The sequence below is a fragment of the Anolis carolinensis genome, chromosome 3, assembly GCF_035594765.1.
Source record: "Anolis carolinensis isolate JA03-04 chromosome 3, rAnoCar3.1.pri, whole genome shotgun sequence".
Classification (NCBI taxonomy): Eukaryota; Metazoa; Chordata; class Lepidosauria; order Squamata; family Dactyloidae; genus Anolis; species Anolis carolinensis.
In genome coordinates this window covers 285,129,372-285,241,871 of record NC_085843.1, presented here as the reverse complement: position 1 = coordinate 285,241,871, position 112,500 = coordinate 285,129,372, and the positions used below count along the sequence as shown (strand labels likewise).

General features: G+C 42.6%; 1 protein-coding gene across 1 annotated transcript; it reads right to left on the bottom strand.

Annotated features, from left to right (window-relative positions):
- Positions 1-2,644: 2,644 nt before the first annotated feature.
- Positions 2,645-67,976, bottom strand: tprg1 (tumor protein p63 regulated 1). Its single transcript, XM_008118993.3, has 6 exons — positions 67,749-67,976; positions 51,689-51,873; positions 47,762-47,853; positions 43,708-43,884; positions 15,404-15,557; positions 2,645-3,870 (listed from the first exon to the last, which is right to left on the bottom strand). The coding sequence occupies exons 2-6, from the start codon at positions 51,860-51,862 to the stop codon at positions 3,676-3,678; spliced, it is 792 nt and encodes a 263-aa protein (XP_008117200.2). The 5' UTR covers positions 51,863-51,873; positions 67,749-67,976; the 3' UTR covers positions 2,645-3,675.
- Positions 67,977-112,500: the final 44,524 nt, after the last annotated feature.

Here is a 112,500-nt window from a genome sequence, read left to right as displayed (position 1 = left end):
AAATATGGTTTTTTTGTTTGTTTAGTTAACAGGTTAGATGTAAGTAATTTGTAATATTGTCACAATTGCATATACACAACAATATTTATATTATTATTTGTCTCGGAGCCTCCAGTGGCTCAGTGTGTTAAAGCGCTGAGCTGCTGAACTTGCAGACCGAAAGGTCCCAGGTTCAAATCCGGGGAGTGGAGTGAGCGCCCGCTGTTAGCTTCAGCTTCTGCCAACCTAGCAGTTCGAAAACATGCAAATGTGAGTAGATCAATAGGTACTGCTCCGGCGGGAAGGTAATGGCATTCCATGCAGTCATGCCAATGGCCACATGACCTTGGAGGTGTCTACGGACAACGCCGGCTCTTCGGCTTAGAAATGGAGATGAGCACCAACCCCCAGAGTCGGACACGACTGGACTTAATGTCAGGGGAAAACCTTTACCTTTACCTATAACACATTCTGTTGCTTATATTTTATCTTTTACAGTTTTATACATCTATTACTATAATTATACCTATTCATTTTCCTCCTCTCGCTTCCTCCCACTGGGAATAGATATGACTCTACACATTAGGCTTGTGCAATCCGGCTAAACTATGATCCGTTTCGGTGTCCCAGATTTCGGTGGGGGTCCCGATCCATTTTTCAGGAGCCTCCTGAATCCGGGGGGACAGAAGTCCATTATCAATTCAGGAAGCCAAAAGATTTGTTTTCTATCCAGACCATTATGGAGGGGACTTCCCAGGCTTCCCCTTCCTGTCATTTTAGGCATTGTTTATCCCCAGTGGTGAAGTGGGTAAAAGTACTGAGCTGCTGAACATGCTGACCAAAAGGTCGGCAGTTCGAATCTGGGGAGCGGGGTGAGCTCCCACTGTTAGCCCCAACTTCTGCCAAGCTAGCAGTTCAAAAGTATGCAAATGTGAGTAGATCAATAGGTGCCACTCCAGCAGGAAGGTAGGTACTCCATGCAGTCATGCTGGCCACATGATCTTGGAAGTGTCTATGGACAACACTAGCTCTTTGGCTTAGAAATGGAGGTGAGCACCAACAGTCAGAGTTGGACATGACTAGTCTTAATGTCAAGGGGAAACCTTTACCTACCTTGTCCTTATATCCTTCATTAAGACCTGGATTAAAAGCATCAGAGTTAAGATACCACTCTTTCTGTGATCCCTGCCCTTCTGTCTGTATATGAGACCAGGCTTAATGCTTAGTTAAAGCAGTTTCTACTCCAGAGGAGACAGGTGCTGCAAATGCACGAGGCACTCTCTCCCTGCAGCACAAAGTTTTCCAAGGCATTCCTTACGTCCTAGGGAAGGAAGAGCAATTGACCTGGAGCTTTCCTACCCTGGGCTTCCTTAAAAAGGCCCTCTCTTTTCTCTTAATTTGGATTGGTACCTTTCCCGCCCTTTCGCTTATTCTTCTAGCCGCTGCCTCCCTCCCGCACTCCACTTGTAACCGAAGTCAACCAGTTTTCGACAACCACTGTTCCGCTGTGGCTGAAAAATATGGAGGCTGAGCCTTTGCCGTTACGGCTATCCGAACAAACCGAATCCGTGCACAAGCCTACTACACATTGGTTTATATTATTTGTCTGATCATGAAGATTTTTTGGTTCAGTTCCTTATATTTTGCTTTCTCTTTCGCTCTGGCTATAAGCTCTTTCCGCTTCAACTTCCAATTCTCCTTTGGATGGCCATTCATATATTTTGTTCTCCGTCCAGATATGTAGCCTTGGGGCATATACTCTGATCAATATTCAGGCCATTTTTAAACTCCCCGTCTCCCTTCATCTTTCCATCCTAAGGCAACTGTTGCTTGGGTATCTGCTATCATATATTTTGCCATTTCAGTCTGGTCTTTATTCCTCCCATTACCTTCAACTGGTTGGGTAAATAATTGTTTTTTTTAATTCCATTTTTCTCCCTAATTATTCTTCCATCTCATCCTTAATTTTTTTAGTAGAAATGTTGTAGCTTTTCATAATCCCACCACATATGGATCTGGGGAAACATGGTGACCTGGCAGCCGGACCACTGAAAATGGACCTTTAAATGGACCTTTTCTTTAAACTCTGCTCCCAGTCTCCATTGTACATTTAAGTCAGTATAATACACTTGAAAGCATATAGTGAAAGAATAAAAGGAGACTAGAGGTACACCTAAACTATGGAATGGTTGCAGTTTGACACCACGTTAAGTGCCTTGGTTTATTGATATAGAAACAAGGGACTTGTAGTTCTACAAGGTCTTGTGCCTTCTCTAGCAGTCAAAGTTGTGTAAAATTGAATTTATGTTACAGGAGGGATGTACCATATTGGAGCATTATATCCATATTGGGGGTTTTGTTGAACTGGGCAGTTTTGGGACAGGAAATTGCTGCTGTTTTGTCAGATTTTGGGCAGTTTGTGAGCAGAAAAAATGCCCAAAAAACAAAGTCCAAATTTAAATAATTTGGGAAGAATTTTTGGACTTCTGGGGAAACTCATGAGCCTTTCAAGTTTGGACTAAAGCTCCATTGACATCAGTCGTTGGCCAACAACTGGAAGCCTAGTCTAAAAACAACCAGATTATTAGGAGAGGAGATGTTTTGGGTGGAAACTGCAGGAAAATATCCATCTTTGATCAGAAAAGAGACTCTTGAGAATGACAACTGCAAAGGGGGAAATAAATTTATTCACTTTTGCAAACTGCAATCGGCAAAGGTAAGACAATAGAAAGCAATGGTGTGCTTCTTCTAGCTTCTTCTCTCAACTATGTGTGCATTCACACTGTATTATTAATTCAGTTTGGCAGCACATTAATTTCTATGGCTCAATGCCAAGGAAGAAGGCAAACAGTCTTGCAAAACTACAACTCCCAGTTAATTAAATTGATGTCAGTAAGTCTGCAGTTCGTTTAGATTCAGCACTATTAACGTTCAGACTAAGACCCAGCATGGATTTGCCATCCATCCTGTCACTTCTGTTGGTGGCTTCTATGGATGCATCTACACTATAGAACTAATGCAGTTTTTGTTAATGTGGGATTTGTGTATTGATAGTGTTTAAATGAAATTTGTGTCTTGCCTGTACTGCATACTGATTGCATCATCCAGAGTGTAACATAGTCTGGAAAGAGTTAATTGCTAAGAAGCTGTGATGTCCTTGATGTGTGACTGGAACTGGGGAGTGTCCAGACACAAGTGTTTGTGCATTACTGATTGCATCAGTTCTGTTCTGAGTTGAGTTGAGTGCTGTCTGCCTAGGTGTTAAGTCCTGTGTCCATTGTCAGCAAGCTCGTTTGTCTTGTACAGTAAAACTTTGTATATAGTTTTACCAACTCTCTGGATGTCTCTTTGTTCTGCTTTCCACTAATTCCATCCAACTACTGCTGCGCTGCAAATACTCTGACAAATTTAACACCACTTTAACTGCCATAGCTCAATGTTATGCAAGCCTGGGAATTATAGTTTGGTGAAGTATATGCACCCTTTGGTAGAGAAGACTGAAAACCTGCAGTTCCCATGATTCCATGTAACAGAGCCACAGCAGTTCAAGTGAAGTGAAACTGTATTAATCCTATGTGTAGATGCACCTCAAGACCAGGTATTCAAAAGACCTCTGAACCCCATCTTTGCAAGAGACAGATGAAAAAGCAAATATTGTTCAACACCAAGAAGAAAAAATCCCGAATTTGTCACGCTTCAGAAACCGAAGCTGCCTCGAGCGAGGGAATAACCCAGTTTGTTCCGGTTCCCAAGGAACGACATCAGCCCCGTGAGGGTGTCAATGAAGATGGGTTCATCCACTACTTCAACGCCCGTGGTTCGGCCGGGCACCGGATCCCTCCGCTGGGCATTTTGGACCGCTGGGACCAGCTGAGAAGTGAACGCGGAGAGCTGCAGGAAGAGAGCGTGACATTGAATAGACAGGATTATGGCTCAGAGTGACATCAGGGATCAGATGCAAACAGATGTCGGAAAATGAAGCCCACCAAAGAATCTCAGGAGAAAACCAAACTTTGCTTTACATTGGACAACACACATTTTGGTGTCTCAAATGTTAAACCCGTTTCATGGTAGATTTGATCTATTGATTGCCAAAATGTCACCCATTTTCCCTTATTGGCTCTAGCTTTTGAGATACATGTTCCACCTACCGCTCTTCACTCTGCTCGCCCATATAAAACCAGAACATTTTCTTAGACTTCAATGCTCACACTACAGCCAAGCCACTTGAAATGAAAGAGCATATCCTCTACTACTTGTGTGCATTTGTCCCTCTTATTATTGCCAAGAATGTTTTTTACAACAAGAGCAAATTAAGACCAGGAAAATGATTCTATTTCATTCATTTGTGCTTTGAAATGCGGGTTACTTATAAGCGGTCTGATCTGTGGACCACTAAAAATTCCTGCCTTTAGTTTTTCCTTGTTAAATCTATGTAACTTATATGCTATGTTTCATCAGGTCTGGCTTTATGTGTAGTGGTGGCAGCATGATTTCATCTGATGCTACCTGTTGGGGCTCAGCAGCAAGATGATGGGGATTTCTTAGAGGATGGGGGGCTGATGGGTTTCCCACTGAGGAGTCTGTATGTGATCAGGGTGAATTGCAGGCCTTAGATCAGAATGAGATAGAGGATGCTTTGGATTCCAGTAGTCATTCCTTAGCAACAGGAGAAAAGTCTGTTTCTCTTGGAAAATAGGCCGTCAGCAGAAGGGGAGTTTTCCCGTGATATCAGATTAGGCCTCTGCACAGAGGGACTGAAGGAAAGATTAATTAGGCATTCAGAAAGACTCTATGAGAAGTCCTTGAAACCCAGGTGTCAGAGATGCGATCTCATGGGTTCTTGGTCAGGCCTGGGCTTAAATTAAGTGATGTTTACTTGGGTGTCTTCAGAGAAGACAACTTTGCCATATATTCAAGTTCCTGTTTCAGCTCTCTAGCTCATGATTCAAGTATCCTGTGTTTGCCTATGTTCTTGGAAGAGTTTTGCCTTGGAAAAAGTTCCTGTTTTCATGCTTATGGATTTATGCCTGTGATCTTGACTTCCTTGATTTCATATACCTAGCTATTTTGGACTCCTAATCTTTTGTATACGGACTACTGCTATTTATCGTTTCTTTTCTACTGCTTTTTGGAAAATGCCCCTTTTTGGGAAATGCTTTTGCTAATAAACTACTGTAGTTAGAATACTGGACTCTGGTGTGGGGCTGGGTGAAAAGGTGTCTCACAGCTAGAGTGCAACACTACTGAAGGTTCATTGATTGGTTATCCTATGTAAGGAATTAGGGCTAATGCAGTCTATCCAATGAAATTTTCTGAATCAGTGCCTCAAAGAGCCCCAGGAACAGGCCTAAAACATCTAGACGCCAAAAAAGACCATTGTTATTGGGCTGTGTTATGTGGATCACGAGAAAATGATGTGGAAGAGGATGAATTCATGGCTACATTTTTCATTTTACAAAAAAGCAGCTGAAACATCACACAACACTGATATGATAAACTATGCAGACAATACCATATTACTTGCAAATAAAAGCAAAGGTTTTGAATTATTATGGAAAGTAATTATGAAAGTGAAAGTTAAGGATGAAAATGCAAAAACAGGTATAAAATTGAATATTAACATGACCAACAGAATGACCACAGATAATTTGCAGAACTTTAAACTGGGCCATGAAGACCCTGAAATAGTTAAGGATTTCCTCCTGTGTCTTGGTTTAGTCTTTAATCAAAACAATAATAATAAACCAAAAAGGCAACTAAGTGCTTGTCTGGATAAAAACAAACAAACAAACAAATAAATAAAATTAGAAAACAAAACAAACTCATTCATGAAAAAAATGGAAAGTAGAAAAGAAATAACACACACAATGTTGAATGGGTATACATATATGCACACACCCATATATTCCTCAAACCAAATTAAGCTAAAATTAAAACATGAAAGTAAAACACTGAACACTAACCATATAATACACAAAGAGCCATGATAAAGAACCAACAAATTCTGAACCACTTTGTTACATATTTAGTATTAACTGTTTACTTCGACGCTGCTTTTGGTGTGGTATTTTCAACATCATTGTGATTGGTGTCCTAACAGCATAAGTAATGTAATGTGCATTTTAATATAAAAAACTACTTTTTCAACACTTTTACTACTTATTTATTATTAGGAAAGTGCTTTTAGTGCATTTAATTGGCATTGTAACAATATCATTAATTAAACTGGTTAAAATTAAAATGTGTATAAAAATGAATACTGTTGATGTATATTCCCCATAGAGATGTGCTTAGGACATTGTTGCTTGTCCAATGCACAATGTTTGCATTCATAGAAACGGAGTTGTGCATGGGGTAGCCTTATGTGATGTGCCCAGATGTGGATGATGCACAATAGGCAGAAATAGGCACCTTTTTCATGTGCAAACATTTGCAGGTTTTGAAGAAGAAGGTGGAATGGCCATCTTCTGGGAGGGCTTTGATTGTGCCTTCCTGCCTGGCAGAACTGAGGTTGGACTGGATGGCCTTTGGGGATCTCTTCCAACTCTAGGATCCTATCTTCTAATGGACATCTCCAGGAAAAGAAGGAAACAGAAGTGTTGAAGCTCCTGCTTGCTGATGGATGTCTGTCAGGGTGGATTAAAAATACTCTGGCAGGAATGATGAAACCCAGCCAGGGACCGGGAGCAATGTGTGCGTCACTCACGACAACATTCCCCACAACAGGAGAGGGAAACAGCAACCTGCCCAGGAGGTCCAGCAAATGCTTGGCTCCCCAGACGAGTGTTCTGGAGTAACTGGATCCACCTTGCCTTCGAGTCAAGGCTTCGTGTCAAGGTCTGTCTTTCTCTTACCCCTTGGCTGCACTCTTGCCCCTTTCCCAAAAAACACCAGCCCTCCAGAACATGACGGAGATCCATTTCTTAACACCTTCAAAAGATGTTAAGGATGATGAAAAACAAGCTGCCCAGCATGCCGGGAACACAAAGGGGTTGTGTTACGCCAAACCAGGCAAGCGGCACAAGAGCTGCCGCAGAGAGAAGCCAAAAGCTCTCCCAGGAGCAACAGAAAGAGACATAAATATGGGGGTGATAAAGTAGTGTTGGAAGAGCTCCCAAAGGTCATCCAGTCCAACCCTCTTCTGCCAGGAGACAACCATCTAATCCCTCCCAACAGATGGCCATTCAGGTTCTGCTTAAAAGCCTTCAGAGAATGGGGGACGATGCCTGGCTCAACAGCAGTTCATGTGAAAAAGATCTTGTTGGAAGAGCTCCCAAAGGTCATCCAGTCCAACCCCCTTCTGCCAGGAAGGAAGACAACCATCCAATCCCTCCCAACAGACGGCCATCCAGGTTCTGCTTAAAATCCTCCAGAGAATGGGGGACAATGCCTGGCTCAACAGCAGTTCATGTGAAAAAGATCTTGGAGTCCTCATGGACAACAAGTTGAACATGAGCCAGCAATGTGATGCTGCTGCTGCTCAGTCTTTTAGTCGTCTCCGACTCTTGGTGACCTCCTGGACCAGTCTAGACCAGAGCTCCCTGTCGGCCGTCACCGACCCCAGTTCCTTCAAGGTCGAGCCAGTCCCTTCAAGGATACCGTCCACCCATCTCGCCCTTGGTCGGCCTCTCTTCCTTTTTCCTTCCATTTTCCCCAGCATTGTTGTCTTCTTCAAGCTTTCCTGTCTCCTCATGATGTGGCCAAAGTCCTTCATCTTTGCCTCTCATCTCCTTCCCTCCAGTGAGCAGCCATTGGGCATTATTTCCTGGAGGATGGACGGGTTGGATCTTCTTGTCAAGGTCCAAGGCACTCTTACGATTTTCCTCCAGCAGCAGAATTCAAAAGCGTCTCTCTTCCTTTGCTCAGCCTTCCTTATGGTCCAGCTCTCTCATCCATAGGTTACTATGGGGAATACCATTGCTTTGACTATGCCAGTGAGATGTCTCTGCTTTTAAGCATTTTGTCCAGGTTGGCCATTGCTCTCCTCCCAAGAAGGAAACGTCTTCTGATTTCCTGGCCCCAGTCTGCATCTGCAGTCATCTTTGCACCTAGAAATATAAAGTCTGTCACTGCCTCCATGTTTTCTCCCTCTATTTGCCAGTTATCAATAGGTGTCGTTGCCATGATCTTGGTTTTCTTGATGTTTAACTGCAGCCCAGCTTTTGCCCTTTCTTCTTCCTTTCCCCTTGGTGATAAGGCTCCTCAACTCCTCCTCGATTTCAGCCTTAATCAGAGTGGTATCATCTGCATACCTAAGGTTGTTCATGTTTCTTCCAGCAATTTTAACTCCAGCCTTGGATTCATCAAGCCCCGCATGTATGTCGAATGATGTGTTCTGCGTACAAGTTGAATAAGGATGCGGCATCGAAAAAAGCCAATGGGATTTTGTTCTGCATCAATAGGAGTCTAGTGTCTAGATCCAGGGAAGTCGTGCTAACCCTCTCTTCTATTCGGCCTTGGTCAGACCACACCTGGAATCACACTGTGTCCAATTCTGGGCACCACAATTGAAGGGAGATGTTGACTCTAAGCTGGAAAGCGTCCAGAAGAGGGCGACTCAAAGGCTCAAAGGTCTGGAGAACCATTATCCCTATGAGGAGCGGCTTAAAGAGCTGGGCATGTTTAGTCTGCAGAAGAGAAGGCTGAGAGGAGACATGATATGTATAAATACGCGAAGGGCAGTCTTAGGGAGGAGGGAGTAAGCTTGTTTTCTGCTGCCCTGGAGACTAGGACGCAATGGAACCATGGCTCAAACTACCGGAAATATATTAGACAAGCTCCAACTCTTTTGGGCTTTAGAAGAACCCTAAAAACATGGTTATGTGCCCAGGCTTTCAATGAATAAACGATAAAAATGATACGGACTGACTCATGGATAAAGCACGAGGTTACCGGATGAACGGATCTGAGCATACGTATATGTATATACTGTAATTTTATATTGTACTAGCTGTGCCCGGCCACGCGTTGCTGTGGCTTAGTCTGGTGGTGTTGGTCAGTCTACATTAGGTTGTATTGATGCTGTGACCTCCACCCTTCTTTATACTCACATTAGTAGTAGTATTTGAAGTCTGTTACCTTCTTCAATTTTTGTGTTGATTGATAATTGCTTGAGATCCCTGTTGTCTTTGGTTTGTTGTTAATTGTAATGTCTGATTCTGCTGAGTGCGGTTTATATTTTTATTGTGGTACAATAGTCTTTTTTTTTGTTTTGCCTGTGTAGGTGTTTATTATTATTGTTGTTGTTGTAGTGGTCATGAAGGTTGGATAAGTTAGATGCTACTGTATTGTTTTTTGGAGGCCCAGTGTAGCACTGACTGGCCTCTCAGCCTCAGTGCCTGGCTGTTTCTTGCCTGTGATGGTGTTGATTCTTATTGTTGTTGTTGTCATTGTTATTATTGTAATTGTTTTTTTGGAGGCCAAGTGTGAATGTAGGGATTGGGGAGGTGGATGAGTTGTGTTGTTAAATTTTGTATTTGTTATAGTCACAATGTGTTGTTGTGAGTTTTGTGGGTCCGGATTGTGGTTTTGTGGTGTGGTTGTGTTGTTACAACTGAGAGGCAAGGCTTTTGTGTTGTGTTGTCAAGTTTTGTGTTTCTGGGGCGTTTAGTTGTGTTATAGTCACTATGCGTTGTTGTGAGTTTTGTGGGTCCGGATTGTGGTTTTGTGGTGTAGTTGTGTTGTTACAACCGGGAGGCAAGGCTTTTGTGTTGTGTTGTCAAGTTTTGTATTTCTGGGGCGTTTAGTTGTGTGCCAAGTTTCGTATTTCTGAGGCGTTTAGTTGTGTTGTTATAGTCACGATGCATTGTTGTGAGTTTTGTGGGTCCGGATTGTGGTTTTGTGGTGTGGTTGTGTTGTTACAACCGGGAGGCAAGGCTTTTGCATTGTGTTGTCAAATTTTGGATTTCTGGGGCGTTTAGTTGTGTTATAGTCACTATGCGTTGTTGTGAGTTTTGTGGGTCCAGATTGTGGTTTTGTGGTGTAGTTGTGTTGTTACAACCGGGAGAAAAGGGTTTTGTGTTGTGTTGTCAAGTTTTGTATTTCTGGGGCGTTTAGTTGTGTGCCAAGTTTCGTATTTCTGAGGCGTTTAGTTGTGTTGTTATAGTCACGATGCATTGTTGTGAGTTTTGTGGGTCCGGATTGTGGTTTTGTGGTGTGGTTGTGTTGTTACAACCGGGAGGCAAGTCTTTTGCATTGTGTTGTCAAGTTTTATATTTCTGGGGTGTTTAGTTGTGTGCCAAGTTTCGTATTTCTGGGGTGTTTAGTTGTGTTGTTATAGTCACGATGCGTTGTTGTGAGTTTTATGGGTCCGGATTGTGGTTTTGTGGTGTGGTTGTGTTGTTACAACCTGGAGGGAAGGCTTTTGCATTGTGTTGCCAAGTTTCGTATTTCTGGGGTGTTTAGTTGTGTTGTTATCGCATGATGCGTTGTTGTGAGTTTTGTGGGTCCTGTGTGGTTTTGTGGTGTGGTTGTGTTGCTACAACTGGGAGGCAAGGCTTTTGCATTGTGTTGCCAAGTTTTGTATTTCTGGGGCGTTTAGTTGTGTTGTTATCGCATGATGCGTTGTTGTGAGTTTTGTGGGTCCGGATTGTGGTTTTGTGGTGTGGTTGTGTTGTTGTAACCTGGAGGCAAGCCTTTTGCATTGTGTTGCCAAATTTCGTATTTCTGGGATGTTTAGTTTTGTTGTTATAGACACTGCGCAAACAACTTTATCATTTTATATATATAGATTTAATAGTTTTTAATTGATTTTACATATTGTGGATTGATTTTGTATAGGCATCTAATTGTGCCAGTGTTGTAAGCCGCCCTGAGTCCCTTCAGGTGAGAAGGACGGGATAGAAATATTGGAAATAAATAAATACAGGAAAGGAGATTCCATCTGAACATTAGGATGAACTTCCTCACTGTGAGAAGAGCTGTTCAGCAGTGGAACTCTCTGCTGCAGAGTGTGGTGGAGGCTCCTTCTTTGGCTTTTAAGCAGAGGCTGGATGGCCATCTGTCAGGAGTGCTTTGAATGTCATCTTCCTGCTTCTGACAGGGGTTTGGACTGGATGGCCCACGAGGTCTTTTCCAATTCTATTATTCTATATGGAAACTCTACTGGACTCCCAGGCAGCATACACTCCTGTCAAAACCTCTTATCACCATGAAGTTCTTCCTAATATTTAGATGGAATATTGTTTTTCCTGCAGTTTGACTCCATGGTTCCATTGTGTCCTAGTTTCTGGAGCAGCAGAAAACAAGCTTTGCCTTTTCCTCAATGTGACGCCTTTTCAAATATTTCAACCTGCCTCTCATTGACAGTGGTGTCAAACTGCATTATTATCTGCAGTGTAGATGCACCCCTTGTCCAATGCTCTCTCCACTATGCTGGCCTCAAGACTATGCTGCCTTGAGTCCCATGGGTGGATAGAGGTAGGCTATACAGCAGGGGTCTCCAAACTTTTTAAACAGGGGGCCAGTTCACGATCCTTTGGGCCGTTGGAGGGCCGGACTATAGTTGGCCACCGAGCAATAATAATAATAATTAATAACAACAATAACAACAACAACAACAATAATAAAGAGAGTTGGAAGAAATCCTTTGGGCCATTGAGTCCAATCCCCTTCTGCCTTTGTGCACCGAAAGCATAAACAAAGCACCCCTGACAGATGACCAACCAGCCTCAATGTTGTTAATAATAATAATAATAATAATAATAATAATAATAATAATAATAATATAGGGTTTTGGAACACAATACTCCTGACCTCACAATCATGTTAAAAAACCAAGTATGGATTGTTGATGTTGCAATCCCAGGGGACAGCAGGATTGAGGAGAAACAACTGGAAAAGCTGACATGATATGAGGATTTAAAGATCGAATTACAAAGACTCTGGCACAAGCCAGACAAGGTGGTCCCAGTGGTGATTGTCACACTGGGTGCAGTGCCTAAAGACCTTGGCCTGCACTTAAACACAATCGGCGCTGACAAAATTACTACCTGCCAGCTGCAGAAGGCCACCTTACGGGGATCTGCACGCATTATTCGCTGATACATCACACAGTCCTAGACACTTGGGAAGTGTCTGGCGTGTGATCCAGTACAACAGCCAGCAGAGTGTCTGTGTGGACTCATCTTGTTGTGTTTCAAATAATAATAATAATAATGGTTGTAAGAGAAGAAGAGACCCCTTGGGTCATTTAGTCCAACTCCCTTCTGCCCTTGTGCCATGGGGGCCGGATAAATGGCTTCGATGGGCTGCATCCGGACCCCGGGCCTTAGTTTGGGGACCCCTGCTATACAGCTTTGGATGAGGTGTTTCCTTTCTGCAGGCACTTCCATGCTTCAAAAAGTCATCTCCAGGCCCAAACGAGAGGCCTCAAAATCCACTTTTTTGGAAAGGGTTTGGATGATCTTGCTTGCCCCTGGAAGGAGCACAGAATGACCCTGGGTGATGGATGGCCATCTTTTGCCGAACTCCGCATCTCAAAAGGGATGCATGCGTTGAGTTCATCAGCTTGCCTGAGGTTGGCTGCACGGTGAAGGTGTGCCAAGATGGCAGGAGGGTCACGGATGCATCATCACACGGATGCAAATCTCTGGAGACAGGCGTGCCACGGTCCTGAACGCAACTGCGCTCGGGATTTTCCAGATTAATGTCGGCTGCCAAGTGCCAAGATACGGTGGAGACAGGCTCTTGGGAGAGTGGGAAGTGCTTTGCATTTCAGGTCACGGCACTTCTTCACACCCAGCCACTCCTTAGGGCTCTTCCCTCAATCCCTGCATCCCAGGGATGCACATGCGTCAAACACCACATGCGTCAAACACAAGGACTGGAGGCCAAATGCAGCCCGCCATATCGTTGCTGGATTTCAACTCCTGACTTACTCCTCATTAGACACCATGACTTGAGCTGATGGGAGTTGTGATGCCGTAACATCTGGAAGGCTGTGGTTTGTTCAGTTCAATCAGGAGAGTGGGATTTGAATTGAGAGACAAGGCTTATGCAGATACGATGCCTGGTTTTAATATGTCCTTTACCCTTTACCCAGCCTCAGGTGTTCCTGGACTACAATTCCCATTATCCCCAGTTCAGAAGATAAACAAAAGTATTCTCAGGGTTGTTGTATGTCTTTCGGGCTGTGTGGCCATGTTCCAGAAGTATTCTCTCCTGACATTTCGCCCAAATCTATGGCAGGCATCCTCACAACCTCACAACCTCTGAGGATGCCTGCCATAGATGTGGGTGAAACGTCAGGAGAGAATACTTCTGGAACATGGCCACACAGCCCGAAAGACATACAACAACCCTGTGATCCCGGCCATGAAAGCCTTCGACAACACAAAAGTATTCTTGTTTAATAACATTTGTGGACCCGCACAAGTATTTACAATTGGGGAAATGGTCAAACGATTTAAGGAAAAAGTATAATGGGGGTATAGGGAATATACAAAAATAGAAAAGATGATAATTCAAAGGGAGACTAAAGAAGAGAATGTAGCATTAAAAGGTACAGTAAGCAATATTTATAAACTATTACTAACGGACGAACAGGAACAAGTTCATTTGAAGGAAATATGGGAAGTAGATTTGGGGGGGAAATTGAATAATCAAGAATGGGGAAGGATATGGAGTATGAGATTATTAAAAAATATATGTGCATAAGAATTAAGGAAAATTATTACAAAATGGTATGGAGGTGGTACCTAACTCCCATCAGATTAAATCAGATAGATAAAAAAAATACACAAATCAGTGCTGGAGAGGCTGTCAGGAAATAGGGTCATATCTTCATATGTGGTGGTCATGTAAAATTATACAAAAATTTTGGGAAATGATATTTAAAGAAATAAAAGCAATAATAAAAATAGAGATAATGAATACACCTAAATCAGCATTATTACTTATGCATGATAATATCCTCTCACAAGAGGAGAAAGAATTGGTTTCTAATTTGATAACTGCAGCAAAATTGCTAATAGCAAAAAACTGGAAAGAAAAAAAGGAAATCCAATTAGAAGAATGGTACAGGGAAATTTGGAACATAGCAATTAATGATAAGCCAACTTGTAATATTAAAATTAAAAAGGGAATATCGAAACAAACAGATTTTTGGAAAACATGGAGAAAATTTATTGCGTATATTTTTAATGAGGGAAAGGGGTATAAGCCAGCAACAGAGACGATGAAATTTTGGATTTGTGAAACAATATGAGTTGGTTGGTCCTGGTGAAGGTGGCACAAAATAAGGGGAAGGGAAGAGAGGGAAAATGTATAACAATAATAACAATAACAATAATAAATAAAACATGTATAAGTAGATAAAAGGGTGTAGTAGAGAGATATGTAGTAAAGTTGTAATGGAAAAGTCTAAAACTGATAAGAAATATGCATAACGATGTTTTGATTCTGATTTTTCTTTATTGTTGGATTGCATACAATGTGATATGTCTGGGATACTGTAAAATGAGGAAAGAATGTATACTTATACATTTTGAATTATAAATTAATAATAATAATATTGAAAATAAAACATTTGTGGACCCAAACTATGTGCACCAAACACTATGTAAAAAAATTATAGTTGTCCCCTTGTCTCCACTGCTTCTCCATCCATGCATTCTATAGCCATTTGAAGGCAACACTCCTCATCTACACCGTAGAATTAGTGCAGTTTGGCACCACTTGAATGGCCATGGATCATTGCTATGCAATCCTTGGAGTTGTAGTTTTGCAAAATCATTAGGCATCTCTTCCAAAGAGTGCTGTAGGAGTTTGGAAAAGATGCACAGAAAACTCACAGCGGTTTCCTTGGTGTGGAAACCATATGGTTTGCTTCTTGCTTTGTGCTTGCAATATTCTACTATGGGCCTTTTCTGCAGAAAACATTTGGGGCTATCATCATCATCATCATCATCATCATCATCGACAATCTCTTGTGGCCAAGTATGATTATCTTCCAAATGTAGCGTCTTGGCAGTGGATCCGTAGGTGACTGTAGAGACCTATACTTGATCCACATGTTCTTTAGCAATGAGGACATCTGTTTCTAGATGGAAAGTGGTCCCAACAAGGGTCGGCTTGATGCACATCCTTCCTCTTGACACATTTCTTCCTTTCACCTTCCATTCATGTTTCTTCGAATTCCACAGAACTGTAACAAACTGACTCTTCACTCCCCTTGTGCCTGCTTCAAGTCTGCATCTGGGAAACTGCTCCAAAGGATTTATTGCTGTTTCTTTGTCTGAAGTAAGACTGCTATTTGATTTGGGAATTTATCGGAGACTAAGAACTGTGTTTGCCCTGAGACTTCCTTGCTTTCTTTTGCATTATTCCACTGAGTGTGAGGTACTTTATGTTTTGCTGAAGTAAAGCAATTTTTATTTACTTACCACAGCTGTTCTTGAAAGAGAAAACAGTACATTCTTACCTGGCAAATGGCGTTAAACCTCTGGCTGCTGTTCTTCACAGGATGCTCAATGAAGGTCGCAAAAGGGACGTCGGTGGACCAGGGGTTCCAACGAGAGAGGAATTTCGGCTCCCGCACTTTGTCCCAGAAGATGCGCAGACCTTCACCTTCCCTCCTAGAAAGGAGAAGAGTCCAACAGGTGAGGCTTTGCGGCAGTCAACCCGCTTGAGTGAAGGGAATGGGTGACTCTTGTTGGATTGGACACAGATGGAAAAAAAACAGAGACTAGAAATTAGAAGTATATTGACTTGGAACCCTTTGGGTGACTCATGCATATGCAGCTTTCCCTGCAGAAGCATTCAGACATTTGTTGTCCAATGTGGAACATCATTTGGTCTCATCTCTGGGAATTTGCAAGGTTCTCCAACACAGCTTGATGGTAATTTCCAGTGGGAGCCTACCATGCCATCCCCTGAATTATAGAAGAAGAGAGTCAGAAGAGACCACATGGGCCATCTAGTCCAACCCCCTGCCATGCAGGAACATGACTTAGAAAAGGGGTCTTTTGTAAGTCGGATGTTTGTAACTCGAGTACTGCTTGTATTGGGCATATATTGGTCAGACCTTCTCATCTAGAATAACCCTGTGTCCAGTTCTGGCCAAAATAATGTAAGAAGGCATGAACCAGTTGGAAGTTGTCAATAGAAAGGCGACCAAAATGATTAAATGCTTGGAAGCCATGAATCACTTTGGCCCTTTCTACACTGATGTATAATCCAGTTTCTGAATCCAGTTTATGTGCTTTGAACGGGATGACATGGCAATGTTGAGGGAGCAGGGTCAATTAAACTTGAAGAGGAGGTTTAAGCGATGACATGAGGACATCTACATGACATCTGAAGGGATGTCAATCAGGAGAGCTTGCTTTCTGCTGCTCCAGACACTATAAGGAGGACAACAGGTTCAAATGGCAAGAAAAGAGAGTCCACCTGAACATTAGGAAGAACTTTTTGACATTAAGAATGGTTTCACATTAGAAAGGACTCCCTAGGCTGGTGGTGGGCTCTCCGTCTTTGGAGATCTTTCATGGCTGATGAACAGATGGCCATTGGGGTCCCTTGCAGCTTTATGGTTCTGTGCATAGTTTTGAATTTGTTCACCACTGAATTACAGGAACACTCAACAAAGTCAGAGAGTATTGTGGATTTTAATTGTTCTGCTGAATTTTAAATGTGATTTTTAGTGCTGTTTGTGTTTAATTCTTTTTTTTCATATTTATATATTATCTATATATATAAAAATGTAATGTGAATTTTTCCCACTGAACCAAATCACACCAAATTTAGCCAGAGAAGACATCATCACCCAATCTATGTCTTTCAATAGAAAAACTAGAAAAATAAAGTCCAAATTACAGAGGATGAGGAAGAGCCGTTCTCCCCCTGGCTGCCAGTCAGAAGGGTAGGCCCCGTTCCCTTTGGGAACCACCCCCTTCATGTCATAGCACAAGGAAGAGAAGTAGTGTGTATTATCAAAGTCATTATTATTACTATTATTATTAATATTATTATTACTGTATTATTGTGAACCATGAAAATGAACACAATCTGCCTCTAAGTATTAAAAACACTAAAATCAGAACATTAAATAAAGAACAACACTCTGCAAACAGGGGAATTCCAGGCATGAAGCAATCAAGGCCTATTAACACCTCTCACCAAAAATTTTCCCCAGGGAGTAAGCAGCCAGGCTTTGAAGCTGAAAGGTCATTGCATGCTAATCATCCTGGCTAACTGCAGCATTCATACTTGCCTCCAACAGACAAAAAAAGGACCAACCAGAAAAACTGTATATTCACAAGCTTTAGGAAATAACATATACTAATTACCACCAATTCCTCGGTACTTTATTTCCCATAGCACCACACTTCACCACAGCAACACGTATGTGGGCACAGCTAGTAAATATATAATTGTTTTGGTCCAATCTCTGATTTAAAGCAATGCAACTTAGCATTAAATTAGTTAAATGTGTGTTTATGTCTGTGTGTCTCACACATACATACATACATACACATACGTACACACACACACACACGTTGGTGTGTTTATGTCTCAGCTGCATTTTATGTGTTGCTTTGGAGCACTTCAATCTTTGAAAAAGAGACAGATGAGATATTTTTTAAAATAAATATGATCAGGTTTCTAGTTTAACATATAATTACCGAAATCCCTCTTGAGACTTCTGTTACCGCTGCCAAAAACCTGGGCTTGGGTTTGTATTGTCTGTTGTGCAAACCAGGTAAATCCTTCCCCCTCCATGCATGATCCCATAAACACAGAGCTCTCTTCCCGGTTCCCAGGTTCTGAAACTGGAAGATACTTTTTTAAAGGGCTGCAGAAACAAAGAAATGTTCAGGCCTCGTGTTTCCATTCAGAAAGCACCTGGCTCACGGCAGCAATGGAAACAACACGCAGGAAAAGGATGCACCGCTTCCTCCAAGAGATCACTTTGCGAGCTCTAAGTGTTGAGTCCTTCAGGAGACAAGAGCAGAGCGTGGAGAAGGTACTTTCATGGGACTCCAGAGATCAGAAAAGTTATTTGTGTTGTACTTCTGTGCTCCGTATATCCATGTGGGACAGGAGAGTCTAGGAGTCTCAACAAAAGCACTGCTTTATGATTAAGGAATCGATGCTGTGAGTCAATCCTAACTGAGTTTGTGAGGATTTGGAAACAAGACCCTGGAAGACATAGGAAGACCCTAGGATGTGCATGCAACCCATCAGACACTCGTTCCCCAACTCTGCCTTTGAAGGCATCTATACCGGGGGTTCTCAAATCTTTGGAGCCATGGAACCCTTTCTGGACTATGCTTTTGGATCTTGGATTTGTGCTTTGAACCCTGGACTACGTTTGGACATCAGACCTCTGCTTTGAACCTTGGACTATGTTTGGACATCAGACCAAATGGAGATTGGAATTGGCTTGCTTGCTCCTGTTTACTGAACTAGCTTCGGTGTATATCCCAGACTGCCTCTGACTACTCTCAGGAGGTAAGCTGCCGACCACTGATACAGGAAGCCAACAGAAACTGAAAGTTACTTGGGAAGGCCAAGAGCTCGAACACTGTTTCCATCCTAAATATCTTGGTGACCTTAGATCGAAGACTAACATATAGGAAACACTGCATGAACACCAAGCACAAAGTAGCTGCACGCAACAACATCCTGCGGAAACTGACTGGCAGTGCATGGGGAGCAGACCCACAAGTCATAAGAACATCAGCCCTGGCCTTGTCTTTCTCAACTGCAGAGTCTGCCTGTCCTGTCTGGCACAAGTCTGTCTATGCGAAGCAAGTGGACATAGCACTGAACAAAACATGCAGAATCATCACAGGATACCTTAAACCTACACTTGTTGATAAACTCCACAAGTTAGCTGGCATTGCCCCTCCTGACCTGCGACGGGAAATCGCTGCTAACGGTGAGAGAAATAAGATCGAACATTGTGAAAGCCACCCACTGCATGGCTATCACCCTCCTCCCAGTAGACGCAAATCAAGGAAAAGCTTCATGAGAACCACCACTCCTCTTGATGTTCCCCCAAAAACAGCAAGAATATCCCTCTGGGCAGCTAAACCAGGCAATTCCAACTGGATGGCCCCCCACAATGGTCTTATTCCAGGGGCAAACCAAGAATGGGCAACTTGGAAGTCCCTGAACAGACTCAGAAGCGGAGTGGGCAGATCAAAAGACAACCTGGCAAGGTGGCCCTACTTGGAGGAATGGTCCACCTTATGCGACTGTGGAGCTGAACAAACAACCCTGCATCTGTATGCTTGCCCACAATGCCCTGTTTAATGTTAGGGACAATGTGATTGCTGTTGCCCGATTTTGGTCCAAAACTATTTAGCTGTTTGTGATTCCTTTATTTTATAACTTTTAAACTTATTTATTATGCAATGCTTTTGACACGAAATAAATAAACTGTTAGGTAAAGGTAAAGGTTTCCCCCTGATGTTAAGTCCAGTCGTGACCGACTCTGGGGGTTGGTGCTCATCTCCATTTCTAAGCCGAAGAGCCAGCGTTGTCCGTAGACACCTCCAAGGTTATGTGGCAATAGGCATGACTGCATGGAGCGTTGTTACCTTCCCTATTGATCTACTCACATTGGCATATTTTCGACCTGCTAGGTTGGCAGGGCCGGGCTGTGGCGCAGCTGACTAGTAACCAGCTGCAATAAATCACTACTGATCAAGAGGTCATGAATTCGAAGCCCGGGTCGGGTTAAGCCCCCGACCATTAAATAGCCCGGCTTGCTGTTGACCTATGCAGCCCCGAAAGACAGTTGCATCTGTCAACTAGGGAAATTTAGGTACGCTTTATGCGGGAGGCTAATTTAACTAATTTACAACATCATAAAACTGCCAGCAAAACACGAGGAAAGGAATGAGGAAGTACAGCCACTAGTGGACAATGAAGCAACAGCTCCCCCTGTGGCCAGAATCGTGAAGCTGGAAAAAAATGTTAAATGCCTCTGTGTCTGTCTATATATGTTGTTTGTCTGTTGGCATATATGTGTTCATTGTAATCCGCCCTGAGTCCCCTTCCGGGTGAGAAAGAAGGGCGGAATATAAATGCTGTAAATAAATAAATAAATAAATAAGCTGGGGCTAACAGTGGGCGCTCATTCCGCTCCCAGGATTTGAACCTGGGACCTTTTGGTCCGCAAGTTCAGCAGCTCAGTGCTTTAACACACTGTGCCACCCTGTAATAAACTGTCACAGGAGAGCAAAAGAGATTAAAAATGGGGCTCCCATGGATTCATATTGGCTGCCCGTGCCAAACTAGTGCGGTTGAATGCTGTTGGAAAACAAACGCCAAATTCTGCACGGAGTGTATAACAAGGTCTGCTTTTGTGAGAGACAAGTGCCTAGCCCTGGTGCGTGAGGGTTCACGGTGGGCAGGTGTGACTTCCACCTCCTTCATCTCCACCAGCCTCTCCCTTCCTTTCCTCCCTCCTTTCTTCTTCCTCCTCCTCCTCCCAAACCTCAGAAAGTGAATTAAAAAGGTAGCCCGGGGCGGCACGCCAGGATTTACGAGAAACACAGACACCGGGTCTTGCTCCAAAGGCTGGGTGTGGCTGTGCGCCCAGGAGAAAGGCAGAGCAAACACTCGGGCCTTCGAGAAGACAAAAGGACTGTCGGGGAGATGGAGACCCTTTCGCCCCTCTTTGGAGAAAACAGGGCCCAGCCCTGCCCAGCAACCGAGGGAACTCTCCTCTGCTGTTGTTTATACACCGAGACACAAAGTAAGTGAAGCATTGGCACCTCAGAGGGCAGGTGAAGTGCCCCCCCCCCCCCACACACACACATGCCACTTCCACCACAATGACAAGCCCATCCCCAGTATTGCTGGCAAAGTGTCAGGCCAAAATGGATTTTACTTCCTTCTTTTCTCTTTGCACAGTTGTATCCACTGTCCTCAAACCCGCAAAGGGACCACACGTGTCTTGGCGTGCCACCTGGATCACAACCAAACCTTTCGCAAAAGTTCAACCAAGGATTCGCTCTCGGGTCTGTGTTGGAAAAAAAAGGGGGCAATGAAGGAACAGCAGAGTTGGGGCCGTACCCAAGAGGCCATCTAGTCCAGCTCATTAAAGACGGGCATCCAGACTGGTTTTGGAAACCTCCAGTGAAGGCAAGGCCACCACATCCCAAGGGAGTCCATTCCACAAACAGTTCTCACCATCAAGATGTTCTTCCTAATATTAGATGAAAATCTCCTTTCTTGACTCTCGAGTCCTTTGACTGGGATCTTACACTGCCATGCACATAACTCCCTCTATCTACCACATAACATAGTTTGGAGATGGCTGATCATATCACCACCGAGTCTTCTCTTCTCAAGAATCGTCTTACCCAATCCCTTCAACTCTTCCTCTTTTACCATCTTACTTGCCTTTCTCAGCTTGTCAATATCCTCCTTGAACCATGATTAGAAGAAATGGCCACAGTGTTCCAAGTAAGTTTTCACCCAAACAGACCTATAATTTGGCTTTATTGACACTACAGTTCTCTCAGTGCAGCCTAGAATTGCATTGCCTTTCCTTTGCATCACCACGTTACAATGTTGTCTACTTAGACCCCCAAATACATTTCAGATTGAGTCCTGTCAAACCAAATGTCACTCGTTTTACATTTCTGTTTAATTTATCATAGATTCATACAGAGCTGGAAAGGCCCTCTTGGTCATCGAATCCTCTGCTCAATGCAAGATCTCCAGCCAAAGCATCTCCAGCAGCTTTCTGGAGGCCTCCACTGAAGGAGACCCCAACTCCTTTCCTTGATATTGCAGTCAAGAAGGTCTTTATAACATTCAAATGAAGTCTACTCTCATACAATCTCAACCCCTTAGACCTGGTTCTTTGTGGAACCCCTTGATAAAATGCGAAGAGAGCCATCATGTTCACCAGCTGAACATACTAGGCTCCTTCAATTTTTCCATGTATGTTTGGTTCTCCATCCCTCTCTTAATCCTTGTTGCCCTTCTCTGAACCTTCTCCAATCTGTCCATATCCTTCTTTAATTGACGCATCCAGAAGAAACTCATAGACCTTTGTATAGGGAGCTCCATTGGCTGCCATTCACCTTCCAATCCCAATTCAAGGTGCAAGTAATCACCTATAAAACCCTGCACGGTTCAGGACCCGTCTACCTTTGTGACCGCCTTTCCCCCTATGAGCCCCCACAATCTCTTTGAACTTCTGGGGAGGCTCTCCTCTCGTTCCCTCCAACATCACAGGTTCGGCTGCTGGAGACAAGGGCGAGAGCCTTTTCTGTGGTGGCCCCTCGGCTCTGGAACTCCCTCCCCAGGGAGATTAGGCTGGCCCCAACCGTCTGCTTTTATCAAGTAACTTAAGACATGGTTCTTTCAACACGCTTTCAATTAACACCACAGGGTGTGACAAGAATCCTTTGTCAGTTGGAAGCCAGCGTTAATGTTTCAGTTAATCACCCTAATTAGCATTGGAAACGTTTGTCTCTTGCCTGGGGGGCATCCTTTGTTCAGAGTCATTAGCCATCCTTGGGGCTCCTCTGCCCTCAGAGTGTTGCTTCCCATCTACTGTTCTGATTTTTGAGTTTTTTAATACTGGTAGCCAGATTTTGTTCATTTTCATGGTTTCCTCCTTTCTGTTGAGACAAAGGACTCTTGTCACACCCTGGACTCTCCACAGATATATATTTACCTTCCTTGCCTAGTTTATCCATACCTCACAACCTCTAAGGATGCCTGCCATAGATGTGGGCGAAACGTCAGGAGAGAATACTTCTGGAACATGGTCACACAGCCCGAAAGACATACAACAACCCTGTGATCCCAGCCATGAAAGCCTTCAACAACACATGCTGCTATTCTGCACTTTATCTCTGGTCCCACCCCACCCTACCCCTAACGTCATCTTAGGAAACCTTGGAACACTTGGCCAGGCACTTTATGAAATAACCTAGTTATTACACACTTTGCTTTGACCCCCCCCCCTTTTATTCCTTTTTGTCCCTTTGGTGGTGAAACTGAGATTGTTTTAAAACTTTTTATCTTGTCTCATGTATCTATGTATAACTGTGCTTGAATTCGTTTTTGATTTTACTGCTTGTTATTTTATTGTTTTGTTTTATATTTTAACTTGTCTACACTTTGTCTTTTCTGGGCCATCTCCCTTCGGGGAGATGGTGGAGGGATACAAAAATAAAGTATTATTATTATTATTACTACTACTACTACTACTACTACTACTACTACTACTATCTGATAAGGATGAAGAAGGCCAACACATAAATTGAGAACATGAGCTCCCCCATTAGTTTCACCTAAAACTCTTTTTCTGGCCCAGTTGCATGAGACATCCTTGAAGACCATCTCAATTCCCTTCTCATTTCCCCCTTTTTTCTTTGACCATTTGCTAAACATAACCTAATTCATCTGTCCATCAAATGGAAAGAGGGCCTTGGCTATTAAAATGTCTGCATTTAGATTGCCTTTAAGTCCATATAGTTTTTAAAGACTATAGGTTAGACAACGGTTAGAATGTTTCCATCATGATATAATGCATGTATTGTGACAGTGAGCCATTGGTATCGAGGATACAAAAATCCGTGGATGCTCAGGTCCCATTATATACAATGGTGGAATAAAATGGCAGTGACCATGCAAAAGCATAGTGAGATAAAGTCCTTAATATCTTATGTATAAGTTCCCTACAGAACCAGTTGGGCATTTTTTCCGGTGTGAAACAGGCTGCAACAGTGGATTTGGACATATGGGCCCCATTGCTCATGATGATGTGTGTTTGCAGCTGATGCAAATACATATGGTGCTTCTGGAACTGCCAGTGATACTCTTTCCATTGTATATTGTTGGGCAATGTTACCATTGTTTCACATTTCCATTCCCAAAGTCATGCAGCCAATCAATGTGCAACAATATCGTTGGAGGTCTCCTTACAGACCAGATGTAAGAGTTCAGCTCATTTGAATGGAAGGGGAAAAGCTACCTTGGGTGTGGAATCGTTCACCAAAATATTGTATTTTACTAGATATCCTAATACTTCAGGAATCACAAGAAGCGGATGCGCTTGAGAAGTAGATTTGTGAGTCATGGCGAAATAAATGTCCATGACTACAGTCCACATGGTTTTCCTTCAGCCTCTTTCTTCTCACAAACGGTAGGTAATTCTTTACATCGGCCTCACCCTTTTGTTCTCATACACTTTTCCTACCAATTTGGAGGCCAAACGGTCCTCCGGGAGAGAGGCTGCGGGGTTGACGCCTCACAAGCGACGCAGCAGCTGGGAAACGTGGTAATTACGGTGCTTAGTGGTCGGGTTTACAAGCGGCATAAATACTATCACAGAATCAAAGGCAGATGGAACTTTACTAGCAGCGTAGTGAAAAGTTATTCATGCTTTTTGAAGACTGTATTATTTTTCCCATTTCCAGAGAGAAAAGTGAGAGAGGAAGGAAGGAAGGAAGGAAGGAAGGAAGGAAGGAAGGAAGGAAGGAAGGAAGGAAGGAAGGAAGGAAGGAAGGAAGGAAAGTCTTGAGGACTCACAATGTTGCACCCCAGGCCTGGAAACCCCTATGATCACGGCACTATGCCAGAGACAAGAATATCAGCAAACTTTATTGCAAAATTTGCTGTCAAAGGCTTTCATGGCCGGAATCACAGGGTTGTTGTATGTTTTCCGGGTTGTATGGCCATGTTCCAGAAGCATTCTCTCCTGACGTTTCGCCCACATCTGTGGCAGGCATCCTCACAACCTCTGAGGATGCCTGCCATAAATGTGGGCGAAACGTCCGGAGAGAATACTTCTGGAACATGGCCATACAACCCGGAAAACACACAACAACCCTTTATTGTAAAATATATCAAAAGTATTGGAAAAACCCAGGAATAGAGAAAGAAGAAGTATATCCAAGCAGCAATCTAACAGGAGTCTAAATGTCTCAGATTCCAAAGTAATACAATCCAGAAACAGGCAAAAATCACTAGAGCAGCTTAAGTCGACAAGCTCAAGTTATCTTTAGAAAAACTTGATCAAGAATATAACCACAGGAACACAGAAACTACCAATATACTTGAATCCCAAAGCCAAATATTTAGCTTGATACATGGACCACGAACTCAGGCCTAGCTTCTTACTCCGAACACTATGTTGCCTGAACTAACTTGAAAGTAAACAGCTCGCCAATTAAAAACTGCCCATAAAAGCATTTAGTCTCCCCTGAAATCTGCCCAGCTTTCTCATGCAAACGGTATGTCCTGAGATGTCTATTGTCTGCTCTGATCTGTAAACAAAGACATGTATTGATTTCCATATCTCCAGGTGCTTCAGTACTACTTAATTCTCTGCTCAACCCTTCCTTATCTAATGTCTTTGGCTGCTTGGCAGGCCCACAACAACGTCAATGAATGATTGTTGCATAGGTGACTCTTCAATGGGGGAAAGGAATGCACAGAGATAACGTACCTCTGATGGAGATGTAGAAATGGCCAATATGACTCTCATCCTAATAGTTCTGGTTGTGGAAAACACAACCTTTGGGCCACAAGTAGTTTTGCAATCCCTAGGCCTCACACAAGAACTTCCAATTGGACTAAACAAAACTGGCTCAAAATTAAACTAACAAAATGAATTTCAACAGGGAGAAATGTGCAACACTATGCTTAGGCAGAAAAAAATGAAATGCACAGATGTAGGATGGGGGGACACCTGGTATGAAAACAGCTCATGAGAAAGGGCTCTAGGAGAGGAACACTGAACATGAGCCAACAGTGTGATGTGGCAGATAAAAAACACAATGCAATTCTAGGTTGCATCCATCCAAGGAAGTCCTTGTCCCCTTCTATGCTGCTTTGGTCAGACCTCCTTTCCTGGAATAGCCCTGTGTCCGGTTCTGTGGACCAAATTTCAAGAAGGACATGGACAAGATGGAAGGTATCTAGATAAGGGTGACCAAAATGGTCAAAGGTCTGGAAGCCATGCATCCCTCCGAAGAGCAGTATAGGGAACTGGGGATGTTTAGCTTGGTGAAGAAAAGAGTCATGTTGAAATACTTGAAAGGATGTCACACTGGGGAGAAGGCGTGCTTTTCTTCTGGTGCTCCAGATACACAACGGAGCAATGGATTCAAATGCCAGAAAAAGAGATTCTCTTGAAATTTGAGGAAGAACTTCTTAAGAGCAAGAGCTGTTTGACAGTGGAATGTGCTGCTGCCTGAAAGTCCAGTGGAGGTTCCTCAACACAGAACGAATGGCTGTCTGTCAGGAGGGCTTTGTTGATGTCTTCCTATATGGCAGAAGAGGGTTGGACTGAGTGACCTTTGGGGAATCTTTTCACCATAGGATTATAGGATTCTATGTAAGGGGTCTTTGGACAGTGGAGTGGACAATTTCAGAGAGTGGAGGAATCTTCTTCTCTGCAGGTCTTTCAACCAGGGCTGAATGTCTTGGAATGTGTCTTCCCACCTGTCCTGTTTTATCTTTCAATAACAACCTTAAAACACAGTGGTAAGTAAATGAAAATTGCTTTACTTCAGCAAAACATAAAGTACAGCACACTCAGTGGAATCATGCAAAATGAAGCAAGGAAGTCTTAGGGCAAGCACAGTTCTTAGTATCTGATAAATTCCCAAATCAAACAGCAGTCTTATTTCAGACAAAGAAACAGCAATAAATCCTTAGGAGCAGTTTCCCAGGTGCAGACTGGAAGCAGGCACAAGGAGAGCAAAGAGTCAGTTTGTTACCAGCAAGAGCTGTCTGCACCTGCTTCTGCTTTATAGCCCTGAGTCCCCTCATAGCTGCCAGGGCAGTTCCCAATTACTCAGCTGCATTTCTGGCAGATATTCTAGCTGAACGATGTCTTTGCTGTGTTTCTTTTCGCCTTTCCTGAAATGTGGGTATTTGCAAAATCTCCTCCTCAGATTCCAGCTGGCCCTCTGATTCATGAACATGTTCCTGCTCCCTTTCCTCTTCTGAAGAACCACCTGACAGAAGAGGGGTGGACTGGATGGCTTTCATGGGTCTCTTTGCCTGGTTTGTTTTGTAGTGGAAAGTGCTTCCAGTTATCATCCCAGGAGACATTTTGGATCGTAAAAGGGGAGAAAAGCAGGTGGATGAGGGAGAATTGAGAAAAGCACAATCTTTTTTTCCCTTTTTGATACGGGTACTAGGTATGTATAATAGTTTTGTGCAAGACCCTTCAAGTCGCATCTCCTGTCTCAAGCCATTTGTAATTCAATTTTTGTTGATTACGAATCACAGATTTTGCAAATGGTTTTATGAAACTCAGGCCTGGAGCCTGCCTTTTAGGCCATAATATAGAATTTGCTACTCTCCAGCCATATTGCTGCTACTTGTTTCCAGGTCCATTGGCTTTGGTGTATATAGAGGTCTCCCTTGCTCCTTATTGAGCGGGTGTAGGTCACAGATGTTCTTGGATCGCAGCTCCCATCAGCTACAGCTAGCACAGTCAATGGTAAGACAAAGTTTGGAAGGAATAAATTTCAACTGCCATGGTTATTGGTAATAGGTTCCTTTGGGTGCATGTGTGTTGGGTTAACAAGGGCCTAAGGCAATTATATTTTTAAAATAACATAAAAAGGAGGAAGAAAGTTGCTTTCCTGGTTCAATGAGTAGCATTTTTTAACTATAAGATATGTCTTTTTCATGAGAGGAGACATGATAGCCATGTATAAATATGTGAGGGGAAGTCATAGGGAGGAAGGAGCAGGCTTGTTTTCTGCTGCCCTGGAGACTAGGACACAATGGAACAATGGCTTCAAACTGCAGAAAAGAAAGGAGATTCCACTTGAACATCAGGAAGAACTTCCTCACTGTGAGAGAGAGCTGTTCAGCAGTGGAACTCTCTGATCCGGACTGTGGTGGAGGCTCTTTCTTTGGAGGCTTTTAAGCAGAGGCTGGATGGCCATCTGTCAGGGGTGCTTTGCATGTCATCTTCCTGCTTCTTGGCAGAATGGGGTTGGACTGGATGGCCCATGAGGTCTCTTCCAACTCTATGATTCTATGATTCTTCCAACTGTAGAATTCCAAACAAAATGGCAGCAGGAGGAGATGTTGCATCACTTCCAAAGTGCTCAGAAGGCAAGGGAGCAGCCTCGGATTTGGAGAGGTGTGTGCCTGTCTTTGGGGCTGGATGTGGTTGCCATCGCTTCTGCTCCTGCCAGCCCTGAGGCCAGGGCTGCCGACAATCCCTGGCTGTGATAATCCCATCAGAATCCGTGAGCCTTCCCTCTCTGTTCCCGTTGATTACTCACATGGCTTTTGGAGATAAACCACTTAGGGAAAGCATTCCAGGCCGGGGGTTTGTGCGCTTCCTGCCCCGTTTGTGCAAGATGCTTTGTGGCCACGGTGGTGGGAAGGCGATATTCAAGCACGGGACTTTAAGCAAACAAACACAGGGTTTAGGGAGTTAAGCTGATGCAGCAACAAAGAGACACGGCTTATTAGCTCCATTATGATCAGTGAAGGGAACCTGGGACAATCAGGCCACAAATAGGTCTGCTGCGTGTTTATGCCCAGACATGGAGCAAGCCTACACTGTGGAATGAATGTAGTTTAGCAGCACTTTGACACAGTGGAATCATGTGAGTTATAGTTTTATAAGGTCTTGAACCTTCTCTGCCAAAGGGTAGTGATGCCTTAACACTGAGCCACATTTAAAATTGCATCAAAGCACATTGATTCTACAGTGTAGATGCACCCTGGGAAGTTACGTTTAAGCAAGAAAAGGCAACGGGGAAAAACTCTTTTGGAGAAATCCTGCCAAAAAAATCCCATGATACACCTAGGATTGTTATAAACCAGAAATGACTTGAAGACAGTTGCCTGTTGCCATTCAGTGTCCCCAAAAGTAGTTGGTGTCTCTTATAGTAAAAAAAAGAAAAAGGTGCAAAATGTCATGCTTTGTCATACAAAACTAACTTTCAGGAACTCGGCGGCTTTAAGTGGATGGCCTGCGATACAAAACACCCCATAACTTGGTAACAAGATTATGACATAAGGGGAAATTCCAAATAAAATAACACACAAAACCCTAAATAAGCAATCTAGCTGAAAATCAAGTTGAAAAGTCTAATTTTAAACCATGAAAAACCATTGTTTTGCATTGTTTAAAATTATGACATTCTATATACATAGGGGCTCAAACAGCAAAACAAATGTGACAAGAGTGTTAACGCTTTTTTATGCCATACACACACACACACACACACACACACACACACACATATACATACATGGCTGGGGTTAAAAATGTACCGGTTCCAACTTACAATCAAATTCAACTTAAGGACAAACCTACAGAACTTATCTTGCTCATAACTTGGGAACATAATTTGTTATGCAATACAGCTTGATATACAGAGTGTTTGAAAAAGAACTCCCTAGTTTTAATGTATTTATACTTAAAACTAGGGAGTTCTTTTTCAAACACCCTGTGTATCTAGTCAGTCTCTTAGCACTGTGAAAACTTTTTGTTGAATTGAAAAGATACAGAAGAGGACAAAGGCAAAAGTACTTGATGTGCATTTGGACCAATGCACATCCATATACTATGCGTACCAGTTTGCACTTTGTACTCACAAGCTTTATGCACAGATACTTAATAATAATAATAATAATAATAATAATAATAATAATAATAATAATAATAATAATAAGTAAAGCAGAGTGAAGAACCTGCTTTGATTGAAGTCAAAAATCAGAAACTCCTCAAAGCACAGCAGACAAAAAACCAGTACAAGAAAGCCACACTACAAACTAGAGCTGACAGCTGGCACAACAAAACATTGCATGGAAAGTTCCTTGACAAAACTGAAGGAAAAGCTGACAAGGAGAAGACCTGGCTCTGGCTCATGAATGGGAACCTGAAGAAGGAGAAGAAGGAAGGAGAAGAAGGTCTGATCCTTGCATCCCAGGAGCAAGCCATCAGAATAAATGCAATTAAGGCCAAGATAAAAAAAAAACAGTGTTTGTGGTCCCAAACAAGAGTCAAGGAACATGAGAGGCACTGCAGACTAATTCAACCAGAGAAATCAGCCATAGCAGAGCACTTGATGAACCAGCCTGGACACAGGATATTATTTGAGAACACAAAAATGCTGGACCATTCCAACAACTGTCATGTCAGACTACACAGAGAAGCCATTGAAATCCACAAGCATGTGGACAACTTCAACAGAAAGGAAGAAACCATGAAAATGAACAAAATCTGGCTACCAGTATTAAAAAACTCTAAAATCAAAACAGTGGATGGGAACCAGCACTCTGAGGGCAGAGCACAGCTAATGACTAACAAAGGATGCCCCCAGGCAAGAGACAAAAACCTTTCCAATGCTAATTAGGGTGATTAACTGAAACATTAATGCTGGCTTCCCAGTGACAAAGGACTCTTGCCACACCCTGGACTCTACACAGATATATATTCTTTCCTTTCCTTACTTAGTTTATCCATACCTCACAACCTCTGAGGATGCCTGCCATAGATGTGGGCGAAACATCAGGAGAGAATACTTCTGGAACATGGCCACACAGCCCGGAAGACATACAACAACCCTGTGATCCCGGCCATGAAAGCCTTCGACAACACATTGATCATATCCTCAGCTGCTGTAAGAAAATCGCACAGACAGACTACAAACAGAGGCACAACTATGTGGCCCAAATGATTCATTGGAACTTATGCCTCAAGTACCACCTCCCAGCAGCAAAGAACTGGTGGGATCACAAACCTGCAAAAGTATTGGAGAATGAGCACGCAAAGATACTGTGGGACTTACGAATCCAGACTGACTAAAGGACCCTATTTGCACTTTTTTGGGCTGAGAGAGTGTGACTCTTCCAAGGCCCAGTTTTATTGTGTTTTAGCGTATTGTTTATTGCTTGTTGTTTATACTGTTTTAATTGTTTTTAATTTGCCTTTTGTTTTGTATTGTTATATTGTGTGTTGAGGCCTTGGCCTTTGTAAGCCGCATCGAGTCCTTCGGGAGATGCTAGCGGGGTACAAATAAAGTTTAATAATAATAATAATAAAAGGTCACCCAATAGGTATCCATGGCCCAAATCTCATTCTCCAAAGTGTCATTCAACACTCAAACAATGCTATACTTGTTTTGGTTTTTTGGCAATCTATGGAACTGTTCTCCAAACCAGCCATTTTTCCACATAGTCAGTAAATATTAGAGCGATTCGAAGTCTGGGCCCCTTGCAAAGCATACAGGGGGAAAGACCTGCGTTCAGTCAGTTGGATGGATTACTTGGCATTCCTGCCTCTCTCTTGGGCTGGGCTGGCAAGACGCGCCTATCCCCCGAAGGGACGAAAAGCACACCCTAAACAATCAACGTGACTCAGGTGCTGCCTGCCTGGAATCAGCAAAGAGGGTATTTAACTAGATCATCTTCTCAAAACTTGGCTTCCCCTCTCTTCTTTTGTCTTCCTTCCTTCTTTAGCTTTCAGTCAGAAAAGAACCAGGAAAAGAATGAAGAGAGATTTCGCTTCTGGGTGCATTTTGATTCTTTTGGAGGTTTGCGCCCCATTGAGAATCAAGACCCAACACGCTCAAGGTGACGCAGGCAGAACGACGTTCCAATGGAAGACCCGATCTTCTGATTTATTGTCGCCAAATCAGAAAAAAAAAAACCAAAAGCTATCAAGGTCAAAGTTGCAATGGGTCCTGCTCTTCAATGGACAGGTTTTTTTCCAGACAGAAATAATGTCCAAAGGCAACAAAACAGTGCAAAGATGTTCCAGCATGAATGGAAGTCAAGGCAGACATTGCAAGGGATTGGACTACATGACCCTTGGGTTCCCAACCAACTTTATGATGTGCAAGCAGGTCTTAAACTTCTACAAATGGTGCCCAGGGACTCTGAGTCAATCTCAACCTAGGGTGATTCTCTCCAAGGGTTTTCTTGGCCATATTTCTTCAAAGGAACTTTGTCACTGTCTTCTTCTGAGGCTGAGAGAGCGTGCCTTGGGTTTCCATATCTAAGCAGGGATTCAAATCCTGGCCTTCAGAGTCCAAGACTCAAAGCAATAGGCCACTCTGCCTTTCTTAGGGTTTCCTTGACCATATTTCTTCTACTTTTCCCAACTTGCCTAAGGTGACCCAATGGGTTTCCATGGCTGAAACAGGTTTCAAACCCAGACTCCAAGCCCCACTCTCAATCCCTTAAGGCTTTCTTGGCCATATTTCTTCAGAAGAGGTTTACAACTGCCTTTCCCTATCGTTGTTGTTGTTTATGTTTGTGTTTATTTATTCCCTGCTTTTTCTCCACAAAGCAGACTCATGGCTGGACAGAGACTCAAACCCCTCAAACCACTACGTCATGCTAGCAATATTTATTTGTAAGTGGAGAGCTATTTTAAAATGTTTGCCCATATTCCACAGGTTGCATGAACTGGAGGGAATTGTAGTAAAAAAAAGAGCAATGTGTCCAAACTCTGCATTTGTTTTTCTTAGGGAGTAGTATCTCCAGCTAATTTAGTCTATCGAGAAAGCTAATTTTTTCAATTGCCTAACTAATAGCTTCTACTCTAATAGCAACAGCTCTTCAAAGCAGGAGCTGAGTTTCAAGAGGTCCCCTAGAACTTGTAATTGGATAACATCTAAAGGACGATATGGCTCCCTTCCTGAACTAAGGGTGTATCTACTGTGTACACTGTGGAATGAATGCAGTTTGACTCCACTTTGTCGGCAATGATTCATTGCTCTTGCAATCCTGTGTTGTGACTCAGCTGGAGTCTCAGACTGACTCTGATGGGGATGATGGGTTTCAGGTTCACACTCAAAATGTCCCTGTTGTAGAAGATGAGGAACAAGGTGTGCAAGTTCAGTTTCCCACAGCAAGGAATGATGTTGTTAATACTGAAACTAGCCAGGTGCAAATTGATTTGGAAAAGGAGGACAGTTCTCAGGACACTGACGAGCAGCCTGACTTTGATGAAACAGGAATCTTAGATCAAGCTGATTGTTTGGAATTCAAAGTTTGAAGGAGTGTGAGAATAGCTAATAAGAAAGAGGTCAGAGGGCAAAGAAATGCCTTCATGTTTTGCAAAGGGTATTAAGCACGGTGTTTGGAGACAAACCTTTGTCAGAGCAACTTTCCGTCTAACCAAGTAACAAGTTCTCTCCTGGATTATCTTGCAGCTTTTGGTCTTGGGATTTTGTCATGTTTTAATTGGACTCTGTTTATTGCTGGTGCTTCTTTGAATTATGCTCCAAGGCTTTGTATTGTAACTATCTTTTGGAACTTTACTTTTGTTTTTAAGAACTTTTTATCTTCTATTCTTTAATAAACTATAAAGACTACAGCCTGTGTAGTTTGGTGCTTACAGCAAGGTGAAGCTATCCTGAGGTGCGACATCCTGGGGGTTGTAAATTTACAAAATCTTCCACATTCTCTGCCAAAGAGAACAAGTGCCTCACCAAACTACAGTTCTCTGCAATTGCCTCTTTTTAATGGGACATTCAGAACATTCCTTTCGAAAGATCTCGAGAAGGGTTCCAATGGGTGCAAACGAGATTATGAAACAGTGGACAAAAATTGACCAGGGCAAGGTTCCCTAAGGATAGAAATCCTGCCTTGCTTCCAACATGCAGAAGACTCACAGCCAACGAATGCCATGCTGGGTGTGGAATTTCTATACTTCTCTCTCTCTGGGGTGAATATTTAAGGTCATACAATCTTTTTTTAAAAAATAATTTTTATTATGTTAAAGGTAGTATTACAGTGAAAGCGAGGAAAACATAATGAATAAAGGATAGTGAGGGAAAGGTGCTGAAGAATAAACAAACAAAACTCCAACAAACAAACGAAAAATAAAATAAAATAAAGGGACTTCTCATTGTCCTCTTAGGGAAGTACTTTTTGTAGATTCGTCATTATCCATTGTGTTTCCCAGTTTTCCTTCTTTAGATTTTAGTACGTCTAAAATATACATTGGATAGTTCTATTATGAGAGTGTTTCCTCCGTTTCGAGTAAAAGCATTGAAACCAGACCAATCTGTTTTATCCTTGACATCTCTTAGTTTCTGTATCAAACTGTTGTTTTGTATTAAATCAAACAATTTTATAGTCCAGTCTTCAATAGTAGGTATATTTTTTTGCTTCCAAACTTTAGCTAAAACAAGTATTGTGGCTGTCCCTATAAGGAAGAGCATTTTATCCTGATTTTTATTCAGTTTCACGTTTGTAAAGCCTAACAGTACATTTTGGGTATCATAGGAAAATTTACTTTTAATTTTTTTGTGTTGCTTTATGTATGTTGTTCCAGTATTCTTTAACTTTTTTACATTTTCACCACTGGTGGAAGAAAGTGCTTATTTCTTTATTACATTTCCAACATTTATTGGGGCTGTTTTTATTAAATTTAGCTAATTTAGCTGGTGTGTAGTACCATCTAAAAAACGAGACTCTGAAACAGTGGACACAAAATGACCAGGGCAAGGTTCCCTAAGGATAGAAATCCTGCCTTGCTTCCAACATGCAGAAGACTCACAGCCAACGAATGCCATGCTGGGTGTGGAATTTCTATACTTCTCTCTCTCTGGGGTGAATATTTAAGGTCATGCAATCTTCAAGGGCAAACGAAGGAGGATTTGGCTCCAGTAGAAGACTGCAAACAACCCTTTTTGGGAGCAGCGCCATTCTCCTTGGAATTCCCCTTTCCGGCATCCAACTCCGAGGCAACTCTATGGAGAGGGAAGGGTGCCACCTACTGAAGGACGGCATGAAACTCACAGAATCCTAGAATTCAAAGAGAGAGACCCCAAGAGCCATCCAAACCAATTATCTTCTGTTCTGCTGGGAAAATGCAATCAAAGTGCCCCCGACAGAGAAATCCAAGAAATGCATCCAATCCTAACAGTTGGAAATAACCCAAGAAGTCAGCTAAGAGTCTGCAAAACTTTTGAACCCAGATCCAAGTCAAGCTAAAGGTGCCTGCTTTATAAGAAGTAAAGGGAAATCACAACCCAAGAAGTGCACCCAATGGCCTAGGGGATAAAAGCCTTATGACTTGAAGGTTGGGTTGCTGACCTGAAAGCTGCCAGGTTTATTTATTTATTATTTATTTACAGTATTTATATTCCGCCCTTCTCATCCCGAAGGGGACTCAGGGCGGATCACATTATATACATATAGGGCAAACATTCAATGCCCATATACACATCGAACTGAGACAGAGAGAGACAGACACAGAGGCAATTTAACCTTCTTCTAAGGGGATAATTTAACCTTCTCCTGAGGTTCGAATCCCACCCGGGGAGAGCACGGATGAGCTCCCTCTTTCAGCTCCAGCTCCATGCGGGGACATGAGAGAAGCCTCCCACAAGGATGGTAAAACATCAAAACATCAGGGTGTCCCCTGGGCAATGTCCTTGCAGACAGCCAATTCTCTCACTCCAGAAGCAACTCCAGTTGCTCCTGACACGAAAAAAAAAAAAAACCAGCGAGGAAAGTTTGGAAAAGTTTTGGACCCAGGTCCAGGTCAGGCTCAGGTCACCTGCTATCTGAAGCAAAGGATTTCAAGGAGCTAATCTCCGCAGCATTGTGTTCTGGGCAGGTGTGCCAAAGGCAATGTTTCCTTTATGTTCCGTGGACAGGGTGCCCTCCTTCCCTCCTTAGCACAACATGGCCAGAACCGTTGTGCCAGCTTGGCCTCCATCCTGGGGCACCAAGCTTGGGCTTGTCCCAGGGAGAGTCAGGAATGGGGTTTGGCAGGAGAGAGGCAGAAGGGAGGCCTCGAGCCAAGAGTCTTTGGATCTGTTGTCACTCCTCCAACGCGGCCTTTCTTTTTCATTCACCAGAGGAAACGCAGTCCTAGGCTGCATCCAGATCGAGGGACATCATGGTCCCACTCTCTTCTGCTTTGCTCAGTCTGCCCTGGAATAACCCTGCGTCCAGTTCAGTTCAAGAAAGAGATGGACAGCTGTCACGAGATGAAATATGAATATATGGTTTGAATAAACTGTATGGAAGGAAAGAGGGAAAGAAGGAAGGAAGGAAGGAAGGAAGGAAGGAAGGAAGGAAAAAAGGAAGGAAGGAAAGCTAATAATTTTGGAAGCACCATTCAAAATATTAAGGCCTGCAATGACTAACCACCTGCTTGCTGAACTGTAATTAAAAGTTGCTCATGAGACCTGAAAAGGTTGACCTGCCTGGTAAATGTATTTATTTATTATTTTATTTACAGCATTTGTATTCCGCCCTTCTTTCTCACCCCGAAGGGGACTCAGGGCGGATCACATTACACATATAGGCAAACATTCAATGCCTTTTAACATAGAACAAAGACAAACAAACATAGGCTCCGAGCGGGCCTCGAACTCATGACCTCCTGGTCAGAGTCATTCATTGTAATGATTCATTGCAGCTGCTCTCCAGCCTGTGCCACAGCCCGAGCCCAACAGTGATAAGAACAGTGACCGTGATAAGAGAAATGTTTATATCAAGTTAAGGAAATGTTTACAACTGTTAAGAAGGAAGTCAACACAAAGCTTATGGCATTACCAACACCAATAAAAAAGAATCAACATCTGGGCTGGAAGATGCCTATCCTTCATTTACAACTTGTGGACAACATCAGCAAAGTATTGCTTTATAAGTGACCTTATGACTATCCAGAAATTGTGACAGACAGAGACGCCATTCACCCGCCATGCTCTGCTCCATTGGGAAGGAGAGAGATAGTGTCCCCATGGAAGTGTCAGATCTGCTGTGGGAAAGCAGGATTCTGTACACTTGCTCCTTTTCTCATGAGAAGAGAAAAGAGTGCATTTTGGAATCATGTTCTTTTTGGTGTTTTGAAGTTTTGGAACTATGCATTGGCAGGCTGCAGGGCCTGGCCTAAGCAGGTGCTTATCCAAGGAGGGAGAAAAAGATGTGGTGATATATGGATGGATGCATGAGGATGGATGCATGGAAATGTGTGTGAATCCTGAGTGCAACTGTAACCCCTCTTTGTTTGTTAGCCAATGTAACAGTAGGTTGTTTGTGAAGCCAATGTAGTTGCAAAGAGTCTGTATGCCTAAATGTTGTTCTGCAAAAGATGTGCTGTACCTTCTCACACTGAAATTGCAATAAAAGAACTAATGCTTTAAAAGTTATTGAAAAGTTATTCATCACAAAGCTGCAACATGTCCAGAGAAAGGACATCAAAATTGTCTGAAAGCCATGAATCTCTATGAAGACTGATTTCAAGCTATACATACCAGGGATCTGGGGAGATGGAGAGATGGTGGAGAGGGGAAATCATAACCAGGTTTAAAAAGGAGGTCATATTGGAGATGAGGGTAGCTTAGTTTTTTTGCTGTTCCAGAGACTGGGACACAGAGTCAAGGATCCAAATGGCAGGAAAAGAGATTCCAACTAAGTAAGGTAAAGTAAAAGTAAAGGTTTCCCATGACGTTAAGTCCAGTCGTGTCTGACTCTGGGGCCTGGTGCTCATTTCCATATCTAAGCCAAAGAGCCAGCATTGTCCGTAGACACCTCCAAGGTCATGTGGCTGGCATGACTACATGGAGTGCTGTTACCTTCCCGCCAGAGCAGTACCTATTGATCTACTCACATTGGCATGTTTTCAAACTGCTAGGTTGGCAGAAGCTGGAGCTAACAGCGGGCGCTCACTCCACTCCCGGGATTTGAACCTGCGACCTTTCGGTCTGCAAGTTCAGCAGCTCACTGCTTTAACACACTTCGCCACTGGAGCTTCTATTCCAACTAAAGATTTGAGATAACTTTCTGGCAGTCAGAGCTGCTTGGCAGAGGAATATGTTTCCTGGAAGTCCAATGGAATTTCCTTCTCTTGAGGCCGATAAACAGAGGCTGGATGGCCATCTGTCTGGAGGGCTTTGGCAATGTCTCCCTGCCTCTTACAACACTATGATTCTATGGCATCTAATTTAGGAAAGCAAATGACATGGATGCATCTAAATGGATGCATCCTGACCAAGCACAGGCCAGACTTAGATCTCCTTAGTATCAACCAAATGATTGCATCCATGCCCAAGAAAGAGACGTCTTCGTGAAATGTCTCTGCTTCCAGCATTCGGAAGGCAAAACCATCTCAGTTTGAGGACTTTTGACACTGCCCTGCTATGATTTCACTTTAAACCCGATTCAGTCCTAGTGTATCCTGGGATTTACTGTTTAGGAAGAATGATCTGTGGGAGAGCCTGAATGCCTCTCCGAAATACAAATCCCAGGATGGCATTGGATGCAGCCTTGGCATTTGAAGGGGAATCCTATTGCTATAACTGTAAAGTATGGAAGAGATCCTCATGAAAGTGAGCCTGCAAGCTTTGACTGCTGGTGCATTCCAAAAACTGGAGAGATGGCTCCCTTATCTTTGAGGAAGGATATAGAAGACACATCTACACTGTAGAATTAATGTCGTTTGTCACCACACGAATTGTCACAACTCAGTGCTATGGAATCCTTGGAGCTGTTGTTTGGTGAGCCACTCAAATTATTTGGCAGAGAAAGTTAAGGACCTTGTTAACTATAATTCCAAGGGGCCGGGCTGTGGGTCAGGCTGGTGAGCAACCTACTGCAATAAATCACTCTGACCATGAGGTCATGAGTTCGAGGCCAGCCCGTGGCGGGGTGAGCACCTGTCAATTAAAAATTAAAAAAAAATAGCCCCTGCTCGTTGCTGACCTAGCAACCCGAAAGATAGTTGCATCTATCAAGTAGGAGATAAGGTACCACTTATAAAAGTGGGGAGGCAAGTTTAACTAATTTACGACATTGGAATGAGGAAGTGCAGTCAGAGTGGATGATGAAGCAGCTGCTCCCCCCTGTGGCCAGAATCGAACATCCTCAGGAGAAGGTTAAATTGCCTCTGTGTCTGTCTGTCTCTGTCTCGGTTCTATGTGTATATGGCATTGAATGTTTGCCCTATATGTGTATAATGTGATCCGCCCTGAGTCCCCTTCGGGGTGAGAAGGGCAGAATATAAATAATACTGTAAATAAAATAAATAAATAAGGATTCCATAGCATTGAGCCATGACAGTGAGTGATGTAAAAGTGCATTAATTCTACAGTGTAGATGCACCAAAGGGAGCAGAAAGGCACGGAAGAAAAACTGAGATTCCAGCCTTGGAATGTATTGTAATGAGTTATGCAAAGCCAATCAATGGAGATCTGTGGACTAACAAAGGTGTGTCTGTTTGCTTCCACTTATACACTGCTTGTATCTTCATAAATAAACAGATATTAGAAAGGCCTCTTTAAGTCTCCTGCTTTCTCTCATTCTCTCCTCCAAAGGAGACCCAGCCCTGGATTGCCCCACTTTTCAGGAAGAGGAAAGTTCGGTACATTATTCATATAATTCCAAGGACAACAAATCAAGGGATGCACACCAGGCTCTTGGCTCCTGACCATCAGAACAATGGCTTGTGCAGAGCATAAAGGATGAAGCCCTCAACCATACATTTCCCCATACATGCTTTTGGGCATTTTTGTCTAAAACACAGTATCTGTATTCAGTTCCGGAAGAACAAAGATGTACATTCCCAGACTTCTATTTATACATCCTTTTTTGTGCGTAGGTCTGGTTGCATATTTGGATGCATAGCTTTGCCATTCCACACAAGACTCGCATAACACAATGAAGACTCAATCCATTGGAGGTTTTGCTGGAATTGGATTCAAGCTTTCAGGGAACGCTTCTTTCTGGCTTCTAACCTAGACAATGATTATTTTTTTTGATTATAACACCCAGATCCCCCCAACGTATGGGATTCTGAGATCCCACATCAAGTAGATGGAGCATGATGCTCCATTTCTACCGTTCAGTCTTTTCTAACATGGATACGGAAGTCAGGAAACAACGGAGGAGATAACAAATAAAAGAAAAAATTAAGAAGGGGAAGGCATTGCAAACTTCCAAGAATAAGGAAGGAACAACAGAAGACAACGTCCCTGCGGAATGGACCGGAGGACTTCTCATCCACCAATTTCATTTACAGTAGAGTCTCGCTTATCCAACGTAAACGGGCTGGCAGAACGTTGGATAAGCGAATATGTTGGATAATAAGGAGAGAGTAAGGAAAAGCCTATTAGACATCAAATTAGGTTAAGATTTTACAAATGAAGCACCAAAACATCATGTTATACAACAAATTTGACAGAAAAATAGTTCAATACACAGTAATGCTATGTAGTAATTACTGTATTTACAAATTTAGCACCAAAATATCATGATATATTGGAAACATTGACTACAAAAATGCCTTGGATAATCCAGAATGTTGGATAAGCGAGTGTTGGATAAGTGAGACTTTACTGTATACCTTTTTATATTCTATCATTCTTCATTCTTCTCCTTTTTCCCCTTTTTTTCTTCTCCTATTCAATTTTTTTCTGTTTTTTTCTCTCCTTCTTTTTCTCCCTTCTTGTCCTCCCACCCAATATCTAGTTATAGATGCATTCAGGTTCATGCATGCATGTATCTCTTTTTGTCCTTTCTTTCTTTCCTTCTTTCTTTCTTTCTTTCTTTCTTTCTTTCTTTCTTTCCTTCTTTCTTTCTTTCTTTCTCTCTCTCTCTCTCTCTCTCTCTCTCTCTCTCTCTCTCTCTCTCTCTTTCTTTCTTTCTTTCTTTCTTTCTTTCTTCCCCTCATCTTTAATACATGTATACTTATCTTAAAAATGCAATATTTTTTTTTAAATAAGATACAGAGAATGCTGAATATTGCCTTTCCCAGTCTGCTGTAGAAAAAGCAAACTGCCTGCACCCTCTCCCAGCTTGGGTCTTCTTCGTTATTGTGAAGTCTTGGCTCTGCCTTTTCCTATCCTAGTTCCCCATTTATAGGTTTTCCCAATAGTGTGGATACCTCCCTTGTATTAGTTTTGGGTGGAGCACAAAGTCTACCTAGAGACCAACCTTAGTTGGTCTATTCCATTTGCCTGTATAGAGCTCCTTTGCTAGACTCCTCCTTTTTGTAGTAGAGCTACAAAGACTTGAAGTCCAGTAACCCTAGGCCCAGGCAGTCCAAACAGGCATCCTTAGCACCTGCATTCAGTAGTATTCATATGCCACCAGTCCCAGAGACAACAGAAGCTTTTGGACAGCCTAAGTTTCACAAAGAAGAAGATCGAGACATAAGTACCAGTGTGTAAACCATTGCTTTGTATCAGAAGCAAAAGACTTTCAATGACACCAGAGAGATGACTGCAACCAGCAAAATCTCCTTTCGTAATGTATTGTTTTAAGCTATCTTAAGCTATCTTTCAATAGCCCCAGGTGGAGTTAACCCTGTATGGAATCCCATTGGTATTATTTCACTGATAGGGCCAAGGTCCATTTTTTTCAGGAGCAATCCCCTCATTTTCAGCCTTATAGCTACACATTAGTATATACTCCAATATCTTCACTTTTGGATGCTTTATCACTAAACGTGCCGAAGAACCTCTTATCAAAAAGCATTAAGTGATCAAAATGAAGACTTCCAAGCCCCACCTAAGTTTTACTTTCCTCATATAAAATGCTGGCTGAACCCCAAAATAGAATCCTTTCAGAGGAAAAAATATGGATTATTTCCTTTCCGAACTTTATATTTTGGCCACTTTCTCTGGACATCTTTGCTCCATCAGCATAGCCATGATATTGCCCAGATCAATACTCACTGAATGGAGGATGTCAACCAGAACTTTTACTGGAAAATGGACACTGTTTTACCTATAAAGCATTACATTGGGATGCATCAAGGAAAATATACCCTGGACTTCAAGCAGAACAGAAAACCACTTGTAGCCTTGGAGGTTAGAAGAAGCAACCACAAGGAAGGCTTTTCCAAGCCCAGAATGTGTTTAGTCTTGCCGGCTCCATTCCCATGCATCCATTCATAAGATCCCTAGTAATTATTACCTTTTTCCCCCTAAGGAGCTTTTATGACTACGATGATGATGGCCTATTTAATATATGTGTATTCCCCCCCCCCCCAAAAGCAAGCCTCTAACAGGATATAATTACCCACAAAGGATATAACTGTAAAGCCAGAAGACTTAGGGAGTGGAAGCTGGCAGAGGCTGCCAGTTGAAGGGATGGCTCATTGCTCCTCAGTGGCTCCGCTTCCACTTCCACGGCGCCAGGCCTTGCCACAGGGCCATTTTAACAAGGGAAAGGTGGGCGAAAGCACCCAGCAACACTCTTCAAAGGATCCCATTCTTCCAGAAATAGTTCATCCGCACCTCCCTCTTTTTTTCAAAACCTCTAAAAGCGGCACCTAAGTAGCCAAATGACATTCTGTGTTTGGGCAGATTTGGTTCAAGGGCTGCCAGTTGTCTCCCTACAGAAAAAGAAAAAGTTTGAAGAGACCCCAAAGGGAATCCCATGAAGGAAAACACAATCCAACCCCTTTCAACAGATGGCCACCCAGCCTCTGTTTAAAAGCCTACAGAAAAGGCGACTCTTTCATGACCCAACATAGCAGTGTGTTAGGGATTCCTCTTCTTCAGAAGAGGAAGGAGAGCAAGAAAGTGTTCATGAATCTGAGGGTGAGGTCGAATCTGAGGAGATTTTGCTACTACCCACATTTCAGGAGAGGCAAAAGGAAACGGAGCAGAGATGTCGTTCAGCTAGATTAGCTGCCAGAAATGCAGAATTAGGAACTTCCCTAGCATCTTAATAGGGGACTCAGGGCTATAAAACAGAAGCAGGTGCAGCCAGCTCTTGCTGGTAACAAACTGACTCTTTGCTCCCCTTGTGCTTGCTTCAAGTCTGCATCTGGAAAACTGCTCCTAAGGATTTATTGCTGTTTCTTTGTCTGAAGCAAGATTGCTGTTTGATTTGGGAATTTATCAGGGACTAAGAACTGTGTTTATCCTAATACTTCCTTGCTTCCTTTTGCATTAGTCCACTGAGTGTGTTGGACTTTATGTTTTGTTGAAGTAAAGCAGTTTTCATTTACTTAGCACGGTGTTTTAAGGCTGTTCTTAAAAAACAAAACAGGACACGGTGGATTCTACTCTTGAATGTCTCTTGCCATTACGAAGTTCATTAAAAAGGTGTAATCCAAATATACTGGAGCTTAATCCCATTCTTCCCTTGAGTCCTAGGGTACATCTACATTGCAGAATTAATGCAGTTTGACCTAACTTTAACTTCCATGGCTCAGTGCTATGGAAACCCAAGGGTTGTAGCTTGGTGAAGCACCAACGCTATTTAAATGAGAAGGAGAACGACCTTGCAAAACTATTCCATAGCACTGAGTCATAGCAGCTAAAGTAGTTTCAAACTGGATTAATTCTACAGTGTAGATGCAGTTTGACCCAACTTTAACTTCCATGACTCAATGCTGTGGAAATTCCAGGGTTGTAGCTTCATGAAGCACCAGTGCTATTTAGCCAAGAAGGAGAATGACCTTGCAAAACTATAATTCCCAGGATTCCATAGCATTGAGTCATAGTAGTTAAAGTAGTGTCAAACTGGATTAATTCTACAGTGCAGATGCATTATATCCCCTTAAAAAGAATTCTTCTTTTCAATCCATCAGACCATTCCATTTTGTCTGTCTTCAAATATTGTCTGACTTACGAAGCTGATTCTTACATGAGAGTAGATGACCTTTGGAGACCCTTCCAAGTCTATGATTCCCAATTCTAGCACACGAAGCATCTAATATTCAGAGGTATACAGCCCTGACCTTTGGAAGCTCCATTTGCTTATCCTACACCAATAGCAGGTTGGAAAACATCCTCATCCAGAATCCAAAGATAATAATAATCACATGTGGCTCACTTGTCCAGTGACCTCTCCGGAAAAGAGAAGGGACCCAAGGAAACCCGGTCGATGTAGCTCAGCGGGACCCTTTGCAGCTGGAGACACTTCAACATGATGAAGTCGTATTTGCAGATGAGGAGGGCGGAATCGGTGATCACCAGGACGCGCTCCTTCTCGTTGTTCCAGTGGTCGATCCTAGAAGAAGGCAGTCAAGAGAGACGAAGGTCAACTTGAGGAAGGGCAAGCTCACATTTTTGGAATCATAGAAAGACAGAGACCTCTGAAATAGAGCCAGTGGCACCTGGCTGTCCTTCTGAACTTTGGGGAATGCTGTTTTGTTTGGAGTGCCACTCCTAGGGTTATAGAAAATTGGACCCCAAAAATATGAACCCCAGAGTCCGCGGCTCCATTAGGACAGACAGTGAGCACATGCTGACCGCTCTTTTAATTCTAAGCTAGCCTTCAATGAACCTCTGTTTGGAATGCCGCCTAGCATTCCCCACATTATAGACCTCAGGGGATAGCCATACATTTAGCAGAATCCCTTTACAATACCTTAGAAAAGACATAGGGAACACATAATGGGTTTCTGGGAAGAGCCACAAGGGTTATTGTCACAGTATTGTCTGATTGTATCCTGGGAACGTTTCCCCATCTATAGAGTTGTACCAGACTCCTTCTATGAGGTCTCCATTACATATGCCAACGTCATGAGCACTGTTTGTTTACGGAACTGACACGTATTGTATTAACTGGAGCTGAGATATCAAAATCAATTTCAGCTCATTATGTCTTGCCCCACCTCATTCCTTTCCATTCATGCCCCTCTCCTGGGCAGACCAATAAACAGAAACAAGCCTTCAATATAATCCAACAACGAATTATTAGATTTTCTACTAAAACAAACACCAACCAGCAACAGATTGAACCCTAAGCCAAACAGGGAGTGGATCCTAGCTGGCCACATTTTGAAGCCAGCATGAGCATCTTGAATAGCTGTCAAAATGCTATAAATAATCCTATTAGATTTTCATTGAGATATGTCAGTCTTTGGAGCTCAGACTCTGCTGACATCCTCTTTGGCCAAGGAGAATAAATGCCTCTGATCTTGCCTTCAACTTGTTTCTTATCTGGCCCTTTGGAAGCTTGGCACACCGGGCAGCAAACCCACGGTTCTTGCGTTTGCTGAAATCACATAACACCAGTATCGCCCAGTCAAGCATTCTGGGAACAGCAGTCCAAAAAGGTTCTCTATGCTCTAGAAGCATGGAGGAAATGGTCATGTATATTTGTGCGCTTGTTGATTTTGCATAGTTTGGAACAAAGGCTGCCTCTCCCACTGCGCCATCAACAGCTTTTCACTTCTCACTCCGAATTGAACAATTGAATTGAATTGTGTGTAAGCCGGGACTAATTGCATTTATCTTCCTGGCATCTACCCTACCACTGTTTTGACTCAACCGAGATCCAAATTGTATGATGATGTATCGTGAGGCAGGGGACCCATCCTTTGCTTACATCACTCCACAGAGAGAGAGAAAACGCAAACTGTCAGCAAGATGCTATTAAAATAATTTATGGCTAGCGACAGAATATTCTATGGAGTTTTGGAGTGCATCTATACTACAGCATGAATGCAGTTTGACACCAGTTTAACAGCTGTGGCTTAATGATATAGAATCCTGGTATTTATAGTTTGATGAGGCACTAAGTCTATTTGGCAGAGAAGGCTCAAGACCTTATAGAACTACAGGATTCCATAGCATTAAGCCATGGCAGTTCAAGTGATGCCAAGCTGCATTAGTTCCACAGTCTAGATAGATATCCATTTGAAAGCATTTTTAAAGTCTTAGAGCTCCTATTTTCAGAACACCTCAATACTCCAAACTTATAAAAAAAATGCATCCTCACTAAGAGAAAGAAACTCACAGCAACCCAGAACGAAATCGTATTCAAAGCACCCCAGACAGATGGCCATCCAGCCTCTGCTTAAAAGCCTCCAAAGAAGGAACCTCCACTACACTCCTTCTGGGGCAGAGAGTTCCACTGCTGAACAGCTCTCACAGTTAGGAAGTTCTATTATTATTATTATTATTATTATTATTATTATTATTATTATTATTATTAGACACAGCAAACAAGATAGACATGCTGGATTTCGTATCACAAAATCACAAGTCGAACACTTCCCAAGTGTCTAGGACTGTGTGATGTATGTTCGGATGATGCGTGCAGATCCCAGTAGGGTGGCCTTTTGCAGTTGGCAGATTGTGATTTTGTCAATGTCTATTGTTTCCAAATGCTGGCTGAGATCTTTTGGCACGGCACCCAGTGTGCCCATCACCACCAGGACCACCTGCACTGGTTTCTGCCAGAGTCTTTGAAGTTCAGTCTTGAGGTCCTGATAGCGGCTGAGTTTTTCCTGTTGTTTTTCGTCAATGCGACTGTCACCTGGGATGGCGACATCAATGATCCAAACCTTTTTCTTTTCCACAACTGTGATGTCTGGTGTGTTGTGTTCCAGAACTTTGTCAGTCTGGATTCGGAAGTCCCACCGTATCTTTGTGTGCTCATTTTCCAATACTTTTGCAGTTTTGTGATCCCACCAATTCTTTCCTGCTTGGGAGGCGGTACTTGAGGCATAAGTTCCAATGAATCATTTGGGCCACATAGTTGTGCCTCTGTTTGTAGTCTGTCTGTGAAATTTTCTTACAGGAGCTGAGGAGATGATCAATGGTTTCGTCGGCTTCCTTGCACAGTCTGCATTTTGGGTTGTTGTTGTTGTTGTTGTTGTTGTTTTTGTTGTTGTTGTTATTATTATTATTATTATTATTATTATTATTATTATTATTATTATATTATATTATATTATTATTATATCCTGATTTTATCTCTCAGTTGAGACTCCCAGTGCTCACAACATTACAAACAATGCAATTTAAAACCAGTTCAGTCTTAGAATTGAACCTAGAAATGCTGAAACAAAACAAATTGCTTTGTATCCACAAGGGGGCAGCATAAAGAGAAAAAAATGTGCACACTTTAAACAGGCTTGGGCAAACTTGGGTGTTTTGGACTTCAACTCCCACCATTCCTAAAAGCCTCAGGCCCTTTCCCTTTCCCCCTCAGCTGCTTAAGCTGGTGGGAGTTGAAGTCCAAAACACCTGGAGGGCCCAAGTTCACCCATACCCGGTTTAAATTGTAAAGAACTTGACAAGTAAACCAATCTCTTGGAAAATTTTGTGCTGCAGCTTCCAGAATCCCACGGCTAGTGTGTGAATGTGTCTTCTTATTAGGTTTGCCCTGGAAATGGTAACACAGGGAACCAAAGAAGGACTTAAAAGGGAAGATGTTCAAGGAAAGGAAAACCCAACAAGGCATGGAATAGGCAAATGCAGCGACCCATCAAGAGCGATTATTCCTATCACAGCTTGGCAATGCTACAGTAGAGTCTCACTTATCCAACATTCTGGATTATCCAACACATTTTTGTAGTCAATGTTTTCAATATTTTGGTGCTAAATTCGTAAATAAATTGCTACATAGCATTACTGCGTATTGAACTACTTTTTCTGTCAAATTTGTTGTCTAACATGATGTTTTGGTGCTTAATTTGTAAAATCATAACCTAATTTGATGTTTAATAGGCTTTTCCTTAATCCCTCCTTATTATCCAACATATCCGCTTATCCAATGTTCTGCCGGCCCGTTTATGTTGGATAAGTGAGACTCTACTGTACTTCTTTTAGGACTCAAAGGTGTGACAGCTGGTGCCCTTCAGAGGTGCTTCATTTACACTAGAATCAATGCAGAATTAATTCCACTTTTAACTGGTAGTTAAAATGGTCTGAAACCAGATTAATCCTACAGTGTGGATGCCCTGTAGAGATCACTGCTAAACACACTCAGAGTCTCACTGTCAACATTCCAAGACTCTCTTGAAGCTCTCCTTAAAAGAGGTCCATTGCCATGGAAATCTTCTCAGAAGTTCAGACTAAAACCCGGAGCGGACACCACCCTGCTCCAAAGTGTATCCCTGGAAGAAACTCTTATAATCCTAAGAAGAACTTACTCGGTCAATAGCCAAAAGCTGTGGGCCGTTTCTCCCATGTTGGTGACAACGTGGGCCTTCAGGTCATCCATGGCTTGGTCAAATGCTCCTGGCTGGAAATATATACATACATGAAAATAGGAGAAATAAACCAAAGCAAAAAGGAATATACATGGAAAACATGGAGGAACAAGGAACTTTCTGTGGTACCTTCTTACTCATCTTCTAATCCCCGCCCCAAACTATTCTTCATAGCTCTTGGGTTGCATCTACACTGCAGAATTAATGCAGTTTGACACAGCATTAAATGCTTTGAGCTTAATGCTATGAAATTCTGCAAGTTGTTCTTTGTTGTGTTGCCAGAGTTCTCTGGTGGGGGTTGCATCTACACTGTAAAATCAATGCAGTTTGACACCACTTTCATTACCATTGTTCAGTGTTTTGGAACCCTGGGAGGAGTAGAATGGTGATGTAACAAAATTCTTTTGGAAGGAAGGCTAAAAACCTTGTAAAACTACAAGTTTCAGGCCCCCATGGCAGTTAAAGAGGGCTCAAACTGCACTAATTCCATAGTATAGATGCATCTTAGGTTTCCCATTTTGTCATTAGGGCAAAACAGTAAGTGGCATTATCCTCAAATGAATTCCCCAGAATTTCTCTAACCAATAATAATAATAAAATAAAACTTTATTTATATACCACCCTATCACCCAGATGGGACTCAGGGAGGTTTCCAATCATAAAAACAACACATACAAGGCTGTTAACAACACATAACCAAGGTTGCTTCCACACTGTAGAATGAATGTGGTATGGCTGCATTTTACCTGCTATGGTTCCAGGCTTCAGAATCATGGGAAATGATATTTTGCAAGATATGAAGCCTTCTCTGGTGGTTTACCAAATGACAACTCCCAGCATTCCCTAGGGCCATGCCCCCACAGAGACTTTAGTATTTTAAGATTTCCTTAGCTAGAAGGTTCCGTCTTTTACTGTATAGTTTATGGGAGGGAACCATAGTAGTTAGATCTTTCCCTTTCTTGGTGGTCCAGCAGCTTCTCTGGAGCCAGAATCATTGACAATAATGTGTGAGAGGAGCAAAACACATGGCACATTGAGATGTTGGTGCTAAAAGTAGGTGTAACAAGCTAAAGCAGTGGTTCTCAACCCGTGGGCCATGGCCCAGCAGTGGGCAGCGAGTACAAAAATCTGGTCCACAAACCTTCCTCTTTATTTTATTTTATTTCCACTTCTTTCTGCAGAGCTTCGTTTTTAGGCCTGTTCCTGGGGTTATTTGGGATTCTGATTCTGTTGCACCCCTAGGCTGTGTAGGCACCTCAAAACCACACTGAAGCCCCAGAATATAAGCATGCAAGTTGTTTATTGAAGGTTATAAGCAAGCACAAGCCAATAAAGTTCAGTCAATAAAATAGGTTTAAATCCACAAGAGTAAGGTATTTGAAGTTCATGAATCAAGAGTCTATAAAAACCACTTCAAAGAACATAATCCCAAACTGGATATCAAAATGAGTCCCAAAAGATATCAAGAATAGTCCACACTACAGCATGAGTCAAGGATAACCACAGGAAGACAGGACTAGAGTGTAGGAATAACTCCAAGATAGTCCAAGGTATAAGTCAATGATGAATCACAAGGCAAAGGTCTTGACCAAAATAAAAACCAAACCAAAGTCACTGAAATCCAACTGGAAACACAGACCAAGGAAAGGCTGTAACTTGAAGCTGGATACACAGGAACACAGAGCAAAGATCCTTCTTTCTTGAATAAGCAATGTTACCACCTCTGGCTATGGCAGAGAAAACAAGGCATTTTAAGGGAAATCCAAGGTCTTCCTCCCATGAGAAAACTACTCATTAGCTTGCTTCAAAAGCAACAGTTTGCTTCTCCGTAAACATTCTCATTCCCTCCTCTGGTGCGTTATCGCTCCCCTCCTGTCAAACCCATTAACCTCCTCTAAACTAGGATGTCCATCTAACACCTGGAGATCTGACCTTGTGTCAGACCCCTGGCTGCTGGGCACCAATAACCGTACACAGAGGCCAATCTCTATCTAATATCTTTATTAAGGAAATATTAAAAAGCAATAAAAACAAGTGAAGAATATAGTTCAGAAGCAGACCTTTCAAATGAGGTCAAATATAGTCCAAAAATGTATTGTCCAATAAATGATATTAGAGTTCAAAGTTTTAATCCACTTGACCGAAACACACACTTTGCCAAGCAATAGTGTGGGGAAATGTCAGAGTCTTAGAGTCCAATGAAGCTTGACAACAAGGCTGGAAATAAACTTGGTTCTTGGCTAGGTCCGTGACTAGAAACAAGGCAAAACATGAAGCGTGGAGCAGGGTCCGTGGTTAAACAGCAAGGCAAGGCAAAGGCTTGAAAGCTTGATCCGGGAAACAAGGAACTGGGGTTACGAAGTCCACACACGATCTCTCTCCTGAAGCTGATCAAATGACTCCACAAAGAATCTCCCTCGCCAAACACCTATATTGGGTCTCGTTTTCCCGCCAACAAATCTCTTTCCCTAGAGAACGAGAAGCGAAACCCAACTCTGTCCAGATGCAAGACTCCTTAGAATTTCCCAAGGGAAGCAGGCCTAATCAGTCTGTTGTTTGGCAGCGATCCGTAAACTCCTCCGTTGGGCCTCTCTAACTCCTCTGTCTCTAGAATAAGATTCCTTCCTGGGAAACGGAGGGGAGTTCTGCCCAAGGCCTGTTTTACTGAATTCTTGAGGGCAAACATCAACATCCGGCAGGTGAGGAGACTCCGGCTCTTGTTGAACCGGAGAAAACCCCATGTTTTCATCTTCGTCTGCCACAATAGTACTAGGAACAGGACTACAAGGCCCATGAGGCATCACACCTTGACTGCTGGGAGGAATGTGGTTCACAATGCCTGCTTGCAACCATTCGGTCTCTGATCCCAGAATCCACTGGGACAAACTCTGGCTGCATCTCAGACCCAAACCTGGAGTCCTCTGGCAAAGCTGGTGCAGGGACAATCACTGGCTGAATGGGCCCAATCTCAGACTCAGGCTGGGCTACAACAAATCCAGACAATTGCATTGGCTAGACCACATCAGCTCTAGATTATTAAATGTGGTTTTCTATGGGTGATGATAATGACTACTGGATGGCATATGTTCTGTATCAGAAACTAGAGCTGATGTGGTCTATCCAGTGCAATGTTCTGAATCAGCACCTCAAATAACCAAACTGAATATAGAATTGACCAAAAACCTATTCATAACCCTTTTGGTACTAATGTTGGTGAGTGGTCCCTGGTCAAAGTAATTGCTGGCCAAGTGATCCCTGGTCAAAAAAAGGTTGGGAACCACTGCGCTAATGAAACCTTGCCACTTGTATAGAAGACAAGCCAAGAAGGACCGAGAAAGAAGGCAAAGTAAGCAAGATCTACAGTAGATCCTTGTTTTAGTCTCCTGTTTTTAACATTTTATGCTGTATGTTGATTTTTATGATGGTTTTATTGATATTGATGTTTTACTGTTGGAATAATTGTTTTATCGTTTTATTGCTGTATGTTTCGGGCTTGGTCCCCATGTAAGCCACTCCGAGTCCCCACTGGGGAGATGGGGCGGGGTATAAAAGCCTCCATTTTCCTAGAAATTTCAGTTGTTAGTCCTGGGAGGAGTTAGAATTTTGACTTTGTAGACTTTATTCAATTCCTTGTTAACAGTTCACCTGAGTAAATCCAACTCTGTTCCTGGTGAGATTAGGGCACCTCCTAAGATTATCTTGGGGGACAAAACACATAGCATTGGGCAATCACAGTTAAAGCAATGTTACATTGCATTCATTCTGCAGCGTGGATGCACCCCATGCAAAAGAATTGTATGAAGATTCACATCCCTGGTTGGTCATCCTATAACCTGCTTGGCCAAACCATCCTCCAAGGGGACCTACCCTGGTGGCAAAGAACTTTCGCGATTCATAGTGGTCATCGTAAGGCCGTGGGTAGAGGACGCTCTGGGAAGCGGAGGACGGAGCGGAGTTTGGCATCTCGGCACCCGGGTCTCCCTGGGTCCAGCCGTCTTCAGCCTCCTTCGGGAACTGCTGGTCACTTTGGCCCCCAGACATCCTTTGCAAGACTGAAAGGCAAGCAGAAGATCAAATCATCATAAAAGAGTTGGAAAGGATGCCGCGGAATTTGCAGGTACGTGAAGCGATTTATAGTTTCCAAATCATGACCTCCTCGAATTGCTGCAAGATGGATAGCAAGTGTCCCAGAAGCAGGCTGTTGCACCTCAGGTTAGCTTCACCTTGCTGTATACACCAAACTGCACACAGGATGAAGTCTTTTTAGTTTATTAGAAAATAGAAGATAAAAAAGATCTTAAAAAGCAAAAGTAAAGTTCCAAAAGTTAATTACAAAATAAAGCCTTAAAGAATAATTCAAGAAATTACAAGGAATGAACAAAGTCCCAGGAACATGAACACATAGGCAGCAAGATACTCCAGGAAAACAAGAGCTTGCTCCTTGGTTGAACGAAAGTTGCTTTGACAAAAATTTGTCTCCAAACACATTGCTTCAATTACACTTTGCAAAGCATGAAAGCATTTCTCTGGCCTCTAACCTCCCTCTTGTTTGCGATTCTCACATTCCTCCGAACCCTGAATTCCAAATGGTCAGCTCGATCTAAGGAATCTGTTTCATCAAGGTCAGCCTGCTCGTTAGTTTGCTGAGCCTCATTATCAGACTGAGAACTGTCCTCCTTTCCCAAGTCCATTTGCACCTGGCTAATTTCAGTATCATCAACACCATTCCTTGCTGTGGCAAAATGAACTTGCACTCTCTGATCCTCATCTTCTACAACAGGGACATTTTGAACCTGATTTTGAACCTGAATCCCATCATCCTCATCAGAGTCAATCTGAGGTTCCAGCTGAGTCACAACACAGGCAAAAATACAGTAGAGCCATTTCACAGCAAAACAAGTGCTTCAGCCTGTCTATCAGCAGGTTCCAACTGCCAGCATCTTCCAGAGAAGAAGGCTCTACTGCAGTGGTTCCCAACCTGTGGATCCCCAGATGTTTTGGCCTTCAACTCCCAGGAATCCTAACAGCTGGTAAACAACCTGGGGACCCACTGGTTGAGAACCACAGATCTACTGGACTCCCAGGCAGTCTGTATTCCACAGTTGAATAGCGCTGACCATCAGGAATGATTTCCTAATATTAAGTGGAATCTCTTTTCTTGCAATTTGATCCATGGCTCCATTGTATTGCATTCTCTTGATTTCCAATATTGAAACATGGCTCTCATGTCGCTTCTCAGCCTCCATTTCTCCAAGGTAAACATACCCAGTTTTGAGTCACCATAGTTCAAGAATGCCTTGGAGGCACATGACAACAACATGGTTTTTTTCCATATTGCATCAGCTCTGTTTGTAAATCTGGAGGGAAAGGTGGTATACAAACAACAACAAAAAATTCCATAGTTTATTCCATTGTTTATTCGTTCAGTCGCTTCCGACTCTTTGTGACCTCAAGGACCAGCCCACACAAAAGCTAGATGTTCAACAGTATGGAACCTTGCAAATTGTAGTTTTACAAGCCTTTTGGCATTCTTTGCCTAAAAAGGCCTGTACACTAAACAACAAATCTCAGTCTTTAGCTGCATTAGGCTATGACAATTAAAGTGGCATCTAACTGCATTTAGAATTAATGCACCCTGAGTCTACATCTTCAGAAGCAGTCAATAAAAGTGTATGCTATCAGCGTGGTTCTCCAGACTTGTACGGTACTACAAGATCCCTTTGCATACTAATATTCCAGACTATTCTCTTTGGATTTTAATTCTATATTTGGGTTAAATGTCTGCTAAGGAATGCCAGGTGCTTTAAACCATATTTCAGAGTAAGGCAATGCGGAACCATCTCTGACGGGCTATATTTGAGAGGAAGGTAATATTGAACCACCTTCAAGTATTCCTTGCTTGAGAAAGCCCTTGGAAAGGCATGGGTTCAAAAGGATGTCTTACTTTGTTCATGCTGAATACCATCACAGCACAACCGATGTGGATAAACAATCTATGCACATGGCTGATATCTCATTGAGGAGTGCACTGTGCAGGGTGCATGACCATTTCCACTTTGGCAGTTGCAGTTTTCTGGATAGCTCATTGCACCACTTCTGTGAAAATGACCGAAGCCATAAAACATCAACAGGATTCTGCCCGACGTCTCCCTGTGCTATATGTTTACATGGAAAAGTGTTTCTTAAAGGACATAGAGGTGCGCTTGTGTGTACAAATGGGTGTGCCTCTCTCTGTGTGTGTACACAATCTGGGTGTGGGAAAATAGTGTCATGTGAAGCTGTCTGGCCTGAAATAGACATGCTGTGTTGTTGTTGCTGCAGTAGTTGTGTGTCTTCAGGTGATGGTGACTTTAAGGGCTGAGAGTGTGTGACTTGCCTAAATTGGGTTTTCAGCAGGGATTCAAACCCTGTTCTCTAGATTTCCAACTCAATACGCAAATCACTACACCATGCTGGGTAATCAAATATAGTCCTATTTTGGTTGGCTTTCTTTTTTTGTTTGTTTTGCAAATGCCCTTAAAGTAGAAAGAAGATGGTGTAAGTCAGGGGTCCCCAAACTAAGGCCCATCAAACTAAGGCCGGATGCGGCCCATCAAAGCCATTTATCCGGCCCCCACAACACAAGGGCAGAAGAGGGTTGGGCTAAATGACCCAAGGGGTCTCTTCTTCTCTTACAACCATTATTATTATTATTATTATTATTATTATTATTATTATTATTATTATTATTATTATCATCATCATCATTGAGGCTGGGTGGCCATCTGTCAGTAGTGCTTTGCTTGTGCTTTTGGTGAACAAAGGCAGAAGGGGGTTGGACTAAATGGCACAAGGGGTCTCTTCTAACCCTCTTTTATTATTATTATTATTATTATTATTATTATTATTATTATTATTATTATTATTATTATTATTATCATTATCATCATTGATTCTGGGTGGCCATCTGTCAGGGGTGCTTATGTTTGTGCTTTCGGTGCACAAAGGCAGAGGGGGATTGGACTCAGTGGCCCAAAGGGTCTCTTCCAACCCTCTTTTTTATTGTTGTTGTTGTTATTGTTGTTGTTGTTGTTGTTATTATTATTATTATTATTATTATTATTATTATTATTATTTATTGCTCGGTGGCCAACTATAGTTTGGCCCTCCAATGGTCCAAAGGATCGTGAACTGGCCCCCTGTTTAAAAAGTGTGGGGACCCCTGGTGTAAGTGATCCATTCTTGCTCATGAGGAAAATGTTTCCTTCCTTGCTTTCATGGGTAGTACGAGGGTTGAATGAAAAGTAATGCCTCCACCTTCGTAACTCCTCAACAGATGGCAGTCCTGGTCTGCGGCAGGTCCTGGCTTGTTCAGTAGACTCTCCTCTACAGTTAGTTCCATTTGGTGGGAAGCCTTAGCATTGAACAGTTGTGTTGTTAAAGTGCAAAGAATGGAACCCTGCACAGACAGTCGGTCAAGGCGACTTAAGCAACGTGCAGTCACTGAATTCTTGAGAGCAGAAGGTGTCACCCCAAAGGAGATTCAACAGAGAATGCAAGCTGTTTATGGTGACTGTGTTGGTGTGAGTCCTGTGCATCATTGGGTGAGTAAGTTTAAAGTTGTTGAGGTGGGAACATTTGACTTGCATGACAAACAAAGAGTTGGACATCCTGTGACAGCAACCACTGAGTTTCACAAACAAAAGGTTGACAGATTGATTCAGGACGATCATCATATCACTCAGAGAGAAATTTCAAGTATCATCGGCATTTCACAAGAACGTGTGGGTCACATTATTGCTTTGCTTTGATCTGTGCATGATGGGTACCCAGGTTGCTGACGGCTAAAATGAAAGCACACAGACTTGAAATTTGTCAGGAACTCCTCTCGCGTTATGAGAATGAAGGTGACGCCTTTCTCCTTTGGGGTGACACCTTCTGCTGTCAAGAATTCAATGACTGCACGTTGCTTAAGTCGCCTTGACCGACCGTCTGCGCAAGGTTCCATACTTCACACTTTAACAACACAACCATTCAATGCTAAGGCTTCCTGCCAAATGGAACTAACTGCGAGGAGAGTCTACTGAACAAGCCAGGACCTGCCGCAGACCAGGACTGCCATCTGTTGAGGAGATATGAAGGTGAAGGCATTACTTTTCATTCAACCCTCATACAACTATGCTGTAAAATTAATGCAGCTTGATGCAAGTCTAAGTGCCATGGCCTAATGCTATGGAATCAGGAAAGTTGTAGTATGTTAGAGCATTAGCTCTCTTCGGAAGAGAAGGCTAAAGACTACAAATCCCATGGTTTCATAGCCATGGTCACTAAAGTGGTATCAAGCTGCCGTGTAGATGCATATCAGCCATGTAGAGATTCCTCTTTTGAAGGTAACTTCTTCAAAGTTTAGACTAACACCAGGCATGGATTTGCTGCCTCACTAACCTGGGACTTTCCATCCGCCCTCTATTTCTCGCTGCTCCGTTCCCACCTCCTTAAGGCGTCCATTCACCTTCAATAAACACAACCACGTTCCTCCTGAAAGATGGGTGTTCCCTCCTTCTTGGCAGGGCTTTGCAGGGTGTTGCTGCAAAGTCACGCTGCCCTCTCTTTGGAAGTTTTCCTGGCACAGAAAGGGACCCCGCGAAGGGGGTGAGATCACTTAGCTATATTGCAGCGCTTCGCTCCCATTAGCTAATATCCAATATACCGGACATCCCAAATCTTGGCAGGAGGGAGCGGACTCCTGCGGAGGGAACGGAGAGGACAACAAGAGCCCCAAAACGGCAGGATTTGCTGCAAAATGGGGATGTGGCTCACCCCTGGTTTTGTCCTCAGAGGAAGAAAGGAGTAATTGGAACAATTGGAAGACAAGGGCATCACTGGGGGACTGAATCATAGAATAGTAGAGTTGGAAGAGACCTCATGGGCCATCCAGTCCAACCCCATTCTGCCAAGAAGCAGGAAATCGCATTCAAAGCACCCCCAACAGATGGCCATCCAGCCTCTGCTTAAAAGCCTCCAAAGAAGGAGCCTCCACCACGGCCTGGGGGAGAGAGCTACACTGCCGAACAGCCCTTCTCACAGTGAGGAACTTCTTCATGTTCAGGTGAAATCTCATTTCTGTAGTTTGATGCCAATGCTCTAGTCTGCAGGGGAGCAGAAAACAAGCTTGCTCCCTCCTCCCTATGACTTCCCTTCACGTATTTGTACATGGCTCTCATGTCTCCTCTCAGCCTTCTCTTCTGCAGGCTAAACATGCCCAGCTCTTTAAGCCGCTCCTCATAGGGATTGTTCTCCAGACCCTTGATCATTTTAGTCGCCCTCCTCTGGACGCTTTCCAGCTTGTCAACATCTCCCTTCAACTGTGGTGCCCAAAATTGGACACAGTATTCCAGGTGTGGTCTGACCAAGGCAGAATAGAATAAGGGGGAGCATAACTTCCCTGGATCTAGACGCTATTCCCCTATTGATGCAGGACAGAATCCCATTGGCTTTTTTAGCAGCCGCATCACATTGTTGGCTCATGTTTAACTTGTTGTCCACGAGGACTCCAAGGTCTTTTCCGCACACACTGCTGTCAAGCCAGGCATCGTCCCCCATTCTGTATCTTTGATTTCCATTTTTTCTGCCGAAGTGAAGTATCTTGCATTTGTCCCTGTTGAACTTCATTTTGTTAGTTTCGGCCCATCTCTCTAGTCTGTCAAGATCGTTTTGAATTCTGCTCCTGTCTTCTGGAGTGTTGGCTCTCCCTCCCAGTTTGGTGTCGTCTGCAAACTTGATGATTGTGCCTTCTAACCCTTCGTCTAAGTCGTTAATAAAGATCCTGAACAGAACCGGGCCCAGGACGGAACCCTGCGGCACTCCACTTGTCACTTCTTTCCAGGATGAAGACGACACATTTTGAGCACCCTTTGGGTTCGTTCGCTTAGCCAATGACAGATCCACCTAACCGTAGTTTTGTCTAGCCCACATTCTACTAGTTTGTTTGCCAGAAGGTCGTGAATATTTGGGTAGGCAGATTTCAGCAGAACATTAGAAGGAAGCTCTTGACAGGGAGAACAGTTCAGCAGTGGAGGCAAATGCCAAGAGAGAGATTCACCTTGGAGTCTCCTTCTCTGAATGCCTTCAGTAAGAAGCTGGACAGCTCCCTGCCTTGCTTGGAATTCCTGCATTGAATGGGTGACATTTTCCAACTTTCCAGAATCACAGACTTGGAAAGCTTATACAGGAAAGTACCATACAAGCCCTCCTGGCAGATGTCAGTTGTTTCTTAAAATGTCCAGAAAAGGAGATTCTACCAGATGCCCAGGCAGCAGCAGATTCCACTGTTGAACAGCCCAGGAAGTTCTTCCTAATATTCAGGTGGAATTTCTTTTCCTGCCATTTGACTCCATTGCTTCATTGCCTTCTAGCCTCTGGACCACCAGAAAGCAAGGCATCTCCCTCTTCCCCGTGACGGCATCCTTTAAAATACTGAAGCCTGGCATGACTGGGAGGAAGACTCTTTCAAAGAGTGGCAATGCTGTTAATGGGAGGGGGCTTAACACAGTGCAAAAGCAAATGAAGCACGATCTGCACCCCACCCAAGCTGTGACTTTCACGTGTCTACATGGATCAAATAAAGTGGACTTACATTGCAGCTGCTGTATGGAAGAATCACAACAGAAGCACTGCTTCCAGATGTTATTCTGGTGCAAGAAAGAATGGAATTTACTCCGGAGCTTCCAGGAAGGAACGTGATTTACTCTGGAGCTTCCAGTAAGATATTTTAGAGGCATGGAGAGCTGGATCAGGTTGGATCTGGCCCATTGCAATGCTCAAATGTATTATTATTATTATTATTATTATTATTATTATTATTATTATTATTATTGACACAACGGCGTTGTATGACACAGCAAACAAGATACTATAGATATGCTGGATTTCGTTTCACAAAACCACAAGTCGAACACTTCCCAAGTGTCTAGGCCTGTGTGATGTATTTTCGGATGATGCGCACAGATCCCAGTAGGGTGGCCTTTTGCAGTTGGCAGATCGTAATTTTGTCAATGTCTATTGTTTCCAAATGCCGGCTGAGATCTTTTGGCACGGCACCCAGTGTGCCCATCACCACCGGGACCACCTGCACTGGTTTCTGCCAGAGTCTTTGAAGTTCAATCTTGAGGTCCTGATAGCGGCTGAGTTTTTCCTGTTGTTTTTCATCAATGCGACTGTCACCTGGGATGGCGACATCAATTATCCAAACCTTGTTCTTTTCCACAACTGTGATATCTGGTGTGTTGTGTTCCAGAACTTTGTCAGTCTGGATTCGGAAGTCCCACAGTATCTTTGCGTGTTCATTTTCCACGACTTTTGCTGGTTTGTGATCCCACCAGTTCTTTGCTGCTGGCAGGTGGTACTTGATGCATAAGTTCCAATGGATCATTTGGGCCACAGAGTTGTGCCTCTGTTTGTAGTCTGTCTGTGCAATTTTCTTACAGCAGCTGAGGAGATGATCAATGGTTTCGTCGGTTTCCTTGCATAGTCTGCATTTTGGGTCATCAGCTGATTTTTCGATCTTGGCCTTAATTGCATTCGTTCTGATGGCTTGCTCCTGGGCTGCAAGGATCAGGCCTTCTGTCTCCTTCTTCATTATTATTATTATTATTATCATCATTAATATGTTTATTTATACCCTGCTTTTTCCCTCCACAAGGAGACTCAAAGCAGGATAAACAGATCCATTGTAATGACACTGGCCAAAGGCAAAGCAGTTTTGCTGGCAACATTGCTTCTTCCTTCCGGTGAACTGCATTGAGTCTCATTTAGGAGAGTACAGCAGGATAACAACAACAACAACAACAACAACTTTGGCCTACACACATTTTGGTGCCTCAAATCGTAGTCCTGGGTCTATCTGACCTGCTGATTCCAAAAATGGCACCAGTTTTTTCCCATCAGCAATAGATACAGAACATGTGCCATTTAGCAGACATTATCTGCTCACCTACAGAAAACCGTGCTGACTATATCTAAAAAACCAGAGCTGTTGCAATCTGTGCAATGCAATTTTCTGAGTGCCCCAAAAAACCTCAGGGATAGGTGTAAAAACCAAGACATCATGATTCCTTTTTGTTGACTGTTTAATAACAACAACAACAACAACAACAACAACAACAACAACAACAACATCTACCTTGTTTGCTGTGTCATAATAAAATAATAACAATAAATACCTGGGCCATACCTGTCATAAGATATACTGCTGGCATCATAAACTGGACACAGGTGAAACTGGACAATTTGGACAGAAAAACGAACTCATGACCATTCCTCATTCCCTGCACCCTCGCAGTGATGTTGACCGGCTGTATCTGCCTAGAAGATCAGGGGGCAGAGGACTCTTACAAGTAAAGCAAGCAGTCAAAGAAGAAGAACATGCCCTGGCAGAATATGTAAAGTGAAGAATATGCCCTGGCAGAATATGTAAAGTGAAGAACCTGCTTTGATTGAAGTCAAAAATCAGAAACTCCTCAAAGCACAGCAGACAAAAAACCAGTACAAGAAAACCGCACTACAAACTAGAGCTGACAGCTGGCACAACAAAACACTGCATGGAAAGTTCCTTGACAAAATTGAAGGAAAAACTGATAAGGAGAAGACCTGGCTCTGGCTCACGAATGGGACCCTGAAGAAGGAAACAGAAGGCCTGATCCTTGCAGCCCAGGAGCAAGACATCAGAACAAAGGCAATTAAGGCCAAGATTGAAAAATCAGCTGATGACCCAAAATGCAGACTGTGCAAGGAAGCTGACGAAACCATTGATCATATCCTCAGCTGCTGTAAGAAAATTGCACAGACAGACTACAAACAGAGGCACAACTATGTGGCCCAAATGATTCATTGGAACTTATGCCTCAAGTACTACCTCCCAGCAGCAAAGAACTGGTGGGATCACAAACCTGCAAAGATAATGGAAAATGAGCACGCAAAGATACTGTGGGACTTCCAAATCCAGACTGACAAAGTTCTGGATCACAACACACCAGACATCACAGTTGTGGAAAAGAAAAAGGTTTGGATCATTGATGTTGCCATTCCAGGTGACAGTCGCATTGACAAAAAACAACAGGAAAAACTCAGCCGCTATCAGGACCTCAAGATTGAACTTCAAAGACTCTGGCAGAAACCAGTGCAGGTGGTCCTGGTGGTGATGGGCACACTGGGTGCCGTGCCAAAAGATCTCAGCCAGTATTTGGAAACAATAGACATTGACAAAATTACGATCTGCCAACTGCAAAAGGGCACCCGACTGGGATCTGCGCACGTCATCCAAAAATACATCACACAGTCCTAGACACTTGGGAAGTGTTCGACTTGTGATTTTGTGATACGAAATCCAGCATATCTATCTTGTTTGCTGTGTCATAAAATAATAATAATAATAATAATAATAATAATAATAATAATAATAATAATAATAATAATGGTCACATGGCTGGATGTTCTGTTATGACTTCACTGGAGATGGCATTTCTCCAGGGCTCTTCCAGAGAGTTACTTTGGGCTACTGGAATGTGGTCTGGACACCCAAAGGGTTCCAGAGATACACCCATGCTACATCAGGACAGCCCCAGGCCAGTTCCCTGATTTGGGTCAGTGTAAATACAGCCAAGGGGCACCTCTGCACTGACCACTTAGTTTCAAGCCGGTGCAGAAGAACCAGTTTCAATGTGGGGCAATTAACACTGGTAATTCCGGAACTGGCTCGAGACCTGGATGGGGACTGCATGCACCACAGAGGCTGGCTTCGAACCAAATACATGATCTGCAGTGTCTACAACAGTGTGTACAACAAGCTCCCCTCGAATGTACATGTACGCATCAGTGAAGCATTTCAGGTGTCCATGCATCAATTTGTATTCTGTGGAGCCAGTTTTGCGTATAAAGAGGGACCCATTAAATCTGCTGCTGTGCATTTAGGACTCTTGTTTCAAACTATTCCTCGACTTTGGTTTAAAGTGTGCTACAGTTTGCTTTTGCATGATGCATAGCTGACACACTTTCAAGCTGATTTGAAGCTGCATTAAATGGTCATTGTAGGATTTCCAAGCATGACATACTGCTTGGAAATCCTGACTATTTGTATTATTATTATTATTATTATTATTATTATTATTATATTTTCCAACTGTTGTACTGGAACAATAATGATTGTTTAGTTTAACTTTAACAGTTTTTGCTGTGGCAAAGTGGTGGTGGTATTGGTTAAAAATTGTTGTGTAATTTTAATTTGACGTTATTTGTATTTTTTAAATTAATTTTATTGTAAGTTGTCTTTTTATTTATTATATTTTATTATTTTCTTGTATTATTTTTAGTTATTTTCTGTTATTATAGTATTTTATTTTATTAATTTTTAAGTGTTTATTATTATTTTTATTGGGTTGCTAGGAGACCAAGTTGGAGGAGCTTAGCCTTCTAACTGGCAGCAATTGGATAAAAGCAATTATTCCTCTCTCTCTAATTAGGACTTTATTTTTCTTTTATTTCTGTTGTATCAACCTAGAGGCGTGGATGATGGGTTGTGTTGTCAAATTTTGAGGTTGGGGGGCCTGTAGTTTTGTTGTTTTGTGGGTCGCCGTGATGCCATCACTCTTTTATATATATAGATAGATGGAAACTTTAGCTTCATTTTTGGTTTTTGGTTTTTTTTTCTTTCCCTTTTTGATCCTTTTGTAATCGCAGTTTTCCTACCTTATATACAATCAAATGTTCTCACTCTTTTGATGTTAATTTACTCTATCTTATAAGGTAAAACTTCAATAAAAATATATATTTTAAAAATGGTCATTGTAGGTGTGTCCTAAGTCACTAACTGCATGCTGGTCTGCATATATTACTGTATTTTTCCAAATCTAATGCTCACCTTTTCTGGCTAAATTACCTTCCCAAAATTAGGTTGCACATTAGATTTGCATAAAATGCTAATCTTAGTGCTGAGCCAAAGTAAAAGGGGAAGCTGCTTCAGGAGCTCCTATTTGAGGGATGTCATCTGCAATTTAGTTGTCCTAGCTCAATGCTATGTAATCCTGGGATCTGTAGTTTGATGAGGCATCCACACTCTTTGGCAGAGAAGGCTCAAGGCCTTGCAAAACTACATCTCCCATGACTCCATAGGATTGAACCAAGCAGTTAAAGTGGATGGATTCATTCTGCAGCATAGATGCAACCCAAGGTTTTTTTCCATTGCTGGAAACTTTAGTGTTCCAACACAATGGTTTTTAAAAGAAGGAATTCTAAGCAGGCAACAACTCTAATGGCCATATTACAAAGAGTGCACTTTTTGCCGATGTGCATTACATACACCAGCAAATACCATATATACTCGAGTATAAGCTGAGCCCAATTTTACCACAAAAAAACTGGGAAAACATTGTCTCCAGTATAAGCCGAGGGTGGTAAATTTCAGAAATAAAAAATAGATACCAATAAAATTACATTCACTGAAGAATCAGTAGGTTAAACGTTTTTGAATATTTACATAAAGCTCAAATTTAAGATAAGATTGTCCAACTCTGATTAAATCATTATTCTCATCTTCTTCAATGTAAATGTGCTTACGTATCCTTTTAATAATAATAGAGTAAAATAATACATGTAATAATAATAATAATAATAATAATAATAATAATAATAAATACAGGAAAATAATACATGTAGTGATATATAGAGTAAAATAATAAATATAATAATAAAATCAGAGTGAAATAATAAATGTATTAATAATAATAAAAATAGAGTAAAATAAATGTAATAGTAGTAACAATAATAGAGAAAAATAATAAATGTAATAATGTAAATAATACCAAGAGAAAAATAATAAAATAATACATGTAATAATACCAATAATAATAGAGAAAAATAATAAATGTACCATATATTCTCGAGTATAAGCTGACCCAAATATAAGCCAACCAGGATATAAGCCGAGGGGGACTTTTTCAGTCTTAAAAAAAGGGCTGAAAAACTAGGTTTATACTCGAGTATATACAGTACTTTTTTTGGTTTCAGGGTTTTGAAAATTGTGATGCGCATAAGATTCAATGTAGCATTAGACTCGAGTCAATGCGTAGCTTATCGAATGTCTATTCCATAGTCATTGGATGAACACATTTCTCTGCATTTCTTTGCTTCCTCGTTGCAACATAGCAAAAGAGTTATTAGAAGTCAGTCTTTCAAGGCACTTATAGCAACATGATTCCACTTCAGTTGCATCCCAGGAAACTCTGGGAGTTGTAGTTTGCGGGTGCACTAGAGCTCTCCAGCTGAGAGTTCTAAATCTCTCCCCAAAATCTTAGAAGTATATATTTCCATTCAAATGGAAAAGATACGATACCATAGTGCTATAACTGTGTGATAAGTTGGGGCCCCAAGCATGTTGCTGGTCAGTATCCAAGAGTGTTGTTCTTCTGTGCCTTTAAGCCATTTCTGACTTTGCATGACCTTAAACCAAAGCGATCCCCTTGGCAAGATCCCCTTTATTAATGACTTAGACGAAGGGTTAGAAAGCACGATCATCAAGTTTGCAGACGGGACCAAACTGGGAGGGAGAGCCAACACTCCAGAAGACAGGAGCAGAATTCAAAACGATCTTGACAGACTAGAGAGATGATTGGCCGAAACTAACAAAATGAAGTTCAACAGGGACAAATGCAAGATACTTCACTTCGGCAGAAAAAATGGAAATCAAAGATACAGAATGGGGGACGATGCCTGGCTCGACAGCAGTGTGTGCGAAAAAGACCTTGGAGTCCTCGTGGGGAACAAGTTAAACATGAGCCAACAATGTGATGCAGCAGCTAAAAAAGCCAACGGGATTCTGTCCTGCATCAATAGGGGAATAGCGTCTAGATCCAGGGAAGTCCTGCTCCCCCTTATTCTATTCTGCCTTGGTCAGACCACACCTGGAATCACACTGTGTCCAATTCTGGGCACCACAGTTGAAGGGAGATGTTGACAAGCTGGAAAGCGTCCAGAGGAGGAAGACTCAAATGATTAAGGGTCTGGAGAACAAGCCCTATGAGGAGCGGCTTAAAGAGCTGGGCATGTTTAGCCTGCAGAAGAGAAGGCTGAGAGGAGACATGAGAGCCATGTACAAATACGTGAAGGGAAGTCATAGGGAAGAGGGAGCAAGCTTGTTTTCTGCTGCCCTGCAGACTAGGACACAATGGAACAACGGCTTCAAACTACAAGAAAGAACATCAGGAAGAACTTCCTCACTGTGAGAGCTATTCAGCAGTGGAACTCTCTGCTGCAGAGTGTGGTGGAGGCTCCTTCTTTGGAGGCTTCTAAACAGAGGCTGGATGGCCATCTGTCGGGGTGCTTTGAATGCAGAATGGGGTTGGACTGGATGGCCTATGAGGTCTCTTCCAACTCTACTATTCTATGATTCTTTTAAGCAGAGGCTGGATGGCCATCTGTCAGGGGTGCTTTGAATGTGATTTTCCTGCTTCTTAGCAGTGAGTAGGACTGCATGGCCCATGAGGTCTTTTCCAACTCTATGATTCAAACTGCATTAATTCTACAGTATAGATGAAGCCATAGTTCCGTATTCAAACCACTCCACCCCACTGGCTCTCGCCAAAGTGACGGTCAAGCCTGAAATGGAAAAATCCCATATTTTTCCTGAAGCAGTTGTTCTAGAATTACAAATGGCAATGGTTTGGAAACATTTCAACCCACTTAATCCCCTTCCCCTGACTCTCACCAAAGTGACGGTCAAGCCTGAAATGGAAAAATCCCATATTTTTCCTGAAGCAGTTGTTCTAGAATTACAAATGGCAATGGTTTGGAAACATTTCAACCCACTTAATCCCCTTCCCCTGACTCTCACCAAAGTGACGGTCAAGCCTGAAATGGAAAAATCCCATATTTTTCCTGAAGCAGTTGTTCTAGAATTACAAATGGCAATGGTTTGGAAACATTTCAACCCACTTAATCCCCTTCCCCTGACTCTCACCAAAGTGACGGTTAAGCCTGAAATGGAAAAATCCCATATTTTTCCTGAAGCAGTTGTTCTAGAATTACAAATGGCAATGGTTTGGAAACATTTCAACCCACTTAATCCCCTTCCCCTGACTCTCACCAAAGTGACGGTCAAGCCTGAAATGGAAAAATCCCATATTTTTCCTGAAGCAGTTGTTCTAGAATTACAAATGGCAATGGTTTGGAAACATTTCAACCCACTTAATCCCCTTCACCTGACTCTCACCAAAGTGACGGTTAAGCCTGAAATGGAAAAATCCCATATTTTTCCTGAAGCAGTTGTTCTAGAATTACAAATGGCAATGGTTTGGAAACATTTCAACCCACTTAATCCCCTTCCCCTGACTCTCACCAAAGTGACGGTCAAGCCTGAAATGGAAAAATCCCATATTTTTCCTGAAGCAGTTGTTCTAGAATTACAAATGGCAATGGTTTGGAAACATTTCAACCCACTTAATCCCCTTCCCCTGACTCTCACCAAAGTGACGGTCAAGCCTGAAATGGAAAAATCCCATATTTTTCCTGAAGCAGTTGTTCTAGAATTACAAATGGCAATGGTTTGGAAACATTTCAACCCACTTAATCCCCTTCCCCTGACTCTCACCAAAGTGACGGTCAAGCCTGAAATGGAAAAATCCCATATTTTTCCTGAAGCAGTTGTTCTAGAATTACAAATGGCAATGGTTTGGAAACATTTCAACCCACTTAATCCCCTTCCCCTGACTCTCACCAAAGTGACGGTTAAGCCTGAAATGGAAAAATCCCATATTTTTCCTGAAGCAGTTGTTCTAGAATTACAAATGGCAATGGTTTGGAAACATTTCAACCCACTTAATCCCCTTCCCCTGACTCTCACCAAAGTGACGGTCAAGCCTGAAATGGAAAAATCCCATATTTTTCCTGAAGCAGTTGTTCTAGAATTACAAATGGCAATGGTTTGGAAACATTTCAACCCACTTAATCCCCTTCCCCTGACTCTCACCAAAGTGACGGTCAAGCCTGAAATGGAAAAATCCCATATTTTTCCTGAAGCAGTTGTTCTAGAATTACAAATGGCAATGGTTTGGAAACATTTCAACCCACTTAATCCCCTTCCCCTGACTCTCACCAAAGTGACGGTTAAGCCTGAAATGGAAAAATCCCATATTTTTCCTGAAGCAGTTGTTCTAGAATTACAAATGGCAATGGTTTGGAAACATTTCAACCCACTTAATCCCCTTCCCCTGACTCTCACCAAAGTGACGGTCAAGCCTGAAATGGAAAAATCCCATATTTTTCCTGAAGCAGTTGTTCTAGAATTACAAATGGCAATGGTTTGGAAACATTTCAACCCACTTAATCCCCTTCCCCTGACTCTCACCAAAGTGACGGTCAAGCCTGAAATGGAAAAATCCCATATTTTTCCTGAAGCAGTTGTTCTAGAATTACAAATGGCAATGGTTTGGAAACATTTCAACCCACTTAATCCCCTTCACCTGACTCTCACCAAAGTGACGGTTAAGCCTGAAATGGAAAAATCCCATATTTTTCCTGAAGCAGCTGTTCTAGAATTACAAATGGCAATGGTTTGGAAACATTTCAACCCACTTAATCCCTTTCCCCTGACTCTCACCCAAGTGACGGTCAAGCCTGAAATGGAAAAATCCCATATTTTTCCTGAAGCAGCTGTTCTAGAATTACAAATGGCAATGGTTTGGAAACATTTCAACCCACTTAATCCCTTTCCCCTGACTCTTACCAAAGTGACGGTCAAGCCTGAAATGGAAAAATCCCATATTTTTCCTGAAGCAGTTGTTCTAGAATTACAAATGGCAATGGTTTGGAAACATTTCTCTCTTCCACCCCACTTCATCCCCTTCCCCTGAGCCTTGCCTGGCGGACTTAAGAAGATGGGCCCCAGGTAGGCCCCGCTTACCTGTCCCAGGTGAGATGCAGCAGATCCAGGTGCCTTTGCCCCTCGGTGCTCAGGAGGAGGAAGGATCAGGTGACGGGGCCAAACCTACCTGTCTGGTCAGGGCGGCCTGAGGAGGAAGTGCCGGTGCTTCCTGGGAGAAAAGGCGAGGCTGCCTCTTATCTGAGGCTACAAAGGGAGGGTTGTTTGCTTGCCACTCCGGAGGCCCTGCAGCCATCAAAGGCCTTGCTCTCTCTCTCTCTCTCTCTCTTGCAGAATTTGAACCCGGAAGGGTGGAGCGTGGCCTCCTTCCACCTGTTTGGTTTGCAGGCTGGGCCCAAAGTGTGTGCAGATGGGAGAAGGAAAGAGACTGTTGTCATTCTCCAAGTATTCTTAGTACACGTGTGCTTCCTATATTCTTTATGGCATTTATAGAATCCTAGAGTTGGAAGGGGTCCCCCAAAGGCCACCTAGTCCAACCCACTGCTTCGTGCAGGACGTCCATCCACAGTGTCCTCTTTTTGGAGATATCCAGAGAAAAAGATCCCAAAGCCACTCTAGGTCATTGGTTCCGTTACCGAACCACTATTTTATTTATTTTACTACCGTGTTTCCCTGAAAATAAGACAGTGTCTTATATTAGTTTTTGCTCCCAAAGATGCGCTAGGTCTTATTTTCAGGGGATGTCTTATTTTTCCATGAAAAAGAATTCACATTTATTGTTGAACAAAAAAATGAACATTTATTATATACTATACAGTAATTGTCATCACAAACCAGCATAACCAGACAAACTGTGAATCCTATCAAGAATTTCTTGTTACTACCATTATTTCCATGTACAACACTCTATGGTATGTACATTGACCAATCTTGCATGCTCTGGTGTTCTGTTTGTTGGGCATTCTTCCAAACAAAAACTTTCCTAGGTCTTACTTTCAGGGGAGGCCTTATATTTAGCAATTCAGCAAAACCTCTACTAGGTCTTATTTTCTGGGGATGTCTTATTTTAGGGGAAACAGGGTAGCTGTGCCCGGCCACGTGTTGCTGTGGCGAAGTATGGTGGTATGGGAAATAAAGTACAGTAGAGTCTCACTTATCCAACGTTCTGGATTATCCAACGCATTTTTGTAGTCAATGTTTTTAATACATTGTGATATTTTGGTGCTAAATTCATAAATACAGTAATTACTACATAGCATTACTGCGGATTGAACTACCTTTTCTGTCAAATTTGTTGTATAACATGATGTTTTGGTGGTTAATTTGTAAAATCATAACCTAATTTGATGTTTAATAGGCGTTTCCTTAACCCCTCCTTATTATCCAACATATTCACTTATCCAACGTTCTGCTGGCCCGTTTACATTGGATTAGTGAGACTCTACTGTATTGAGGAATTGGTGGTAGTTAAGGTAAAGGGTAAAGGTTTTCTCCTGACATTAAGTCCAGTTGTGTCCGACTGCACACTGAAGTGGATTATATGGCAGTATGGAGTCAAGATAATCCAGTTCAAAGCAGATAATATAAGATTATAAATGGGTTATATAGCTGTGTGGAAGGGCCTTGAGTCTACACTGCCATATAATCCAGTGCAAATCTGATAATCTGTGGAAGAGGCCTAAGTGAGGCAGAACTGTGCCTGTCCCTTGGGCTAGTGAGTTGCTAGGAGACCAAGTGGGCGGAGCGTAGCCTTCTAACTGGCAGCAATTGGATAAAAACAATTATTCCTCTCCCTGTAATTAGGACTTTCTTTTTCTTTTCTTTTTGTTGTATGAACGTAGAGGCGTGGATGAGGGGTTGTGCTGCCAAATTTAGTGTTTCTGGGATGTGTAGTTTTGTTGTTTTGTCCTAGGCCGAAATTTCATTACCCTTTAATATATATAGATTTACAGTATTTATATTCCGCCCTTCTCACCCTGAAGGGGACTCAGGGTGGATCACATTACACATATAAGGCAAACATTCAATGCCTTGACATAGAACAAAGACAGAGACAAACGCAGGCTCCGAGCTGGCCTCGAACTCATGACTTCTTGATCTGAGTGATTTGTTGCAGCTGGCTGCAGCTGGCTGCTCACCAGCCTGTGCCACAGCCCGGGCCTACCAAGAGATCTAATGTTTAACCAAAATCTACTTTCTTCTAATTGCAAAGCATTCAACTTGCAGCATCAGAGAGCAAATTGACCCCTCTTTTCTGGGACAAGCCCCATAGATATGCTCATCTCTAAATCTACTCCATGTTGTTTATATTCTTATCATTAGGTGCCCAGAGATGAAGGCAAGTTCTCCAGATGACGGCAGGCCAGTTCAGAATACAGTGGGACTATGACTTCCATCAATTTTGTCAACTGTGCTTATTTTAGAGAAGACAAAAATGATATTCGCCTTCTTTGCTGCAGCGTCACACTACTGGATCGTGTTCAACGTATGATCAACAATGTTTCAGAGTGGTGCTCATTATTGCTGTCTTGATTCTGGTGTTTTTTTTAAAATACTGGTAACCAGATTTTGTTCATTTTCAAGACAGTAAATAAATAACACCACTCAGAAACAGGGAGAGCAAATAATCAAGTGCCAGTTAACACCTCCCAAATAGGGGGTGCCTCCAAGCAACAACAGCCAGATTACTTCTATGCAGATACCATCACTGATTGACTTTGCAGCTGCAAGGCTACTCAATGCTAATCAAGCTTTCAAATTGCAACATTCACACTTGCTTTAAATAGACAAGGGTTCTTTCTCCCACCCTGGACTTTATTTATTTATTTATTTATTACATTTATTTATTTACTACATTTATTTATTTACTACATTTATACTCCGCCCTCTCTCACCCTGAAGGGGATTCAGACCAGTTTAAAAGTTACATTTACATACAATATATAATATCATTAGCATAGCACAATATTAGCATTATATACTACTATATTGCACTATACTACTATACTGTAATATTATTAGTAATATTACATGTAATATATAATATACAATTATAACACTGTATTATTATTATTATATTGCATTACATTATAACATTAGTATCAATATTACATGTACAGTAGAGTCTCACTTATCCAACATAAACGGGCCGGCAGCATGTTGGATAAGCGAATATGTTGGATAATAAGGAGGCATTAAGGAAAAGCCTATTAAACATCAAATTAGTTATGATTTTACAAATGAAGCACCAAAACATCATGTTAGACAATAAATTTGGCAGAAAAAGTAGTTCAATACGCAGTAATGCTATGTAGTAATTACTGTATTTATGAATTTAGCACCAAAATATCACGATATATTGAAAACATTGACTACAAAAATGCATTGGATAATCCAGAACGTTGGATAAGCGGGTGTTGGATAAGTGAGACTCTACTGTATATACAATATATTATATGTATACACTCCACTTGCCTAATTTCCAACAGACCTCTGAACAAACCTGTGTGGATGCCAGTAGCCACAGATGCAGGGGAAACATCAGGAGAGAATGCTACTGGAACCTGGCCATACAGCCTGAAAAACTCACAGCAACCCATAGACTAGATGGTCATCTGTCAGGAGTGTACTGATTCTGTGTTCCAGCATGGTGGGGGTTGGACTAGATGACCCCTGGGGAGCTTCTTCATGCTAGGATTCTATGAATCTATGAGCAATCTCATTGCTGCTTCTGCAACTCTGCTTTTGTGCAACTTTGGGATACAAACAAGCTGCAGGAGCATAAAATAGTGGTGCCATCCCTCTGTTACGTCTGATGTTACAGACTTATGTTTAAGAAAGCAGCTTCTACCCATGTCTTTCTTCTGAATTAGTCTCAATAGTGCAGCAAGTTCCCTTTGCATCCTGTCTTTCTGTTCTTTTCATTTGACTTTTCTCCTTCAAAGATGCCATATTGAGATGCGTCCAGTAGATGGCAGCAGATCTCTGCCTCTATCCCATCCCTATTAAGGTGGAAGAGAACCACACTCAGCATTGGAATGTTATTATTCTATCTAACAATAATAACATTGGGAATATTATTGTCCTATTTGGAGACCCTGGTGGTGCAATGCTTTAAACCCTTGTGCCGGCAGGACTGCTGACCTGAAGGTTGGAGGTTCAAATCCGGACAGCGGGGTGAGCTCCCATCTGTCAGCTCCAGCTTCATGATATGAGAGAAGTCCAAAGCCCAGTTATGACAAATGGTGAGGATGTTTTGGGGGAAGGTTCAACAGTGGTTTCGGGTTTTAAATTGTACTGGTTTTATTGTGAATAGCTCCGAGTCTCTTATTTAGAGAGAAAAAGTGGGATACAAACAACAACAACAACAACAACAACAACAACAACAACAACAATGCAGAGAGATTGCGAGGTATTTAAAACTTCTGCTTTTGGGAAGTGACCACTCCACTTATCTATAGCACTTAGGTACCATTAAAACTCCCCCACACTTTGGAATCCTAGGATTTATAGTTTGAGGAGGTGCTCGAAAAATCTATGCTCAGGATCATCTTGAGCTGCATTTCAGGGGGATCAGTCTAGAGCTCAGTCTTGCAAACTACACATCCCAGGATGCCATATCATGCGGTCATGGCAGCTAAAGTGGTATCCATGTGCTATCATTGTGTGGTTCTGATCCACTGTGCTCCCCGACAAAACAGTCTTGCAAACTACAAATCCTAGGATGCCATAGCATGCTGTGGCACCCTGGGATTTGTAGTTTGCAAGACTGTTTTGTCATGGCAGCTAAAGTGGTATCAATATGCTACAATTGTGTAGTTCTTATCCACTGCGGGGTCCAGATAATAATAATAATAATAATAATAATAATAATAATAATAATAATAATAATAATAATAGATCATTGATCATATCCTCAGCTGCTGTAAGAAAATCGCACAGACTGACTACAAACAGAGGCACAACTATGTGGCCCAAATGATTCACTGGAACTTATGCCTCAAGTACCACCTCCCAGCAGTAAAGAACTGGTGGGATCACAAACCTGCAAAAGTATTGGAAAATGAGCATGCAAAGATACTGTGGGACTTCCGAATCCAGACTGACAAAGTTCTGGAACACAACACACCAGACATCACAGTTGTGGAAAAGAACAAGGTTTGGATCATTGATGGTGCCATCCCAGGTGACAGTCGCATTGACGAAAAACAACAGGAAAAACTCAGCCGCTCTCAGGACCTCAAGATTGAACTTCAAAGACTCTGGCAGAAACCAGTGCAGGTGGTCCCAGTGGTGATGGGCACATTGGGTGCTGTGCCAAAAGATCTCAGCCGGCATTTGGAAACAATAGACATTGACAAAATTACGATCTGCCAACTGCAAAAGGCCACCCTGCTGGGATCTGCAGCATCATCCGAAAATACATCACACAGTCCTAGACACTTGGGAAGTGTTCGACTTGTGATTTTGTGATACGAAATCCAGCATGTCTATCTTGTTTGCTGTGTCATAATAAAATAATACTTGATTTATATACCGCTCTATCTCCTCGAGAGGACTCAGGGTGGTTTCCAAATGTGTGCAAAACAGTCCATTGTCAGAAACATTATACAACAACTTGGACACAGCCAACAATAAAAACAACACCATAACAAGGCTAAAACAGTTCAATTAAAATAGACATCATTACAGTCGGGACAGTTAGCATTTGGTCTTGGCTGAGCTGAAGCCAAGGAGTGCCTTCTACACTGTGGAATTAATCCAGTTTGATGCAACTTGAACTGAATCTTTAGTCTTATTGTGGAGAGAATAAGTAGGGTATAAATAAACATAATAAGATAAACAACAACAGCCATGGATCAATGCTATAAAACCCTGGGATTTGTAGTTTTGCAAGAGTGCATGGACCTCACCAAACTGCAACTCCTGGGGTCCATGGCATTGAGGAATGGCAGTCAAAGGGTGGCAAACTGCATTGTTTTTCCAGTGTAGATGCACCCTAAAAGCAATGGATCCACAACTCCTTTAAGTGTTGTTTTTCTTCTTCCCGGCTGAACTGACTCCTGGAACGCATCCTTTCTGCAGCTCTTTCCTCCCAAGCAAGGAGACCTGTTGCCAGAAAGTACATGCCAAGTGCACCGAAACTGAATGATTATCGATTTGCACATATTCGGAGCCTGGCAGGGAAACCGAGGAGAGACGGCTTGACTTCTCAATGAAAGAAGGAGCCCAGCCAGTTCAAGTGCCGTCTGCTCTCTCTGCCGAGTGAGTCAGAGCCCAGCTTTTCTGGTGAAGACAGGCCAGGCTAGCTGTGGATAATAGAAGCTGCCACCCAACGTATCTCCAAGGAGGAGACGTCTGCCAATAACTATATTTCTAACTATATTGGACTGGATGGCCCATGAAGTCTCTTCCAACTCTACTATTCTATGATTCACAAAGACCAGGATGGACAAAGCAGCTGGCTTGCAGCCCTTAGATCTTTGCATTTGGTCATCCTGGAAGGACTTTAGACAGACAGCAAGCTAGGACCACAAAAGTTCTGCAAAGTCCCCCATCCTTCTCCATTTAAAACAATGGCACACTTGTGTTGTTGAATCCTTTCATGGCCGGGATCATAGGGTTGTTGTATGTTTTTTGGGTTGTATGGCCATGTTCCAGAAGCATTCTCTCCTGACGTTTCGCCCACATCTATGGCAGGCATCTTCAGAGGTTGTGAGTTATATGGAGAAACTAAGCAAGGAAGGTTTATATATCTGTGGAAGATCCTGGGTGTGGAAAGAACTCTGCCTGTTGTAGGCCAGTGTGAATGTTGTAATCAGTCACCTTTGTTAGCATTAAATGGCTTTTTAAGCATCACCTCCTGGCCTGGGGGAATCCTTTGTTCAGAGTCGTTAGCTGCCCCTGATTGATTCCAGTCTGGAATTCTTCTGTTTTCAGAGTGCTGCTCCTTATTTACTGTTCTGATTTTGGAGGTTTTTTTAATACTGGTAGCCAGATTTTGTGCATTTCTCAACCACTCCAACAACTATCATGTCAGACTACACAGAGAAGCCATTGAAATCCACAAGCATGTGGACTATTTCAACAAAAAGCAGGAAACCGTGAAAATGAACAAAATCTGGCTACCAGAATAAAAAAAAACTCAAAAATCAGAACAGTAAATAAGGAGCAGCATTCTAAAAATAGAAAAATTCCAGACAGGAATCAATCAGGGGCAGCTAACGACTCTGAATAAAGGATTCCCCCAGGCCGGGAGTTGAAGCTGGGAAGGCCATTTAATGCTAATCAAGGTGATTAATTACAACATCCACACTGGCCTCCAACAGAAAAGCATTCTTCCCCCCACCCAGGAACTTCCACAGATATATAAACCTCACTTGCCTAGTTTCCAAATGACCTCACAGCCTCTGAGGATGCGTGCCATAGATGTGGGCAAAACATCAGGAAAGAATGCTTCTGGAACATGGCCATACTGCCCAAAAAATATACAACAACCCAATGGCACACTTGTAAGACAAAGTTGGTTTCCAAAGCCTGCGCAAAGACCCCAGATAGGCGAAAAATGTGCCGAAATGCTCCCAGGAGAATCCAGAGCCATCTCCAAATACTTCTGCTTTCTGAAGTGACATGACCTGCCTTCCATTTTGAAAGTCCACTCAATGCCACAGGCTTACTCACATGGAATAAAGTGTCCAAATTCCGGGCAGCAACCTTTAAGAAGGACAAACTGGAAAGTGTCGAGAGAAGGACACCACAAATGGTCAGAATTCTGGAAACCATGAATCCCTCGAAGGAGTGGCTCATGCCCTGTCTACACTGCCATATAATCCAGTTTCAGAATGTAGATTGGGTGCTTTAAACAGGATTATGTGGCAGCGCAGACTCGCATAATCCAATTTAAAGCAGATCATCTGCATTCAGAAACTTTATTATATGGCAATGCAGATCCAACTTTACAGAGCTGGGGATGTTTAGCCTGGAGAAAAGAAAGCTAAGGGAAGGGGATGTTAGGCCTCATCTACACTGCTATACAATCCAGTTTGTGATCCCAGATTATATCATGTAACAAAATTTTAGGGAAAAATCTGTTCCTGGTTTGAAAGTGTTTAATTGTGCAGTCCTTACTTTGAAAGCCGTTGTTCTACTCCAGAAACTTCATTTTTGTGGCTGCTAGAAACTATGCTGAATTGGTTGAAACTCTGTGATTCATTGACAAACTACAGCAAAATATACAGTAGGATGTCCTGCAAAAACAAAGTTTTAAATAAACATTTACATATTTTTTTATGATGGAACCAATTAGGAAATGACATTTATAACCCAGGAACAAAAATCGTGTTACATAGTGTTATCTCCTTTGAACTGGATTGTATGACAGTGTAGACTCAGTAAATAATATAGAATCAGTTACTGGATTATATGGCAGCACAGACCCAGCCTTTAGAGCCATGTTTACATATCTGAAAAGATCTCACATTGAGGAGGAAGGGGCAAGGCTTGTATTTTGCTGCTCCAGAGACTAGGACCCAATGGAGCCATGGATTCAAATTGCAAAAATAAAAAAGAGATTCCACCTCAATAGTAGGAATGGTCTCAGCCAGGGGTCCCCAAACTTTTTAAGTGGAGGGCCAGTTCATGGCCCCTCAGACTGTTGAGGGGCCGAATTATCATTTGAAAAAAAATACAAACAAATTCCTATGCACACTGCACGTGTCTTATTTGTAGTGCAAAAAACCCCAACAATTATTTATTTATTCATTTATTTATTTACTACATTGATACCCCACCCTCTCTCACCCCAAAGGGGACTCAGAGCGGCTTACAAGTTGTATTTACATACAATATATTATATTATTAGCATAGCACAATATTAGCATTATATATTACTATATTGTACTATATCATTGTACTGTAATATTATTATTAATATTACATTTAATATATAATATGCAATTAATATTATTATATTACACAATATTATTACATTGTATTATTATTATTATTAGCCACCCTGAGTGTCAGAGACAGAACGCCAGCAAGTAAAACAAAACTCAGTTTATTGAGGTTACAGAACTAAAAACGCCCGTAAGGAACAAAGAACAGGGCAAACACTTGACTTCAGTGTGCTAAATAACCAAAAAGCAGCTCAGTTTGAGCTTAAACAGTTCAAAGGGAAAAACCGGGTTAAACAGGAGTATAATCCGGATTAAATCAAAGAGCTTACTTCAGCTTGGCAAACAATGCAAACAAAAGAGAATCAACAGGAGTTGGAATGTAAACAAAAGACTGGTGGCAGATTCCTCTCTGCTACTCAGGAACAGCAGGGGAGTAAACCAGGCTTGTTTACTCCTTCCTGCAGCGAACGAGAGCGTGGTTGTAGTCAAGATTCAGGTTTAGGGTAACGGCAGTCAGCAGGGTCCCAATCCGGTCCAGAAGATCAAAAGCCAAGCGTAGTCGTCAAGGAATCCAAAGGTCACACCGATAGCCAGCAGAAGGGTTAATCCGGAATCGTAGTCAGTCAGTCCAGCGTCAATCCAGTGAAAGTAGATATTGCCCGTCAAAAAGACGACGGAGGTCCAAGGTATCCAGTAATGAAACACACCCGTCTTCAGGAAATTCCCCAGCAAGAGCCCAAGCGTCCATCCAGATTACCTTGCCCAACGCAATTAGACATCGGTCCCAAACCCCATTTTATCACAGTTCAAGCTCATCATCGCTGTCAGCTGCCATCCCAATTCCAGGTGCCCCAACATCATCATCCTCATCAGAGCTTAAGCACCTTCGACTACGCCCCACAGCATCCCCAGCTGTGGATCCCGCTCCATCCCTCCAACCAGTCCATGGGTCTGATCCTGCAACCCGCCAATCACCTCCCATGCTTTCATTGCCTGTTTCCCCAACACCCAAATCCTCCCTCACACGAGTCCACTCCATATCATCCTCCTCCGAGCTGGCCACCTCTTCCTCCAAACCCTGAGAAAAACCCTCAAATGAGTCCTCATCTGTCGGCTCTGCAAACAAATCCCGGAGCCATTTCCTTTCACGCTCCTTGAGAGTGTCTGACTCTCGAGGAGTCTTACGACCCCTTCTTTCATTACCGGAGCCCGAAGGCTCAACCATAACACTGAGTCCCCTATTGGGTGAGAAGGGGTAGAAATACTGTAATAAATAAATAAATAAATATTATATTATATTGTATTATATTATAAGATTATCATCAATATTATATGTATACACAATATATTATATTATTCGGATTGCACAGTATTAGTAAATTAAAGAACAATACAATATTTAAAAATAAAAACAAATTTAACCAACATACTGTGTAAAATCAGGATTTCAATGGGAAGTGTGGGCCTGCTTCTGGCCAATGAGATAGTCAAGCTAAGTAGGATTGTTGTTGTTGTGTCTTCAAGTCATTTCGGACTTTGGGGGAGCCTAAGTCTAAAACTGAGGGCGGGGGCCAGGTCAATGGCCTTGGAGGGCCGCATCCGGCCCCCGGGCCTTAGTTTGGGGACCCCTGGTCTAAGCCATTCAGTAGTGGAATGTGCTGCTGCTTGGCAGTTCCTTTCTCCAGAAGGTTGGAGACCGACCTTGGCTGGTCATCTCTCAGGAGGGCTTTAACTGTGGATTCCCAAGGTTTGGACTAAATGTCCCTTGTTGGTCCCTTCCAACTTTAAAATTCAACAATCCTTCCAAACCATGAGAAGGAGACAAGGAGGCATTCAAACCACTCCGGAATGATCCAATCAGAAAGATGTAAGCTGATCTCATCTCACACTTTTTCAGAAAGGTTCTGCTTTGCTTGCCAGAAGATCTTGTTCCCAGCAGGGAGGCAGAAAGCCAGCATTTATATATAAAGTCTTGAGAGATAACTGGGGGTTAAATGGGGTGAAACCTGTCAATATATGTGCGGATCTTTGTTTCGTGCCTACAATGACATTCGGTGGCTTCTTTGAGAGACAAATCCACTCTGGGTTTTAGTCCAAACTTTTGTCCTGAATCTTCTTCCCTAGAACTGTTTAAAGTGTGGACTAAAACCCAGAATGGGCCCATTGTCCTGAATGATATCAGAGTTCTCAATTGCCATTCTCTTCCCTCCGTCAATCAATCAATCAATCAATCAATCGTTCAGAATCATGCTCACTCTGTACTCCTCCATATAAGCTCCACCAGCAATCAATCAATCAATCAATCAATCAATCAATCAATGCAAGTCATAGTCATTCAATATCCTAGTAAATAGGGACTCAAGTCCTGTTCTTTGTCCCAACTAGTGTAGCAAAAAAAAAAAATCCAAAATAAAGCCTAGGTCTTCCACACAAGATAGTTGCTTCTCCAAAACTTTTGCAAAATTTTGGACTGGAGGGCTGGCATTTTTCAAATGCAAGAAATTCACTTTGCTTCCTTACTGAATGATGTCATTTCTATGACATCATGTTGAGATAGCCATAAGGTGTGCGCATGCCCAGAGAGCATTGGCCCTGATGATGATGATGATGATTCTTATCATTATTCTTTTTCTCTCTAAATCCCCTTTTCACTCTCCTTTGACACACATGCTCACATCATGCATTAAATCAAGAACAGCATAAGAAAGTTCCCGTTGGGGGTCAACAGCTTGTTCTTGCACAGTGACCGGAATCCGGTTGGCAACATTTGTCATTTGTGGTTAAGCCAACTTCAGCTTATGAATAAGGCATTGGGTTTTAGAATGAGAAACCTCAAAGGGCCCGGTCATCCGATGCCTTGATCAGGTCTTGCAACCCCAAGGCAGGCAGGAAAAGGAATTCCACTGAAACCTTAGGAAGAACGTCCAGACAGTCAATGAAATCCATTGCTACCTGAGAGTCAAGTGGAATTTCCTTCTCTGGAGGCCATTAAGCACAGTCTGGATGGCTATCTGTTGAGAGTGCTTTGATGGTGCCTTCCTGCCGGGCAGAAGGGAATTGGACTGGAAGGCCTTTGGGGGTCCCTTCCAACTGTAGTAGAATATAGAGTTCTTGGAAATCCGACAGAGTCTCCTTCTCTGGAGACTAAGCATAGTCTGGATGGCCATCTGTTGGGGGTGCTTTGATGGTGTCTTCCTGCCTGGAAGAAAGGGGTTGGACTAGAAGGCCTTTGGGGATCCCTTCCAACCGTAGTAGAATATAGAGTGCCTGGAAGTCTCCTTCTCTGGAGGTCTTAAAGGAGATCTGGATGGCTAACTATTGGGGGTGCTTTGATGGTGCCTTTTCTGCCTGGAAGAAAGTGATTGGACTAGAAGACCTTTGGGGATCCCTTCCAACCGTAGTAGAATATAGAGTGCCTGGAAGTCTCCTTGTCCGGAGGTCTTAAAGAAGATCTGGATGGCTATCTGTTAGGGGTGCTTTGATGGTGCCTTTTCTACCTGGCAGAAGGGAATTGGACTAGAAGACCTTTGGGGATCCCTTCCAACCGTAGTAGAATATAGAGTGCCTGGAAGTCTCCTTGTCCGGAGGTCTTAAAGAAGATCTGGATGGCTATCTGTTAGGGGTGCTTTGATGGTGCCTTTTCTGCCTGGAAGAAAGGGATTGGACTAGAAGACCTTTGGGGATCCCTTCCAACCGTAGTAGAATATAGAGTGCCTGGAAGTCTCCTTGTCCGGAGGTCTTAAAGAAGATCTGGATGGCTATCTGTTAGGGGTGCTTTGATGGTGCCTTTTCTGCCTGGCAGAAGGGAATTGGACTAGAAGACCTTTGGGGATCCCTTCCAACCGTAGCAGAATATAGAGTGCCTGGAAGTCTGACAGAGTCCCGTTCACCGGAAGTCTTTAAGCACAGCCTGTGTGATGCCTAGGGCACTTTTGGCCCTGAAACCTGTGTCATTTCCTGACCAGGATGAAGAAGATTTGGGTTTTTTCCCAAGTCAGCAAGTTTCAACACCCTTCCAGATGCCTCATGTTGACATTTCCGAGCCAGAGCCAATTAAGAATGCCCTTGAAACAATGCAGGCTCTCCCAGATTCTCCGGAAAACTTGGCGTTTGATCGAAGGGCATTTGTATATTCAGACAGATCAAACAGACAGAGCTTCCAGAGAAGCGCCAGATTAGCAGAGCATGGTGACTATGGTTAAGCCCAGTTCTCTTGGGAAGAATTGGGGAGTTAGACCCCTGGTGTAATAACTGTAACAAGCTCAGTTCTCTTGGGAAGTTTTAGGGAGTTAGGCAGCTGGTTTGGGGGAGCTTATGAACTTCAATAAAAGTGTTGTGTTGAGAACTTACCTTTTGCGGTGACAACTTTACTTCTCACGGGGAAACATCATCATCTCCAGCTCCTGGATTCCAAGCGGCCTGAAGGTGTGCTTACTCTTGAGTAGACCGGGTGTCGGTTTACCTCCTTGCCAAGTTTGGACTGCATTTCAGCTCCTGAACATCTAGTTTCTGCCTTGCCCTGGAGTCTCCTTCCCTGGAGGTCTTTAAGGAGAGTCTGGATTTCCATCTGTTGGGAGTGCTTTGATGGTGCCTTCCTGGCTGGCAGAAGCAGGCTGGATTGGATCCCAACTCTAGGATTGCATGACCCTCAGAATCCCTTCTGTGATGCAAAGCCACCTGCAAAGGACTCTGGCCTGGATCCAACCTGCTCGGCCGTGGGCTGGTCTTGGCAAGGATCCTGGGTGTTTTAGCTGATTGCTTTGTGGGCAGCAACAGATAGTGTAATAGAATAACATCAGCCCTCTTTCCCCACCTAAAGAGCTGAGTGACATTTTCAGGGTGGAAAAGAGAGAGAGAGAGAGAGAGAGAGAGAGAGAGAGAGAGAGAGAGAGAGAGAGAGATGGATGGAAAACAAAGACCTGGCTTTCGCAAGGTCCGATGCGCTGAGTGCTTTCAAAGGCGTCTTCCCAGCACCTGCTGTCCGGAGAATGCAGAAAAAGCCTTTGCTTCCCATAAGGACACATCAGGAGTGGGCCTGGATGTTCCCCTTCACATTGTGCAAGAGACAAAATGTTCCCTTGGAGCAAGGAGATGTTTCCACAAAGGGAGCCCAGTGAGAACGGGGTGGAAATGCTACCGGACCCATTGCCACGGCGGACTTTGAGGAGCAATGTGGCTTTCGGACTGGAAATTGTTTGGCCCACAAGGAACAAAAGCAGGACTCCAGGGTTGTTTCCATGTTTTAAAAAGGACAAAAATCCACAGTTCCTTGACACAGTCTTGAGGAGTTCTTTAAAGCGATAGAAGCAAGAAGGATGGGAGCTGTCCAACATGGCTAGCAAACCCAAACAACAAACAAATACAGTAGATCTCCGCAGAGAGCTCGACAGGGGGAGTGTGTCCCTGCTGGTTCTCCTGGATCTCTCAGCGGCCTTCGATACCGTAGACCACGGTATCCTTCTGGGTCGCCTCGTGGGAATGGGCCTTGGGGGTACTGCATTGCGGTGGCTCCAGTCCTTCCTTGAGGACCGTACCCAGAAGGTGTTGATAGGGGACAGCTGTTCGGCTCCACAACCGTTGTCTTGTGGAGTCCCACAGGGTTCAGTACTGTCCCCTTTGTTGTTTAACATCTACATGAAGCCGCTGGGTGAGATCATCCGGAGTTTTGGAGTTCGGTGTCATCTGTACGCAGATGATGTCCAACTCTATCACTCCTTTTCTCCAGCTTCCAAGGAGGCCGTCCAGATCCTGAACCGGTGCCTGGCTGCTGTGTCGGACTGGATGAGGGCGAACAAATTGAAGTTGAATCCAGACAAGACAGAGGTCCTCCTGGTCAGTCGTAAGGCCGAACAGGGTATAGGGTTACAGCCTGTGCTGGATGGGGTCGCACTCCCCCTGAAGGCACAGGTTCGCAGTTTGGGTGTCCTCCTGGACTCATCGCTGAGCCTGGAACCCCAGGTTTCGGCAGTGGCCAGGGGGGCCTTCGCACAACTCAAACTTGTGCGCCAACTGCGCCCATACCTTAGGAAGCCTGACATGGCCACGGTGGTCCACGCTCTGGTTACATCTCGTTTGGACTATTGCAATGCGCTCTACGTGGGGTTGCCTTCAAAGACTGTTCGGAAGCTGGAACTAGTCCAACGTTCCGCAGCCAGGTTATTAACTGGAGCGCTGTACAGGGAGCATACAACTCCTCTGTTGAAGCAGCTCCACTGGCTGCCTGTTAGCTTCCGGACACAATTTAAAGTGCTGGCTTTGGCCTACAAAACCTTAAACGGCTCTGGTCCAACTTACCTCTCCGAACGTATCTCCCCCTATGAGCCGCCCCGCAGATTAAGATCTTCCAGTGAGGCCCTGCTCTCGGTCCCGTCGCCGTCACAGGTGCATTTGGCTGGAACGAGGGACAGGGCTTTTTCGGTGGTGGCTCCGCGGCTGTGGAACTCCTTGCCAAGGGAGATTAGGGAAGCCCCCTCACTCATGTCTTTTAGGAAGCAGCTGAAGACCTGGATGTGGGACCAAGCTTTTGGCCCATCCTAAGATACGGTCGATATAATCTGATGTATTCGCTGGATTAATGTGTAATTGAATACAGACTGGCTCTGACTTTTGGCCCAATGCTACTGGCCCTGTTGTAATGGCCACACAGTGCTTACTGATTTAAATGGGGTATAATATTGGTTTTTAAGTGTGTTTTTATGATCGTTTGTTTTACTATATTTTGTATTATATGGGGCATTAATCTTGCCATTATGTAAGACCACTCTGGGTCCCCCTGGGGGAGAAGAGCGGTATATAAATTAAATAAATAAAATAAATAAATAATAAAATAGAGTCTCACTTATCCAAGCTAAACGGGCCAGCAGAAGCTTGGATAAGCAAATATCTTGGATAATAAGGAGGGATAAAGGAAAAGCCTATTAAACATCAAATTAGGTTATGATTTTACAAATTAAGCACCAAAACATCATGTTATACAACAAATTTGACAGAAAAAGTAGTTCAATACGCAGTAATGTTATGTTGTAATTACTGTATTTATGACTTTAGCACCAAAATATCATGATATATTGAAAACATTGACTACAAAAATGGCTTCGATTATCCAGAGGCTTGGATAAGCAAGGCTTGGATAAGTCAGACTCTACTGTACCAAACAAAAAGAAATCACACACCCTCTTTTGCAAATAAAACCACCAATTTTTCTGCAAAGAAAATCTCAGAATAGTACAACGATTTGCACACACACACACACAAAAAAAATTCAAGGATGGATGTTTTGTTTTTGAAAGCTTTTGGCAAACAAAGGTCCTGAAATAGAAAAAGGATCAAAAGTGTTTTTAAAGTCATGCTAACACTTTCTTTGCATAGTTTTTTTTAAAAAATCACTTTACAATAACAACAGCAACAGCAACAGCAACGACAGAGCAACAACAACAATGAAAGAAGTCCTGAAATGTATTAATTATTTATCTAGCTCTCCCTACATGGTAGAATTATTATTATTATTATTATTATTATTATTGACACAATGACATCGTCTGACACAACAAACAAGATAGAAATGCTGGATTTCGTATCACAAAATCACAAGTCAAACACTTCCCAAGTGTCTAGGACTGTGTGATGTATTTTCGGATGATGCGCACAAATCCCAGTAGGGTGGCCTTTTGCAGTTGGCAGATCGTATTTTTACAGGTCCAGCTGAGGCAGCCTTGATCTGTACCTGAAACCAGAAACTTTTCTACTGTGGCTACTTTCTGAATTAACATGTTTAAATGGAAATGACCAACTACAGTTTTCTGAGACGGGAAGCCAGGAAAGGCTGATGCCCTGCATCCCATTCTGGAGAAAGCCAGTCAAGAAGGAGATGGACAGGATGGAAGGCCTCCAGAGATGGGCAGCTGAAATGGTCCAAGTCTGGAAGCCAAGCCCTATGAGCAAGAGCTAAAAGAGTTGTGGCTGTTTAGCTTGGAGAAGAGAAGCCCGAGAGAAAGGGATGTGAGAGTCATGTTTATGACAGAGTATTTGCAGCGCAGCCGTAGTTGGATGGAAGCAGTGGAGCGCAGAACGAAGAGACACTCAGAGACGTTGGTAAAACTATTTACAAAGTTTTTCTGTATGCAGCAATAATCAACACAAACAGACTTGCAGACGACAGACGAACACAGGGCTGCTCTGTTCTCCAACAGAACTTGACTCGAACTCTAGGCAGACAGAACTCAACTGAACAGAACTGATGCAATCGTTATGCACAAACACTTGTTACTGGATACTCCCTAGTTCCAGCGAGACAACAAGGTCATCATAGTTTCTTGGCAATTAACTCTTTCCACATTATGGTACATTCTGGATGATGCAATCAGTTGCAATACAAGCATGGCACAAATTGCATTTAAACACTATCAATACACAAATCCCACATTAACAGTTTAAATATCTGAAAGGATATCCCATTGAGGAGGGGGAGATGCTTGTTTTCTGCTGCTCCAGAGACTAGCAATGGATTCAAGCTGCGAGGGGGGAAACTCCGCCTAAACATTAGAAAGAACTTCATGATAACAGTTTTCTGAGAGTGGTATATCTGGTGGTCTCCTTCTGTGGAGGTTTTGAAACAGAGGCTGGAAGGTCATCTCTCAGGAAGGCTTTGATTGTGCCTTCCTGCCTAGAAGAAGTGGGTTGGACTGGATGACCCTGGGGTTTCTTACAGCTCTAGGATTCTAAGTGTAAATCTGGGGGGAAATTGACAACTTCCATGGGGGTAAAAGCAAACTTCTCCACGGATCATGTTTCATTTGTTGGAAAGATTGCTTTCTGGGTTTATTAAAAATCACACCAAGGCCTTAATAATTTGTTGTCGAAGGCTTTCATGGCCGGGATCACAGGGTTGTTGTATGTCTTTCGGGCTGTGTGGCCATGTTCCAGAAGTGTTCTCTCCTGACGTTTCACCCACATCTAAGGCAGGCATCCTCAGAGGTTGTGAGGTATGGACCAACAAAGGTTTAGTTGGTTAGTTCAAGCCGGATGCTTCGTTCAAATACGTGTGCATACCTCACAACCTCTGAGGATGCCTGCCATAGATGTGGGCGAAACGTCAGGAGAGAATACTTCTGGAACATGGCCACACCACCCAAAAGACATACAACAATCCTGCCTTAATAATTGCTGGGTGGAAAGTATGGATTTCTTGCTTCTCCTAATAGCAGCAAAAATATTGCATTTCTTTACTTAATTTTTGTTTGGACTCTCTCCCAATGTAGGGACTCAATGATGTGTGATCAAGAAGGAGCAGGGGATAATTCACTTTTCTTTGTCCCAACTTCGAAGGGGAAAAACTAGAACAACTTAGAAACATCTCCCACTTTGGGAAGAAGGGCTGAAGTGGATGCTATGTGCAAAAGAGTCAGGTGGAAATTATATATATCAGAGTGGCAGCAAATGGATAGAGATGCAGACCTGTGCCCTGAGATGGAAATTTTCCATCCGCCGATGATTTGTCCACCTTGATCAGTGTTGTTTCTGCCACCAAGGAGGTGGCATTTCCTACTCAGAGTGTAGGGCTTTGGTGTAGCATTTTTAGAATGTAACTAGAGACCAACAAAGGTTTAGTTGGTTAGTTCAAGCTGGATGCTTTGTTCGAATGCGTGTGCATCAAAACTCGGCCATAGGAATCCATTCAGCATTTAGGTCATGGAAGTGTACCACAACACAGCTACACATGGAAAACATGAAGCACATGCAATTGCACAACAATGTCAAGTTGTCTGTCCTTTTTGTGCAGCTTTTTGTGCAGCTTTTCTCCATGGATGCAGCTACATTGTAGAATTAATATAGTGCAGAATTAATATATCTCTATATATTAAAAGGGTAATGAAATTTCGGCCTAGAACAAAACAACAAAACTACGCACCCCAGAAACATCAAAATTGGCAGCACAACCCCTCATCCATGCCTCTACATTCATACAACAAAAAGAAAAGAAAAATAAAGTCCTAATTAGAGGGAGAGGAAGAATTGTTTTTATCCAATTGTTGCCAGTTAGAAGGCTAATCTCTGCCCACTTGGTCTCTTAGCAACCCACTCAGCCTAGGGGACAGGCATAGTTAGGCCTCTTTCACACTGCCTATAAAATACAGATTATCAGATTTGAACTGGATTATATGGCAGTGTAGACTCAAGGCCCTTCCACACAGCTATATTACCCATTTATAATCTTATATTATCTGCTTTGAACTGAATTATCTGGACTCCACACTGCCATATAATCCACTTCAGTGTGCATTTTATACACCTGTGAAGATGGGGCCTCATATAATCCAGTTCTAAGCAGATAATATAAGATTATAAATATAATATGTAATAATTACTGTGATATAATAATACAGAACAACATAATCTCTAAAATCAGGACAGTAAATAAAGAGCAACACTCTGAAAGCATAAGCCACAGCAACGCATGGCCGGGCAAAGCTAGTAATACTATATAATATAATTGCAGCTTTGATTTATGACTCCCCTTGAAAGGTCATGGCACAATGTTATAGAATCCTGAAAGTTGTAGTTTTACAGAATGCAAAGTCATAGTAAACCCATATTATTGAGCCAAGGTAGTGAAAGTGGATTCAAACTGCAGTCATTCTAAATGCACCCTATGATGAACTTATTTATTTATTTTCAGTATTCATATTCCGCCCTTCTTTCTCACCCCAAAGAGGACTCAGGGCAGATCACAATGTACAAACATTCAATGTCATATGAACATAGAGACAGACACAGACACAGAGGCAATTTAACAATCTCCAGCTTCCAGCTTCCTGAGGATATGCTCAATTCTGACCATATCCTCAATTCTGACCATATCAAATTGGGTTGTCTTTACTGTGAAAGTCATTGTTCTACTTCAGAAACTTTGTTTTTGTGGCTGAAACTTTGTTAAATTGGTGTGTGTGTGATATATACTGTGTATATATATATAGTCCCTGCATATGTGTGTGTGTGTTTGTGTGTGTGTGTGTATAGGTAAAGGTAAAGGTATCCCTTGGCGTTAAGTTCAGTCATGTCTGACTCTGGGGGTTGGTGCTCATTTCACAGACGTCAAAACCGGGCCCCTCTCTGTCTCTCTCGGTCTCTCCATTCCCGGCTCCATCCGCCGCCTTCCCGCCTCACAGAGAGACACCAGGCCTGAGCTGAGGCGAGGCGGCGGGGGCGGCCATTTCCCCCTCCGTCTTCCTCCTCCTCCTCCTCGGCCTCCTTCCCCCTCGCCCCCTCCCATTGGCTGAGCCCGTGACACCCCTTTTGCTGAGGGGCAAAAGGAAAGGGCCTGAATGGTGGGAGTTTGGGGGATTTGCAAAAGCTTTTTTTTCCTAACGAAAAAAACGACGAAATAAGAAAAAACGGCCTCTCGCGATTCGAAACCGCGATATCCAGACGTGTGGACAATCAAGGCCGTATATTGCTTCAAAACAAACGAAAATAACGAATTAATAACGGGTAACGGGGAAATCGAATTATTTGAGCAAGCCTAGTATGTACCTATGCAAACACGTTGTTACTATAAGTATGCACCTATGCAGGTCACTTCTGGTGTGAGAGAATTGGTCATCTACAGAGACGTTGCCCAGGGGAGACCCAGATGTGCTAGTTGGGAAGTGTCTCTCATGTTCATGCAAGCTAGAGCTGACAGACGGGAGCTCACCCCATCTCATGGATTCGAACCAGCAACCTTCAGGTCAGCAACCCAACCTTCATGTCAGCAGTTCAGTTGGCCCAAAGGTTTAACCCACTGTGCCACCATGGCTCCTTTTCTGCAAGATTATCCAATAGAATAAAATGTCCTGGCCTTCTGCTCACATTTCCAGTATTTATTACATCTGCCTTTATATGAATTGTATTTGACACCAGAGAGACTTTCTGACATGTATATAATATGGTGAACTTGTCCTATGTTATGGTTCATATGCGAAAACATTTTGGAAAGTGGAACCAATGGAGATGCAAACCTTTACTAATGTCCCATTCTTTGTGAGCTATATGCCATGTTAATTCTGGGATTGTTAGTTCTGTGAGAGATTTATCTTTCTCTGTGAGACCAGCAAACTATAAATCCCAGGATCCCATGGCTCTTGCTTGAACTCATATAATCCTGCAGTGCCGATGGCCTCTAAATTTTAGCTTGCCTGCTTTCTATTCTATTTTCTACTTGATTTAGACTCAGAGCAAAGCCAATTGATGTGAGCAAGCACTTTGGAAAAGGGAAGCATTTGCAGAAAAATTAGCAAATTGGAGCCATTTCTTAAAAACAAGTACCCTCTTCTCGACAAGGGCAAAAGGGGGAAGCTTGTGAAAGGCATAAAAGCAACATGAAAGAGGCTCCACTCGTCATTCTATGTAATAAAACGGGAGCAAACGGGGTGAGACGCGTTGGGCTGTGAATCAGGAAGCGAATGTTCTCCTCACATGCGATTTGTCGGCATTCATCAACATCACCGGTGCCGCCGAGGAGATGGCATTTCCCTACCTGCTTGTTAAAGTTACATTAGCAGGTATTTTAAACATTTACACAAAGGAACTAGAGACCGGAAGGAAAGCAGGGAAAGGTTGGGTGGGTTAGCTGGATTTCGAAAATGGCAAGGCCTGACTTTCTAAGAGTACATGGAATGCACATCACTTTTGTTGGGCTTCTTTGCACCCAATGGTTCCTTACACACACATGGGCTCCTCTATGAACGCAACTGGGCATTCCTGTTCATTGCAGAATGTCTGCACACTGTTAAAAGCTGGACAAAAGCAGAGTTGTACCCACAATAAAATTAGAATAATATAATCATAGAACCATGGAGTTAGAGAAGACCCAAAGGACTATTCAGTCCAAAGCCAATCTGCCAGGCTGGAGACACAATCCAAGCCTTCCAGACAGATGGCCATACAGCCTTTGCTTAAAAACCTCCAGAGAAAGAAAGAGACTCCACTGGACTCCCAGGAAGGCTTGAAGTCCACTCCTAAACAGCTCTTACCAGCAGGAAGTTCTGCTTTATGTTCAAATGGAAGCTATTTCCTCCTGCAATTTGAATTCATGGCTCCATTGTGTCCTAGTCTTCCATGTCAGAGTAATGCGCACATCGTAGCAGGAGATGAATGACGTCAGTTGAGCGCAGAACGAAGAGACGTCAGAGACGAAGTAAAAAGTATGTACAAAGTTTACTGAACAAGACAAACAGACTTGCAGACAATAGACACAGGACTCTCACTCTAGGCAAACAGCAGAGATCTTCTCAGCAGGCAGAACAGATCTCATCTGATGCAATCAGCTATATACAAACACACTTGTAGTCTGGACACTCCTATCTGGCTTCAGCCACATATCCAAGGTCAATACAGCTTCTTACCAAATTAACTCTTTACACACTATAGCATTTCCTAGATGATGCAATACATGCTAGACACAAATTTCATTTAAACACTACCTATACACAAATCCCACATTAACATTCCAAGCAGCAGAAAACAAGCATGACTCTCTCCTCAATGGGACCTGCTTTTAAGTCTATAAGCATGGCTCTCATCATGTCCCTTCTCAACCTTCTCTTTTCCAAGATAGAATAATAGAATCCTAGAGTTGGAAGAGACCTTATGGGTCATCCAGTCCAACCCCATTCTGCCAAGAAGAAGGAAAATCACATTCAAAGCACCCCATCCAGCCTCTGCTTAAAACCCTCCAAAGAAGGAGCCTCCACCAAACTCTGTGGCAGAGAGTTCCCCTGCTGAACAGCTCTCACAGTGAGGAAGTTCTTCCTGATGTTCAGGTGGAATCTCCTATAGTTTGAAGCCATGGTTCCATTGCGTCCTAGTCTCCAGAAAGGAAGCTTGCTCCCTCTGACTTCCCCTCACATATTTATACAAGGCTATCATGTCCCCCCCCCCCCCCCCCCCCGCCCAGCGTTCTCTTCTTCAGGCTAAACATGCCCAGCTCTTTAAGCCTCTCCTCATAGGGCTTGTTCTCCAGACCCTTGATTATTTTAGTTGCCCTCCTCTGGACGCTTTCCAGCTTGTCAACATCTCCCTCCAGTTTCGGTGCCCAGGATGGAACACACTGTGATTCCAGGTGTGCTCTGACCAAGGCAAAATAGAATCGAGGGGGAGCATGGCTTCCCTGGATCTAGATGCTATACCCCTATTTATGCTGGCCAAAATCCCATTGGCTTTTTTCACCGCCGCATCACATTGTAGGCTCATGTTCACCTTCCTCCCCACGAGGATTCCAAGGTCTTTTCCGCACGTCTCGTCCCCCATTCTGTATCTTTGATTTCCATTTTTTCTGCCTAAGTGAAGTATCTTGCATTTGTTCCTGTTGAACTCCATTTTGTTAGCTTCAGCCCATCTCTCTAATCTGTTAAAATCGTTTTGAATTCTGCTCCTGTGCTTAAGCTGCTCTTCAGAGAGGCTCATAGTTTCCAAACCTTTTGGCCACCCTTCTCTGGACACCTTCCTGCTTCTCCATCTCCTTCGTGAATAGCTTTGTCCAGAACTGGACACAGGATTATTATTCCAGGTGAGGACTGACCAAAAACAGAAGAGGGGTACAAGGATTTCCCTCTATACTATACTATGGATGCAGCCTAGAATATTGCTCATGGATGCCATCACCAAGGACCAAACTGGGACACATGTGGTGCAACAATGTCATAATGTGGACAAGATAGTAAATATTATTTATCGATGTAAACAGCCAAGGCAAGGCATGCAGCAGCAGTCTGCTTTTGCTTGAACCTCCAGGGAAGATCAAAATGAAATCACTTCTCTCCCCTATGAATTAAGGATAAACCACTTTGGTACTTTGGAACTCTGTTTGTAGCGATTGAGGTAAGGTGAGCACAAAGCTGGAGAAAGAACCGGACTGAGGATCAATCAGGACCGAATGGACCAAAAAGCAATGATAGGAGGACAAGCAGTTTGTTTTACAGTAATGGACCACATCGAGTACCAAAATCTGAAATACTCCAAAATACAAAATTGTCCACACATGTAGCTGAGATGGTTACCACCTTTACTTTCTGATAGTTCAAGAAACACAACCACTGTTGAAGGTTTTCGTGGCCGGAATCACTGGATTGCTGTGAGTCTTTTGGGCTGTATGGCCATGTTCCATGAGGAGAGAAAGCTCCTGGAACATGGCCATACAGCCCAAAAGACTCACAGCAACCCAACACAAGCACTGTTTGGTGCATGCCATTTAAAATAGTTAAGTTATGTGTGTAAAGTGTGTGTGAAAACGAAATGAGTGTTGTGTTTAGACTTGCATTTTTATATTCTTCTGCTCCAAACAGCAATGAATGCCCGAGGGCTTAACCCGGAGTCAACTTTCTGCTTGGTTTTACAGCCTTTGCTTTCTGTTTCCACCTTTTTTGGTCACAAGAGGAACTTTGCTTATCCGTCAGCTTATCCCCATAAATTTCCCCGACACTTTTTTAATGATATGGTTATGCTACTTGTCTTTCTGTTTGCCTTCGATTTACGACCGTACCCAGCTACAAGACCACAGATATTTTCAAAACATCCTCTTCAAATACCTCTTTTTTTCTTGCTCATGGATTCCTTCTCACTTTCCAACTGCCCACACCTTTATGGTAGTTAAAAATACCCAACTTATTATTAACATAGTAAATCCTCTGTATTCATGGATGCTGCGTCCATGGATTCAACCATCCATGGGTTGAAAGTCCAAAAAGTAAAAGCAGACGTGAGCACACACAGACACATGCTCAAAGATTGCGCAGAATAAATCCTAAAACTTTCAATAGCCTTCACAGAACTCATCTACATGGACCATGAAATCTGTCACCAAACACAGACTCAAGTGGATTGCGGACCGGATCAAATTAGAGTTTCACTGATTCTTTGTGGTATTCCTCAACTTTACTTAATGCAGGGTAAAACTGGATTAATCCATTTTACCCCACATTAAGGAACAGAAGTGTCTGGACATCATACGGACATAGAAATTCAACTTCTGGTCCATTTCAGGTTATACAACCAATGTAGACAGGGCTTGTTTTCTTGCAGTGAGAAGAAACTGGATAAAATGGCCCATTGCTTCCTCCAAGAATAAAATAAGTGACTAACATGCCTAGGTCTGATGGATGACTGGCATATATATTCGGTGCTGCACTGTGTTAAATCTTTTATATATTGTATTTTACTATGTTATTTAACTATTTTAACTGTTTTATTCTTATTTTATTGCATTATGATGTACTGGTAGTGATCCTACCAGTTGTGTAAGCCGCCCTGAGTCCCCTCGGGGGGAAGGGCGGGGTAGAAATATTAGAAATAAATAAATAGTTTACATTGCATTATACCAGCTTGAGTCTACTTTAAATGTTTCATCCTAAGGAATCTGTGATCTGTGGTTTGGGGAGGGATTTAGGAGACTTATATAGGTCAAGGTCCAAAGTGTGATGTGGCAGCCAAAAAAGCCAATGCGATTCTAGGTTGCTTCCATAGGAGTCTAGTGTCTAGATTGAGAGAATATAATAATAATAATAATAATAATAATAATAATAATAATAATAATAATAATAATAATAATGCAATTAAGGGCAAGATCGAAAAATCAGCTGATGACCCAAAATGCAAACTGTGCAAGGAAGCTGACAAAACCATTGATCATATCCTCAGCTGCTGTAAGAAAATCGCACAGACAGACTACAAACAGAGGCACAACCATGTGGCCCAAATGATTCATTGGAACTTATGCCTCAAGTACCACCTCCCAGCAGCAAAGAACTGGTGGGATCACAAACCTGCAAAAGTCTTGGAAAATGAGCACGCAAAGATACTGTGAGACTTCCAAATCCAGACTGACAAAGTTCTGGAACACAACACACCAGGCATCACAGTTGTGGAAAAGAAAAAGGTTTGGATCATTGATGTTGCCATCCCAGGTGACAGTCGCATTGACGAAAAACAACAGGAAAAACTCAGCCGCTATCAGGACCTCAAGATTCAACTTCAAAGACTCTGGCAGAAACCAGTGCAGGTGGTCCCGGTGGTGATGGGCACATTGGGTGCTGTGCCAAAAGATCTCAGCCGGCATTTGGAAACAATAGGCATTGACAAAATCACGATCTGCCAACTGCAAAAGGCCACCCGACTGGGATCTGCACACATCATCTGAAAATACATCACTCAGTCCTAGACACTTGGGAAGTGTTTGACTTGTGATTTTGTGATACGAAATCCAGCATATCTATCTTGTTTGCTGTGTCATAATAAAATAATAATAATAATAACAATAATAATAATAATAATTTTATATTTATACCCTGCCACCATCTCCCCAGAGGACTCGGGGCGGCTTACAGATATAAAACAAGCATACAATGGTATCAAATACAAAAACACACACAAATAAAATTAAAAGGCATAAAACAAAATCATAGTCATAGTCGCACTATTTCCTGCTCTGATCAGTCATGTTGGAGATGGGAATCCAGGAACTGTCCTCCTCATGTGCTCTGGTTTAAGGTTGCTTCAAATGAGAAGTACACCACTGTCTGTCCAAACACCGAGTGTCCTTCTGGCCACGATCAACGGAGAAGGCACAAGACAGATGCAAATTGCTGGAACAGGCAGATCCCTGGAATGTCCATGGATCCCTGCCAAGTGATTCATGCGGACATCACCCATTAACAAGAGAAATGGTGACCGCGTTGCCTCATGGTGCCAATGGAGCAAGACGTGCAGCTGAAGGAACCCAATGCTGTTCCATAAGGACACCGAAGGACAACTCTGGCACCGAGGGGCAACTGTGGCAGGGCAGCCTCATGGTCAGTAAGTCCACAGCTATATCCAATGGATAAATCTAAATTAAAGGGTTCCAAGACTGCTCAAATGTAGTGTAGGAGCATCCCTGAAACCCTTTGGCCATCCACATGGCTGCCTAGGACAAAGATGCATGGGGAAGAGGGCACGTCTGTGTCACTTCTGCTCTCGCTGGTGTGACATCACCAGAAATGTGATATTCCAGGAAGCCTTTGGGTAGGAGTGTCGCATCTCAGGTTAGCTTCAACTTGCTAAGGACACCAGGCTACACACAGAAAGTAGTCCTTTGTAGTTTATTAGGAAATAGGGGGAAAAATAGTTCATAAAAGGCAAAGGTTTAGTTCCAAAAGATAGTTACAAAACAAGGCTGTAAGAAACAAATCCATAGGAACATTAGGCATGAAACAAGGTCCTTTCCGAAGAAGCCAAAGTCCCAGGAACAATGATACATCCAGGGTATAAGATAATACAGGAAAGAAGACTTGGTTCTTGATTCAAGTGAGGAAATTGTTTTGACTAAGATTTCCCTCTCAGCAGACTGCTTTAATAGCATAACATGAAGGCATTTCTTTGCCCTTTGAACTCCCTCTTATTTGCTATTCTAAGACTTCTGCGCAACCCACGACATTCCAAACGGCTAGCCCGATCTAGCGAAGTGGCCTCATCGTCAAGGCCACAGGGCTCGTTAGTGTTATCAGGCTGAGGCTGGGAGCTGCTCTCCCTTCCTGCTTCTTGCACCTGAGAACCATCATCATTAAGAACATCATTGAGTTCATATTTGGTTCCAAGTATTGTTTGCCTGTGTCAACATTAATGTCGTGGAAATCCTTCCACAAAGCATTCCCAACTCAGGACTTCAAAGTAAATAAATAAATTCACAAGCAGGAGAAACCACAATGGTTAACCTATGCTCTCCAACTGTCCTCATTTGGGCAGGGACAGGGCTAGTGAATCCCTTCTTACCCTGCTTTTACAAGTACTCAAAAAAAAAAAGTCCCAAGTTCTTTCTCCTCAACTTTCTCTGGTTACTAAAATGGAGTTTAGAATACAAAAGTAGTGTACACTAACAGAGAGGCTTTCCCACAGCAGGGAATGGTGTTGATGATACTGAAACTAGCCAGGTGCAAATTGACTCAGAAAAGGAGGACAGTTCTCAGTCTGATAGCAAGCCAGCTGATGCTAATGAGACGGCTGACCTTGATGAAACATAATCTTTAGATTGAGCTGACCATTTGGAATTCAGGGTTTGAAGGAGTGTGAGAATAGCAAACAAGGAGGTCAGAGGCCAAAGAAATGCTTTCATGCTTTGCAAAGGGTATTAAAACAGTGTGTTTGGAAACAAACCTTTGTCAAAGCAATGTTTGTTCAACCAAGAAGCAAGCTCTCGCTTTCCTGGATTATCTTGCAGCCTTTGTGTGTTCATGTTCATGGGACATTGTCATGCTCTATTGGGACTTTGTTTATTCCTTGTGATTTCTTGGATTATTCTCTAAGGCTTTGTTTTGTAATGATCTTTTGGAACTTTACTTTCATTTTTAAAGAACTATTTATCTTCTGTTTTCTAATAAACTACAAAAGTCTTCAACCTGCATGCAGCCTGGTGTATATAGCAAGGTGAAGCTAACTCGAGGTGCGACAGTAAGGAAGTCTTAGGGCATGCACAGTTCTTAGTCTCTGATAAATTCCCAAATCAAGTAGCAGTCTTACTTCAGACAAAAAAACAGCAATAAATCCTTAGGCAGGCTTGAAGCAAGAGCTGGCTGCACCTGCTTCTGCGTTATATCCCTGAGTCCCCTCACAGCTTCTAGGGCAGTTCCTAATTATTCAGCTGCATTTCTGGCAGATATTCTAGCTGAACGACGTCTCTGATCTGTTTCCTTTCGCCTCTCCTGAAATGTGGGTAGTTGCAAAATCTCCTCCTCAGATTCCAACGGCCCCTCTGATTCATGAACACTTTCCTGCTCCCCTTCCTCTTCTGAAGAAGAGGAATCCATAACAGAGCTACAGTCTTAAGTTTCGTATTTGTGACAGAAGAACCTCTTGATGGTCACAAGTCCCTTGGTTTCAAGAGAGCTTGAGATCAAGTGCAGCTTCATGCATCCACAAAAAGTCTGGCAGCATATTGCTCTTGGAGATTGTGCTGTATGTGTCCTCCTTTTCGCTTTATATTCCACAACAACTCTGTGAGTTAGGTTACAATCAGTATTTCAGGGTCACTTAGTGAGGTTTGTGGATCCAAGGAGGTTCAAATCTGATTCTAAACTATGATGCCCTACTGGAGACCCTCACATCCTCCATGAGCAATGCTATCTCTCCGGTTATCCACCAGCATGCCTATTATCCACAGTGAGTTCCAAAATATATAAGATACAGACAGGCAACAGGTGACTATACTGGCTAATACCCATAACATCTCAAGCAATGATGAGTCAAATGGCTCTCATCATTCTGTACGCAATGGTATCAATACTCTTTATTGCCACTTCGGTTTCCTTCTTGGTCTGATTTATGGCCTCCGCTCACCCAAACACTTGGGCTGAGTAAATTAAAATAAATAAATCAGCTTCTGATGTCAGAGAGATGCCAGTAATGGACCCGAAGAGGGCAAGCGATCCAAAGCTTAATGCAAGGTCAAGTTGGATGTGATGCTGAATGCAGATTCTTTGAAAATAACACGACCTCCCTTTTCCAAGATGCATTCTTGAGTGTTATATATCCCAGAAAGCACATTTGCAATTGTGGACCATTTTAGCCTTCCAGCCACAAAGCAAAAAAATTTAAATGCAAGATACAGATGCGAAGAAAGTCCTGTGTCATGACAGGGAGATGTCTTTCACCACTAGGGGGAGTGTGTCTTAGACTTAGGCAAAATGGAACATCTAGTTCATGCAAGGTCCAACTTGGGCCCTCCAGGTGTTTTGGACTCCAACTCCAACAGCCTACAAGCTGTTTGGAATTGTGGGAGTTGGAGTCCAAAACACCTGGAGGGCCCAAGTTGGCCCATGCTTGCCTTAGACAGCAGATCATGGAATCATGGAATATAGGCCATCCAGTCCAACCGACTTCTGCCCTTCAAGAAGACAGAATCCAAACACTCTCGACAGAGGCTCATCCACTCTCTGCTTCAAAACTTTCCATGGAGACTCTACCCTCTTGAAAGTTGAAGATGGATTATACAGTTGGAGGTAACTCCAAGGCCAGCCAGGTTAATGTCCCTATTGTAATGCACAACTAAACAATCAAAGCACTCCTGACAGATGGCCATCCAGGAAGGAAGCCTCCAGAGAAAGAAGCACTCACTGGACTCCCAGGCAGCAGCATATCCCACTGTTCAATATCTCTTGCTGTCGGGAAGTTCTTCTTGTAGTTCAGTCTAATGATGAAAGGGAATTTGGGTTTCTGCAGCTTGATCCAGGAAATGTTGAAGGCTCAGAAATGTAGGTTGATTCAGGAAATGTTGAAGGCTCAGACATGCAATCTGATCAGGGGAATGTGGAAAGCTCTGAGTTTAGCAGGGACGCTGAAGTTAGTGATAAGGGTAACCTTTCACAGGATTCTGAGTATTGTCAACATCAACAAAGTCCAGATGGCTCTGGCAGCGAGGGAGAGGAGTTCTCCTTAGATAGAAACACTAGATTAAGGTTGAGGTTCAGTCCCAGGCATTCCATGAGAATCACGGGCAAACGTGTGGGAGCCAAAGCCCAGAGGAATGTGTTTCTAGCTTGCAAGAATGGTTAAAAACAGGTGAAATTGGGAAAGGCAGAGCAACATTGCTTTTGGAAACTTAACTCTTGCCTCATCTCAGTTAATGGAAATATATCTTCGCTTCATTTCATGCCTAGAATCTGTGTTTGGATTATATTTTTGAAGCTCATGCTACCTTGTTTCTCCAGGACTGCTATGCTATTTTAGGGACTTTGAACTATTATCTATGAAGACTTTGAACTGTGTTCTGAAGATTGCTTTTGCAATCGGATTAATGCTTTCTTTACTGCTTTTTATTACTTTTTTGCTATCTTTTATCAAGTCTGCTGTGGTGGAGTGAGTGTTAGAGCAAGGTGAACCAGTGCTGAGGTGCAACGGTTCTTATAGAACTAGGCAAAATGGAGCATCTACTTACAGGCATGAGCAAACTTGGGTCCTCCAGGTGTTTTGGACTACAACTCCCACAATTCCTAACAGCCCTTGATGATCTTGTTACTGTATTATCCAACTGGATTGCCGCTTCCTTCCTCTGAAATACATCCCACAGCACTTGATATACCTTGGAGCTCTTCCATCCAAGTACTCCTCATAGTTGACCCTGCCTGGCTCCCAAGATCAGATGGGATCTTTAGGACACTTAGGCAAGAATCAAGGTTGACTTGGTGAGAACAACCATCATTTCAATTTGACTTCAAGTCAAGCTAGAAAGTCCTCCACAGCCATTCCAACGAGCATGTGCAGAGAGCAGGTGGATTGTGCATGCATTCCTGGTCCCAACATCTCCCTCCCTAATGGAGGGAAGTCAGCCTTTGTCTATGTAACACAAAGGTTTGGAAGGATGTTGCCAAAAATATTCAATAAAGTACACTTTGTTCCATTTTAGGGTGTGCACACACAAAAACGTTCAATTAAGAAACCCAGGTTTTTTAGCTTCAGTTGTTTATAATACACATTCATCCTTAACCGTTGCTGCTGGAGCATTTCTTAATTAGCTATGATCTTTCAGCTGCTGCAAAAGTGAGAAAACATTGCTCTCTTAATTACATATTTGTGGCTCTATCTCTTTTACCAGCCACCTCAGCCGTTTTCTTTTTCTAGCAGGTCATGGGGTTAATCCATTAACTAGATTGTTGCCATCACCCTCCATGAAATTTCTTTGCTAAGGATGCAGGAAAGTAGCCCAAACTTTTGTTTCTGCATCACACTTGCATTCTTCGCCCGCCTTTCTTTGCATCCTCCATGGAAATCTCATCTTAATTCCTGCAGGAAATTCCATGCACACTTTCTGCACACCTTTCCCAATTCACTTTGCATCTTCCCCAATGTATTTTGTCTAATGCACATATTTTTGTATGGAATTCCATCTCCATCAAACTCTAAAGCAGGTTTGCGACCATTTGTAAGAGTGTTTGGTTATTCAACGTATTCAAATACATGCACATTGAGGAAGGGTTATTTCTTAAAACCAAAGGTTCACACATTCATGGAGTAGGAAGGCACCTTAAGAGTCATCTAGTCCAACCTTCTGCCATACAGAAACACACAAGTATTTCTGAGTGATGGCCACCCACCAGTCTAAAGGTAGTGGATGGTTTCGCCAGTCTTCAAGCTATTCCTTGGTCCAGCAGTTCTTACAATACATTGATCCCTAATGTTTAGAAGAGATCTCTTTGGGTTGCTGTGAGTCTTTAAGGCTGTCTGGCCATGTTCCAGAAGCTTCCTCTCCTGACGTTCTGACCACATCTGTGGCAGGCATCCTCAGAGGTTGTGAGGTTTGTTGGGAACTAGGCAAGGGAGGTTTATATATCTGTGTACAGTCCAGGATGGGAGAAAGAACTCTTGTCTGTTGGAGGCCAGTGTGAATGTTGTAATTAATCACCTTGATTAGCATTAATGGCCTTGCAAGCTTCATTCCTGCCTGGGGGAATCCTTTGTTTGGCAGTGTTAGCTGTCCCTGATAGTTTCATGTCTGGAATTTCTGTGTTTTCAGAGTGTTGTTCTTTATTTAAACCCCACTTGCCTCATTTCCAACAGACCTCACAACCTCTGAAGATGCCTGCTGGGTGAAATGTCAGGAGAGAATGCTTCTGCAACATGGCCATACACCCTGAAAGACTCACAGCAACCCAGGGATCTCTTTGCTTGCGATTGGAATCCATGGCCTTGCTCTGCCCCGAGGGCCTGTGTCTGTGAAGCCTTCTGTCTTGTCACACTCCCTGAGGCACAGCAAGGCAATGTTGCTCCTCGGCTTCTCTGGAGAACTTATTATTATTCCTGGTGTGTTCCGGCCTGTCGCCTCGGGGACTTGCCATAAATTAGTCTCTGGGCTCAGCTCCCTAATTTTGTCATCATCTCTAGGGCTGCGGCTTCATTCAGATTTTAATAGCAACAAGGAGACACTTGGGAAGTAGAAGCCCGTTCATCTGTCAACCCAGGAGGCCGACTGGAAGTCACAGATGAATGGAAGAGCGGAGATCGGGTGCAAGAGCAGTGCATTTTCCTGCGCTGGGAGAGCTTCCAGCTGTAATTGTTATTGCGTTGACTTTGATTTATTGCAAACACATGGATGAAAGACCTCCAAGAGCACTGGTTTTCCATTGCAATGCTTAGGTCTTGCAAAGTCAGGGCAATGACATGGGTTTGAACATGAATCAACAGTGTGATGTGGCAGCTTTAAAAGCCAATGTGATTCTAGAATCCATCAAGAGGAGTGTAGTGTCCACAGATAGAGGGAAGTATAGTCTTATTCTATTTTGATTTGTTCAGACCTGGAATAATAACCCTGTTTCCAGTTCTGGATAGAGCAACTAGAGAAGGAGATGGTGAAGATGGAGGATACCCAGAGAAGGGCCACCAAAATGGCCAAAGGTCTAAAAACTACAAATTCCTCTTGAGAGCAGCTTAAGAAGATGTTTATCTTATTCTATTCTGCTTTGGTCAGACCTGGAATAATAACCCTGGTTCCAGTTCTGGACAGAGCAACTAGAGAAGGAGATGGTGAAGATGGAAGATGCCCATAGAAGGGCCACCAAAATGGCTAAAGATCTAGAAACTACGAATTCCTCTCGAGAGCAGCCCAGGAAGATGTTTATCTTATTCTATTCTACTTTGGTCAGACCTGGAATTATAACCCTGGTTCCAGTTCTGGACAGAGCAACTAGAGAAGGAGATGGTGAAGATGGAAGATGCCCATAGAAGGGCCACCAAAATGGCTAAAGATCTAGAAACTACGAATTCCTCTTGAGAGCAGCCCAGGAAGATGTTTATCTTATTCTATTCTACTTTGGTCAGACCTGGAATTATAACCCTGGTTCCAGTTCTGGACAGAGCAACTAGAGAAGGAGATGGTGAAGATGGAAGATGCCCATAGAAGGGCCACCAAAATGGCTAAAGATCTAGAAACTACGAATTCCTCTTGAGAGCAGCCCAGGAAGATGTTTATCTTATTCTATTCTGCTTTGGTCAGACCTGGAATTATAACCCTGGTTCCAGTTCTGGACAGAGCAACTAGAGAAGGAGATGGTGAAGATGGAAGATGCCCATAGAAGGGCCACCAAAATGGCTAAAGATCTAGAAACTACGAATTCCTCTCGAGAGCAGCCCAGGAAGATGTTTATCTTATTCTATTCTACTTTGGTCAGACCTGGAATTATAACCCTGGTTCCAGTTCTGGACAGAGCAACTAGAAAAGGAGATGGTGAAGATGGAAGATGCCCAGAGAAGGGCCACCAAAATGGGCAAAGGTCTAGAAACTACGAATCCCTCTGAAGAGCTGCTTAGGAAAAGAAGACTAAGAGAAGGGGACATGAGAGCCATGTTTCAATATTTGAAAGAACATCTTGCTCAATGAAAAAATGAGTTGCAATCGATAAAGACATTTTGCACAGATGTTATTTTCCAAGTTGCTTCTGTTCCAAGTATTAGAGGCATCGACAGCTCTACAAACCCAATTGTGAAGTAATAGTGACAACACCGAGGCAATGTTTTACATGTACATTTCATTATGTTCATTTCACTGGTTTGGGAGCAAAGAGTTTGGCGTCTAAGTAGAATTGTATTCCTTGAAGCACTAAATTGAGAAGAAGGAGAGGAGACTAGGACACAATGGAGCCATGGGTTCAAGCTTCAAGAAAACAGATTCCATCTAAATATCAAGAAGAACTTTGTGATGGAAAGAGATGTTTGGTAGTGGAATGTGCTGCTGCCTGGAAGTCCAATGGTGCCTCCTTCTCTGGAGGTTTTGAAGCAAAGGCTGGGAGGCCAGGAGTGGTTTGATTGTGTCTTCCTTTATGGTAGAAGGGGGTTGGACTGGATGCCCTTTGGGGTCCTCTCCAACTCTAGGATCCTGTGATTCTATGACTGTCTATGAGTGAATGAAAGAAAAAAGCCCACTTGCAGGAGACGACCAGGGGAAGTTCTCCAAGGTTTCAAGCCTTGGCTTGCCAAGGAGCGTGCTTCCGAGCGTGTTGACAAATTGTCTTAAGAGCTCCGGCCTTAATGGACGAGGGAAGTGATCAAGCGCCTGCGGTCTCATAGGTGAGCGCCGTGTACCAGCAATAACAACACAGTTTCATTAATAAATCAGGTCCCCCGACTGAAGGACAGAATGTGCTCTTTGGAGGAGAAGAAAGGAGGGAGGCTGGCAACCGACAATCCCTTGACATGATGCCAGGAATTCTCGAACCACTGCCTTTTGCCAGCACTTTGCCCCCCAGTTCTGCCCCTTCTTGCTTTGCTGGCTTCTCCTATGATGTGTCAGATCTCGTCCCCTTTCCAACTTCTGAAACTAGTAATGAAAATTGAATGACCTCCTCAAAGAATGAGCCCAAGTTGCATCGGCTGTTCTCATGGTGCAGTGACAATAATCTGGTCCTTAACATCAATATGACCAAGGAGCTCATAGTGGATTATAGGAAGACTAGACCAGAAATGCAACCCTTGGTGATAAATGAAGACCAAGTGGAGACCAGTTTCAAGTTCCTGGGTGTCCCTGTGAAAGAGTATCTAACCTGAGTCAATCATACAATAGTACTAGTACCCACTTGTGTAACTGCATCCTCATCCACCATAAAATATCCTTACCAAATTTGTGGTGGGTCTTCTTATCTCTGAAGGGGATGAGTTTGCCTATTGGGATGAGGTAGATCGGCTGCTCTCGTGGTGCAGGGACAATAATCTGGTTCTTAACATCAACAAGACCAAGAAGGTCACAGTGGATTGTAGGAAGAGCAGACCAAAAATCCAGTCCTTGGTCATAAATGGAGACCAAGTGGAGACTAGTTTCAAGTTCATGGGCGTCCCTGTGAAGGAGGATCTGACCTGATAATACAGCACTGGTGAAGAGGGCCCAACAGAAACAGAACTGTTTCAGACTCCGAAGGAACCACCAACTGAATGGGAAACTGGTGATGACATTCTTCCGCCGTGCTACTGCATCTGCGCATCTACACATCTGCACATGGTTTGGTAGTGTCCTATTTTGTCTTTTAAGGGCAAACTTAAAACACTGTGGTAAGTAAATGAAAACTGCTTTACTTCAGCAAAACATAAAGTACAGCACACTCAGTGGAATAATGCAAAAAGAAGCAAGGAGGTGTTAGGGCAAACACAGTTCTTAGTCTCTGATAAATTCCGAAATCAAACAGCAGTCTTACTTTAGACAAAGAAACAGCAATAAATCCTTAGGAGCAGTTTCCCAGATGCAGGCACAAGGGGAGCAAAGAGTCAGTTTGTTACCAGCAAGAGCTGGCTGCACCTGCTTCTGCTTTATAGCCCTGAGTCCCCTCACAGCTGCTAGGGCAGTTCCCAGTTACTCAGCTGCATTTCTGGCAGATATTCTAGCTGAATGACATCTCTGCTCTGTTTCCTTTCGCCTCTCCTGAAATGTGGGTATTTGCAAAATCTTCTCCTCAGATTCCAACTGCCCTTCTGATTCATGAACACTTTCCTGCTCCCCTCCCTCTTCTGAAGAAGAGGAATCCCTAACAGGTAGTTGCACAGTGGCAGATAGGAAGGCGCTCCAAAGGGTCACCACTTTCGCACAGTGAATCATTTCTGAACTCTGGTTTTGCATTGATGTGGCATTGGGGGCTATGCGGTGGTAGTGGGAATGTGGAAGGATAGTGTGTTGTTTTGTGGTGTGTGCTGGGGAAGGCATTTAATTTCGTGGTGCAATAGCACAAGGACAAGTAAAGCTATTCTATTCTAGTCTATGCACCTCCAGAAGGAGAAGCCACCTGAAAATGTCACAGGACCGACAACCCAGGCTGGTGGTGGAACCCAATGCAGGACCAAGTGACCAAAGCAATGCTTCCCTTATTTTGCAAAAAGGATTCTGAGCCTTCAAGGTGACTTCCAAAAAATTAAACAATGACACATCCACAACTTAATCAAGTCAAGTAACTGCCACGGTAAAAGGCTGAAATCATGCCAAGCTACTCAAGGAAAAGGATAAAATTAAATCAAAGTGAGGAATACTTTTTTTTGCAAACAACAAGAGAACATTGTTCCATATTTATGTTATATATAAACGTAAAATTCCAAGCTGTATCCCAAGCAATTATAAAAACGTTGGGTACTGTTCCATTATCCAGGCAGAGGCCACAAGGGGGTGCTAGAGAAAAAAGGACAATCCATTTTACAGGGGGGGGGGGGGATTGAAGAAGGAAAACCATTTTCCCCATTTTTGCTGGTTATGCGCCCTCCCCATCTTCCATACTATAAATGAGAGTTGTTTCCATGATGGGGACATGGGTGGGGGGAATAACAGAAAAACTGAGGGAAATGGTTTTTCCCTTTCAATCCAGCTTCCACCTGTTGCACTGTAGCCTTGGGAACACGTTTTCACCCAGCACCACACCAGAATCCAGCAGTTTAATTACAAAACCTTGTGCAAAAAAGAGAGAAAAATACATTTCCCAAAAAGCAGTAGAAAAGGTGCTATAAAAATAGCAGTAGTCCATATATACAAAGTTCAGTAGTCCAAAATAACACATCCATAAGCATGAAAACATGAACTTTTCCCAGGCAAAACTTTTACAGGAACATAGGCAAACATAGGAGACTTGAAACATGAGCTTGAGAGCTGAAACAGGAACTTGAACCTATGGCAACATTGTCTGCTCTGAAAACACCAAGAAATCATCACTTAATTTAAGCTCAGGCCCAACCAAGAAGCCATGAGGTCATGTATTTGACACTTGGATCTGAAGGATTTCTCACAGAGTTTTTCTGAATGCCTAATTAATCTATCCTTCACTCCCTCGGTGCGGAGGCCTAATCTGATATCACAGGAAATCTCCTCATCATCTGCTGAAGGTCAATTTCCAAGAGAAATGGACTTTTCCCTGGTTGCTAAGGAAGGAACATTGGAATCCCAAACATCCTCTGTCTGAACTGCAACTTCTCTCTGATTTAAGGCCTGCAATTCCATCTGATCACACACAGACTCCTCAGTAGGGAACCCATCATCCCCCTGATCCTCTGACACAATCTAAGCCCTCCCAAGAGATGGCCATTTAGGGAAGGCAGTTCCATCAGACTCCCAGGCAGAACTTCATAGGTTCTTCCCTACCACTATCTACACAGACATGGGCAGTCGGTGGTGGAGCTACCCTATCATCCCCAAAATCAGACCTAACTGGGAAATAAGCCCTAGCATGATGCTCGTAATATTAACCCTACCCCAAAAATAAGCCCCAATTAGGATTGTCAGCCAGACGAATGCATTTAATACCTTCGTTGCAACACACAATGGACATATTGAATTATAAAATAATAATAATACAATCATAATGGTATACTTAAAATAAATGATGGCATAAATTATAATAAAGTATTTGAAGTATTTAATAACTTTTATTAATCAATACAGTAGAGTCTCACTTATCCAACATTCGCTTATCCAACGTTCTGGATTATCCAACGCATTTTTGTAGTCAATGTTTTCAATATATCATGATTTTTTGGTGCTAAATTCATAAATACAGTAATTACTACGTAGCATTACTACTACTACATGAACTACTTTTTCTGTCAAATGTGTTGTATAACATGATGTTTTGGTGCTTAATTTGTAAAATCATAACCTAATTTGGTGTTTAATAGGCTTCTTCTTAATCTCTCCTTATTATCCAACATATTCGCTTATCCAACGTTCTGCCGGCCCGTTTATGTTGGATAAGTGAGACTCTACTCTATGTATAATAAATACGCAAGCTGGCACCTTTGGACAAGAGAGAGTGCTGTGCATGAATTTAATTATAAATTATTATTAATAATTATTATTATATACTTACAATAAATAATAATATAAATTATAATTAAGTATTTGTAAATACACAACAGGCCAACACCTTTGGACGAGAGCGAGTGTTGTGCATGAATTGGCTATAAATCAATCCAGCCAGAGACTTATTATGTCTCCATTTCGCCCGGCATTATTTCCCTGCTCTCTCCTTTGTCTTGCCGATTGAACCGCTTTGATGTCCTATTTCACTCTTGATCGTGCTCAAGCTGTTTAATTAATTAATATATACTTTTTATTAATCAACATGTATAATAAAACACAACACTTAACACGTAAAACTAAACAAAAACAGATCCCAGACAGCTTGGACCGTGCTTTTGTTTTTGCCAGCTCTCCGTGTGCCAACCTGGAATGGGTTGTTTTCTCTCTTGGCTGTTGTTGAAACTCCTTAACAAAATACATATTTCCTATTCAGTGCACACAGCGTTCTGAATAACTGGTTGCACATTCGTGCTGTGAACCATTTACTTCAGAGCTCAGATCTTTATCTGGGGAGGAGAGGAGATGTGTTTCTCATTGGGGCCCAAATATGCTCTTGGAAGGCCCTTTGAATCATCTGCCATGAAAGCCTAGATGAAGCAGTTCTTCCTTTGCAGTTTCCTGAATCTTCTCCATTGGCTTCTGTGGGTCTCAACACAAAGCTGTTCATCATCATCATCATCATCATCATCATCATTATCATCATCGGCGATCTGTCGTAGTCGAGTCTGATTGTCTTCCAAGAGTAGGGTCTTGGTGGTGGGTACGTAGGTAAATGTAGAGACCTATTCTTGATCTGCATGTTCTTCTGCATTGAGGAAATTGGTTTCTAGATGGAAGGTGATCCCAACAAGGGTTGGATTGATGAGCCTTCTTCCTTTGGACACGTTTCTCTCTTTTACCCTCCATTCAGGCCTATTCAAATTCCACAGCACTGTTGGTCACAGCTGACCTCCAGTTAGAAGCTTGAGGGCCAAGTTTCCCAGCTCTATGTCTATGCCACAGTTTTTAAGGCTAGTATTAAGCCCATCTTTTTTTTTTTATAATTATCTTTATTCAAAGTTTTATATATTAAAAATGAAGAAAAGAAACATATATATATATATATATATATATATATATATAGAGAGAGAGAGAGAGAGAGAGAGAGAGAGAGAGATAGATAGATATATCTTGATAAGAAAATAATATTTTTACATCGAAAGTGGGGGAACAATTGTTTTTGTTAGAAAGTAGGAAAAAAGAGTAAAGAGGAGAGAGAGAGAGAAAAAAGAAAAAAAATAAGAAAAAAATAGGAAAAAATAAAAATTGATAAAAAATAAAAATAGTATTTTTATAAAAAAGGAAAAGAGAAAAAAAAAAGTTGACTTCCATCTTCCTTTAACTGGTTCTACAAAAAGATTCTGAAAGTCAATCAAATCCATATCCCCTTCATCCTCATCAGATTCTAAGATTGAATTTTTTCAGCAGATGGTATTAAATTTCATTCATTTTAAATAGTCCTTTACCAGGTCCCAGTTAGTTTCTTTCTTAGGCAGACCGTGACTTGGAGATAACCAGTAAGTAAGCCTATCCATGTTCATCACGTCCATGACTTTAATCAGCCATTCCTCCTTATTCCTCCGTATTAAGCCCATCTTTATATCTCTTTTCCTGTCCACCAACATTACGTTTTCCATTCTTGCATTAAGAGTAGAGTAACTACTTTGAGAGACAGTAATCTTTGGGCATTCGGACAATGTGACCTTCCGTCCAGCAGACGTGGTGGCAAAGGATGTGTTATTGTCCTTACCTTACTCTCCATTATCATCGCTATGATACTGCAACATGTGGAAATTAGTTACCCATTGGCGTGGAAATCACCTATCACACAGATGGCAAGCTATTTAGCCTCAGCAGACTCAAAACCAAGGTCACTACATTTGTTATCAAACTCCAATATGCTGATGATAATGTATTTATTTATTTATTTACAGTATTTATATTCCGCCCTTCTTTCTCACCCCGAAGGGGACTCAGGGCGGATTACAATGAACACATATATAGCAAACATTCAATGCCAACAGACAAACAACATATATAGACAGACACAGAGGCATTTAACATTTTTTTCCAGCTTCACGATTCTGGCCACAGGGGGAGCTGTTGCTTCACTGCCCACTAGTGGCTGTACTTCCTCATTCCTTTCCTCGTGTTTTGCTGGCAGTTTTTTATGATGTTGTAAATTAGTTAAATTAGCCTCCCGCATAAAGCGTACCTAAATTTCCCTACTTGACAGATGCAACTGTCTTTCAGGGCTGCATAGGTCAACAGCAAGCCGGGCTATTTAATGGTTGGGGGCTTAACTCGACGCTGGGCTTCGAACTCATGACCTCTCGGTCAGTAGTGATTTATTGCAGCTGGTTACTAGCCAGCTGCACCACAGCCCGGCCCGATGTAATGTAGTCTGTTCTCATCCAGAAGAAGACCCACTCTAAACACCTTTGCAGAAGCATACAAAAAGTTTGGCTTCTCATTGAACATCGATAAAAATCAAAGACATCTTTCAGCAAAAGGCACCAGCCAACCCCCCTGCAAGGCCAGAAATACAGCTTAATGTTAGAAAATGTTGGCCATTTCTGCTATCTTGGTGACCACCTCTCCACAAAAGTCAACATTGACACTGAAATACAACCCCGCCTAAGCTCTGCGAGTGCAGCATTTTTCCAAATGAAGCAGAGAGTTTTTGAGGATTGGGACATCCATAGGGATACTAAGGTGCTTGTTCATAAAGCTATTGTCCTCCCAACACTGTTACATGCCTATGAAACGTGGACCATCTACAGACATCACACTCAACTTCTGGAACGATTCCATCAGCGTTGTATCCAAAAGTCCTGCAAATCTCTTGGGAAGAAGCCACGTGGATAAATGTCAATGTTCTGGAAGAAGAAGCAAAGACCACCAGCATTGAAGTCATGATGGCTGTGCAACAGTGGAACTCTCTGCTTTGGAGTCTGGTGGAAACTCCCTCTTTGGAAGCTTTTAAACAGTGACTAGATGGCCATCTGTCGGGCATGCTTTTGTGCCTTTCCTGCATGGCAGAATGGACCTGGACTAGATGTCCAATGTAGTCTCTTCCAACTTTATGCTTCTATGTCCTCAGAGTAAATCTTGCCAAGAAAACTCCATAGGTCAAAATTGATTCAAAGGCAGAACCAGCATGGTATGATGGTCTGAGTATGGAAGAAATCTGTCCAAGATATAGAATTATGTACAAGATCACAAGATGCTAGAGACCCCAAGGGACATCCAGACCAACTGTCTTCTGCAGGAAAACACAATCCAAGTCCTCCCAACAGATGGCCATCCAGCCTCAGTTTCAAAACCTCTTGACTAGGAGACTCCATCGGATTCCCAAGACGCAGCAGATTCTTAAACAGCTCTGGCCATCAGGAAGTTCTTCCTAATGTTTAGGTGGACTCTCTCTTCTATTGCCACAGTGTTGCCATAAGCAGAAATGAGTGGAAAATGCAGGACAAACAACTGTCTCCTGAAAGGAAATTTGCCCCACATCTTAGATCATTTTGGTTAGGCTACCCATTTCAAGAACCCCTGATGGCACAGTGGATTAAATCACTGAGCTGCTGAACTTGCTGACTGAAAGGTTGGCGGTTTGAATCTGGGGAGCAAGGTCAGCTTCCACTGTTAGCTCCAGCTTCTGCCAATCTAGCAGTTCAAATATATGTAAATGGGGCCAGGCTGTGGCACAGCTGGTTTAGTAGCCAGCTGTAATAAATCATTACTGCCCAAGAGGTCATGAGTTCGAAGCCAGCCCACATCAGAGTGAGCATCTGACCATAACAAAAAGATAAACAGCCACAGCTCATTGTTGACCTAAGTAACCCAAAATATAGTTGCATCTATCAAGTAGGAAAATTTAGGTAGGCTAATTTAACTAATTTACAACACCATAAAAATCGTCCAGCAGCATGCAGAAAGGAATGAGGAAGCAATCCATCAAAAGGACTCGGCGTCACAGTGGATGATGAAGCAGCAGCTCCCCCTGTGGCTGAATTGAGCAGACCCTGAAGAAGGTGGAGAAAGTTAAATAGCCTCTGTATGTCTTTGTCTCTCTCTGTCTGTATGTCTAATGGCATTGAATGTTTGCCATGGATGTGTACATTGTGATCTGCCCTGAGTCCCCTTCGGGGTGAGAAAGAAGGGTGGAATATAAATACTGTAAATAAATAATTGTGAGTAGATCAATAGGTACCGCTCTGGTGGGAAGGTAATGGCATTCCATGCAGTCATGCCTATGGCCACATGGCCTTGGAGGTGGCTACAGACAACGCTGGCTCTTTGGCTTAGAAATGGAGAGGAGCAACAACCCCCAGAATCGGACACAAATAGACTTAAGGTCAGGGGAAAACCTTTACCTTTACCTTTTACTCATTTCTACAGTGGTGCCTGCATTGCTATAGTACCACCAGCAGGGGGCAGCAAAGGGCTTCTCTTGACCTTTTCAACTCTCATATCGTAGTACCAATAAGGATGCATCTACACTGTTGAATCAATGCAGCGTGACACCACTTGTACTGCCACGGCTCAATACTATGGAATCATGGTAGCATGCATTTCTACAAGGCCTGCTAAAGAGTGCTAGTGCCTTCTTAAACTACAAATCCCAGGATTCCATTACACTGAGCCATGGCAGTTATCTGCATCAATCAATTCTTAGTTCCCCAGTGACCACCTCCTTTTCACCATTCCCACCACTTTTGCATTTCTATGGCTGTTCGCGCACACAACCTTTTCATTCTCAGCTATCAAGGTCTGCTTCTTCTCGATGTTTCACTCTGTCCTTGGAATGAAATAGACTCGAGTCTACAGAAGCCGATGCTACCCATTTCTTTCTCAAAATTGAATGAAAGATTAGGTAGTTAAGATGCTTGCCATAGTAGAAACAGACAAGTTAACCGCGTTGCTAGGGGCAAAACGAGTGATGGCTTTATGAAAGATTGGGAGCTGTGCATTAAATTTTTACTCGAGAGCGGAGAAAAGATAATGCTCACAGGCTTAGAAAACCTGTAAAATTTATTATAGTGAGTTGGCGGGTTAATAAATCAATATGTAATGGTAGGAATCTAGCTCAAGGATGCACCTATGCTTCTCTGCGGAAAGGAGAAAGTCACCTATTTTTAGCTTGTGTGTATATGTGTTCATATATATGTGTGTGAGTGTGTGTATGTGTTTGTATATGTACAGGATATGTGATGTGGAATGTGTGTATGTGTATATATACGAGATATATATATATTAGACATGTCCAAAAAATGTTTTGAATCGTATATCGGAATTATTTCGGATTGTTCTCGCTTTTTGATACACATTCCGAGACATTGTCTCACAGCGCAACCAGCAATGTAATTTGAACCATTGTTGGCCCATTCTCTAATTGTTTCTTAATGTTTCGTTAATTTTTCCCCCCAATTTTTTTTAATATACAGTAGAGTCTCACTAATCCAACACTCGCTTATCCAACGTTCTGGATTATCCAACGCATTTTTGTAGTCAATGTTTTCAATGCATTGTGATATTTTGGTGCTAAATTCGTAAATACAGTAATTACTACATAGCATTAATGTGTAATGAACTACTTTTTCTGCCAAATTTGTTGTCTAACATGATGTTTTGGTGCTTAATTTGTAAAATCATAACCTATTTTAATGTTTAATAGGCTTTTTCTTAATCTCTCCTTATTATCCAACATATTTGCTTATGCCGGCCCGTTTATGTTGGATAAGTGAGACTCTACTGTATTTTTAAAAATATTTTAAAAAAATTGTTTCTGAAACCTACCTTGAATGGGATCTTAGCACAGCCTAACATGGCTGCCGCTCCCCAACCAATCAGAAGCTTCCACGATGGACGCAAAGGTGGGGGCTAGTGTTGATGAGGATAGCTCAAGAAATGAGGGCGGGAGAGCCCTGTAAAAGTCCCCCCCCCCCGGTTCCTTTTTTTTGGGGGGGGGGGCGATTGCGCATGCACGTCCGCCAATTTAGAAACATTTAGAATCATTACGAATTTTCGGAAATATCCAAAAATTTTGGGTGAAAAAATCGGAAATACTTTCTATATCGAAGTG

Coding starts and splice junctions, on each gene's coding strand:
- tprg1 (XM_008118993.3), bottom strand. CDS start 51,862: ATGTCTGGGGGCCAAAGTGACCAGCAGTTCCCGAAGGAGGCTGAAGAC. Junction 43,885..47,761: donor AGCTTTTGGCTATTGACCGA/GTAAGTTCTTCT, acceptor GCCTTCTTCTAG/GATCGACCACTGGAACAACG. Junction 15,558..43,707: donor CCGGAGAGGTCACTGGACAA/GTGAGCCACATG, acceptor TCTCCTTTCTAG/GAGGGAAGGTGAAGGTCTGC.